The sequence below is a fragment of the Erythrolamprus reginae genome, chromosome 3 (genome assembly GCF_031021105.1).
Source record: "Erythrolamprus reginae isolate rEryReg1 chromosome 3, rEryReg1.hap1, whole genome shotgun sequence".
NCBI classification, from domain to species: domain Eukaryota; kingdom Metazoa; phylum Chordata; class Lepidosauria; order Squamata; family Dipsadidae; genus Erythrolamprus; species Erythrolamprus reginae.
In genome coordinates, this window is record NC_091952.1 from 170,167,625 (window position 1) to 170,311,803 (window position 144,179).

General features: G+C 40.7%; 2 protein-coding genes across 2 annotated transcripts; both read left to right on the forward strand.

Annotated features, from left to right (window-relative positions):
- The first annotated feature begins 36,396 nt into the window (after positions 1-36,396).
- Positions 36,397-59,867, forward strand: SERPINB5 (serpin family B member 5). Its single transcript, XM_070749093.1, has 7 exons — positions 36,397-36,499; positions 44,744-44,921; positions 50,055-50,192; positions 53,795-53,912; positions 56,090-56,232; positions 57,106-57,273; positions 58,834-59,867. Exons 2-7 carry the CDS (start codon positions 44,754-44,756, stop codon positions 59,224-59,226), a joined length of 1,128 nt encoding a protein of 375 aa, XP_070605194.1. The 5' UTR covers positions 36,397-36,499; positions 44,744-44,753; the 3' UTR covers positions 59,227-59,867.
- Positions 59,868-70,960: 11,093 nt separating this feature from the next.
- Positions 70,961-88,782, forward strand: LOC139165858 (leukocyte elastase inhibitor-like). The gene is made up of 7 exons (XM_070749094.1): positions 70,961-71,146; positions 73,591-73,671; positions 74,570-74,689; positions 76,026-76,143; positions 79,401-79,543; positions 82,556-82,711; positions 88,378-88,782. The coding sequence occupies exons 1-7, from the start codon at positions 70,961-70,963 to the stop codon at positions 88,780-88,782; spliced, it is 1,209 nt and encodes a 402-aa protein (XP_070605195.1).
- The last annotated feature ends 55,397 nt before the right edge of the window (positions 88,783-144,179 follow it).

Sequence of the window (144,179 nt, forward strand, 5' to 3'; positions counted from 1 at the left end):
TTGCCCCCAACAATCTGGGTTTTCATTTTACCGACATTGGAAGGATGGAACGCTGAGCCAATCTTGAGCTTGAGTCAAATTTGAGCCTACTGAGATTCGTTCTGTCAAACTGCTGGCAGCCAGTGATCAACAGAAGTAGCTTACAGTAAATACTGCACTCTAACCATTGCACTACTGAGGCTCTTTATGGACTAGTTCTTACTCCATCTAGAAAAGCACATGAATGGTGCTTAGTGTCAAAACAAGTGAACTCTCCTGTGGAATTAAAGCCCTTTGAACATCGTTTTGGGTGTCATTACATATTGGTGACACTAATGGAAAAAGTACCAAAAGTCACCCTCCCCCCACAAAAGTGCCAAAAGACAAGATGAGAAACAATGGCTGCAAACTAACCAATGAGAGAAGCAACCTAGAATTAAGAAGAAATTTCCTAATGGTGAGAACAATCAATCTGGAACAACTTGCCTTCAGAAGTTGTGGTTGCTCCATTGCTGGAAGCTTTCAAAAGGAGACTGACAATGATTTATCTGCAGTGGTATAGAACAGTGATGGCGAACCTTTTCCCCCTCGAGTGTCAAATGAGTGTGCGTGCACACTGTTGCGCATGTGTGTGTCCACACCCATCAATGCCTGGGCGGGGGGCAAAAACAGCTCCCCCCCCAAAGCCCTCTGGAAGCCGGAAATGGCCTGTTTCCCAACTTCTGGTGGGCCCAGTAGGCTCGTGTTTCGCCTCCCCAGGCTCTAAATGGTTCCCTGGAGCCAGGGAAGGGTAAAACACCTTCCTCCATTTAGTTAGTTAGTTAGTTAGTTAGTTAGTTAGTTAGTTAGTTAGTTGTTTGTTTGTTTGTTTATTATTTAGATTTGTATGCCGCCCCTCTCCTTCCTGGAGGCTCTCTGGAAGCCAAAAACGCCCTCCCAGAGCCTCTGTGTGAGCCAAAAATCAGCTGGCCGTCACACACATACACGTTGGAGCTGAGCTAGGACAACGGCTTGCGTGTCAGCAGATATGGCTCCATGTATAGGTTCACCATCACTGGTATAGAACTTCCAAAATTCTTGGCTCATGGAAGCTCACCAAAATAAAGGTGTTAGTACAATCTGGGGCACTGATAAGTTTTTAAAAATCAAGTCAAATATACTTCTTATCAAAAAGATATTCAGCTAAAGTTGATTTCACGTTATTACAATTGGACCTATGTCATTTGTAGTAAATTGCTTTCCAATAGAAGGACTGGAAATATCTGAATTAAAACAGCATATTGCAATAAATGTCTATGGAGATTCTCAGTCATTCAGGTCATGGTTGTCCCAAAGGTGCTTTTTCAAGAGGCAACTGGGCTTTCTGGTTTTTATTTGAAGACATTTTTCTGCTTCATCCAAGAAGCTTCTGGTCTGACTGGTGATGGAGAATGTCTTCAAAGAAACACCAGAAAGTCCAGGTTCCTCTTGAAAAAGCACCTTTGGGATAAACTACATTAAGATATTAATTCCTTGATTTATGTGCTATCAAATCCATGTCATATTTTAGACTTTTAGGATGATCTGCCCCAGCTGGTCCAACAGTGCATCCATCACCAATATAAATGAATCCATCCTGCTTGCTATGGGCCATCCTCTTCTATTTCTTCCCACATCTCCTACAAACTTCTCAGCTGGATCTAAGCATTATGTGCCCAATGTGTAATTTAAGCCTAGTGCCTTAAGTGAGAACTTTGGATTGATTTCCTTTATGATTTCCATGTTTTTCTCATCCACTCTACTTTCAAAAATCCTCTTCAACACCAAAGTGGAAAACATCAACATTTTTTCTAACCAGCTTCTTTAAAATCTGTGTATATCAATTAAATTTTGGCTGTTTGAAGAATATATTAATAGTGAAAGAATGATTGGATTGACATAAACTGATAAGCAATTCTGCCTCTATTGCTTCCTAGATTGTACATTTTTAAAATCTCTGTGTGTCTGTGTTAACTCTCATACTATACTGCCAATGCTTAAAAGATCTTGATATAAAGACCATGGTATATGATGCTATGAATGGCTAAATGGATGTAGCAGTTCCTTTATCAGTATAAATAATGTAGACTTCTTTCCTCTTTGTTTCTTGTCATTAATGACAAGATCTAGAGACTCTCTGGATTTGCATGCAAAATAAAGAAGGTTCTGTCATTAGAATTGGGGTGATCTATAGGCCTCCAGGGCAATCCGAGGAATATGACAACAAGATGGTGGATGAAATTACCCAAATGGCAGTAAAGGGAGATATTGTGGTTATGGGTGATTTCAACATGCCTGATGTTGACTGGAATATCCCCAGTGCCCTTACATGCAAAAGTAAGAATATAGTAGAGGCCTTTACAGGAGCAGCTCTGGCACAGCTGGTTAAGACACCAACTAGAGGGGAAAATATTCTAGATTTAGTTTTTACGAATGGGAATTGGGTTTCAGATGTCAAGGTGGGAGAAAATTTAGGTTGCAGTGACCATCTATGTTTGTGGTTTGATGTAAAAACTCATTGTGAGCAATCCTATAATGCAACCAAAGTATTGGATTTCAGAAAAACAAATTTTAATGCAATGGGAGAATATTTAGATAATGAATTAAAGGGGAGGGATAAAATGGCAGGAGCGAGCATCCAGTGGACTGTATTAAAAAAGGCCATCTTAAAAGCCACTGGACTGTATGTAAGATAAATAACTAAAGGTAAAAGGAAGAAGAAACCGCTATGGTTTAGCAATGATGTAAGGGCTATAGTCAATGAAAAAAAGGCTGCCTATAGGAGGTATAAAGAGTCTGGAAGTATAGCTGATAGGGAGGTATATAAAATGAGACAGAAGGAGGCGAAACAGATAATATATGCTGCTAAAGCCTCAAAAGAGGAAGAAATTGCCAAATCTGTAAAGAAGGGGGATAAAACCTTCTTCAGATATATTAATGATAAGAAGAAGAAAAACTGCGGCATCACGAAGCTTAGTACCGGGAATAATACATGCATTAATGGGAATAAGGAGATCGCTGACCATTTCAATAGCTACTTCTGTTCAGTTTTCTCAAAAGACACCTTACAAAATAATACTATAGAGGGATATAGCATTGCTTCCAGCTGTACGGATTCAGCTCCAGTGATCTTAGAAGCCGATGTCTTAGAAGAACTTGAACGATTAAAGATAAATAAGGCAATGGGTCCAGATGGCATCCACCCCAGAGTTCTTAAAGAACTCAGATCTGTCATTACTACCCCCCTGACTGATTTGTTTAACCAATCCTTGTTAACAGGAGAAGTTCCTGAGGATTGGAGAATGGCCAGTGTTGTGCCTATTCACAAGAAGGGCAGTAGAGAAGAAGCTGGTAACTACAGGCCAGTTAGCTTGACATCAGTTGTAGTTAAAATGATGGAGACTCTACTCAAAAAGAGGATAAATCAGCACCTAAAAAACAATAACTTATTGGACCCAAATCAGCATGGCTTTACTGAAGGCAAATCATGTCAGACTAATCTCATTGATTTCTTTGACTATGTCACAAAGGTGTTGGATGAAGGTGGTGCCGTGGATATTGCCTACCTGGACTTCAGCAAAGCCTTTGATACGGTTCCACATAAAGAGCTGATAGATAAATTAGTGAAGATTGGACTTAATCCCTGGATAGTTCAATGGATTTGCAGCTGGCTGAAGCGTAGACATCAGAGAGTTATTGTTAATGGTGAGTATTCTGAGCAGAGTCAGGTTACAAGCGGTGTGCCACAAGGGTCTGTTCTGGGTCCTATTCTTTTTAATATATTTGTGAGTGACGTAGGGGAAGGTTTGGTAGGGAAGGTTTGCCTATTTGCCGATGACTCTAAAGTGTGCAATAGGGTTGATATTCCTGGAGGCGTCTGTAATATGGTAAATGATTTAGCTTTACTAGATAAATGGTCAAAGCAATGGAAACTGCAGTTTAATGTTTCCAAATGTAAAATAATGCACCTGGGGAAAAGGAATCTTCAATCTGAGTATTGTATTGGCAGTTCTGTATTGGCAAATACTTCAAAAGAAAAGGATTTAGGGGTAGTGATTTCTGACAGTCTCAAAATGGGTGAACAGTGCAGTCAGGCGGTAGGGAAAGCAAGTAGGATGCTTGGCTGCATAGCTAGAGGTATAACAAGCAGGAAGAGGGAGATTATGATCCCACTATATAGAATGCTGGTGAGACCACATTTGGAATACTGTGTTCAGTTCTGGAGACCTCACCTACAAAAAGATATTGACAAAATTGAATGGGTCCAAAGACGGGCTACAAGAATGGTGGAAGGTCTTAAGCATAAAACGTATCAGGAAAGACTTAATGAACTCAATCTGTATATAGTCTGGAGGACAGAAGGAAAAGGGGGGACATGATCGAAACATTTAAATATATTAAAGGGTTAAATAAGGTCCAGGAGGGAAGTGTTTTTAATAGGAAAGTGAACACAAGAACAAGGGGACACAATCTGAAGTTAGTTGGGGGAAAGATCAAAAGCAACATGAGAAAATATTATTTTACTGAAAGAGTAGTAGATCCTTGGAACAAACTTCCAGCAGACGTGGTAGATAAATCCACAGTAACTGAATTTAAACATGCCTGGGATAAACATATATCCATCCTAAGATAAAATACAGAAAATAGTATAAGGGCAGACTAGATGGACCATGAGGTCTTTTTCTGCCGTCAGACTTCTATGTTTCTATGTAACAGGTGATTTCTGTAACTAGTAAAGTTTATTGCATCCTGTTATGATATTCCATTGTTAAGTTTGGTACCACATTCAAATGTAATGACATGAAACATATTTTCCTGATATTGGATAATAATGATTAGTTGTCCATACTATCTTTCGTGTGATGTTTCCAACACTAAATTCTTATAATGTTTCTTCGTCAACATTTTTAAGACAGTTGTAAAATGAGTGAGCGGATTCAAATGTTCAGCATTTCTAAGGATGCTAATTGGCATGTTAGTATTATAAATTAAATTAAGGACTTCTTGGTGCTCTCCAGCTTGGCTGTTTACTTGCAGACACATCATTACCCAACTAGATAACTTCAGTGGGAGGGAGAGAGGGATTTACTGGCTGTCTACTGGTAACTCTAGCTTGTCCTGCCAGCCTTGGAATGGGTACAACCTGATTCCCTGAGTAGGGTAGTGATTCCTCCCTGATAATTTATTTGGTGCTGTTTCCTGCTTATCTCAATGTTGTCTCCTGGTTTGTGAATTATAGGCTATGTGTTTCCTTCTCAAGATTTTGATTGAGAAAATAGTTTCCCAATTCAAAAGAGGATTGGGAAACTAGTTAGTAACAGTTCCTGATATTCCTGATAATTTCAGGAATATCCTGATAATTTCAAGATATATTTTTAATGGGCAGATTCAACCACCATTTCAATTGGGAAAATTGCTAGCATGTATGAAATTTCTAGAATTCAGACAAACTGAGCCATTATTAGAAACATAGACCATAAAAACCACATTAATGCACCATTCAAAAGAGGCAATAATAAAATCTAGGATGGAAACAAGACACTAGGATGCATCTCCTCCAGCAGCCAATATTCAGATTAATAGGGATCAATACTAGAATACTATGAAGCAGAAAACAATACCCTAATAGAATAGAATAGAAATAGAATAGAATTTTATTGGCCAAGTGTGATTGGACACACAAGGAATTTGTCTTGGTGCATATGCTCTCAGCGTACATAAAATAAAATATACATTTGTCAAGAATCATGTGGTACAACACTTAATGATTGTCATAGGGGTCAAATAAGCAATGAAGAAGCAATATTAATAAAAATCTTATGATATAAGCAACAAGTTACAGCCATACAGTCAACATGGGAGGAAATGGGTGATAGGAATGATGAGAAAAACTAGCAGAATAGAAGTGCTAGAAAGTCTGACAGTGTTGAGGGAATTATTTGTTTAGTAGAGTGATGGCGTTCAGAAAAAAACTGTTCTTATGTCTAGTTGTCTTGGTGTGCAGTGCTCTGTAGCGACGTTTTGAGGGTAGGAGTTGAAACAATTTGTGTCCAGGATGTGAGGGGTCATTAAATATTTTCCCCGCCCTCTTTTTGACTCGTGCAGTATACAGGTCCTCAATGGAAGGCAGGTTGACAGCAATTATTTTTTCTGCAGTTCTGATTATCCTCTGAAGTCTGTGTCAGTCCTGTTGGGTTGCAGCACCAAACCAGACAGTTATAGAGGTGCAGATGACAGACTCAATGATTCCTCTGTAGAACTGTATCAGCAGCTCCTTGGGCAGTTTGAGCTTCCTGAATGAAGGAACCATCACCCATACTGACAGGCCAAGCTGCTGTATATAGAGTGTATATATGATATATAAGCAGGTAGGAAACCTCTTACTCACACTGATATTAACTATTTGGATAATGAAACATCTGCAAGCAAACAGCTAAACTCTTGGAGCCCCAAGAATTCATTCCCAAACTACATTCTTCTATTGAAACTACCAAGGTTCATGTTGCATATCTGACTTTACAGTTAATGTTTTAGTACACACTACTTTTTAAAGAATCACAAGATTAGATAAGCATTAAATAGGTACCTCTTTTAGTATTAGTCCAAGGATTAGTGTTAGCTAAGGAATTCTTTGGGATTTATTTCTGATTGTATGACTACAGTATACGGTAATTGCAATGAAAATATTGGGGGGGAAATTCCGCTGACAGCATATTGGAAGGTTTGACTTAACTCCAAAATGATTACCGGCAAGTGCCAAAGAGACGAGTTATTTGTGGATTCAATTTTGCTTTTTAATGAAAAGTATTGTATGGGTTCAAACACTGATTCAAAGAAACATTCTATATTTTCCTTCAATAATTTAGTAATTAATTTCCAGGCATCTATAGGAAATGGATGGATTTCTCTCCGATGCAAATAGCTTCAGACAAATATTTTTGCAAGCCTATAAGGAGAGAGAAGAACTTAATTTCTACTCCCATCTGATAAAGTGATGTTAATTGTCTTCTCAATAAAGGATAATATTTGTAGCTCAGGGCTGAAATGAGGGCCTGGTTGTTGTCTTGCAAATGTTTCATTTCCCAAATTAAGTTAATATCAGTGCTCTTCTGTTGTTGTAATTGCCTTCTGTTGTTGTTTTTTCATTTAAAAAATATGTAGATGAAGTATGAAGATATGTTGCTTTCTAGTATGTTTTTTCCAGCAGAGTTTTCCCAAAGCTGTAATTAAAAAAAAACATGATCACAATCTATTATTAACTTTTCAGAATGAAATGACAGGCGTTTCCTGAATATGTTTTTATTGAATAGTCATGCACTTGTGTTTTAAAAGCATGTTAGTTCAATTACCAGCACAATCTTTTAAGTATGAGTTCTGTAGATCTTGATTAGAAGTCTGAAATCAGAAGAAATACCAATCTAACTGGTCATAACAACTTGCATAAATTATAAAAATAATTAAGTTCAATGTCCCTCAGACCCAGTATTAGGATCCCAGTGGTTAAAAACATCCCTTGGCAAGAAAAGAAGTAAACTGCTCACGTTCCCTCTATCCTTTCAAGATTAAATATTGAGAATATTAAAGAATATCAAGGAAATAAAAGGTTGAGTCTCTTCAGTGCCAGGAGGAATTGGAATTAGCTAACTTTACCATGAGGACATCTGTTCCATATGAGGCCCACAGGTGAATTCTGTCAGGTTTACTATTTGTTTACTATTACTAAATTATAATAGGCAAAGAATATGGAATGAATTAGGTCCATCATGTATGATCAACCTACAAAATCCTAATCCAATGATTGGATTAGGTTTTTATAGATTGATGTACGGAAGTCATTTCATATTCTTTGTTTACTATTACGACTTACAAAATCCAAAATCATCAGATGAATCTATGATGACTAATTATTTTTTTATGATGGAGATGTAAATGGTTAGCTTCCAATTATTTTGGAATCAACACTCTTTGTTTCTCAATGATAGGATTTTGGTTGAATTTTAATTCCAAACTATACCATCACAATTACTAATAGTCTTCTGGACATTTCTATTCTATTCCATTCCATTCCTGTTTGTGCATTTACCGTAGGTTTGTGTGGCATACCAAGGTTTTACAAACATAGTAATGAAGAGGATAGAAAATAATATATTGCTCAAATCAATAGGAGAGTGGCTTGGAGCCCAGAAAGTAGCGCATAAATTCAAAGAAAAATAAAAGCACAAAGGCAGTTCAAGCCAGTTGGAGAGGGAACAAAAGGAAAACTAAAACCTGTTGTAACAAAGCCAGAATTTTGGAGACTTCCTAGAGCAAAGAAGGAAAGATAACATAAGAGAGCATTCTTGCAGACATGAACTAAGGAAGAATATCTTCAGCTCAGATAGCAGTTCACTTGGGAATGAAAAAATAAACCACCTTACACAGAAAACTAGAGGACAAAAAAGCTCAAAGCTCAGACTTCCTTTGGTTAACAAACATGTTTAATGGAAGAGCCAGTGTTTCATGGAAAAATTAGGTCTGTTGCTCCTTGAGAGGAATTGTCAGAAATAAATCCATAACATTTCCCTAAGAGAAATAGTATTTTTATACATTTCTTGAATTGTTTTACCAAGGTCCAGTGGTGAAATGCTACTGGTACACACCGGTTAGGCGTACCGGTAGGGTGGCTTGGAGAACTGGTGGTTTGGAGAACTGGTGGCAGCAATAGTGTGAGGCTCCACCCACTCTCCTGGATGGCATAATTTCCTTGTTTTTTAAACTCTGTGGATGCATAAAGCCCTCTGTGCATGCACAGAGGGTAAAAAAGCACACTTGATGGTGCACGTGGTTGCGGAGTGAGTGTGAGCACGTGAAGTGCATGCTTCCAAATTGGTAGGGAAGGTAAATAGATTTCACCATTGCCTAGATCTGTCGATCATCCGTGTAATCTACGAGACCGCCTTCTGCCGCACGAATCCCAGCGACCGATTAGGTCCCACAGAGTTGGTCTCCTCCGGGTCCCGTCAACTAAATAATGTCGCTTGGCGGGACCCAGAGGAAGAGCCTTCTCTGTGGCGGCTCCGACCCTCTGGAATCAGCTCCCTCCAGAGATTAGAACTGCCCCCACCCTCCTTGCCTTTTGTAAACTCCTTAAAACCCACCTCTGTTGTCAGGCGTGGGGGAACTGAAACATCTCCCCCTGCCTATGTAGTTTTTTATGTATGATATGACTGTATGTATGTTTTTTATACATTGGGGTTTCTTGCTTTTTAGCCTTTTTAAATGTATTATTGTTATTTTAGACTCTAACTATTAGATTTGTTATTATATATTGTTTTTATCATTGCTGTAAGCTGCCCTGAGTCTACGGAGAGGGGCGGCATACAAATCTAATAAATAATAATAATAATAGTAATAAAAATTGGGAAGAATTGGTGCCATCTTAATTTGGAGAAGTCAAACCTGGATCTTTTTAAACCTGCGTTACTACTATAATTACTATACCAAGTTGCTGCTGAAGGCACCTCTTTTTTCCTAAAAACAGGCATCTTCTCAATTAGACATGCCTGCTAGATTTCGTGTATTGCATCAATCCAGCAAAAACGTTATCCCAAATTGGTGGTATAATCTAAAAATTTGGTGGAATAAATCAGGGGTGGGTTCTAATTTACCTTGCCACTGGTTTACTTCCTCCTATGTCACTTGGCTGGGCACACACTTCCTCCACACCGCGTCAGTGCGTTTGTGTGTGTGTGTGTAATGCCAAAAATTCTCAATTTTTTTAAAAAAATCTGAAAATAAGATAGTGGTGCATGCGCAGTGCTGGAAACTCTACGTTTGCACATGTGCAGAAGAAAAAAAATCAGATTTAAAAAAAACCCCCAATGATGATGATGATGTAGTGTCCACAGAGCGGCACTGACAGAACCGGCTCTGTGATGTCACCAGTGGTTTGCTGCCATTTCTATAGAACTGGTGCGAACCAGGAGGAACCTCTGGAATAAATCATGGAATAGTCTCACCCCCCAATTAAGCAGAAGACACCTGCTGTCTTTCTATTTCTGAATTATAAATGAGCAAGCATTACAGTATGCTTCATTTTACTTAACTCTTGTGTGGATTTTTAATAAAACATTAACACACAAAGCCAAAACCACTTCAAAAAGTAAAAATGACTACAAAGGGATGCAATAGGAATGAAAAACATTACCGTGGTTGCTCCATCCAACTAAGCATGCGGACTAGTTTTTCTAAATTTCAATTATTTGCCCACTCTTTAAAGTCTGAGGACCTTTAAGTTTCCCCAATAAATCTGGTGCAAAACATGGTCTGTAAATTGTCTGAGACTCAAATGAAAGAATGTTTGAAAAAGGGCAGGCCAAAGAGGTGTCTACTCTAAGATACGAAAAGAGAAATCAGAAACATCAATTGGCACCAATCCTTAATATAAAATGCTTTTTGTTTCTATTCCAAGGACATAATGGAAAATCACTGCAAATATAACACTGGATATTACAAAGTACAAAGGGCTTAAACAAGAATATTTGAGAATCATGCTGTCAGTTTTGCCTTCCTCAATTCTGTACCTAAATTAAAAATTGAGGAAATGACAACTAAGGCTCTTAATTACTAAATCAACATTTCTTAAGCTTGAGACGTGTGGACTTTAACTCCCAGAATTCACTAGCCAGCCCTTAAGTCCACATGACTTCAAAGTTGTCAATAAATGTTGTGTTAGATAAAAATAAATATTTATTTATTAATACATATATTGCCGCAACAAGAATGGCAATAGCCCAATATTGGAAACAATCAAAACCTCCCGACGACGCATTGATACTTAAAAAAATATTAGATTGTGCAGAATCCGATGCACTAACTTTTAAATTAAAAAACAAGGAAGACTCCGACTATTATAAAACGTGGAAGTACTTTTATGATTGGTTTAAAAGAAGAAATGAAAACTCAAATTAAAATACAACAATAGCAATACCTTTTTTCTCTTTTTTGATATAATAAATTACAAACGATATACAGATAGCAATTTTTAGAAAAAAAATCTATATGAAACGAAACTAACTAAGTAAGAACGTATGAAGGCGGCTAAGAAAAGAAAAACAATTTAAAAATAGATGGACAACCAAAAGAAATAATAGTAGATACTGATTGTATACTTCACCAGAAAATAATATGATTTCAGAGAAGATGACTTATGACTTTCCTCCTCATAAGAGAATTTAAATAACATATATTATATTATTTGTTTATTGTTATAGTCAATATTGTTTATTGTATTTAAATAAGTAATTAATCAATATTATGATTATAATTTATTATTATTTTTGTCTGAATGTGTTTTATTTAGTCTTGTTTTGTTTTATTTTTTGTCTATTTTCTTTTTGTTATGTTTTTGTAAATGTGTATATATATATTTTAAACCAATAAAAATTTTTTCAAAAAAAAAGAACACAGGTGTCAAACTCGGAGTGTCATGTTGCTGTCATATGACGTATCATGACATTCCCCCCCTCCTTCACAGAGCTGGGATGGGCATGGCTTGCATGGGATTTATCTGGCCCCTGACCCCCCAGTTTGATACCCCTGTGTTAGAGGAATCTGTCCAGGATCTTCTTAAAGTTTCTTATTTCCCTCTTTCAGCATTACAAGCATGTTTCTCTTTTGAATGTACAATGTTGATCAGGGAGCAATTCCTTGGGGCGAATTAGGTTATCTTGATAAGATTATATACCAGATGCTGGTGAAACAAGAATCCTTGAATATAACTGCTCTGGACACATTTTTTTCAGTTTTCCACTAGTAGTTGCCTGAAAAGGGGGGGGGGCACATTTCCCTCCCCGAAACCACAATACCTCCTGCCGAAATCTCCTGCTTTATGAATCCCAGCGATCAGACAAGTCCCACAGAGTTGGCCTTCTCCAGGTTCCATCGGCTGAGCAATGCCGCCTGGCGGAACCTAGGGGTAGAACCTTCTCTGTGGCAGCTCCAGCCCTTGGGAATCAATTCCCCCAGAGATTTGTACTGCCCCCAACATCCTTGCCTTTTGTAAGGTTTTAAAAACTCACCTTTGCTACCGTGTTTCCCCAATAGTAAGGCAGTGTCTTACTTTCTTTTTACCCCCAAAAGCCCCACTATGTCTTACTTTCGGGGTATGTCTTACATTGGAAAGGAGGCGAGCGAAGGAGGGCGCAGCACTGGACCCCCCCCCTTTCCACCCCTTGTCGCCCGAGACGAGGGGCAGCGAGGCAGGGGAAGAGGCGGTGGCTTCCGAGAACATGTTGCTGTTATTTCGTTGACAGAAAGCCTGCAGCGAGGCACATCGGAGCAGTAAATGGAATTACTACTCAGGATACAATCTTGCGCCCGGAGCGCCTCTTTAGCCCCAAAGCTGTTTCCCTGCAAGTGAGCGGATGTGCACCATCCCCGGAAGCGAGCCAGTTTATGCCCTGGAAACCAGCTACTCTTCCAGCCAAGGCACCTTTTGAACTGGGGGAGACCCCCACCACCTGGCAATGCACAATGGCCCTCCTTGCTCTCCCTTCTCCCCCACCCCACCCCAAGGTTGGGCTTCTCCACGCGCTTCTGTTCAGCCCCAACTCCGAGCGAACCACCTTCCCTCTTTCCCCAACGGAGCGGCGTTGCAAAAAACCAACAACACATCTTACCTCTCCCCTTCCCCCAACCCCGGCCTCTTTCACACAACCCGACCCGGAGAGAGCGCTGGAGACGGCGCACAATTTGCAGAAGTTTCTCCTTTGTCGGGCGACAAGGGGTGGAAAGGGGGGGGTCCTTTCAAGCGGCGCTGGGCGAAAGAGGGCGGGCGGCCAGCAGCAGAAGGCGAGAGGTGCCTTCTTCTCCGGCTCTCCGGCAGATCGAGCGCGTGAAGAGGCACCTCTCACCTTCCGCCGCTGCTGGCCGCCCTCTTTCGCCCAGCGTCGCTTCGGAAGCCACCGAACGCCGTCAGGGGGGCGCTTGGCGACCGCCTCTCCGCTCGCCAAGTGTGGTAGGGGTCCGGACGCCCCCTTCTCCGGCTCTCCGGCATATCGAAGAGCGGAGCGGGGAGAGCCGCCTGGCAGAGTGCTTGCAGGCGGGGGGGGGGGGGGGGGCGACGGCAGCGGGGGGGAACGTATGTCGAGGTTCTACTGTCTCTTCATACCGTGTTTCCCCGAAAGTAAGACATATGTCTTACTTTCGGGGTATGGCTTATATTAGCCGACCCCCCTGAAATCCCCCATATGTCTTACAATCGAGGGGGGTCTTACTATCGGGGAAACACGGTAGCAGGCTGGGGGCCGTTGAGCATCAGCACCCTGCGCCATCCGCACGTATAATTGTAGTAGAATGAATGATGGATTATTGTTTTTTAATAACTGGGGTTTTTAAATTAGATTTAGATGTGTTTTAACATTTGGGTTTCTTACATGTTCTGTTTGCATTATTTGTATTATTCTTGTTTTGTAAGCTGCCCTGAGTTTACTGAGAAGGGTGGCGTAGAAATCCAAATAATAATAATAATCTCCAGTGTAGGGCTCATCTGTACATTTCATCCATGCCGATATATTTCTTCCATGATTTTTGCCACTTCTTGGAAATGAGCCTCTAAAACTCATTAGTAGGCATAAAAGTCCCTCCCTTTGAAGTTTATAATATTTTATTAGATTATAGAATAAAATACAAAAATACAAAAGCAAATACAGTGGTACCTCTACTTAAGAACTTAATTTGTTCCGTCACCAGGTTCTTAAGTAGAAAAGTTTGTAAGTAGAAGCAATTTTTCCCATAGAAATCAATTTAAAAGCATTAGGAAAGAAATAAAAGCTCGGAATTTGAGTGGGAGGAGGAGGAGGAAGAAGAGGGAGGAGGAGGACAGTCACTGCTGAAGGAAGAAGGTGAGGTGAGGGGAACCAAAAAAATCCAAAACTTTAAGGCTTAAAAAAAAGAAAAGGGACTCTGAAGTGGCAAGGAGGAGCACGTGCCTCCCATACACCCGGCGCAAGGCAGCCTCCCATACACTGTACCAGAGAGAGAAACCCAGGCAGGTGAAGGGGGGAACCTCCTGCTCCTTTGACCGGAAGGCAGCTGCTGCTGCTAACTGCTGCCTCTTCCTCGCTCTTTTTTGTAGCTGGTGCCTTTCCTTCACTGTGGTGACTCCTCAGTTTGGCTGAAGCCAAGTTGATCTGGCCGGGACAAAGTGCCCCCTTTTGCTTTTCCGTGCCCAGATGCTCCCGGAGGCAACCTTGCGCTGGGTGTGTGAGAGGCAGTGCAAGGGAGTCACCACAGCAAAGTGGTTTATTCCCTCTCCAAGTGCCCAGAGAAAGGAAAACACTGTGTTAGCTCTGAGTTGCCAAAGCCTCCTTAAGTGCCACTGAAAGGCTCCCCTGGCAGCACAGAAAAGCCCGAGATGACCGGGATTAAAGGGGGAATGGCAGGAAACTCACCGAGCCTTGGTGCCGCTCTTAAATTTCCTGGGAAATTTTTCCGGGCTCGGGTTCTTAAGTAGAAAATGGTTCTTGAGTAGAGGCAAAAAAACCTTGAACACCCGGTTCTTATCTAGAAAAGTTCTTAAGTAGAGGCGTTCTTAGGTAGAGGCACCACTGTAGTAGGACATAGAGGAAAGGGGTAGGGGAAAGAAAAAGCAAGGAGGGGAGAAGAAAAGAAAAAAAAGTGTTGATTTCTGAAAGTTTTGCCATTGATCTAGAGCATTCCCCCACCACATGAAACCAAGGTTTCTTCCCCTAATATTATACTTAAAGAGAAAAAGATGTTATCTCTTCCGTTCCTGGGTGTCCATTGCTGATGTTTTAATACTGTAATACACACCTGAGCAAATTTGCATCGTTTTTTATAATATAATTCCAAGTATATTTTTCCCATAGGCAAGCCTCTTTTTTATCTGACCCACAGGAAACAAAATCATCCTTTTTCTGAAATATACTTAAGTTCAATATTTTGTTTCCTTGTGTTAAAAAGAAAAAGAGAGTTACTAATATATGAGAGACAATATTTTGTTCCCAGGGAGTCTCTTTATAGCAGTGTTTCTCAAACAGTGGGGAGTGCTCCCCTGGGGGGGAAAGAGCGATGATGGGGGGGGCACATGTGACCCCAGGGAACATGAATGGTCCTTCTCGATTGATTCCCCAAGGCTGAAAGAGAAGTTGAGCAGGCAGGACGGGACAGCTGTGTGGATTCTCATCATGGTGCCATTGTAGCCATGAACGGTGTGGCGAACCTGCTGCTGGACAAGGAGGAACATCCTCTGCAGCTGGGCAAAAGCGTCAAATGGCACCCTAAAGTCTCCTTCCACACTATTTGCTGTGAGTGCCCAGCAGAGGTGGTGCTAATGGGTCAGGCCGGCAACCCCAAAACATTGGCTTCATTAAGCTGGCCTGGCCCAATATCAAAAAAGGGCCCTAACCACAGAAGCCTATGCCTGCCTAACCGAAAACAGGCTCTACGGAGTTCAGTGTGACTTACTCCCAGGCACTGATGGGCTATCAAAATTTTTACTACCGCACTGTGGGCGTGCCTTATGCATTTTGTTTCAACATCTTTCCATGCAATTTGGGTGTTCTGGGGTGGAGCTCCATTTTTTGCTACCCCACTGTGTGCGCCCCCCCGTCCGGGTAGTAGCCCATCCCTGATTATAGAAACATAGAAACATAGAAGACTGACAGTAGAAAAAGACTTCATGATCCATTTAATCTGCCCTTATACTATTTCCTGTATTTTTATCTTAGGATGGATATATGTTTATCCCAGGCATGTTTAAATTCAGTTACTGTGGATTTCAATTTCAATTTTTACCAACCACGTCTGCTGGAAGTTTGTTCCAAGGATCTACTACTCTTTCAGTATAATAATATTTTCTCATGTTGCTTTTGATCTTTCCCCCAACTAACTTCAGATTGTGTCCCCTTGTTCTTGTGTTCACTTTCCTATTAAAAACACTTTCCTCCTGGACCTTATTTAACCCTTTAACATATTTACATGTTTCGATCATGTCCCCCCTTTTCCTTCTGTCCTCCAGACTATACAGATTGAGTTCATTAAGTCTTTCCGGATACGTTTTATGCTTAAGACCTTCCATCATTCTTGTAGCCCGTCTTTGGATCCGTTCAATTTTGTCAATATCTTTTTGTAGGTGAGGTCTCCAGAACTGAACACAGTATTCCAAATGTGGTCTCACCAGCACTCTATAAAGCGGGATCACAATCTCCCTCTTCCTCCTTGTTATACCTTATTATCTACTATATAAAGTGTATGTACACACACATACACATGCACACACACAGGCACAGCTCTTCTAAAATTATACACATTCAACCTCATTTACTGTGATAGGAAAAATATACCTAGAGCCCAGAAGGGAAAAAAAGAAAAAAAAATCAAACTTTTGCTACCGTTACTGCATACCTGATGCCACCACTGCTCCCAGGTAAGCGGGTAGAGCAGCCTTCCCCAGCCAATCGTTTGCTTGCAGCTTATATTAAGTAACATAATAAATATTAACACTAACATTCCATTGGGGCCCAGATTGGAGAGTTGATGTGTGTGTGTGTGTGTGTGAAATGTTTATTTCTTCCTGGGGGAGGCATAACAGAAAATAATTGAGAAGCACTGCTTTATAGCAATACATTTGAAGATACATTATACCAGATGCTGGTGGCTCTATTTTTCAAGTCTTCTTGGTTCCATTTTCCATTATCAGTGACGAGCTACAGCAGCTCAGTAAATAAAAAATAAGCATTGAACAAATAACTGTTTAATAGTAATAGTAATAGAACCGGGGTGGCGCAGCAGGTAGAGTGCCGTACTGCAGGCCACTGAAGCTGACTGTAGATCTGAAGGTCAGCGGTTCAAATCTCATCACCGGATCAAAGTTGACTCAGCCTTGCATCTTTCTGAGATGGGTAAAATGAGGACCCGGATTGTGGGGGAAATATGCTGGCTCTGTTAAAAAGTGCTATTGCTAACATGTTGTAAGCCACACTGAGTCTAAGGAGAAGGGCGGCATAAAAATTGAATAAATAAATAGTCATAGTCATAGTCATAGCCATAGCAATAGCAATAGCAATAGTAATCATAATTTATTAGATTTGTATGCCACTTCTCTCTGAAGACTCTGAAGTTAAATGCAAACAGAAGACAGTTTGCATTTAACTAGTCCCATAAAACTGCAAAGGCAATCCAAGCAATCACTAGGAATCAAAACCGATTTGAACACACACACACACACACACACACACAGGGCCGCCGATAGGGCGGTACTACTGGGAGTGGCGTACCGGGCCCGGCCAAATTGGAAAATGGGGGGGGGGCGCCCGCCAAAAACTCCCCAACCCAGATTGCGATGGGGAAAAGCGCGCCAAGGAAAGCAAAAGGACCAGAGACACCTCACCAAACTTTGCCTCTGCGGAGCTTCTCTGACCGCGGCCCGCACCTTTTCCCCACCCCCGTGAGGAAAGAAGGCAGGGAGGCCGGCAGACAGGCAGGGAGCCCCGATCGCAGCCGCGGAAGAAAGCGCGGGGGTGACTTGGCCCTCCGGAAGCCAAGCCGTGCTGCTGGGGAAGCCGGGAGAGGACTGAGCCTGGCCGGCTTCTCCGCCGGCCTTGTGTGTCCCCCAAGGATTGCGAGGGCAAGAGAGCAGCGCCTTTCGGCCTCCAGAGGTGCTGGGCCGGGGATTCGGGGGAGGTCGTGAACACCGCCCGCCGCCCGGAGCCAATGGCTTCTTTTGGGCGGGCGCTAGCTTACTCGCTCGCCTTCCTGCTGCTGGCGCTGGGAGCAGGTAAGTGCACGTGGCCGGCCGGGTGGGAAGGGCGAGGCGCGAGGGGGAGGCAAGGTCCCTCTTTTCATGCATCTGCTCAGTGAGCCTCTCCTTCCTTCCCTCCTTCCATTTCTTTAATTCCCCCTCTCTATTTTTATTTCTCTTTCATTCTCTTTCTTCTTTCTTTCTTTCCTTCTTTCTTTCTTTCGTTTCTTTTTCTTTCTCTTTCTCTCTTTCTCTCTTGCTCTTTCATTCTTTTTTTCTTTCTCTTGCTTTCTTTCTTTCTCTTGCTTTCTCTCCTTCCTTCCCTCCCATTTCTTTCATTCCCCCTCTCTCTTTTTATTTCTCTTTCATTCTCTTTCTTGCTTTCTTTCTTGCTCTTTTTCTTTCTCTCTTTTACCTTCCCTTCCTCTATTTCTTCTTTTCTTTCTCCTTCCTACCTTCTTCCCTCCCTCCCTCCCTTCCTTCAGTCCTTCCTCTCTTACTCTCCCCTTTCATAAGTTTCCTTGCTTCCTTCCTCTGTCCCTGTCCCTTCCCCCTTTCTTTCCTTCCTTCCCTCCCTCCATTTCTTGCTTTCCTTCTCCTTCCTCCCTTCTTTCCTCCCTCACTCCCTTCTTTCACTCCTTCCTCTCTTACTCTCCCCTTTCACCTTTCCTTGCTTCCTTTGCACCCTTCCTCTGTTCCTGTCCCTTCCCTCTTTCCTTCCTTCCTTCCCACCCTCCGTCCATTCATTCACCCATTCCTCTCTTGCTCGCCCCTTTTACCCTTCCTTCCTTCCTTCCTTCCTTCCTTCCTTCCTTCCTTCCTTCCTTCCTTCCTTCCTAGCTCGCCCTCGCCTTTCTTCCCTTCCTTCCAGATGGGAGTGCCCCCTCAAGACACCCGCCTGACTGCTGGTACCCTGCTTTTTCTCTCCCCTCGTCCTTTCCAGCTCCTCGCCGGTGGCTTCTGGGTGTGGGATCCCCCTCCCCTCTCCCCTCGCTAGAAAGCACATGGTTTTTTGTCAACAAGAAGGGAGAAGTGCCAAGGAGCCGTAAATAAGCCTCACTCCGCCTGACCGATGCCAGGAGGATCTTTCTTTCCCTTGTCACTCCCGCTTCTTTCTTTCTCCTGGACGAGTCCACACAATTGGCTTAACCCAGTTCCTGAAATAGCCTATGGCAGTGCTTCCCAACCTTGACAACTTGAAGATATCTGGACTTCAACTCCCAGAATTCCCCAGCCAGCATTCGCTGGCTGGGGAATTCTGGGAATTAAAGTCCAGATATCTTCAAGTTGCCAAGGTTGGGAAACACTGGCCTATGGGACCGCCTCGCTTGGCGTGAAGCGGGAAATGATCCCCGGGGGATGGAGTGGCTTGGCGACTTAAAATAGTTTTAAAATGGCAGGGAGGCCCCAGACACAGGCTGTATGGGGCCCCAAAATTCCTGATGGTGGCCCTGCACACACACACCAATTTGTGCAACTATTATCATCACTGATGGTTCCAGATTTTGGATAGTGTTGGAGGAGCACCTTTTATGCTTGAAAACAAAGCCTTAAAGGCAGTTTTCAAAGCTTTGTGCCAAATGCAGTGACCTTGCTGTTGCAGCACTGGGCTCTCTGCCATCATCCCTTGGATGCCTTTCCTGTACTGATTTGTTCTGTGTTTCTAGTGTTACAATGAGGCCACCTTGTGCCTAGAAAGAGAACATCAATTTCTGTTAAATCTTAGGGTGGTGGAAAGATTAGATAAAGTTTACTTTGCTCATTTGGGTCCGACTCTAGGGGCCAATGCTCATTTCCATTTCTTAATCGAGGGAATCACCATTGGCTAAAGATGTTTTCGTGGTTGTGGCTGGCAGGCAGTGCATGAAGCACTGTTACTTTCCCACTGAAATTGTACCTGTTTATTCGTATTTGCATGCTTTCAAGCTGCTAGGCTAGCAGAAATAGGGACTCACCCTGTCTCACATAGTGTTCAGGTCTTAAACTGCCAGCCTTCCAATTGACAAGTCTAGTATCTTTGAATCTCCTCAAATGCTGGAGAGTTAGCCTTTAGAATGCTACCTAGAGCACAGTTTACTTTTTTTTAAAGCTCTCAGGACAGATACAGATATTACATTAGTGTTGTGGTTAGCTCTGGCCCTGCTCCTGCCCCAAGGACTGTGGATGTGGGGGAGACATCCACATGCTGCAGGCCTGTTTTGCCCCCTCTGGAATCTGATGATGAAGGCTCCTCTGACCAAGAAGACATGAGTGACAGGGAGGAGGAGGGTGTGGCAGACAGCTCAGAAGGAGATCAATTATCTAGCTCCTCCTTGGATTCAGAACAAGAGTTAATGATACAGCCACGCATGCGGAGAGCGATGCATAGGCAACAACAACTGAGAGATTATTATCAAAGAAAATGAGGCCACCTGTGGTTGGGTGAGGCTGTGGTAATTAGTGAGGCTGCTATAAAGAGCAGCCTGTGGCTTTGGCCATTGTGGAGGATTATCTGATCATTGTGTTTCGTGACTGCTTTACTGACTTTGACTTTTTGTGTGCTGATTTTCCCCCGCTTTGAAACTAAACCAGAGCAAAGTGTGTTTCACTTTGTGAAAGAAGAAGGACTGTGAATTACCTCACAGCTGCAAGCTAAGAGGACTTTGTACAAGTCCCTTATCACAGAACTGATAAGGGACTTGTACAAATTATCACTTTGTTTGGAGACGAGTGCTCTTTGCTATACCAAAAGAGGGCTTGGTTTAAGTGAATTTTCATTATAAAGAACATTGTTTTGAATTTTCAAATGTGTGTGTGTCTGAAATTTGTACCTGTGAATTTTTGGGAGGATTCTACCAGAGAGCCCGACAGAACACATTAGGTAATGCCTTCACGTCCTGGTAGTCCTTGACAAATGACCAGTTGCTTAGCCACCATTCAAAGTTACTGCCTTCAGGCAATATGACCTAGATTCAAAGTTCTGATGATCAGGGTCCCTCTGCAGAGTTGTGACCAAACTTCAGGTGTTCAGATGTTCATTGATGACCGTTTAACATGTCCTGTGGTCACATGATAGACTTTTTTTGGATGGTTTTGTTAAAAACAGGCACTTCTAGTTTTGGGGAAAATTACACCGTAGTGAACAACCGGTTTGCTTAATGACCGCAGTGTTTGTTTTATCATGGCACTGGTTGCCATATGATTACTGTATTTGCTTAATGAGTGCTGCAAATGCGGCTGGAAAATTGGTCAGATGATTGACCCGGTTTACGATGGTGGTGGTGATGATGATGTTTTTTCGTCACCGCTCTTGCCATGAGGCTACTCTGGGTGGCTGACACCCATTTAAAAAAAGAAGAAGAAAGAAAAAAATGAATTTAAATAAAGTAAAAGTAAAAAAGAACAAGCATATGTCCAATCAATCAATCAATCAATCAACAAATAACCATGGAAAAAGAAAACAAAAGAAAAGAAAGAAAATACATAGTAAAAAAAGAAGGATGAGTGAGGAGCAAAGAACTGGGAGGGAGAGGTGACATCTGCCATCCATATACCCCATTGGGTCCCCAGGCAAAGGCTGTTAAGGTTGACTGTAAAAAATATGACTTCAGTAACCGAGTTGTCGAAGCGTGGAACTCATTATCGGACTCCATAGTGTCATCCCCAAACCCCCAACACTTTACCCTTAGATTATCCACGGTTGACCTATCCAGATCTCTAAGAGGTCAGTAAGGGGCGAGTACAAGTGCACTAGAGTGCCTTCCGTCCCCTGTCCTATTGCTCTCCTATATCTCCTATACCTTCTTCTATTCCTATATCTCTTCTTCTATTCTTTCATTGATATGTTCTATTCCTATATCTTCTCTTCTCTTCTTAGATATATTTTACTATGAGTACCTCCTCTATAACCTTCATTATGTATTTTACTATGTGTATACCCACTAAAACCCTCATTGTGTATTGGACAAAATCAACCAACCAACCAACCAATCAATCAATAAGAGGTTGGGGGCAGATCTTACCCTGGAAGGCAGGTTGTTCCAAAGGGAGTGGATCCCCACAGGTAGAGGGGTTTTTTTTGGCCAAAAATCTCCAACTGTTGGGAGTCTGCACTAGGCCTTCTCTGTCAGCCCAAATAGGACAGACTATACTTAGCAAACAGTACAGTTTGTGAGGTAACCTGGACCTTTGCCATTAAAGGCTTTAAAGGGCTTTAAAACCAACACTCAGAACTGCACTTGGAAGCAGACTGGCAGCCAGTGCAGTAGTGGGTTGCTACCAGTGCAGTAGAGCAGTGTTTCCCAACCTTGGCAACTTGAAGATATTTGGACTTCAACTCCCAGAATTCCCCAGCCAGGGAATGCTGGCTGGGGAATTCTGGGAGTTGAAGTCCAGTTATCTTCATGTTGCCAAGGTTGGGAAACACTGCGGTAGAGGACGGTGCACCGGTCTCTCTTGCATATGCGCACATGCATTGCAATGTATTTTTGCTTCATGCGCAGGAGCAGAAGCAAAATCATATGAGGGAACATGTGTCTGCAGGAGATTTTGGCGATTTTGTTGCATGTGCAAAAGGAAAAAAAAATCGGAAATCTCTCTTGCAGGTCCCCTCATGAGATTTCAGCACATTTTACCTTCCTGCGCATTCAAAGAAGCAAAAACATACTGGAATGCGCACACGTGCACACGAGAACTGAAGCTGCACACACAGTGCACCAGTAGCAGCGGTAATAGGGCCGCCAAATAGGGCCTGTCCAATTAGGGCCCTCTGGTGCACCAGTTGCGGCCCTATTTGGACAGGGAGTCTTTGCTCACGGTCACTCATGCCCTCATCACCTCAAGGTTTGACTAGTGCAATGCTCTCTACATGGGTCTACCTTTGAAGAGTGTTCGGAAACTTCAGCTCGTGCCGAATGCAGCTGCGTGATCAGTTTTGGGGCCTTCCAAGGCATGCCCATATCTCGTCATCACTCCGCGGAATGCATTGGCTACCCATCTGTTTCCGGACACAATTGAAAGTGTTGGTTATGACCGATAAAGCTCTACATGGCATAGGGCCAGACTATCTTCAAGCCCACCTTCTGCCCCATAAATCCCAGCGATCGGTGAGGTCCCACAGAGTTGGTCTCCATAGGGTCCCGTCGACCAAACAATGCTGGCAGGCAGGACCTAGGGTAAGAGCCTTCTCTGTGGAGGCCCCGGTCCTCTGGAATCAGCTCCCCCTGGAGATTTGTACTGCCCCCGCCTCCTCGCCTTCCGAAAGAGTTCAAAAACTCATCTTTGCCGCCAGGCCTGGGGTTCCTTAAATCTTCTCCCCTGACCAATGAATGCTTTAGTTTGATTGTTGAATGAATGATATTGATAGTTTTTTATTAGAATTTTAAAGATTGTTTTTAATGTATTGATTGGATTGTTATTATTGTTCTTGTTTTTTTCTGTACATGCTGTGAGCTGCCCCAAGTCCTCGGAGAGGGGTGGCATACAAATCCAATTAAATCCAAATTTAAAAAATCTAATGGGAATCTGCCCCTGAGCCAGTGTATGTTATTGCAACACTGGTGTAATAGTGTCCCACTGTTTCAACATTATAACAGTACTTACTACTGTAATGGGCAGACCATTACGATCGCAAGGATCAGATTTTACATGACTTCCTTCCACCTTCCCTCTATAATTTCTCTATTATAGTTGTTTTACTTGGTTGGGTCACTAGGGGGCAATACATGACTGAGTTCAACAAGGACAAAACTGATCATAGAACCTAGTACATAGGCCTTGACTTATGACCACAGATGAACCTAAAATTTCCATTGCTAAACGGGGCTATTGTTAAGTCATTGCACTTTATTTTATGACTTTTTAATTAGCAAATCCCTGCAGTTGTTAAGCAAATCACTACAGTTTTAAGTGTGTTCAGCTCCAGATTTTTCCGGCTGCACCAGTAATAACAAAGTACAGTACAGTGATCCCCCGAGTTTCGCGATCCCGATCATTGCGAAACGCTATATCGCGATTTTTCCACCTGATGACGTCACTCCCTTCCTTTCTCATCTTTCTTTCTCTCTCTCTTTCTCTATCTTGCTTCTTCCTCTCTCACACTCTCTTCCTCCCTCTCTCATCTCTTTCTTTCCTTCTCTCTCTTTCTCTATCTCTCCCCCTCTTGCTCTCGAGCGGCGGGCGGCACCCAGGGAAGGTTCCTTCGGCCGCCCACCAGCTGATCTGCTCTGCAGCGCGGCAGCAGCGAGGAGCCGAAGATGGGGTTTCCCCGTTGCCTGGGCAATGGGGAAACCCCATCTTCGGCTCCTCGCTGCTGCCGCGCTGCAAGCGAGCAGCCGGGCGGGCGGGCGAACGGGCAAGCGGCAAGCGATCTTGGGGTTTCCCCTTTGCCTGGGCGGCGGAAAGACCCAGGGAAGGTTCCTTCGGCCGCCCAACAGCTGATCTGCTCCGCAGCGCGGCAGCAGCGAGGAGCCGAAGATGGGGTTTCCCCGTTGCCTGGGCAACGGGGAAACCCCATCTTCGGCTCCTCGCTGCTGCCACGCTGCGGAGCAGATCAGCTGTTGGGCGGCCGAAGGAACCTTCCCTGGGTCTTCCCCGGGTCTTCCCCGCCGCCCACACGCAAACTCCACCATCTGCGCATGTGCGGCCATGGAAAAAGGGGCGCGCATGCGCAGATGGTGTTTTTACTTCTGCACCACTACATCCCGAAATATCGATTATCGCGAGGGGTCTTGGAACGGAACCCTCGCGATAATCGGGGGATCACTGTACTTGAGTAGTATTAGAAACATAGAAACATAGAAGATTGACGGCAGAAAAAGTGATCGAATTGTATAAAATCATGCATGGCATAGAAAAGGTGGATAGAGAAAAATTATTTTCTCTATCACACAATACTAGGATGAGGGGGCATTCCCTAAAGCTCATAGGTAAGAAAGTGAGGACAAATCAAGGGAAATATTTCTTCACCCAGAGGGTCATTGGTTTATGGAATTCACTTCCAGAAGAGATCGTGACAGCTGTCAGCCTTGATAGCTTCAAGGCAGGATTAGACAGATTCATGGATGCCAAGTGTATCGGTGGTTATTGAAACGGATGACCATGTGCCGCCTTTATGTTGGTTGAGGCAGGCAGGATTCCCTTGAGTACCACTTGTTGGGGGTCAAGAGAAAGGGAGGGTCTTGCCTTCTCTTTCTGCTCAAGATCCCCATGTACAATTGGTGGGCCACTGTGTGACACAGAATGCTGGACTCGATTTGAATCCTACCACTGGAAAGAGCTACTTTGGTGTAGTTTTTAAGGCAGGGGTGGGCTACTGCTCAGATGGTGGAGGGGACACAGTGGGGTAGTGAAAATGGAGCTCCACCCCAGAGCACCCAATTTGCACTGAAAGATATTGAGAGAAAATGCAGGGCATCCTGCACAAGCCAAGTCCACAGTATGGTAGTAAAAATTTTGGTAGCCCTTCACTGGTTTAAGGTACCAGCTAGAAACTAGGAGACCAGGAGTTCTAGTTCTGTATGAAACCTTAGGCCTGTCATTTTCTCAACTGTAGGAAGAAGGCAATGGCAAACCACCAGGAATATTGCAAGGTCTAGACCAGTGTTTCCCAACCTTGGCAACTTGAAGCGGTTGCTGGCTGGGGAATTCTGGGAGTTGAAGTCCAGACATCTTCAAGTTGCCAAGGTTGGGAAACACTGGTCTAGACAGTTACCAGGAGTCAAAACTGATTTGAAGGCATCCCCCTCCCATGCATCTATGAAGTCACTAAGGTGGAGCTCAACTTTTTTTACCTGATTGCAGAGTGGTGGAAACCACATGGGAGGGAGAACCCAAAGAAGCAAACTGGCATTCTGCAATCCACACAAGCTTTCCTGAGATTTTAAATTCTAGCAGACATAGCTGCAGAATAATTTTTTAAAGGTATATTTGTATGCATGTAAGTATTTGATACATCGCTAATATTTTTCTTATTTATTTATTCACTTACTTACTTACTTACTTACTTACTTACTTACTTACTTACTTACTTACTTACTTATTTATTTGATTTCTATGCCTCCCCACTCTGAAAACTCGGGGCGGCTTACAACATATAAAAACAATAGGTTACAATAAGATTAGGTCCAATTAAATTAAAATTACATAACTATCTAAAATCTCTAGTTATATTAAAATCAATCACACCCATTCGTACAGCAACCCTACAATTGTTCGTTGGCCAGGGGTCCAAGACCTAATTGCCACAAGCCTGGCGACATAAATGAGTCTTAAGACTCTTATGAAAGGCAAGGAGGGTGGGGGGCAGTACGAATCTCTGGGGGGGGAGCTGATTCCAGAGGGCCGGGGCCGCCACAGAGAAGGCTCTTCCTGTAGGTCCCGCCAAACGACATTGTCTAGTTGACGGAACCTGGAGAAGGCTGACTCTGTGGGACCTAACCCATCGGTGGGATTCATGCGGCAGAAGGCGGTCCTGCAAGTTTTTAGCAAAGCATTGGCATAAGCCGTGTTGTTATAAGAAAGTAAAACCAAAGCTTAAAGAAATCCAGTATAACTGCTTTTAATAATAGAGATGAAGCAATTAACCTGTCTGTGATACAGCCTTTTCTTTCCACTTGCAAGCTAGACCATTCTTTAAACAAAGGATTTTCCTGTGAGTCACTCTTTTGCAAAATTGATATTGTAGGAAGTATTATCACTTGACTAGGACATCTGAGGCATTAATAGGTTGCTCCAAGCCCTTAGAAAACACCTTCTTGATGGGGGCATATTGAAGAGCTTGATAGAGAGCCAGTGCCAGTTGTGTTGTAGAGTCCTGGGGAATTGTGTATATTAAATTAAAGATTGCTTAGTAAATCTTGATAAAGCTAAAAGTCATTGCCTGCTGCAGGTTTAAGAAATGAACAGAATTAAGAACTGGAGTTGAGATGAGCATTTTGCTTAGCCCGGGGAATTTATTTATTTATTTATTAATCAGATTTGTATGCCGCCCCTCTCCGCAGACTCGGGGCGGCTAACAGCAACAATAATACAATGTAAACAAATCTAATATTTAAGTTAATTTAAAACCCCAATTTAGAAACCAATCATACATACTGACATACCATGCATAAATTTTATAAGCCTAGGGGGAAGGGAAAGTCTCAATTCCCCCATGCCTGACGATGGAGGTGGGTTTTAAGGAGCTTACGAAAGGCAAGGAGGGTGGGGGCAACTCTGATATCTGGGGGGAGTTGGTTCCAAAGGGTCGGGGCCGCCACAGAGAAAGCTCTTCCCCTGGGTCCCGCCAAACGACATTGTTTAGTTGACGGGACCCGGAGAAGACCAACTCTGTGGGACCTAACTGGTCGCTGGGATTCGTGTGGCAGAAGGCGGCCCCGGAGATATTCTATCATTCTATCTACCCGAATGATTGTATCAGTGTGTCAGACTTTTGGGTGTCTGCAGATTCTTAGAAGAAAGAAACGGAAAGCTATTAAAAACTGTGTTTTTTCAGGGGTGAAATGCTCCTGGTTTGCTTATGCCTGTCAATCATCAGAGAGCTAGTCATCAACTCCTACCCTCAAAATGATGCTATAGAGCACTGCACGTCAGAACAACTAGATACATGAACAGTTTTTCCCCAAATGCCGTCACTCAGCTAAACAAATAATTCCCTCAACACTGTCAAACTATTTATTAAGTTTGCACTATTATTAATCTTATCATCGTTCCCATCACCCATCCCCTCCCACTAATGACTGTATGACTGTAACTTTGTTGCTTGTATCCTTACAATTTATATTGACTGGTTCCTAATATGTTTTGATTCCTTATTTGCATCATTAAGTGTTGTACCTTATGGCACTTAAGCATGGATAGCAAATTGTCAGTGAAAACAAACACAGAGACCTTAAATTTTCACAGAGGAAATTTCACCAAAGTGAGGAAAATAGTAAAGAAGAAACTAAAAGGAACAGGAAAAAAAAGTCAAATCCCTCCAAAATACTTGGAAACTAGAAGGAAGAATAGAAACTAGAAGGAAGAATAGAAAGAATAAAATGGAAAAGGGGATTAAAAGAGGATGCAAAAAAATAAAAAAAGGGTTTGGTTCAAAGTTCTGCTCAGATTAAAGGAATTGGAGTTTGAGATTAAGCTTGGAGTATTGTTTTGTTTGCTCATTTTAAACTTTTATTATTTTTTCTATTTAGATACTGTACAGTATATGAATTTAGGAATTGCTGATCTGTTTTAATAGAGTTAGAAGTATTGATTATAATAAGATATGTAGTAGGTGATATTGATTTGGATTAATGCATAAATGGAATTGAATTTAGAATTGTTGGGGAGATTAATAATATTAATGATTTTTAATTGATTGAAAATAGAGAATATTTAGAATTTTTTCCCTTTTTTATGTATTCTTAGAATATTTCATGTGAAAGAGCTGGGAGACATTTACATTATATAGTTGGTTTATGTGTTCTAATTCTTTGGCTGTTTGTGATAATGCATTGGTTCTGCCCACTTTGCTGTCTTCCGCACATTATTGGCTTGAAGACAGTTTGTTGGGAAATGTCGCAAATCCTACATTACAAATACCTATCCAGCCTCACCTACTGACTTAGCCAATTGGAAGGCATCTCTACAGAAAGCCACTATACTGAAATGATTAGAGGGGCTCTGCTTGATGGATGATCTCTGGCAGGCCCGGGACAGGGGCTTGTCCTCTGTCCTGGTGCTTCTTGACCTCTCAGTGGCTTTCGATACCATCGACCATGGTATCCTTCTCCGCTGGCTGGAGGGGTTGGGAGGCACTGTTCTTCAGTAGTTCTCCTTCTACCTCTCCGGTCGGTCGCAGTCGGTGTTAGTGGGGGGTCAGAGGTCGACCTCTAGGTCTCTCCCATGTGGGGTACCTCAGGGGTCGGTCCTCTTCCCCCTGCTATTTAATATCTACATGAAACTGCTGGGTGAGATCATCCAAGGGCATGGAGTGAGGTATCATCAATATGCCGATGATACCCAGTTATACATCTCCACCCCATGTCCAGTCAACGAAGCAGTGGAAGTGATGTGCCAGTGGCTGGAGGCTGTTGGGGTCTGGATGGGTGTCAACAAGCTCAAACTCAACCCAGACAAGTGGCTGTGGGTTTTACCTTCCAAGGGCAATTCCATCTGTCCGTCCATTACTTTGGGGGGGGGGAACTATTGACCCCCTCAGAGAGGGTTCGCAACTTGGGTGTCTTCCTCGATCCACAGCTAACATTGGAACATCATCTTTCGGCTGTGGCGAGGAGGGCCTTTGCCCAGGTTCGCCTGGTGCACCAGTTGCGGCCCTACTTGGACAGGGAGTCATTGCTCACAGTCGCTCATGCCCTCATCACCTTGAGGTTCGATTACTGCAACGCTCTCTACATGGGGCTACCTTTGAAAAGTGTTTGGAAACTTCAGATCGTGCAGAATGCGGCCGCGAGAGCTATCGTGGGGCTTCCCAGATTCGCCCACATTTCTACAACACTCTGTGGCCTGCACTGGCTGCCGATCAGTTTCTGGTCACAATTCAAAGTGTTGGTAATGACCTTTAAAGCCCTACATGGCAGTGGACCAGATTACCTCCGGAACCACCTTCTACCGCACGAATCCCAGCGGCCGATTATGTCCCACAGAGTTGGCCTTCTCCAGGTCCTGTCGACAAAACAATGTCGTTTGGCGGGCCCCAGGGGAAGAGCCTTCTCTGTGGTGGCCCCGACCCTCTGGAATCAACTCCCCTTGGAGATTAGAACGGCCCCCACCCTCCTTGTCTTTCGTAAATTACTCAAGACTCACCTATATCGCCAGGCATGGGGGAACTGAGACACCTCCCCCAGGCTTTTATATTTAATGTTTGGTATGCATGTGTTGTATGGTTTTAATTGTTGGGGTTTTATATATATATTTTTTAAAAAATATTTAATTTGTATTACTATTATATTGTTTTTGTTATTGTTGTGAGCCACCCCGAATCTTCGGAAAGGGGTGGCATACAAATCGAATAAATTATTATTATTATTATTATTATTATTATTATTATTATTATTATTGATGCCAGTGCTTAATAATAGAGATGCAAGTCATCCTTATTTATTCCCATAGTTTCCCCAAGCTGAAACAAAAAACTTTAGTAGCAGTAAATATTATTTTTGTACTGTGGCCTAAGAAGCTACAGGTTTTACTACGCAATAAACAGGTGAGAAAAAGTTATGGATGCCATAGAGTGAAATGAACAAGATCACTAATGTATATATAAAAAACCAGAATTTCTACTGCTAGACAAAGGGGTATAATCAACATGGAATGAACCTGCTCAAAAAGAAATAAAGAGGTAGAACATTCAATTTAATATTCGGCTATGTACTCTTGATTCTAGTAATTTGTTCATTCCCCTGTAAACAGTGCACTTTCGTTTATGTACTGCCCTAAAACCCTGAAACGATTGAGTGAACTTTCCTCTGACAGGATAGTGGTTGAAATAGTTGGAATGCAGTTCGATGGTTGGATTGCAATATCCCTATGCAGTGCTTCTGCGTAGAGATTTATTTATTTATTTATTTCATTTATTTATTTATTTCATTTATTTATTTATTTTGTCAAACATTTATAGGGTGATAATTTGTACAAATAGAACATTAGATAAAGTAATGATAAAAAGTAACAAAAGAAGACAATAGGACAGGGACGGTAGGCACAGTAGTGCACTTATGCACGCCCCTTACAGACCTCTTAGAAAGGGGGAGAGGTCAATTGTAGATAGTCTAAGGTTAAAGGTTTTGGGGTTAGGAGTAGAAACCACAGAATCAGGTAGTGCATTCCAAGCGTTGATTACTCTGTTGCTGAAGTCGCATTTTTTGCAGTCAAGTTTGGAGCGGTTGACATTTAGTTTAAATCGATTTCGTGCTCGTGTGTTGTTGCGGTTGAAGGTGAAGTAGTTGTTAACAGGTAGGACATTTTGGTATATGATTTTATGAACTATAATTAAGTCGGAACAGAGACGAGGGAGTTGTAAGTTGTCTAAACCAAGAATTTCAAGTCTGGCAAAGTAAGGTATTTTGTTGTGAGAAGAGGAATGAAGGACTCTTCTTGTGAAATATTTCTGGACTCTCTCAATTGTGTTGATTTCAGATATGCAATGTGGGTTCCATACAGGCGAGCTGTATTCTAGGATTGGTCTGACAAATGTTTTGTAAGCTCTTGTTAGCAGTTCAAAATTACCAGAGAAGAAGCTGCGAAGGATTAGGTTTAACAACTTTTAAAGCCTTTTTGGCAATGTTATTCAGGAAAGGTCCTACCGAGTCCAAACCATTTCTGCCTATTTTCACCCCCATCCCCTGCAGGTAGTCCTCAGCTTGTGACTGTTTAAAGTTACGATGGCCTCAGAAAATAATACTTATGACCTGTCCTCGAAGTTATGATTGTCACATCATGCTGTAATATGTTCTGTGTTTGCAATGTTTTTTTCTTTACCATTTTCCAGAAAACAAAATGACCATTGAATAAAATGGATTTGGACGTATGAACATGGGATTTGCTTAATGATCATAATGATTCGCTTTATGATTGTTGTACAAATGGTCATAAAATCGAGTTTGGTCTCAGGTTGCCTCAACTCACGACTGCAACAATTCTTGATCAAAATCAGGATTGGCCATAAATCAAAGAATGCCTTTTATCTGGATCATGGATGTCAGAATTGTCCTCTGGTAAATAATTTGTATGACATTGATAGTGGACTTTGTTGACTGGGTGTAATTAGTTTGATTTTTTAAAAAGACTGGGCTAAACTTAACCCCTTCTGGGTTATTACTTGAGTTAACTCAATTTTTAAGTTTACACAGGTTGCTTACCTCTCTGCCTCCCAAATCAGTGTGCCATGGAAGTGGAGTTTTGGATTAGAAATCAAAGCACAATCGGAGCTAAATAACATCAAAGAACAATAACTATGCTTATTGAATGAATGGTGATGAAGATTTTTCTGACTTTTGAGATTTGTTTATTATTCAGTTTGATGCAAATCAATTCATTTAAAAAAGCGTGAAGGTCATTAATTAATTAATAAACTCATTAATTAATGAACTCATTAATTAATTGATTAATTAATTCATAAATTAATTAATTCATAAATTAATTAATTCATAAATTAATTAATTCATAAATTAATTAATTCATAAATTAATTAATAATTCATAAATTAATTAATTCATAAATTAATCAATTCATCAATTCATCAATTCATCAGTTCATCAGTTCATCAATTCATCAATTCATCAATTCATCAATTCATCAATTCATCAATTCATCAATTCATCAATTCATCAATTCATCAATTCATCAATCAATTCATTCATTCATTCATTCATCCATTCATTCATCTAACCTGTTTCTATATCAGCTATCCCCCTCAGTGTTTTACATTTGCATAAGAGAATCTTAGGCTTTAGTTTGATGAATACCAGTACCTGACTTTTCAGGAGATTTTTGGCTATTTAAAATGCTATATCATCTCTTATTTAGAATGAACCACAGTGAAAACTATTTCCAGCACTGTGGAATAGGATTGCAGTTGATCTCTGACATTGTCAAAGCAAAAGAGCACCGAATGCCAGAGGCTTTATCTTAGGATTCAGGATTAAAATTAAGAACATTTGCCATGATTACTTTATAGTACTTTATAACAATTAGATGATCACTTAGAACTTTGATGGGTAATTACCTCCCCCTCCTGCTTAATAATATAGGCTTAGCAGGCACACTAATAATAAGCATGCTGATATCCCTAATGTAAATACTCTCTGATTGAACTAATAGGACTGACAAAAAAAATGTAAGAGATATTTGGCCAAACTATTTATCACTTAACTATCATATGCTTTTTGTCTTCTTCGAATTACAAATTTTATTTCCGAGGTTGCATTGAATAGCGAGGAATTATAACTGCTACAATTTCACTTTAGTGGACTATTCCCAGATACATTTCCTTACTAGATGCTACTGATAATGGTACATAATTGATTGTAAACAGCTTTATGTGCATACACTGTAGTTTAGCCAGAGCAAACGGTTATAACCGTGGCATTTCACTGCATTTAAACTATTGTAATCAATTTAGTTAACATTGAAGATATGCTCTAGAATATTCAAATACCTTTGCTAAGGTGAAATGGAGGGAAGAGAATGTTTCATGACATGTTTGAACAAACTGCTCTAATACTTCAGAGGGAGTGGCAAAGCATTAGTTGGCATGAAAACTGAAGAGAGAGCAAACTTATTACAGGGCTGCCGTTTGTACATAGTGCTAGATTGCTATCTAATTGTTGCTTTCAAGATGCTCATTTTTATTTTCAGCATTGGACTATTCTCCCTTAAAAACGTCCATGTGTTTCCTTTTTAATAAAAATTTGCACCACCTTTTCAGTGGATGTATGTTTTGTAACACTTTTCTGAAGAGCATATCATAGGACACTGAGATGGGGCTACCTTTGAAAAGTGTTCGGAAACGTCAGATCGTGCAGAATGCAGCTGCGAGAGCAATCATGGGCTTCCCTAGGTATGCCCATGTCACACCAACACTCCACAGTCTGCATTGGTTGCCGATCAGTTTCTGGTCACAATTCAAAGTGTTGGTTATGACCTATAAAGCCCTTCATGACACCAGGCCAGTTTATCTCAGGGACCGCCCTCTGCCGCACGAATCCCAGCAACCAGTTAGGTCCCACAGAGTGGGCCTTCTCCGGGTCCTGTCAACTAAACAATGTCGGTTGGCGGGGCCCAGGGGAAGAGCCTTCTCTGTGGTGGCCCCGACCCTCTGGAACCAACTCCCCCCAAAGATTAGAATAGCCCCCACCCTCCTTGCCTTTCGCAAGCTTCTCAAAACCCACCTCTGCCGTCAGGCATGGGGGAATTAAGATAATCTTTCCCCCTAGGCTTCTGCAATTTATGCATGGTATGTTTGTATGTATGATTGGTTTCATAACAAGGGTTTTTAACTGTTGTAGTATTGGATTTTTACATTCTGTTTTTTGTCACTGTTGTTAGCTGCCCCGAGTCTACGGAGAGGGGCGGCATACAAATCAAATCAAATCAAATCAAATCAAATCAAATCAAATCAAATCAAATCAAATCAAATCAAATCAAAAATAAATAAATAAATAAATAATAAATAAATATAATAATAATAATAATAATAATAATAATAATAATAATAATAATAATAATAAAAAAAAACAAAACAAAACATGGCCCTGGTGACTTTTTTCATTTTTCTTGAAAGGAGCCCTAAAGTTAAGGAATTACAATTTTGATCTGTGAGAGGGAGATTACCTACATGCCTTTGAGGGAGAGAAAGAAGGACTTCTGCTGCTTTCCTTGCGTGCAGCCAAAAGCAGAAACAGCAGAAGTCTTTCTTTTTTACTTTTCCCCAAACTCTGGTTCTGCAGCTTCCAGACCTCAGCCAGGGCAGCATCTGCTCCGCGAATATGCTTCCTGCTCTATGGTGATGGCTGGAACTGGCACTAAACAGATTCCAGTAAGACGTTCTGCCTCTGGTAGCATTTTCATAATAATAATAATAATAATAATAATAATAATAATAATAATAATAATAATTGTTATTATTATTTATTAGATTTGTATGTCGCCCCTCTCTGCAGACTCGGGGCGGCTCAAAACAATAATAAACAGTGTACAGTAAACAAATCTAATATTTAAAAGAAAAAATATCTAAAAACACATTATATAAAAAACATACAACACAAGCATACCATACATAAAACTATATAAGCCTGGGGAAAATATCTCAATTCTCCCATGCCTGGCAGGAATAGGTGGGTCTTAAGCAATTTATGAAAGACAAGGAGGGTGGAGGCAGTTCTGATCTCTGGGGGGGAGTTGATTCCAGAGGGCCGGGGCCGCCACAGAGAAGGCTCTTCCCCTGGGGCCCGCCAGACGACATTGTTTAAACATGCTTGTGCCTATGAGGAAGAGGAGGAGAGACAGGGATCGATGTTTGCCTCCTCTTGCTTGAAGGCAGGAGTGTGTTTCAAATTGCTGTAGGCAGAGCCCAGAGGAGACAAGGCAGTCCTGCGGGCGCGGGTGTGCGCACCTCTCTCTCTCTCTCTCTAACACGACAGAGCTACAAGTCGCAAATAGAACATGCCCACCCCATTCTGTCTGACCTGCCACACCCAAATTGCACCCCATCGTGAGACGTGCATCCTACCTGATACTTATTGCATTCCTCGGAGTTGTGTCCAGAGAATCCCATTACAAAAAAAAACTTCTCGTGAGTTTGAGAAGATTGATTGAACTCATGAGAAGTTTTCTTTTACAATGGGCTTCTCTGGACACATTGCCAAGGAAGGCAACAGAGCTATGAGTGTCAGGTAGGATGCACGTCCCATGGCCCAACACATCCCTCCTCCGAGAAATGAGTTTTGGGGAGACTCATCATGCCACCGCCGCTGCCTTGTGGACAGTGAAGGGCTACCAAAATTTTTACTACCACACTGTGGACGTGGCTTATGCAGGATGCCTTGCATTTTCTTTCAACATCTTTCAGTGCAAATTGGGTGCTTTGGGGTGGAGCTCCATTTTTGCTACCCCACTGCATTCCCTCCCATCCGGGCAATAGCCCACCTCTGATTATCTGCTATATAAAGTGTATATACACATATGCACACACAACTCTTCTAAAAGCTCTTCACATTCAACCTCATTTACTGTGATAGGAAAAACATACCCAGAGCCCAGAAGGGAAAAAAAGAAAAAAAAACCCAAAATTTTGCTACTGGTAATGTGTACCTGACCAAAATTTTGCTACTGGTAATGTGTACCTGACCAAAATTTTGCTACCAGTATTGCATACCTGACCATACCCGTAGGAGCCCACCACTGCTTGTGGAGCCGGACTCTGCAAGGCTGGTGCCGTTGCATGCACAAACAGCAGCTGGACCCCAGCTGTGCTGCATAATGAAGCTCATGGCAGTCCTGCAGTTTGTGCATGCAACAGCACAAAAGCCTTGCACAGTCCAGCTCCACGAGATGGTGGCTGCGGGCCAGTTGCTCGGCCAGTGCCAAGAACAGGGAGGGGACACAGCAGCAATGAGATATCCATTCCCACTCTCACCCCTACTCAGGGGCAGGCTGCTGCCATGCTGGGTGGGACGACGCAGTGGGGTAGTGAAAATGGAACTCCACCCCAGAGCACCCAATTTGCACTGAAAGATGTTGAAAGAAAATGCAGGGCGTTCTGCATAAGCCATGCCCACAGTGTGGTAGTAAAAATTTTGGTAACCCTTCACTGCCCCTACTGCACCCCCAAAATAATAAGCCCCCCAATATTAAGTCCAAGACCATATTTTGCGGGGCAAAAATATAAGCCCCTGTCTTATTTTCGGGGAAACACGGTAGTCTGATATTGCTCTTGCTCTGCTTCTTAGACTCTTTACCAAAACCTCTTGGCAATGAGAAAGAAACCTTTGTAAAATGGCTTCATCCTGCTGGAGCATGTTACAGCTGTTGGAAACGTTTAGTTTGCCTGTTCAGTCTGAATCCCATCGTGTGTGAAATGCCGAAAGGGATGATTAATAGCAAGAAAGGGAGAGGATAAGTACAAGCACAAAATAGGGAGTGGCATCGGAGTTCAGGTGAACTAATATAGTTCAGTCTTTGTGCTTCATACTGTCACTAGTAACACCAGTCTTTTAGTTGTGCTTTTTGCATCTTCTTTCCCCCCACCTCTCAGTTCAGGAAATAGCGTTGCTACCTAAGAAGGTAAGTGAGGAATATCTTTTACACCCTTTGTAGATGTCTAAGCTATTTTTGCAGGATTCTTTTTGCAGTGGAACTGAAAAAGTAGGGGACACTACAGGAGAAATTGAAAGATGTTCCCATTTTGCATAACTTAGTACGGACAATAGTTTTCAGAATGAAAAGTTGCTGGAAAATTTCTATAGTTCTCTTGCTTGTATGTTAGATTATTGACCTAACCTGTGTGTGGTACAATAGTTTACTTTCTAGCAAGTTGTTTGGAAAAATCACACAAATGGGGAACAAGAATGATAAGCTTTCTTATTCCGTTGATTGACTGGGTGGTGAATAACCTTAGTTGTATGATAGGCAAGACTTTTCTTGTGCAATTGTCCTTTTCATTTATAGAATTTAAGGGCGGAGGGAGGGGGGCTAAAAATAGTGTCTTTTTTTGTGATCCTTTTGTGCTTCCACACTTTATCTCCCTCCCTTCCTCCCTCTCTTCTCCCTCTCTTTCTCCACTTTTTCTAAGGTCAGACAAATCTCTCAAAGTAAAATAGCTATCTAGTGCCTTCTTCCTGGTTGTATTAGGGGCTGTCCATTGCAATCACCCCACGTCTATGAGATGGCTAGTGGAAACTTGATTAAAGGTGAGATTTTTCATAGGGGTGTGGGCCTTTTGACTCAGCTTCTTTTATGTTGTACATCAAACAACAAATGCTATTCAGACTGAAGAGGATGTTAAGGCCGATTTTTATTCCAGCAGGCAAGGGTTATTGTCTGTTCTTGTATTTCTATATACAAGAGATTACAAATACTGTATGTGGTGATTATTTCTGATTTTTTAGGCTGTATCAGGCATGAGAGTGGGAACTGATGAGTCCAAAGTTTGTATTAGGATGGCTTTACATTTGTTCTGCATTTTCCTTCCTTTCCTTTCTGCATAAAAAGAAACTCAGTCGGAGTTTGAGGAGGAAAGTACAGACCCAGTATTACCAGTATTATTATTATTTAATATTGAGGAAGAATACCAACCCTCATGATCTTATCCAAGCATAGAGTTTTTAAATAAAAGTGAAGCCTCTCACTTTGCTTAGTTCAAAGCTGACAGTAAAACAACATACCTCTCTTCTTTTTTGAGGGCTTGGATTCTATTCATGCCATTTCTAAAACAGCGGAGTTTTAAACTAGGCAACTCAAATTCAAGTCCACTCTTAGACATCATCCTGATTTAAACTAGTTCACCAAACTAAACTGCTCAAAAAAATAAATAAAGGGAATACGTACTCAAATAACACATCCCAGATCTGAATGAATGAATACAGTGGTACCTCTATTTTAGAACTTAATTCTTTCTGTGACCAGGTTCTTAAGTAGAAAAGTTTGTAAGCAGAAGCAATTTTTCCCATAGGAATCAATGTAAAAGCAAATAATGTGTGCACACCCATTAGGAAAGAAATAAAAGCTTGGAATTTGGGTGGGAGGAGGAGGAAGAAGAAGAGGAGGAGGACAGTTGCTGCCGAAGGAAGAAGGTGAGGTGAGGTGGATTTTAAAAATCCAAAACTTTAAGGCTTAAAAAAAAAACAAGGACTCTGAGGCGGCGAGGAGGAGTACAACCCCCCCATACACTGCGCCAGAGAGAGAAACCCAGGTGGGCGAGAGGGGGGAACCTCCCGCTCCTTTGACTGAAAGGCAGCAGCTACTACTGCTGCTACCTGCTTCTTCTTCCTTCCCATGCTGAAGGGCTCCCCTCTGCTCTTGCTTGCTCGCTTTGTAGCTGGCGCCTTTCCTTCACTGTGGTGACTCCTTGGATTGGCTGAAGCCGAGTTGATCTGGCCAGGATGAAGCAACCCCTTTTGCCTTTCAGTGCCCAGATGCTCTGGGAGGCAACCCCGCGTTGGATGTATGGGAGGCAGCATGAGGGAGTCACCACAGCGAAGTGGTTTATTCCCTCTCCAAGCGCCCAGAGAAAGGAAAATACTTCGTTCGCTCTGGACTTCCAAAGCCCCCTTAAGTGCCACCAAAAGGCTCCTTTGGCAGCCCAGAAAAGCCCAAGATGTCTCGGATTAAAGGGGGAATGTCAGGAAACTGGCCGGGCCTTCACGCCCTCGCAAATTTCCTGGAAAATTTTTCCGGGCTCAGATTCTTAAGTAGAAAATGGTTATTAAGAAGAGGCAAAAAAAATCTTGAACACACGTTTCTTATCTAGAAAAGTTCTTAAGTAGAGGCATTCTTAGGTAGAGGTACCATTGTACTTTGTTCTGTACAAAACTGAATGTGCATAACAGCGTGGGAAATTGATGGTCAATCAGTGTTTGCTGGTTTGATTTCACAGAAGTTTGATTTACTTGGAGTTATATTGTGTTGTTTAAGTGTTCCCTTTATTTTTGAGCAGTATAGTTGCTCTGAGTTCTTGGAGGAATGATTAATGTAAGCCCTGCAAGGTAGTTGAGGCTAAAAAAACACCCTGTGGTTCAAGGCTAATAATAATAATAATAATAATAATAATAATAATAATAATAATAATATATTAGATTTGTATGCCGCCCTGCAATAATAATAATATATTAGATTTGTATGCCGCCCTGCAAGGTAGTTGAGGCTAAAAAAACACCCTGTGGTTCAAGGCTAATAATAATAATAATAATAATAATAATAATAATAATAATAATAATACATTAGATTTGTATGCCGCCCCTCTCCAAGGATTTGGAGCAGCTCTGAGTCTGCATTCTACATCGGAATATAACTTGAACAAACTTAATGATTAACATGGTCAAAACATTTTACTGACTCAGGCAAGGAACCAAATGGCAACCTATCTTCTTAAACATAGAAACATAGAAGATTGATGGCAGAAAAAGACCTCATGGTCCATCTAGTCTGCCCTTATAGTATTTCCTGTATTTTATTTTAGGATGGATATGTTTATCCCAGGCATCTTTAAATTCAGTTACTGTGGATTTACCAACCACGTCTGCTGGAAGTTTGTTCCAAGCATCTACTACTCCTTCAATAAAATAATACTTTCTCACATTGCTTCTGATCTTTCCCCCAACTCATCTCAGATTGTGCCCTCTTGTTCACTTTCCTATTAAACCAAATTTGCTTTGCTAAAACTGATGTTAGGACACCAGTTTTTCACTACAACTGTTGAAAGTAGTATCATCCCTTGGAGGTAGGCTAGATCAGGAAAGAGACTCTGCAAGGAGTATTGGAATTTTACTTTATTGGTACAGGGTGTAAAGATTTTGAAAGTCTGGTCTAATTTTTCTCATCTCACTATCATACTTAAGAAAACCAAGGTGAGTCAATCTTGAGTTTCTTTCTCACTCACTCCTCTCTTTCAAGGTAAGCTGCTTATATAACTGCTTTTACATTCACACTTCCACAAGCAGGCAGATCATTCCTTGTAGTGGTTTCCCTTTTTTGTCATCCTTTCCAATATTTGCTATCTGAAGTGACAGCTCCTTTCTCTCTTTGACAGCACAATCATCCCCCGCTTCTAAATCTTTCCCCTAAAAACAATTTAGTTAAGATGTTGCATGAGGTCAAGGCACTAGCAGAATGATTACACATTTTTTCAACATTTTTGCATCCAAAAAGTAGCCAGTGAGCCAATGCCAGTCTATATGTCTCTTGCAATTTTTAGCTGATGAAGGGGAAATTATTAGTTTATTTTTAAAAATCTGGAAAACATCCAGCTCAGTTGTGCTTCATGCTGCTAATGGGATCGTTGTTAAGGCATGGCATAGTTTGAAGAAACATGATGTAACAATGGTGCTGTCTTTCTCAAGTCAAGAAAATGTGGATTGGGTCCAAACTTCATGGGGGATCCCTGTGAATTCCAAAGCCGCAATTCCTTCTGCTTTGTCATGGAAAAAAAGACAGACTATAAGTATACTCAGTGGAGGGCTACCAAAACTTTTACTACCACACTGTGAGCGTGGCTTATGCAGGACACCCACAGTGCAAATTGGGTGCTCTGGGGTAGAGCTCCATTTTTGCTCCCCACTGCGTTCCCTCCATCCAGGCAGCAGCCCACCCCTGAGTATACTAAATGATTGTCATATAAAGTTTAGTACTCCCATTATATTATCCTGGAAATGTGAGATTAAACATTACTTCTGTGGATCATATTCAGTAAAAGTAAAATGAATACATAATTGATCATGTTTTACTGCATAGTTTGTGAACTAGCACAATTATTGATCATACAAGGTTGCCAGAGATGGGTGGCTCCCAGTTTGGACCGGTTCTATAGAACTGGTAGCGGGAATTTTTCCTGCTTGCCGAACTAGGAGCGACTGCCTGTTGGCCACACCCCTGAACTGGTTCTAATGGCAGCACCATAGTCACCACCATCTTGTTTTGGGCTTCTGCGCACACAGAGAAGCTGTCTTTTGCTTCTGAGCATGCACAGAAGCTTGGTTTTTGGTACTGTGCATACGCATGCATGAATCGTGTGCACACATGCCGCGTGCCCGCCCAAACAGCACAGGAGGAAGCAAACCAGTGGCAAAAAGAATCCAAAACGCACATACAAACTGAATAAACAATCTGTCACTGCCAACCCACACTCAGTAAAAGACCTTGGAATACTAATATCGAATGACCTAAGTGCTAAAACCCACTGCAACAATATCGCCAAAAAAGCTTCTAGAGTTGTTAACCTGATCCTACTCAGCTTCTGCTCAGGCAATCTCACACTACTCACAAGAGCCTACAAAACTTTTGCCAGACCCATCCTAGACTACTGCTCATCTGTCTGGAACCCATACCACATCTCAGACATCAACACCCTTGAAAATGTCCAAAGATATTTCACCAGAAGAGCCCTTCAATCCTCCACTCGAAACAGAATATCCTACGAAAATAGACTAACAATCCTGGGCCTAGAAAGCTAGAACTACGGCGCCTAAAACACGATTTGAGTATTGCCCACAAGATCATATGCTGCAACGTCCTACCGGTCAATGACTACTTCAGATTCAACCGCAACAACACAAGAGCACGCAACAGATTCAAACTTAATACGAACTGCTCCAAACTTGACTGTAAAAAATATGATTTCAACAATCGAGTTATCGAAGCGTGGAACTCATTGCTGGACTCAATTGTGTCAACCCCTAACCCCCAACATTTCTCCCTTAGACTCTTCACGATTGACCTCTCCAGGTTCCTAAGAGGCCAGTAAGGGGCGTACATAAGTGCACTGGTGTGCCTTTCGTCCCCTGTCCAATTGTCTTTCCTTTCTCTCACTTATCATATATATTTTCTTTCTTTCATATATCCTCTCCTCTAAGTTCACTTTACCCTTATATATATTACTACATGTCTATTTTTCTTCCTTTGTATTTGTGTATTGGACAAATGAATAAATAAAAGAAAATAAATAAAAAGGTAAGTTAGAACCCACCCTGAAGGTTGTCCAACCAGGGTTTAATAGATCTTGTGTTGGTACTTAAGAACATAAGAAGAACCATGCTGAATCAGGCCAAAGCCCATTGAGTCCAGCATTCTGTGTCACACAATGGCCCACCAATTGTCCATGGGGATCTTGAGCAGAAAGAGAAGGCAAAACCCTCCCTTTCCCTTGATCCCCCCAAAATGGTATCCACTTTTCTGGGATTGCAAAGACAGACAGCTTGTCAAAGTTCTTGGCAAACCACAGTTAGTGAACTGTTTGTTCAGGCAGGTGAATCATTAAATTATGGAGATTTCTCCAACCTCCCATAAGATGGGAACATAAAATAATTGTCTTCTCTATTTGATGTTGTGAGCAGAGGACTGAAAATATTTGGGAGGACATGTAGAGGACTGGCATCACTTTCTGACTCCAAATAACTTAGGAGTCTTGGAGTCTTGACTTCTGCTTGAGTAAATTAAATTTGTAAAATACTTTAGAAAGAGCCAAGAATGATTTTTGGGTGCAAAAATGGCTACATGTCAGTCATATTCCTCAGTTTAGAATTTTTTAAATTCCATATGTGGCTGTTGTACAAGATTACAGCTAGTAGAACTGGAAACTAAGAAAACAAACAATGTAAAAACCTCTCAAGCCTCAAATTACTGGTGCATAAAAATGAATGTAACTGAAATTTAAAAGGAACTTCTGGGGAAGAGCAAGATTAATAAGCAGAAAGGTTCATCCCAGGCATTTTAGTAAAATGTGGGTGTGTTTGAAACTAGCTGTACTTCAAAGATGCTACTATGCCTTGAGCAATTGGTTAGAAGTGCTGACTTAAACACAATTCTCCGTACAAATTCCTTAACTAGTATGTCAGTAATGCACTGGCTCCACCTCACTGAGGTTTCCCAGTGACTAATAGCTTCATATTCTTACTTTTGAATAATTCTTCATTGGGAAATTGATACTAAATATGGCCTCTGGGTCTATTGCTGAGTCTTCTTACACTGCTGCTTGTTTCTTTAGAGAGGTTTTCAACAGGGGAAATTACCGTATATGGTGACATAGCTACAGTAAGCTAAGGGGCGGCATACAAATCCAATAAATTATTATTATTATTATTATTATTATTATAAATTTATGCATATAAACAGTGGCATGTTTTTCTTTCTTCAGTTGCTGTGATTTGCCCTTTGACATGCCTCATCTTTGCATGTTCAGAAAATTGTTAAGGAGAACTTTTTTTCATGACCTAACTAGACCAGTGATGGCGAACCTACAGTATGTCACGGGTGCCATAGGTGGCACGCGGAGCCATATCTGCTGGCATGCGAGCTGTTGCCCTAGTTCAGCTCCAACATGCATGTATGTTCCGCCCAGCTGATTTTTGGCTCGCACAGAGGCTCTGGGAGGGCGTTTTCGGCTTCCAAAGAGCTTCTTGGGGGATGGGGGAAGATGTTTTACCCTCCCCCAGCTCCAGGGAAGCCTTTGGAGCTCGGAGAAGGTGAAACAAGAGCCTGCTGGGCCCACTAGAAGCTGAGAAACAGGCCATTTCCGGCTTCCAGGGGGCCTCCAGAGGATGGGCAAGCTGTTTTTGCCCTTCCCTTGTATTGAATTAGGGGTGTAGGCACTCACTCATGCGCGATAGCATGCACACACACTCTTTTGGCACCTGAGGGAAAAAAGGTTCACCATTACTGAACTAAACCATGCATAGTTGCACGACACTGCAATAATTCCTGTATTTTGCCTGAGATGGAACATACACTTTTTGAAAACAAGTAAGAAATGTTTCAGTCCAATGTCATCATAAGTATTCATTTGATGTACGAGTTATACCTGGGAACATAATACTTGGGAAGGTTTTCAAATATTTTTGTCTTAACACTGATATGGATAGGCCCACATGAGGATTTTGTGACCTCAGTCAAGACAGTGATTGCTACATCTAAAGCAAAATAAAATAAATAGAACATTAGTTAATTGGTTGCTTACACAAACACAATTTAAGCACTCTGTGTCTTTTAAACGAATAAAACATGAATTAAGAAAGGTGGCACTTAATGGAAATGACCTGATTCTTCTTAAGTGCTAGGCTTTGTTTATTCTTGTGACATTTCCCCCTCTAAGTATCCTTTCTGCTAAAGTTTTATAAAATGTGCTTCAATAATCTCTTCCCAGGTCAAATTCCTGCTCTCAGGAATGCTCATACCATTCACAGAACACAATGTCAATTCCCAACAACAATTCCTCTCACATTTTACAAATTCAACAGTTGCTGAATTTCTGAAAAAAAGTATATTTGTGTTTATGGCTGCAAGCTAAGAACATATATGTATCAGTTGAATGTCTGGTGTTGTACTATGATTGTTATAGTAAGGTTTTTACCACTAGTTAGTGGATCTAATGTGAAAAGGCAAAATATTCCCAAACATTTAAATTTCTTAGGAAGAAAGTTTTAAATTTTGAGGAGGTAAGGGAAACTAATAAATACGTATCTGATAACCCTAGTCTGAAATTGAAAACTTCAGCTTTCAGAACTGTAAGAAGATAAATTTTACCAACCCAGTAGGTTCTTCTGCTGTAATGTTGTGATGAGATAATTCAAGGGATTGGTTCAAAGCTGTTTGACCCAAGACAACTTGAGAGCACATTGTACCTTCAGTACCTTTCTGTACATACCACGTGTAGATAGTATTAAATGTTATGATTGTTATTCAGGTTAAACATCTATTAACTTGTACAGCAAGGCTGCAGTATCATTCAATGTTTATTTGGCATGTGGGATGTGAGAAAGTAGCAATTATTCATATACAAGATTGTTTGACTGAACAATTATTTTGCCCTTTTGATTTCAGAATCGTAACTATGGATGCTATACAAGCTGCAACTACAGCTTTTTCGGTTGATCTATTCAAAAAACTCTGTGCACTGGACAAAAGTGCTAATTTTATTTTTACTCCACTTGGCCTATCAACTTCTCTTGCTCTAGCATATAAAGCAGCTAATGGTGACACAGCAACCCAGATGAAACAGGTAGGATGTTTACTTTTAGCATAATAGAATAGAATAGAATAGAATTTTATTGGCCAAGTGTGATTGGACACACAAGGCATTTGTCTTGGTGCGTATGCTCTCAGTGTACATAACTTTTGCTTATTGTATATGAAAAGTCTATTTTTCCTTTGCTATGTAAATGAAGATTGACCCTTCTATAAATTCAAATACTGTTACAGTATATTCTTCCATTAAATAAGATGGGTAGAAAAATCTTGGCTTGGCTTAGCAGCAAAGGTTCTTAAATCTGAGGCAGGAAATAAACAGTAAACCTTAAGAGGAAACGAAGACAGACAACATTGCCATATATTTGCCATTAAAAAAGAGATTTACAGAACTTGAAAGGTGCCTTAACTATTTCCAAATGTATACAACTTTTTCTTGTTCTCTCAGCCTCTTAGGGTTGTCGCTTGGTAGGGCTGCCTTTGCACAATGACATAACAATGTGTGGGTTGACATTTTGTAGTTTGCTGTAAATGCCACTATTAGTTTATCTTATCTAAGGCTAAATCTAGAACTAATGTATAACACCAATATCTTGATATCACAGAGTTGATAAGAAAACGTTAAGGAAAGCTACTTGGACCATGTAAAATGATATGTTTAGAAGTAGTTACACTTTAGGGGACTTCCGGTTTCTATTTTGGCGGCATCAGAAGCTGGACAACCAGCTCTGTGGCCAGCTCTGAAAACTCCCAGGCCTGAGGGTCCCGGATTGGGACCTAAGCTCCCCCCAGAGAGGGGAAGAAGCGAAGGAGGACAACAGGAAGGAAGAGGGGAGCAGCAAGTCCCCTCCCTGAATTGGAAAGCCCCTAGTTGATGGCGTGGTGCAGAGGCAACAAATATGGCTACCACAAAACCGAAGGAAGACCAGAACAGCAAGAATGAGCAGGAGGGAAAAGTGAGTGGTTTGCGATATGGGATTGTTGCCTTTTAAGAGAAAAAAAAGTGACCCCCCCCCCCCCCCCCCAAATGACTGAAAAATATGGAAGCTAAACATTAGTGGCGGGACAAGCATACTAAAAAACTGAAGAAAACATTTGGGAACTAAGAGAACAGAGAAAAAAAGCTTAGTTGGCAGTTTTAAAAAAAGATGTGGTTTTGGAAAGAAAGATGTGGTTTAAAGAAAAATACTGACATTTGAACTGGAAGTTGCCTTTATCTTATTAAAACTAAATTGATTATTAAATACTTATCTACATATTGGACTTATTGAAATTGAAAGTACAGAACAACAAAGAGGAATAACACTGATGTGAAGCACAAATGCCATCTTAAAGAAAGAAAAAAGAAAGAAAGAAAGATAGATGCAGCAGTTGGAACTTTAGTTTTTGTTGATTTAAAAAAGTGGAATAAACCAAAAGAAGGAATAGAGGTGGTTAACCCCTAGTTTTTTCCTTTAAATTTTGGTTGAATTGTAAAAATGATAATAAGTGGAAACAGAGACATGGAATGGCCACAGCAGGATATTAAAGACATTATAAATGAACAGCGGATGGAAATGAAAGAAATACTTGAAGATATGGACTGCATTGAACTAAAACTGGAGAATATAATACAAAGAATAATAAGTGCAGAACAGATAAATGAAGAAACTATTAAGGAGACTGGAAGAGTGGAAAAAACAGAGGAACTGGGGGAAAAAACAAGAAAGAAAATACAACAAAGGGATGATAGAAACATTGTGGGAGAAACAGGGATTGGAACAGAAGGCAGGGAAAAGAAAATTATAGATGGCAGGGAAAATAAAAGGAGCAGAAAAGATTAAAACAAAATAAAACAATGAGGGGGAAAATAGAATAGAGAAAGATAGAAAACGTAACAAAAATGGGGTTCAGAACAGAAATGAAAGAGTTGAAAGAAATTTGGGGGAGGCAACCCAAAAAGTGAAAGAAAATAGGATTTAAAATATGGAACAAAATAAAAAGAGATAAGTAAAAAGGGATAAGATATGTATGTTAAATTAGTATAATAGAATTAAATAATTGTGAATAAATCATTTTTTGCACTGATAAGACTAAAAAGTTATAATACTTTTGAAAATAAGATATGCGTCATAATGTGGAAAAATAACTTTTATTAAACATGTATGAACTATTATGTAGAAACGAATCTATAAAATCACATTAAAATATATAAATTGGTAATGTTGAAATGTGTTTTGTATGGGTTATAAAAGATAAAAATTAATTTTGGACTGATAAAGGTGATAAAGTGATAAAGACGATAAAGTGATAGAATTAATTATTAAGAAGATAAAATTAGTTTATATTAAAGAGTAAGAATGATATGGAGAAGTAAAGTAAAAGTATTTGAAAGTTAGAAATGTATGCATGTATATTAGAAATTTACAAAGTGGGAAAAGACCACATATTTGATTGTTAGAAAGTAAGGAGAAGACTAGGAAAAAGGGGAAAATAAAAGAGGATTAAAATAGAAATAAAATAAGAGGGAAGAAAAGATTAATAGATATATATTAAGATGAAAAGAAATATGAGAGATGTATCAAAAAATGAAATGATAATGAATTGTCACCATTTAAAAAAATATTGTTAAGACTATTGTATGGATGTATGAAATTCAGAAAGCAAATGTTCACAATATGAGATGTTGAAAGACCAAAAAATAAACTTATTGGGGAAAAAAAAGAAGTAGTTACACTTTTTAAAAGAATGAAATATGGAAATAAAATTGTCATTCTCTTATATGCATTTTTTGGTTCAATATAATGTTAATTCCTCATGCTTTCACTTAGGACCCCAGCATTAAATGTTGCTGGATTAATCTGTTACAGAATAACATAATAACAGAGTTGGAAGGGACCTTGGAGGTCTTCCAATCCAACTGATGTAGATAGCTTGAGCTCATGAGTTCGAGGCTGCAGTCCGGGTTACCCAGTCACTAACTTTGGCATCAAACCTGGGAACTGTCAGCCGGTAAGGTGCCTGAGGGCCAGCAGAAGGTTGCCCTAAGTGCAGGGGGTTGAACCGGCCCATGCTGGAGATGCAGTAACTCCATGCTCAAGTCGGAAACCCTATACCAGTGATGGTGAATCTATGGTACGCATGCCACCGGTGGCATGTGAAGCCATATCTGCTGGCATGTGAGCTGTTGCCTCAGCTCCAGGGCTGGCAATCTGGTTTTTGGCTCATGCAGATGTTCTGGAAGGGCATTTTCAGCCTCTGGAGCAGGCAGGGCGGGCATTTTCACCCTCCCCAGGCTGCAGGGAAGCGTCTGGAGCCTGGGGATGGTGGAAAACAGGGCTACTGGTCCCACTGGAAGTTGGAAAATGGGTGACAAGGGGAGCAGGGATGTCATGCGCAGGGTCAGGGCAGCAAGGGGGCGGGTATGCATGTATGAGTAGGGGGATGAAAGCATGCACAAATGTGCTTTTGGTACTCGAGGAAAAAAAAGGTTTGCCATCACTACCCTATACCATTTCAGACAAATGGTTGTCCAGTCTCGTCTTAAAAACTTCCAGTGTTGGAGCACCTATAACTTCTGGAGGCAAGTCATTCCACTGATTAATTGTTCAAACAGTTAACAATTAATTGTATAATTATTATTAATTAAAATAATCAAAATTGCAATCCTGATTCCCAAAGGGGAACCCTATATTATTTAACAGGCATAAGCTATTGCATTGCTAATCTCTGCATATGGCAGTGAAACATAGAAACATAGAAGTCTGAGGGCAGAAAAAGACCTCATGGCCCTTATACTATTTTCTGTATTTTATCTTAGGATGGATATATATTTATCCCAGGCATGTTTGAATTCAGTTACTGTGGATTTATCTACCACGTCTGCTGGAAGTTTGTTCCAAGGGTCTACTACTCTTTCAGTAAATCTATCAAGGCAAACTGAAGTGCCTAATACATTGACGGAGCTGAATTAATTCAAAGTAATTAAAAATCTGCTACATTGTTGGCCAACACTATACCTCATGTTAAAAGAGGTGAAGGCCAGGGGTGGGCTACTGCCCGGACAGTGGGGAACGCAGTGGGGTAGCGAAAATGGAGCTCCACCCCAGAGCACCCAATTTGCACTGAAAGATGTTGAAAGAAAATGCAAGGCGTCCTGCATAAGGCACACCCACAGTGCGGTAGTGAAAATTTTGGTAGCCCTTCACTGGGTGAAACCGATACAGAAAAGAAAATGTTATTAAAGGCGATTTATGAGTTATAGTTGCTGGTGAAGGCTTCACTTTTCACATTCTATTTACATGCTTCTCAGTGGCCTCTTCTTGGCTGCAGGAAAAACAAGGTGCACAAAATATCAGATAGAAAATAATTCTTTTTTTGTGTGTTCGGTAATCATGAAGCTTTTAATATACAGGTAGTCCTCAATCTCTGTCCACAATTGAGCCCAACATTTCTGTTGCTTGCTAAAAAGGGCAATTGTTATGTGAATTTTGCTCTATTTTGCAAGCTTTCTTGCTCTAATTGTTTTTTTAAAAAAATATACTTTATTAGTTTATTAAGAATGGGGAAGGGGAGTACAAAAAGAAAAATGGGAAGGGGATGGGGTAAACAATCTTTTTATACGGTAGCATATATATATTGTTGTATATTCATTTCAAATATAGGAGTAACAATATTCAGTAATCATATTTACATGATCTTATATCTGTCAAGCCTAGTAATTTAGGAGTAACATAGTGCTTTACTTTATGCATTGATAAATAGGTATTGTAGTAGAGATTGTAGATGAGGTAGGAAAAGAAAAGAGAGAAAGAAAGGAAAGAGGAAAGGAAGAAGACAGAAAAGGGGGAGGGGTACTACCTGCAAAGTAGCAGGAATATACATTATAACGACTTAGTTTGGTTATATTTGTTAATTTTGTAGGTAAGAAATACTTGTGAGTTATGGTATTGTTAATAATTGTCGGATGGATTGAACTCGGACAGAGATTGTATTGGTTTTGGTCGTAATTTCTATTGTATATTTCTTTCTTTTAATTTATGGTTTTTTTTGTTTTATTGCTTTTGAAGTTTATATATTAATTAATATATATTAAATAATTCTTATGTTTCATTTGATTGTGTTGAAAATGCTGCAGAAGAAATGTTTGCTGAAATCAACACTTACACTTGTATTTGTTTATTAACAGGGGCTCCATCTAGAAGATGTCAAAGATATTCCATTTGGATTCCAGACAATTACCTCTGATGCTTCCAAACTTAGCTCATTTTATTCATTAAAACTGATTAAACGGCTTTATGTAGAAAAATCACTTAACCCTACTGCGGTAAGTTGGGAGGAAATAATAGTAATTTCTATCTGGCCCAGCAGGTTCACAGTTATCATCTACATTTAATAATTCATTACAATATGCCCATGGTTGCTTTACTAAATTTAATTTTGAAAAAACATATAGATATTCCCAGTTTGCGACTGTAATGGAAACAGCCCATTATTGCTGTAAGTTGTAAGGAGGGTCGTCACCTGACTGATCTGATTTTATGACTTTTCTGTCAGTGGTTAAGTGAACCACTATGACCATTAAGTGACTGTACAGTTGTTAAATGAATACCATTTTTCACTCTAGGACCTTTTTTTACAGAAAACTAGAAGCAAGCAACTTTCTCAAGGGGAGGATCATAACACAAGAGTTCCAACCATGGAAATTATTGTTGCTGACAGCAAAAATGATGCGTGAAATTGCAGCCCAAAATAGAATCCTCACAGCAAGAATGTCCAACTTTGGCAACTTTTAAGACTTGGGGACTTGAAGTGCCCCAGCCAGAATTCTGGGAGTTGAAGTCTACAAGTCTTAAAAGTTGCTCTAAGGGTGAACACTCCTGCTTTGCAGGATCTTAATTATAGCATTTCAACTGAATCAATGGGTTGTATCCAGTGATGCCCTTCAGTTGACAGACAATGTTATTAGAAGCTTTAGGGCTGTAGAATAAAAACAGAGGTTTGGGTTGTTGTTGTTTTGGCAGTTTGATCTTCCATTAAATTCCCTACCACATCCAAAAGATAGACTCACTAAAGAATTATTGGGAGAATCCAGGCGGCTCTGAGAGTCTTCAAAATTGATTTTCTCTTTTTTCTGTTGCCAGAGATCTGCAAAGAAATCTCCCCTGAGGAATATGAGTTGGAAATAGACCTGTACCTTTTTAATTCCTTATTTATTTTACACATTCTTTCCTTTTAGCTTTATTTTTATATGCTAACTGAAGAGTGTTTAAAGTTGCGTTTCACATATTTGTTGCAATATTATTATTACTTTATTATTATTTATTAGATTTGTATGCCGCCCCTCTCCGTAGAATCGGGGCGGCTCACAGCATACAATAAAACAATTCATGACAAATCTAATAGATTTAAAAAAACATTAAAAAACCCCATTATTAAACCAGACATACACACAGACATACCATACATAAATTGTATAGGCCCGGGGGAGGGGGGGAATGCTCAATTCCCCCATGCCTGACGGCAGAGGTGAGTTTTAAGGAATTTACGGAAGGCAAGGAGGGTGGGAACAGTTCTAATCTCTGGGGGGAGCTGGTTCCAGAGAGTTGGGGCTGCCACAGATAAGGCTCTTCCCCTGGGACCCGCCAGATGACATAGTTTAATCGACGGGATCCGGAGAAGGCCAACTGTGGGACCTAATCGGTCGCTGGGATTCGTGCGGCAGAAGGTGGTCTCGGAGATATTTTGGTCCGATGACATGAAGGGCTTTATAGGTCATAACCAACACTTTGAATTGTGACCGGAAATTGATCGGCAACCAATGCAGACTGCGAAGTGTTGGTGTAACATTGGCATACCTAGGGAAGCCCATGATTGCTCTCGCAGCTGCATTCTGTACGATTCTGTACGATCTGAAGTTTCTGAACACTTTTAAAATGATTTACACAGCTTTAAAATAGGGAGCTACCCTGTGTTGCTCCCTATTTTGTACACTGGATAATTTTGTACACTGGATTAAAGTTTTTTTCTTCTTTACTTTGCTGCCTTAATATTACTTTGGCAAAGATTTTTTTTAATTTTTCTCTCCAATCACAGTACAGTAAAAAAAAACCCCCAACATCAACAGATTGCTTTACAATAGAACAATTTCAGAAATTATAGTATGCAAATCCAATACTACCTCCTTCACTTTTGACATCTGGATAAAAAAAGCAGCTCAATTTTCTTATGTTATACAAATTTGCTATTAACTGAAACACTTTTTAAGCTGTACAAAATTTTTAATACCTCTAGATGAATTGGCTGTACTCTTTCAAATTTCTCCAAATCTCTTCTATATCAATTTTCAGGTATAGTCAATAACCTTTATAAATGTTTTACGCCCATTAATAAAAAGTCCTTAAGAAAAAAAAATTGAAAAAGTCTTCCAGTAACAAAGTCAGGGGGGGAAACGTAAACTCAATAATATCACCTAATATTGCCAAATTAATCAAATTACAAACCTAATTACTAATTCCTTTATATGAAGATTTTAAAAGAAATAAAACTTAAAAATATTTTAAAAAATTAAAAAAGAAGAAAAAAGAGGAAGTAAAGAGAAAATAGATTAAACTAAGTAAAAAAATAAGTATGAAAGTAAAACAATAGCAGAAAAGAAGAACAAGAAAAAAGTGCAGAACGAACAAAGAAAAAAGAAGAAGAAAGGATTAAAAAAAGACTTTCCTCTTCTTCTTACTAATTTCCCCACATATCTCCATCTTCCACTTTCGCAGAATCCTAAAATTCTGTTAAAATAAAGAAAAACAACCCCCATCCACTAAAATCCTCCAACCCTCTCAAAAATATGTATCTATAAGTCTAATTTTTTTTAAAAAGAAAAAATTACTTGATCATGGAAAAGCCTACCCAACTGAAGTTCACTATGGTATAACTGATGTGTTATAGACAAAGCTATTGAAATCCAATTTTGTTTCATTAATTATGAAAGCAGTGGATGGGGATTTGTAAAGGAGACCTTTGCTGTGAAATACACAAGAGCAAGAGTCATTTGGGCCTCTTGACATACAGTAGTACCTCTAGATATGAGCTGCTCCACATGTGAGTATTCCAAGTTACGAGCCACGACAGGAGCGAAATTTCTGTTCGACACCCGAGCTCAAATTCGGGATACGAGCCGAGCTTCCACTAGGTGGCGCAAGAATCCTTGCTTCTGGTTATCTCGGCAGGGAAAAACAAAGGCTAAAGGCATTCGGTCGAGATACGAGTTGATCGACATATGAGCTCGGTTCTGGAGTGAATTAAACTTGTATCTAGAGGTACTACTGTATTTGGCTTTGGCTCATGGAAATACAAAAGCATGAAGAATCATGTCTTATTTATTGTGCAGGAGATTATCAGCTGGCCCCAGAACTCCTTAGTGGGCCTGATGGTTTCCAGTCCTCTTGTGTTAGTCCAGGGGTGTCAAACTCAAGACCTTTGGGTCGAATCTGGCCTGCAGGGTGCCATGGGCCCACCCTGGAAATGACCAAGGTACCTCTGGAAATGCCCACGGTGCCTCTGCCAGCCAAAACAGAGCTCAGGAAGGCCATATGTGTGGTGCTCCCAGGCTCTGTTTTCAGTGGCAGAAGGCTACAGAAGGCTGTGGCGGCTCAAAACGGAGCCTCGATGAGTGAAGTCGAGCTGGCTGTGCCCCTGCCCGGTCCCCAAGGTCAAACACAACCGTGATGCTGCCCTCAATGAAATTGAGTTGGACGCCCATGTGCTAGTGTGTTTGGAATCCAAGTTAAAGCCCCCACCTAGTTGTCTTTCAAGTTTGAAATTGCCATGTGTGCCACAGTTTTTGTCCATGGCAGCAACACCCTTGCTCTTCCCCTTCATGTTACCAGTGGGGAAATCAGGTTTTTAATCTGGAAGCCTTCTCTCTTTCAGGAATTCATCAATTCTGTCAAAAGGCCCTTCCCATCAGAATTTGAAGTCGTAGATTTTAAAGACAAGCCAGAAGACACCAGGCTGCAGATCAACAAATCTGTTTCTGACCTTACTGATGGCAAGTGATCAAATAGATCTCTTTTAAGTCATGAATTGGGATGTCCTTGAATTGGGAATTATCCCTTCAGATCGAGAGTTTATCATAGTAAATGTTTGCTTATTTATGGCTATTGTGGAAATATTATAGTACCACTACACTAAAGTTATAACAGCACTAAAAAAGTGACTTATCATTTTAATGATAATAAAGTAAATCGTAGTACAGTGATCCCCCGCTCGTTGCGAGGGTTCCGTTCCAGGACCCCCTGCAACGAGCGGGTTTTCGCGAAGTAGCGCTGTGGAAGTAAAAACACCATCTGCGCATGTGCAGATGGTGTTTTTACTCCCACAGCGCTAGCGAGGAGCCGAAGATTGGGGGCGGCGTGGCTGTTTGCCGCCGGCATGGGGGGCTTCCTAGCAGCCCCCCAAACCTGGGTTGGGGGTCCGGGGGGTGCTGGCAAGCCCCCCATGCCGGCGGCGACATTTTAAAATAGCTGCGCCGCCCCCAATCTTCGGCTCCTCCGCGCTGGCTCTCGGCGCTTTCGAGCTGAGTCCTGGAGCGAATTCGCTCCAGGACTCAGCTCAAAAGCGCCGAAAGCCAGCGCCAGCGAACGGCTTGTCCACGCTGGCTCTCGGCGCTTTCGAGCTGAGTCCGGGAGCGAATTCTCTTCCGGACTCAGCTCAAAAGCGCCGATAGCCAGCGCCAGCGAACGGCTTGTCCACGCTGGCTCTCGGCGCTTTCGAGCTGAGTCCGGGAGCGAATTCGCTCCAGGACTCAGCTCAAAAGCGCCGATAGACAGCGCCAGCGAACGGCTTGTCCACGCTGGCTCTCGGCGCTTTCGAGCTGAGTCCGGGAGCGAATTCGTTCCAGGACTCAGCTCAAAAGCGCCGATAGCCAGCGCCAGCGAACGGCTTGTCCACGCTGGCTCTCGGCGCTTTCGAGCTGAGTCCGGGAGCGAATTCGCTCCAGGACTCAGCTCAAAAGTGCCGATAGCCAGCGCCAGCGAACGGCTTGTCCACGCTGGCTCTCGGCGCTTTCGAGCTGAGTCCGGGAGCGAATTCGCTTCCGGACTCAGCTCAAAAGCGCCGATAGCCAGCGCCAGCGAACGGCTTGTCCACGCTGGCTCTCGGCGCTTTCGAGCTGAGTCCGGGAGCGAATTCGCTCCAGGACTCAGCTCAAAAGCGCCGATAGCCAGCGCCAGCGAACGGCTTGTCCACGCTGGCTCTCGGCGCTTTCGAGCTGAGTCCGGGAGCGAATTCGCTTCCAGACTCAGCTCAAAAGCGCCGATAGCCAGCGCCAGCGAACGGCTTGTCCACGCTGGCTCTCGGCGCTTTCGAGCTGAGTCCGGGAGCGAATTCGCTTCCGGACTCAGCTCAAAAGCGCCGATAGCCAGCGCCAGCGAACGGCTTGTCCACGCTGGCTCTCGGCGCTTTCGAGCTGAGTCCGGGAGCGAATTCTCTTCCGGACTCAGCTCAAAAGCGCCGATAGCCAGCGCCAGCGAACGGCTTGTCCACGCTGGCTCTCGGCGCTTTCGAGCTGAGTCCGGGAGCGAATTCTCTTCCGGACTCAGCTCAAAAGCGCCGATAGCCAGCGCCAGCGAACGGCTTGTCCACGCTGGCTCTCAGCGCTTTCGAGCTGAGTCCTGGAGCGAATTCGCTTCCGGACTCAGCTCGAAAGCGCCGATAGCCAGCGCCAGCGAACGGCTTGTCCCCGCTGGCTCTCGGCGCTTTCGAGCTGAGTCCTGGAGCGAATTCGCTTCAGGACTCAGCTCAAAAGCGGCGAGAATGAACGGCGTGGGCGGGCGAAGGGCGGGCCGCAGCGAGGAGTTTGCGTGGGCGGTGGGGAAACTCCTTGCTGATGCCCGCTGCTCGCCCTCCCGCCAGCAAGAGGGGGAAGACCCAGGGAAGCCGCCCAGCAGCTGATCTGCCGGGCCCCATCTACGCATGCGTGCCCATAGAAAAAAGGGCACGCATGCGTAGATGGTGTTTTGACTTCCGGGTTCAAAAATCGCAAATTACCCTGTTCGCAATGGTTGGGGACGCAATAACCGGGGGATCACTGTATTGCTAAAGAGTTAAATGCCTTTTTTAGAATCTTTTTAGCATCTTGAATTGCCTTTTCCTAGAAACTTTTGCTGTTCTTTCCGTGTCTGTGGTTGTACTTCTAATGAAGTATCCTTGCCCTTGTATTTGCAGGTAAAATGGAAAACATCTTAATTGAGGAGAGTGTCAATGGTGAGACCAAAATAATCCTGTTAAATGCAGCGTATTTCATAACAAACTGGATGAAGAAGTTTCCTGAGGCACAAACCAAGGAATGCCCATTCAGAATAAGCAAGGTATAGGAAGAAGTAACCTCAAACTGTTAACACAAATATTAAATGCTACACAAAAGCCTTCAATTTCTTGCTGAGTTTTAAACCAGCATTTACTTGAATCAACAGAATCCTAAATCAGCTCTAATGAGTGATTTTATAGCTAATGACCTAAATTGTCAATGTGTTTTAATAATTCATTTATTAGTGTGTATCCCTCAAAAAAGCCCATATTCATTTAAAAGATATCAGAACGTTCCTTTCTGCAATTAAAAGTGATGGCCCCCAAGATGATAAAAATATAATATGATTTTTGAATGTTATGGATAGCAAAAAGATTTGGAGGCAATGTCAAATGGATTACATTTTCTTATACTTTTTGTCACCATTTTGATTAATCGTTCTTCATCATCTCTCTTGTTAGCTTCTGTTGTGTATAGCAAATTAACCCAGATCAATATTTCAAATGGATTAAAATACATGATGATCCATCTCAGAATTCTCAATATGCACTCTTGCTAGGAATCTAGATTTCATAATGCCAGTTCTAGGTTAACAAATGCAACACTGAATTTCACAAAATAAGATGCTGAGATTAATATTTTAAGGTATATGAGTATAAAGAAGCAAATGTCATGTTATTAATCACACATAATACATTTCTTAAAAATACTATTTATTTTTAAAAATCTAGTAGAAAGATGGCATTTTTTCAAAATATTAACTTTTATTTTACAGAATACACATTTGTACACAACTTTGTAATAATTAAACAATGTAACATTTGAGTTTTATTCTTAATTCATATTTTCAATTTATGAAGACAAATAGTCATCAGGAATTTTGACCACAACTGGTATTTAAGTGAACTTTCAATTTCTGTCTTTTCCTCCCTAGACAGAAACCAAACCTGTGCAGATGATGAATTTGGAAGCTACGTTATGCTTGGGCTACATAAATGATTTAAAAACCAAGATTCTGGAACTCCCATGCCATAATAAACATTTAAGCATGCTTATCTTGCTACCTAAAGATATAGAGGATGATACAACTGGATTGGAACAGGTAGAAATAAATGCTTGGATAAATTTTAAATTAGTTTTTGGAAAGCTGCTTATCAATCATTCTCTTCCTTGAATGTTTCAAAATAGTCTGATTAGAAACAAGTGAAAAATATATTTATTTCTTAATGTGTCTGGTAGCCATTTGTTTAGTTCATTGAATGTAGCAGGGCCATATCAAGACTCTATATTAAGAAAAAGAAGCCAGACTGGACAATTCATTAAACTAATTCATCAAATCACAATAGCTAGTAGCATTCCAGCTGTGATATTACAATTGCATTAATTGTCCTCAGTTTTCAGGCAAAACATAATGCCACAGTAAATTAAAAAACAACAGTTGCCTGAATTAATGAACCCAAATTAACTTTGACTTAATATTAAATAATCTCCATTTTATGATCAGTGGTTTGTCAGCTGCTAGACAAATTCCATTGTCTATGACTGATGGAGTCATTACAATATAATACCACACTATTACCATACCATACCATACCATACCGAACTGATAGATCGTTTCCCCCTCTGCTTGTGACATCCGGGAGAATTGATGGCGAAAAACTCTAGCTGGCTTTGTAGGCTCGAAGTGAGCGGCTAGCTTGGACGAGAGAGCGTCCCAGGAAACTGAATTCGCCGGTTCAGGGTCAGTGAGGGTTTCTGCCAGCTCAAAAATCTGTGTGCCACAGTAATTGAGGAAAAGGGCATGCTTGTGGCCACTGTCGGCGTCTTTCATGCCGGGCGCTTCCAAAAATATTTCAAACTTCGCCATGTAGGCTGTCCAGGTCATTCTTTCTGGGTCGAAGAATTCAGGTGGCTGGACTACCGATGGAGTAGCCATGATAGCACACGGAGGGTCAGTCTCCTCGTCGCCAATGTAATAACTCTCAAAGCAAGGTTGAATCAAGCAAGGTTTATTTCGCTAACAGGACAAGGAAGTCAATTCAGTCAAGAAGCAATGGAGTATTGAAAGCTCTATACAATGACAGTTCTCCTATTTATACAATCTAGCCCAGCAACAGGCAGTTTTACAAAGAGACATTTTAAGCGCCAAAAGAAGGCAACCAATCAACATGCAATAAACAAATCTGAACTTTTGACTTTTACCTTGTCTGGGTAGGTCACCCAGGCAAATATCTAACACATACCATACCATACCATGCCATGCGGATTCCTGCCAGTTTGGACCGGTTCTATAGAACTGGTAGCAGGAATTTCCCCCCAGTCACCGGACTAGCGGTGATATCCGGCTGGACACGTTCCCAAACTGGCTCTCTGAGCAACGCTGTAGGCGCCGCCATCTTGTTCTTCACTCCTGCGCAGAATCTGTTTTTTGCTTCTGTGCATGTGCAGAAGCTGGGGTTTTTGCACTGCATATGCACACCCCTGTATGGTACACCCGCATGGTGCTCCCACACGGAGCGCAACTTGCGCACCCACACACGACATGTGAGGAAGTGAACTAGCAACAATGTAAACTAGAACCCACCCCTGTACCATACCACATCATACCATATGATACCATATCAGATGATACTCCCTTAACCTATTTTTCTTATTTCTTTAGCTTGAGAAGGAGATCACCCCGGAGAAGCTGGTACAGTGGACCAATCCTAGTGTGATGGCAAACAGTAGAGTTAATGTGTTCCTCCCCAAATTCAAAGTGGAAAGTGAATATGACTTCAAACCCATTTTAGAAAGCCTTGGTATGACTCACATGTTTGATGAGAATGCATCAGATTTCTCTGGAATGTCAGAGTCAAAAGGCGTTGTTCTTTCCAAGATTGTTCACAAAGTCTCTCTGGAAGTAACTGAAGAAGGAGGAGAGTCTCGAGATGTTCCTGGATACCGGATCCTACAACACAAAGATGAATTTAATGGGGATCATCCTTTTCTTTTCTTCTTTAAGCACAACAAAAGTCGCAGTATTATATTTGCTGGTAGATTCTGTTCTCCTTAAACAGAACTGCCTATAAAGAAACCTGTTATCAATATTTTCTGAATATGAAATACTCAAAGGTAATCTACACAGTTTCTCTTGTTGAATAACGTCTCATACAAGTGAATTTACAGAGGAGTTACCATAGTTGTAGCAAAAATAAGTATAGGGATACCTAAAAGACTAAAATAATTCCTTATGGTATATATTCTAGTGAACCATAGTTGAACTTATCAGCTAGATATTATACACCAAAATTGGGAAGACTGTTTCTTGTTTACATATGAAATAAATCTCAGAACAAATTCAGCAAAATGTATCTTTCATAGGTAGCAATAAAACAATATGCAAAGCTGTGAGATCTCCAGAATACTGCAGTTTGTTTTATGCTAATTGGCAATACTGAATTTCAACTTTATTGAACTGTCGCATGAGTTTCTTCTGATCTTATAAGATCCTGAACTTGTTAAATCATTAATTTGTCATTGGAATATCAGAAATTTTATATCCGTAGTGAGCTTCATTACATTAATCAATTAATATGGATTATTTTCTTAAATATGTTTTACAAATGTTTCATTTTGTTTTTTTAAATATTAATTTTGTGCAGTTATTAACTTAGATTACCTTCATTTGTTCCAAATAAAGCATTGCAAAAACTATATTTTCTCATTGCTGGAGTTTAAAATGAAAAACAAAACTGCACCTCTTGCATCATTTGAAATCTGACTTCATATATCAGTGATGCTATGCATTAATTAATGCTGTTACTTAATGCTATTCTTTGTTATATGGGAAACATACACTATTTTAGTCCTGAACAATAGAATAAGTTTGAGTTCAAGGTTTGGATTGGTTAATGACCATTTACAATTTAATGTCTTTTCTAGATTAAAGTGTTGAAATAGATGCTGATATCAATGTTCCAAGTAATGTACCCATAAAACAGAAAACTCCGAGGCAGGCAAGTTTCTCAAAGAACAGTTTATTAGAAACATCATATTGGCACAACTAGTGAAAGCCGACTCTAGAGTTCCCGCGGCTTTCCCCCAAATCATTTGTTACACTGTCCAATGCAGTTGCCGGCTAGTTGCTTGGTTATTTCACTCCTCCTCTGGACAGCCACCTGTGAGAATGACCTTGGTTCCCATAGGAAAATGTCACTATTTTGGCTGTCAAACCCTGGCTAACTATTCCCCCCTGTTTCTGTTGTGTGGCAAGCCTTCAAGATGGCCTCAGACAGGTTCACGTCAGGATTGAGAGTTAAATCATATATTTTCAAGAAGGTATTTGGGAAAAGGTATTTTTTGGGAGAGGGATTAAGAAATGTTAACTAAATGGAAAGTATAAAATATGCTAAATTTTACTGAGCACACCTTCTAATGGACTTTTTAAACTTGACCGATAACAAGGCACACCAAGAGCTATACATCAACAATATCTAGTAGGAATTCTGTAAATAGGGGCCACCTTAACTGTACTAACACTAATAAGGTGAAGGGATATATAAAGCAGCTGCTTTTGCCTCCTAGTATGTGAAGGTTACATGTGTATGTCAAGGAGATCAGACTGGAGCCCGCCGCGTTCCTTTTAGAGTCTCTGGAGTGCCAGGGTGGGTCCTTTGTCAAATAGGTCTCCGGGATAATGCCCAAGTGTACATAGTCTTGCAAGGAGGCACCCACCCTAGCGTTAAAGTCTTCCAATAGGATCACAATGGCTTTGTGATATTTTATATCTATCTCCACAATTGTCTTTCCTAATTGCACCCAGATGTCAGGGGAAAAACATGGGGATGAAGATGGGGGTAAATATGCGTTTAGCAGCACTACTTCAGTTGATTTGTATTTGAATTGAATAGCTTGAAAGTAGTAGGGGGTCTTCTCTAAGGGCCAATTGGTGCCCTTGCCAGCCCATCTCTGCCTTAGCAAATACACATAATCCCCCAGAGGCCCACCCTTTTGACTTAAATTTACGTGCGGGTGTAGACTAGGATCTAAAGCCTGTTAACTGGGTTTCTTCATCACTGGTGGTTAACCATGTCTCTTGGAGTGCTATAATGTCAAATTTGGAGAGGAAATCCAATAGGTCTCCATCTGACATTCTGTTCTTCCAACCGGATATATTCCATGACAATATCCGAATAGAACTTCCTTGTTTTTTATCTAGAGGGGTGACTAGCATTGTGTTGGGGTTCATAGTTGAATGATGTGGCTCATATAGTCAATCTGCAGGTAAGATAAGGTCCAGCATTCCTTCAGTATCTAAAAAGACACATTGATTAAAATTTGGTCTTCCTTTACCATTCTCTTGCTGGTGAATGAGGCCAGAAACGCTGAGTAGAGGCTTACATGTGCCTGAGTCGTTGGAAGGGGCATCACTTTTTAAGTGAGCTAGGCTACAGGTGTCCATCTCATATTCCTGTTGTAGCCCACCGGCAGTGCTATGGTGAGATGAAATTACCTCAGCAATATTTGTGTTGTAGAAAATAAGATTTACATGATATTAGGCCGATGATAGTTAACCTTTTTTTGGTGGTAAATGCACATGCTCATGCCCGAATCCCCGAAATTCAATGCCCTGCACCCAACCCCTGCACATGCACACGCATTCCCTGCAATATGTGCCCCCTGCACATGTGCCATGGTCCATGTTTTTGGCTTCCAGGCTGGTGCAGGAGGCTTTTTAGGCCCAAAACGGGGCATGGGGGGGGGGCTCACAATCTCCATAGTTTCTCCCCCATCACATGCACTCAGACTTTCTCCTGCATTTCTGCCTTCTCTAATAACCGCAGTTTCTCACCGCATGTCCAGACTTTCTCCTCCATTCCTGCCTTCTCTAATCTCCAGTTTCTCTCTGCACGCCCAGGCTTTTACCTCCATTCTTGCCAATGGTGAGTTGCTCCCGGTTCAACCCAGTTCTAAGAATGGTAGCACTGGTGGCAGGGTGCTCTGATGACCAACCAGGGAAGTTTCTGCGCAGGCGATTACCTCCGGAATTGCCTGCTAGCGCACGAATCCCAGTGACCGATAAGGTCCCACAGAGTTGGCCTTCTCCGGGTCCCGTCGACTAAATAATGTCATTTGGCGGGCCCCAGGGGAAGAGCCTTCTCTGTGGCGTCCCGGCCCTCTGGAACCAACTCCCCCCAGAGATTAGAACTGCCCCCACCCTCCCTGTCTTTCGTAAACTACTCAAGACTCACTTATACCGCCAGACATGGGGGAGTTGAGATATTCCTTCCCCCTAGGCCATCACAAGTTATGCATGGTATGTTTGTGTGTATGTTTGGTTTTATAATAAGGGTTTTAGTTGTTTCATTATTCGATTGTTACATGCTGTTTTTATCATTGTTGTTAGCCGCCCCAAGTCTATGGAGAGGGGCGGCATACAAATCCAATAAATAAAATAAATAAAATAAATGCTAGGGCACGCATGAACCTGTTAAAGGATTTTAGAACCCACTACTGATTCTTGTCTTCTCCAATCTCTAAAGTTCCTCCCCATGGACCCAGGCTTTTTCCTGCATTCCTGTCTTCTCCAATCTCTGCATTTCTTCTGCATTTCTTCCCCAGCTTAAAAACGTAGAAAACACAAAATTTGTTTCAACTTATTTTAATCAATAACTGACTACTAATGACTATCTTAGTAGAGGTCACACACACACACGGACCTCAAAGCAGTATTTTCTTGCAAAAGCCCAACTATTAATTAGGTGTCATTAGCAGTTGGCATAAGTTCAAAAAGTCTTAAATCTTAGAGTAGCAATCAGTCTTTGATAGCTCACAAAAATGCTTAGAAGTGGTCCTCAATAAACAAACTGAAGCAGACAAGCAGAGATTTTCCAAACATGATGAAACACACAAATTTCAAATGTTGTTTCCTGCATAGATTCAATTGCCTCTGCTTTCCTTAAGTAGACTAGGGGAGTAGCCAATTAGCCCCAAATCTTACTCCGGAGGAGACCTCCTCTGGAGTAACCACGCCTGCATTTTGGCAGCTCTCTGTGCTCATGCATTAAAAGAGAAGCCTCTTTTTCCTCATCACTGCGATCAGGTGCTGGAGGCCCTGGCTGAACTTCTGCCTCTGGCACCAGGTCCTCGCCAGCCTCCTCACTGTCTGACTTGGGTGCCAGCTGCACAGGCTGCTAGTACATCACCAAGTCAATCTCCTCTCGAACAGGATCTGCTATCAGCTGCAGGCCACAACACCGCGTGCCAAAGCATTCTCCAGCATTCCTGCCTTCTCCAATCTCTGCAGTTTCTTTCCGCACATCAAGGCTTTCTCCTCCATTTCTGCCATGGAGAGGCACCTGTGGACAGTGGAGACAGGGAAAGGCATGGTTGGCAGGAATGCAGGAGAAAGATTTGGTGCACTGGTGCAGAAACTGAGGACATCAGTGAAGCCCCTGCCTCTGCACATGCACACCCTAGTGGGACGCATGTGCACATGTGTGGTGGAGCTTGGTGACAGCAATGGATTTATTTATTAGTTTATTAGATTTGTATGCCGCCCCTCTCCGAAGACTCGGAGCGGCTTGCCTACAGAAAGGGCTCTGCGTGCAACCTTCCTGAACTTTATGGTACACCCTTTTTTCACCCTCGCAAGCCTCTGCGTTTGCCCTGCACCTATGTGCATCCAAAACAGGCCATGTGGGGACTCCTGGGAAGGACAGGGTGGGCGGGGCCAGCCAGGAGTGAAATTTGTGGGTTTTCTGAACTGCACAGAATTTTAAGCTAGAGTTTCTCCTAAACCTCTGCGAACCCCCAGCACCCATCCCTGGTTGGTGGTATTGCTTCAATGTTTTAATTGAAATACTTTAAACATTTTATATACCAACTGCTTTGGAATTTCATAGTACAGTGATACCTCGTCTTATAAACCCCTCGTCATACAAACTTTTCGAGATACAAACCCAGGGTTTAAGATTTTTTTGCCTCTTCTTCCAAACTATTTTCACCTTACAAACTCAAGCCGCCGCTACTGGGATGCCCCGCCTCCGGACTTCTGTTGCCAGCAAAGCACCCATTTTTGTGCTGCTGGGATTCTCCTGAGGCTCCCCTCCATGGGAAACACCACCTCCGGACTTCTGTGTTTTTGCGATGCTGCAGGGAAATCCCAGCAGGGGAATCCCAGTAGTGCAAAAACGGGCGCTTCTCTGGCAACGGAAGTCCGGAGGTGGGATTTTTCAGTGAGGGGAACCTCAGCGAAATCGCAGCATCACAAAAACACGGAAGTCCGTAGTTGGGGTTTCGAGGACTTCCGTGTTTTTGCGATGCTGCAAAAATGGGCACGTCGGCTGGCAAAAGGGGTGAGTTTTGGGCTTGCACGCATTAATCGCTTTTCCATTGATTCCTGTGGGAAACATTGTTTCGTCTTAAAAACTTTTCACCTTACAAACCTCGTCCCAGAACCAATTAAGTTCGTAAGATGAGGTATCACTGTATTTGAGTCTATTGCAAAAACAACACAAAAATGGCCTAGCTTTGCAGTGTGGCCCAGATTTTAGTTAAACATAAAAAAGTAGCGAACATACAAATGAACAAAAACATGAATCTCAACGATCATCCTCCCTGTTGACATGGAAGAAAGTGGAAGACAGTTTGCATGTAGCAAATCAGTTATTATTTCATGTTGCTTGATTCTGGCACAATGACCTCATGTTATTCCGCATTTCATGTACAGGTATTCCTTGTTTAATTCCTTGTTTAATCTCATTTAGTGATTGTTTGCAGTCACAACAGTGATCAAAAGGTTAAGAAAAGGATGCATTTTTGCTGTAATTAACAAAGAACGATGAATCCATTAATGGTTCTCCATAGATGGGATCATCTTTGGATGCCCAAGAAATATAAATCATAAAATTAAATGCCACCTGTTAAGTTCACCTGTTGCAAAACCGGAATGGTTGCAGTTGGTTCAATTTCTCCAAATTGACTTACGCCAGGATGGTGTTTTATTGCCTTTATAATGACTATCCATGTAAACTGAGCCCGATTCAAGACGGATCTGGGTACTTTCATGCCTACTCTGACTTGTTGGGAATCGGAAGTTTAAAAATTTATCCAATCAATCAATATCATCAATATCAATATTATTGTTACTGAGATAAATTTAATTAGTATGTACAGAAAGATGTTTTTGCACGTCATTCAGACTGCGGTATGGTCTTCTGAGAGAAGTGGTATGAGCACTAACTTTGAGACAGAATATTGGTTGAACTGTTAAATTAAAATATCTTATTTGCACAGATACTTTTAATTGTGCGCACCCTATTTGTTTTATATACACAGTATTTGTTTTTATAATGTCATGGACCCCATCTTGAGATCCCAGATGTATGAAAGAGTACTTTAGAATAATATTTGGGGTTGATGTGCACAAAATATGAACACCCACACTTGTCTACATGTTCATTGCAGGTAAACATGGGTAAAAGGTTTACCACCTATTATTGTCATTTTTAAAAATAAAAATCTGGATTTGAGTTTTAGTATTATGTAAAAAATATCTTTAATTATGTATTTTATTCCTTTAAATCTACAGTCTTAAATATATGTTAAGGCCATTTGGAATCATCGTCAAATCCCCAGTGGATTTGCAATGGATTATGCCATCAAATTGCTAAATCTCTCTCTCTCTGTCTCTCTCTGTGTGTGTGTGTTTGTGTGTGTGAGACAAAGCACAAAATTAATTGTCCTCATTTCCTTACTTGTTAAACTTGTACAGGCAAGATCCTGCTTCTATTACTCTCCAAAAAAATTCTATTGTATTGGATATTATTTTGTTTGACTAAAGGTAGCCTAAATCCAAATGGGATTAAATAAAAGGAGTGATTGGGATTATTTTAGGATAAAGAAAAATCACTTAAAATACAGATGTACACATAATAAAAATAAAGATTTCACACAATGGGAGGTGGATACAAATTTCTCCAGACATCACGAAATCATCTGATGCACACATCGTGAAAGGGTGTGGTAATTATAGACTTCCTCAGAAACCAGAAGAGAAGCATTGAGCAAAGGCAATCTCATAGCAACCAAAGTCAAGCAGCCGGTAAATATGATTTTATTTAAACATTAATATGCCTCAGTACTGAATGTGGAAGCAATGCTTTTCATAGCTAACAGGTGGTGGTGGTAAATGTGTGAAAACAAAATGCTGCTTTAGGAATTCAGGGGGCAGTTGAAAATTTAATACAAGGTAATGAAGAACAACACAGTTACATCTGTACAAACAAAGTCGAGTCAAAGGTATTGTCAGTTTTATGAATGAAATCAAATTAATGTGACTGCTTTTTTATTTTATATGTAAATATATTATAGGTTGGATCTATAGTGTTATGACAGATACGCTGTTTGGAAAGGACATGAAAGGGATTGTAAAATGGACATTTTCTAGTATAGGTTTCCATTGCTTAGAACACATTGGTAAGATTCCTAAAATGGATAGAGGAGGACAATGTAGGGAGAAAAGTATCACTTGGTAATCATTAGGATGCTTGGCTGCATAGCTAGAGGTATAACAAGCAGGAAGAGGGAGATTATGATCCCACTATATATAGTGCTGGTGAGACCACATTTGGAATACTGTGTTCAGTTCTGGAGATCTCACTTACAAAAAGATATTGACAAAATTGAACGGGTCCAAAGATGGGCAACAAGAATGGTGGAAGGTCTTAATGAACTCAATCTGTATAGTCTGGAGGACAGAAGGAAAAGGGGGGATAATGATCGAAACATTTAAATATGTTAAAGGGTTAAATAAGGTCCAGGAGGGAAGTGTTTTTAATAGGAAAGTGAACACAAGAACAAGGGGACACAATCTGAAGTTAGTTGGGGGAAAGATCAAAAGCAACATGAGAAAATATTATTTACTGAAAGAGTAGTAGATCCTTGGAACAAACTTCCAGCAGACGTGGTAGATAAATCCACAGTAACTGAATTTAAACATGCCTGGGATAAACATATACCCATCCTAAGATAAAATACAGGAAATAGTATACGGGCAGACTAGATGGATCATGAAGTCTTTTTCTGCCGTCACTCTTCTATGTTTCTATGTTTCTATCCTACCATGTTTCCCCGAAAATAAGACAGTGTCTTATATTAATTTTTGTTCCCAAAGATGTGTTACGTCTTATTTTCAGGAGATGTCTTATTTTTCCCCCAATGAATTGTATCCTGTATCCTGCTGCAGCAAAAATGCATCCAAACATGCAGCCGCATGTTGGATGTGTTTTAAATCTGATTGATGCAGCGTTTTGGGATGCAATTTATGGAGAGCTGTGTTATATATGTTCTGTTCGGGAATGCTGTGAAATGAAACGTCTCCTACGTCTTACTTTCGGGGGATGCCTTATATTAGGCAATTCTATGAAACTTCTCCTATGTCTTACTTTCGGGGATGACTTATTTTTGGGGAAACAGGGTAAATCCTGCAGGCCACTCTTCTCCCCTTGTGAACATTTCAGTTTTCAATTTCCCATAGAAATTTGCTGAGGAAGAGGGAAAGAATTTAAATATCTGTTTCTCCAAAGAGAATGACTGGTTTGTCCATGCAGTATCAAGAATACAGTTCAATTCAGCAGCACCCAACATTGTCCTGCAATCCTAGCACTCATCATGGAGACTTCAACCTACCTCTCGGACATGGGGATATGTTTTTTCTGCTCATGTACACCTACAACATGATTTAAATGATTATGTGACTGTCTTAACTTCCTCTGGTTTGATGTTGTTCAATGTTACTTTAAAACTAATGTATAACTATTAGAAAGTCAACATTGTAGCTATACTTGTATAGGCAGCCCTTGACTAACAACAGTTCATTTAGTGATTGTTAAAAGTTACCACAGCACTGAGAAAAGGGACTTATGACCATTTTTCATAGTTGCAACCTTTATAGCATTTCCATTTTGACGATCATGTCATCAAAATTCAGGTGCTTGGCAGACGGTTCGTAATTACGGGGTCCCAAGGTCATGTGATTATCTTTTGCAACCTTTTGACAAACAAATTCAATGGGAAAGCCAGGTTTACTTAACAACCAGGTTATTAATGCATCAACTGCAATGATTTATTTATTTATTTATTTATTTATTTATTTATTTATTTATTTATTTATTTATTTATTTATTTATTTATTTATTTATTTATTTATTTATTTATTTATTTATTTATTTATTTATTTATTTATTTATTTATTTATTTATTTATTTATTTATTTATTTATTTATTTATTTATTTATTTATTTATTTATTTATTTATTTATTTATTTATTTATTTATTTATTTATTTATTTATTTATTTATTTATTTATTTAGATTTGTATGCCGCCCCTCTCCGAGGACTCGGGGTGGCTCACAGCAGAGAAAAACAAATCATAAATAATCTGAATACATTTAAAACATTTAAGATTTAAAAAGAAAACCCCATATAGTACATACACACTCACAAGCATACCATACACAATTTAAACATGCCCAGGGGGAGATGTCTCTGGTAAGAAAGTTCGAAAATGGAAAAAAAATCACTAAATAAATGTATCACTTAACAATAGAAATTTTGAGCTCACTTGTGGATTTAAAGCAAGTACTACCTGTATTGGTCTCAGTGTTTCTGAGACTTGGCAACATTAAGATAGGTAGACTCTAAGTCCCAGAATCCCCCAGCTAGTTGAGATATTCTGGGAGTTGAAGTCCACATATCTTTAAGCTGCACCGCTCTAGAGAGTATCCAATGTTGCAGGTTTGTTGTGAATTGTATTTGCTGCTAAATATATTAATCATTACCTGCTTCCATCTAATTGTTTTTTTCTGTAATTTCCTAAATAGTTTATTTTTTCTAATGCTTTTTGCTTCACTTTTTCTATTCTTGGCTCAACTGCTCCAGTTGCAGGAACTTTGAATATAAAATATATTGGTGGTAGACCCAGGAGACAAAACTAGGTTTGGAAGAAGCAGCATTAGATTAATAACATATACCCAGAGTAAAGAGTTATATATACTGCTCAATTTATGCATGGTATGTCTGTGTGTATGACTGTTAGTATATGGGTTTTTTTTAAATATTTAAATATTTTAAATTTGTCTGATTGCTTATGATTTGTTTTTACATGTTGTGAGCCGCCCCGAGTCTTCGGAGAGGGGCGGCATACAAATCTAAGTAATAAAAATAATAAAAAAAATAAAATAAAGGGAACACTTAAACAACACAATATAACTCCAAGTAAATCAAACTTCTGTTTACTGTTTACAGTTTACTGTTTGACGTGAGCCGCCCAGAGTCTTCAGAGAGGGGCGGCATACAAATCTAATAAATTGAATTGAATTGATTCTGCTCATCTGTTTGGAACCCATATCACATCTCAGACATTAATACCCTTGAAAATGTTCAAAGATACTTCACAAGAAGAGCCCTTCACTCCTCCACTTGAAACAGAATACCCTACGAAACTAGACTTACAATCCTGGGTCTTGAAAGCTTAGAACTATGACGCCTTAAACATGATCTAAGTATTACCCACAAGATCATATGCTGCAATGTCCTGCCTGTCAAAGACTACTTCAGCTTCAACCACAACAACACAAGAGCACACAACAGATTCAAGCTTAATATTAACCGCTCCAAACTTGACTGTAAAAAATATGACTGTAGTAATCGGGTTGTCGAAGCGTGAAAATCATTACCGGACTCTGTAGTATCATCCCCTAACCCCCAACATTTTACCTTTAGACTGTCCACGGTTGACCTCTCCAGGTTCCTAAGAGGTCAGTAAGGGGTGTGCATAAGCGAACTAGAGTGCCTTCCATCCCCTGTCCTATAGTCTCTCCTATATCTTGTATTTCTCTACTATATCCTCTATAACCTTCATTGTGTATTATTGTGTATTGGATAAAACAAACAAACAAACAAACAAACAAACAAATAAATAAAATCAAACTGTCCACTTAGGAAGCAACACTGATTGACAATCAATTTCACATGTTGTCAGCACATTCAACTTTGTACAGAAGAAAGTATTCAATGAGAATATTTCATTCATTCAGATCTAGGGTGTGTTCTTTGAATGTTCCCTTTATTTATTTTTTTGAGCAGTATATATAAAATGATGTAAAAATAATGATTTTAGAAGAGGCACCACTAGTTTAAAAATGTATGGGATACGTTATCAGTCTGTTAAATATAAGACGAATTAGGATACGAGCACTCAGAGAATGAGGAAGAGGGAAAAAGAGGAAGTAGAAAGGTGAAGGGAAAGAAGAAGGACTGGAGGGGAGAGAAGGAGTAAGAAGGTAGGGGGAGGAGATAGAGATAGAGGGAGGGGAGTCTTCGGAGAGGGGCGGCATACAAATCTAATAAAATAAATAAATAAAAAAATAAAATGAAGGAAAACAGATTGATGAACAGGAGTTAAAAATAGGTGTAAAATAGGATATAGATTTTTGACTGGATAAAAATGTATAAATATCTATGTTATTGACCTATTTTAAAGTATGTGTATTGATATATAAATGAAAAATGTGGACAAAAAAAAAAGATTTAAAATTTAAATTTAAAAGAATTTAAAACATACTTGAAAATAAAAGCTGTGAAAAGTGCAGCTTGACAGATGCCTCCATATTAAACACATTTCTTTTGGTTCCCCTCCCCCACCTTTCCCTTGGGTGTGGCTCTCTAGACGCAACATCTGAAACCTGTTGCTCCTGAGCATCTGGTTACTTATAGGTTTTCTCTTCTTTTTCCCTAGCCAGTCATGGATTTGAGTCTCACCAAGCAGTCACTTTCCAAAGCCATTACTGCATTTGCTCTGGATCTTTACAATACGTTGAATTCCAATAAACTTTGCCAAAATGTTTTTTTCTCCCCTGCAAGTATTTCAACGGCCCTGGGCATGGTTTTAATTGGTGCAAGTGGGAATAGTAAAATGCAGATTGAAAAGGTAAGCAAGACCATGATAGACTTCCTGACAACAACACGTTTTCTTCTTTTCGGAAGACCTGGAAGCTGATTAAAAAAATGTATTGCCTAATGCTGACAGATGAAATCAGCATTTGAGGCACGTGGAAGATTTTGAGCAATGAGATTGTTTGAGGTGGAATTATGCAAAGGACACATTTATCTAAACCAAAGATATTACATCAACTGTCTGCTTTTAAGAAAACAGACCGTGCTTTGGGAAGCGAATTCCAACTTTATCCATTGCATTCAAAACTCAGTTGAAAGGGAGTTTGTAAAATTGAAGTTTTCCTAAGCCCTTATTTTTTAAGACTCTCCCTTGTTGCTTTTTCTATTTTTGTAGTGAGTATTAAATTTGAAGTTACGTGATTTTGCTAATATAGTTGTTTATAGCTGTACATTTTAAAATTACTGCAGTAAAATATGTAAACTTTTTTCCTGCTTCCTATTCAGCATCACATGTTCATAACTGATAACAGGAGAGAAAAATCTTTGTGCTTGAGCCCTTCCTCTAGATGAATTAGACTATAATTTCCATTTTACTAGCCATCTGGAGGGCATCAATTTGGGGAAAGTTGGCCTATTCTCCAAAGCCAAATTCAGCAACTCGAGATACACACTGGGTATTCCCCCATTCTTGAATGGGCAGAAATCTCTTTTAAGATTTGATGAAATTTGCTCTTCTTTGAGATGCAATCCTTTTCCTGCCTCTGTTCCAGTGGTGAAATGCAATTTTTTTTTACTACTGTTTCTGTGGGCGTGGCTTTGTGGGTGTGGTGTGACTTAGTGGGCATGGCAGGGGAAGGATTTGGCAAAACCTCCATTCCCACAGCACTCCATGGGAAGTGTTGTGGTTGGCTCTGGCCCAGCTCCTGCCCCAGGGAATGTGGAGGTGGAGGCAGGGGAAACGTCAACATGTCCTAGGCCTGTTTTGCTGCCGGCAGAGTCAGGGAGTGCAATTTTCTCGGATGAAGAAGAAGGTGGGGGTGACTTGGAAGAGGGGGGCTTGGCACACAGCCCAGGAAGCCAATCACCATTATCTTCGGCCGATTCAGATGACGAAGTGTTAGACCCACGCAGGCGCAGACTTATGCATCAAAGAGACCAATTGAGGAAATATTACAGGAGATAAGAGAGGCCACCTGTGTTTGGGTGGGGCTCCAGTAATTAGAGCTGCTGCTATAAATAGCAGCATGCTAGTTTGGCCGTTGTGGAAGATTATCTGATTGCAGTTCTTCAGGATCATGCCTCGCTGTGTCTGAACTTTGTGGATTTTTCACGGCTTTGATACCAAAGCAGAGTAAAGTGTGTGTATGTTTCACATCATGGGAAGAAGGAGGGCTGTGACGTATCTTCACAGCTACTAGCTAAGTACTTAAGGACTGATTAAGGGACTTGTACAGCCGACAAAGTTGTTTTGGGGAAGAGTGCTCTTTGCAATACAAAAAGGGTGCTTTGTTTCTTTTGAATTTTGTGATAAAGCACATTGTTTTGAATTTTCAAACGTGTGTGTGTGTCTGAAATTTGTACCCGTGAATTTTCGGGAGGCTTCTACCAGAACAGGAAGCATATTGCAAACCCACCCCCCTTCTCTTCCCATTCTGGGGCTAGCCAGAGGTGATATTTGCCAATTTTCCGAACTAGTCAAAATTTCCGCTACTGGTTCTCCAGAACCTGTCAGGACCTGCTAGATTTCACCCTTGCTCTGTTCCCACTCACTGCAGTTCTTTGGTAATGAGTGACACAAAGCCTAAACAATTTGGCACATCTTGACATGCCTTTGGATGCTGTTGGAATAATACAGAAAATATTCCATTACATCTAAGGGTGACTAAATCCTTTTACACTTGTGGGCTAGGGATGAGATGACATCAGAAAAGAAAAATTGAAGGCAATATCTTGAGTGCATTGCCAAAAAGAATATATGGCTGGGACATGTTTGTGTTATGTTTAGGTGGACTAGTAAGTTGTTATAAAAAAACATAAAGTTGTCGTAAATCATGGCAATTTTGCACATGGAAAATACTTGGAATTTTGAGTGCATATCATGAGTGCATCTGCAAAAGTGGAGAATTGTACAGTCATGAAGTGGACCAAAACAAAATAATCACACAAGCTGCTTTTCGCTCAAAGGCATTCTGCAAATAAATATAATCCAGAGGATGCTGCTTTGTTTTGAAGTAGGTTATATTTGATTACACATCATGGAAAGCCCACAACCTGTTAGATGTCAAGGTCCTCTTTGAACACAATGGATGAACATCACCATTTGATTACAAAAAATGTCTTGCTGGTGGATTTAAGTTCAGATGGAGACACAAACCAGTTGGGGCCAGTTTCCTTATTTGCAGATGTCATGTTGTCTGCCTGTTTACTTGCTTGTTTCCCTCTTTTATTCTGTGTTGATTGCAAATATTTTTGCCATAGGTGCTACACCTTGCTCAAACTCCTGGAGAAGCAGGACCACATGATTCTGAAAGAAGAATGGCTGAACTTGTGCCAGAATCTGTGAGACAAGACATATCTCTTCCAGCAGTATGTCCAAAAACATTGTTAAACCCCACAGAATGATATAATTTATCAAATTATTTGTTCCAACTAGTACTTTGGTCAATACAGTGTTCCCTTGACTTTCGCGGGGGATGCGTTCCAAGGCCGCCTGTGAAAGTCTGCGTGCCCAATTTCCTCCCCCCCCCTATGTTTAAGTACATAATTATAAGCGGCTAGGAAGATCGTCCAATGGGTCATTCTCGGGGAGAGAAATGTAGGGGTTTGTTTATCTCCTGCTAAAATGCCTAATAAGGGCTTGTGGTCCGTAATCAGTGTAAAAGAGCGGCCAAACAAATACCCATGGAAACGTTTAACTCCTGCAACTAAGGCTAATGCCTCCTTATCTAATTGCGAGTAATTCCTTTCTGCAGGTGAAAGAGTTTTAGAATAAAATGCAATTGGGGCATTTGTACCGTCTGGGAATGTGTGGCTGAGGACCGCTCCTATACCGAAGGGGGAAGCATCACAGGTCAGAACCATAAGAACCTGCGAATACTTACATGGCTGCCACAGTTATCCTAGCTGAGCACAAAAGACTCATTTATCTGCTCTACTCTAGTTTTACTCCTCTTTACTATTTTGGGAAGCAATTGTAGAACTATAACTTTGGCAGCTTATGTTTTCTTTAATATACCGGTTTCATTTTAAAAAAATAATAAAGTCAGGCAACTGAGAGAACTTGTGTGCCCTGAGAGAGATATTAGCAGGTATGCTGAAAGAAATGGACACCGAAGTTGACTACCCTACTATGAAATAAATTGAACCTTGTGATGTGTTTCCTGCCTTTTATGCCAAGGAGACAGCAATATAATTATTTTCATTCAGTTTCCAATCATTTCCTTCCTATCTTGACTAGGAAGGGACAATTTATTCAGAGTTCAAGCAACTCCTACTTCAGCTGAATAACCTCAGCCAGGGCTACCAGCTGAAACTGGCCAATAATTTGTTCATGCAGAAAGGATACCAATTTCTTCAGGTAAGACGTAACTCCTTTAAGTACAGTTAGATCCATTTCATTGATTGCCAAGTGTTCTAGATTCATTGCATGTAATCTTCATGTAAAGCTGGGAAATACCCAGTGCCGGATCTGTCAGTCAGTGCGGGCAATACTGAAATAGATGGACCAGTTAGCTGGATCAAGTTCAAAGCAGCTTTCTATGTTGTTGCAATCCTAATACCAGACACTTTCTTTAAGAAACAGCTCCTCCCATCCCAGTCCTTTCATCACAGGCCATTTGCCGTCAAAGCCTATCAGCAGCAAATGGTTGGGGGTGGAACCCTGGGGGCAAACCAAAGGGAGCAAAGTGGACGAGGAGAACAATCCATTCTGTGTCTATGGAGTCATCTAGGTTATAGGTTCTTTTTCAAGAGACAACTGAATTTTCAGAAAGTCCAATTGCCCTTGAAAAAGCACCTTTGGGTTAAAGAGTTAGTATAACCTCCTTTCCCCCAAATTTGTCCTCCTTTCCACTTATCCACGACCTCCTTTGTCTGTTCAGCTCTTTGGTAGACCTGATTCCAGCTGATCTGAAAGTTCCCTTTCTGTGGGAAAGCACAATGAATTAGAAATCTTCTTGAGCAAAGCCTTGATGAATGGCGAAATGTATGCTCAAAGGCTTGTTGGATTTGTGTCTTGCTTCTCCATGTAAGAAAAATTCCTACCATTTTTTTAAAACAAATATTTTTGATTGAATTTTATACATTAAAAAACCACAAAAACAACATTTAAACAAACATCAACACAAATACGAATCCAACTATTTTTCAAGTAAGTTAACATCCAGCTATTTCCTTGTTTTTCGTATATTATAAGCTTATATATCTATAACATATATTCTAGTATCATACACATTTTCATTGTAAACTAGTTTCCCTTTTTTCTATCCATTTGTACCACAATGTCCAGATATCATAATGGTCCGAGTCTTTTTTATCATTTATTTTTCATAGTTAACTGATCCATTTCTGCACAATCATATACTTTCTTAATTATTTATCTACCCTCTGATATTCGTGGATCATTCTACTTTTGTGCATACATAATTCTTGCTGCTGTCACAATGTGTAACAGCAGATTTTTTATGTTTCTTGGGTAAGTTTTCTTTAATAATTCCTAGCAAGAATAGTTCCAGGGTGAATTCAATATTAATTGCTGTAATTTCCTGTAGGCAACTGTGAAGTTTTCTCCAACATTTCCTTGTTTCGGGAAAATTCCTAACATTTCACAAACAAAATTCTGTTGAGTAAAAATGCATCATCTCAGGATGTGTTTTCCTTCCCTCCTCTCTCTTCCTCGCACTGAAATTTTCCAGCAATATCTCACAAGTACTAAAGAAATCTACAACGCTATGGTTCAGATAGTGGATTTCTATCTTGCTACTGAAGAAACAAGGAAGAAAATTAATCTTGAAATTGACAGGCAGACCCAAGGTAAGAAAGGCAAGGGTTTCTTGTCCTGCCAATAGATTGCCCTTGCTTAATTACTCCAAAAATCTCCAGCAAGTGGCACTGTTGCTAAGGGACCCAATCGTTAAAAATTACATGACTGTAATTTGAAATTTTATTGATTCTGCTTTTTGGAAACCAGTTGTGGAGGAGCTGAATCTCGGCCAGGTGAGTATGAGAAAGCTACAATAGACATGTGTGAGGACTGGTTGTAAAGTTACTTTTTCAGAATTGTTGTAATTTTGAGTGGTCCCTAAACAAGACTGTTATTAAACAGGGATTTCTTATACTCCATTCTATGGATATTGCAAAAGAAATGGAAACTTTTCAGGCAGGCAGAGGTAAGAAATTCAAACTGTGTATAAGTCACAATTCTTTAAACAGAGATGGGAAAAAGCCCTTCCCAAAAGCCTAGCAATTTGTTCTCAGTCAGTATTGCCAAAATAGAACTAAATATATCTATAGGCAGCTTGCTATTTTCCCAGGAGACTCTTAGTTCTTATACAAGTCTTCTTTTCTAGCTATCTATGCATCTTTTCCCATGTGATATATTATGGATGAAAGCTTCTGTAGCTGATTAAAAATAACTGTTTTGCTTTTATGAAAAGGTGAACCTGAGTATCCTATGTCCATACATACATACATACATTCATACATTCATACATTCATACATACATACATACATACATACATACATATGTAGATTGTTCTGAGTTCGGGTTTTGCCCCGTGTAATATTTTGACACGGGGCAAAACCCGAACTCAGAACAATCTACATACATATACTTGTGAAAATCTACAGATACACACACACACACACACACACACACACATATACATACATGTTTGTTAATGAGGGCTGGTTTCCAGATGTCTGGAAACCAGCCCTCATTAACAAAGGTATCCCAGCCATAGAAACTGAAACCAGACTCAGAACACACATTGCAAAACAACCAAGTATCCTGCAAGCTCCAACTACTCAGGATATCACCCCTAACCCACAATCATTAACTAATCAGCATACCTCAGTTAAATCAACGACCTCAGGTGTTACCCCACTGACTCACCAGGAAGTTTCTACACAGCAGGCAATTGCTGAGCCATCAAGCCACACCCAGCCACCAGTATTTATAGAAGGAAGGCAGCTCAGGTCTCGCTGTGTTCGCCCTAGAACAGAGACAGAAGCACCAGCGTGAAGGGGACCTCATCGAAACGTCACCAGAAATTTCTAAAACCTACACGGGAAGAAACCCGAATATACCAAGACCGTCATACCTGTACCCGTGAAAATCTACAAAAATATACACACACACACACAAACATATATATATATATATATATGCAGAGTAACGCATGAGGACTAGATAAGATACCAGAATATATTATGGCAATTAATGAACCAGATAAATGATGAAGACACGTTTGTAGAAAACAATAGTTTACTCTTCAGTGCAAAATATCTTGTCTTCTATATACAGGAACTTTACATCAGCTCTGTTCAGCTTACTTAGAAGTAGATACTTGACCAATCCAGGTTACCATTAGATACTAAACCAATTCAGGTTTCCAGTAGATACTAAACCAATCCAGGTTTCTTTGTATCACTATCACTACTCTACTCAATATTTAACTCACGCTCAAACTGTTCCAGCCAGCCAACTAGCAATCACCACTATCAACAGCAGACAACAGCAGACAGTCACAGAATCATGGTAAAGTTGATTTGCATTTTATAATGCTCTGGCCCAATCAGATTGTAGTTCACACCCAATGACTCAGCATTACCATGCTTAGATTCTATCTTTTACCTTATATGGTAATACAATGAAATATCACCTAGCATAGCTAATCCTGACATACTAGAGATGAGAAATAGGTATAAACTGAAAAAATAAATGTCTATGGAGATTCTCAGTCATCCAGATCATGGTTGTCCCAAAGGTGCTTTTTAAAAAGGCAACTGAACTTTCTGGTTTTTCTTTGACGTTTTACTTCTCGTCCAAGAAGCTTCTTCTGCTTTGCAGCTGAAAAGTGACATCTCATCAAATAAAAACCAGAAAGTCCAGTTGTCTCTTGAAAAAGCACCTTTGGGACATAAATGGGCTGACTAGACTCATATATCAGGTACCTAGGGCATTGGCCTAAGGAGATAGCATTTAGGTAAATGTGGCTGATTCTCCTACCACCTTCACACACACACAGATACAAACAGCAGGTTTCTTGGAGGAGAAACCACCAAAGAATTGTAGGACTTTAGACTTGATAGCAAAATTGGGAAAACACAGTAAAATAAGACAATGGCACACTACACGTTATTGTTGCCAAGAAAAGTCCATGACTCCAGAAATTTATTTGAAGGAGGTTTCCTCTTATTCTGTTCAATAGATGCCTAAAGATACCTGGAAAGTCTATGGTTTTGGACATCGGCCCTGGGAAATCCTTGTCAAAATACATATGAGTCTATGTGCTGTAATTTAGATGGAGTAAAATAAAGAACAATTTCGTGTAGAAAAAAGTTAGACAACTGATGGGCTGCAAGAAACTCCTTGAAAATATGAGACTTAACTGACTGGGAAATTCTGGGAGTTGAAGTCCATATATTTTGATGCTGCTTAATTGAGAAACGCTACTTTTAGAGCAGGTCTGTCAAACCCGCGGCCCGTGGGCCGGATGTGTCACACGCTGGCCACACCTGGTTTAGCGAAGGGGGGAAAAGTCAATATACACTGCTCAAAAAAATAAAGGGAACACTTAAACAATACAATATAACTCCAAGTAAATCAAACTTCTGTGAAATCAAACTGTCCATGTAGGAAGCAACACTGATTGACAATCAATTTCACATGCTGATGTGCACATTCAACTTTGTACAGAACAAAGTATTCAATGAGAATACAATATTTCATTCATTCAGATCTAGGATGTGTTATTTGAGTGCTCCCTTTATTTTTTTGAGCAGTACAGTATATATTGCCTTTATCCAAACTAAATATATATTTCCTCTTTAAATGTGCAGATCATCCCATTCATCAACAATTTTAATTTCTCCTAACCTACCAAGTTTCCATTTCTTTATACTGATTTTTTAAAAAAGGGTATGCTATGCACCATTCAGTATGCCTTTAGTCTATAAAATACTGTTCAAGATGATACAAGGAATATTCCCTAATCAGGTTAAAAATAAAGGCAAGCACACAATTCATTTTGTTTCCCATATCCATTCATATTTCTTTTTGTCGTAGGAAACATTAAGGAACTCTTTGCTCCAGGTGTGATTGGACCACAAACGGTGCTGGTGCTGGCAAATGCCATTTACTTTAAAGCAACTTGGCAATATCAATTTGATCCGAAGTATACTACAGAAAGAAATTTTAGGCTGAATGAGGTATTATTGCAGTGCTACATAAAATATCATTACAGTAGAGTGCGGCAATATGTGACCTTTTAAATATGTCACAATATGGCATGACCTTCGTTTGAATATAACTGATGTGCTACCAACTTTCAGAGTTGTTTATGCACAATACAGTGACCAACCTCGGTGAATAGGGATAGGGTGACCACTAGAAAAGAGAAAAAAACATGCTACCTATTGGATTTTATAATGTGGATTTAGTAGCTCTAGTACAGTGATGAACCTATGGCATGGGTGCCACAGGTGACACATGAAGCCATATCTGCTGGCATGTGAGCTTTTTCCCTAGCTCAGCTCCAACATGCATGTATGTGCTGGCCAGCTGATTTTTGGCTCACACAGAGGCTCTGGGAGGGCATTTTTGGCTTCCAGAGAGCCTCCAGAGGGATGGCGGAGGGCATTTATACCCACCCCTGGCTCCAGGGAAGCCTTTGGAGCCTGGGGAGAGCAAAACACGAGCCTACTGGGCCCACCAGAAGTTGGGAAACAGGCCAATTCCAACCTCCAGAGGGTCTCTGGGGGGGCGGGGGAAGCTGTTTTTGCCCTCCCCATGCATCAAATTATGGGTGTGGGTGTGCGATAATGTGCATACATACTCTTTCAGTACCCAAGGAAAAAAAGATTCACCATCACTGCTCTATTAGTAGTACAACTTCAAAGAGTTGCTCCATCTCTAAGAGAGTTCCCTGAGTCATAATTACTACTGTTTGTCCGCATCAAGGGCTCAAATATGCAAGGTCTGGTTAGCTGAAGAGGTGTGCTCCCTGCAATGTAAACTTTAAGTCTTAATTACATCTAGGATGGAATAGGTTTGTCTTTGTCTTGGAGTCCAGAGCACTTTATTTACACCTATGGACATAAGCCAGTTTTGCAATTGTCTGAACAGACCACTTGCAGACGCCTTAAACCTTAGGCGCCAATAAAACAGACTGTCTACGTAGATCTGCATGATTTATTGAAAGAACAGGGTATTTATTTATTTATTTATTTATTTATTTATTTATTTATGTATTTATGTATTTATGTATTTATTTTTTATTTTTTATTTATTTATTAGATTTATATGCCACCCCTCTCCGTAGACTCGGGGCGGCTCACAGCAACGATAAAACAATGTAAAACAAACATACACACAAACATACCATGTATAAACTGTATAGGTCCGGGGGAGATGTCTCAATTCCCCCATGCCTGACGGCAGAGGTGGGTTTTAAGAAGTTTACGAAAGGCAAGGAGGGCGGGGGCAGTTCTAATCTACGGGGGGAGTTGGTTCCAGAGGATCGGGGCCGCCACAGAGAAAGCTCTTTCCCAAGTCCCGCCAAACGACATTGTTTAGTCGACGGGAACCAGAGAATGCCAACTCTGTGGGACCTAACCGGTCGCTGGGACTCGTGCGGCAGAATGCGGTTATGGAAATATTCTGGTCCGATGCCATGAAGGGCTTTATAGGTCATAACCAATACTTTGAATTGTGACCGGAAACTGATCGGCAACCAATGCAGACTGCAGAGTGTTGGTGTAACATGGGCATACATGAGGAAGCCCATGATTGCTCTCGCAGCTGCATTCTACATGATCTGAAGTTTCCGAACACTTTTCAAAGGTAGCCCCATGTAGAGAGAATTACAGTAGTTGAACCTCGAGGTGAAGAGGGCATGAGTGACTGTGAGCAGTGGTGATGCTGGGGAAAATAGGAATACATACAATGAGAACCCAATACAAGATAGGCAGTATTGAGTTACTGCTGATCGTAACAATTAATAAATACAAGCAATTTAAAATCTCACCAGCGATGGTCTCTGTGTGGCATGGGTTTGCTCTTGGATGACTATGTATCACAGATTAAGGTGGATTCTTCTTTGTGCTCCTGTCTTCTCCAAATGATATAAAGGAAAATGGATTCTGGCTTCCCAGTTTGCACTTGGTATGAGAGTGTGGATTGGTAGGTAAATGGGTTGGGTCAGCTTCAAACAATATACAGTGGTACCTCTACTTAAGAACTTAATTTGTTCTGTGACCGGGTTCTTAAGTAGAAAAGTTTGTAAGTAGAATCAATTTTTCCCATAGGAATCAATGTAAAAGCAAATAATGCATGCAAACCCATTAGGAAAGAAATAAAAACTCAGAATTTGGGTGGGAGGAGGAAGAAGAGGAGGGACTCTGAGGTGGTGAGGAGGAGCACAAGCCTCTCATACACCCAGTGCGAGGCTGCCTCCCATACACTGTGCCAGAGAGAGAAACCAAAGGGGAATGGCAGGAAACTGGCCGGGCCTTTGTGCCGCTCTCAAATTTCCTGGGAAATTTTTCCGGGCTCGGGTTCTTAAGTATAAAATGGTTCTTAAGAAGTGGCAAAAAAATCTTGAACGGTTCTTATCTAGAAAAGTTCTTAAGTAGAGGCATTCTTAGGTAGAGGTACCACTGTACTTGGTATTTTGTCTCTCCAGCCAGTAGATGGGGGTAGAGTGCAATCATGGTAGATAAAGATTGTATGTTGGGGTATATTTGTCCCTCTGGCCACTAGATGGAGTTTAGAGATTGTTATGCTGGAGCATGACAATCCAGGTTTCTCTGATCTAGCCTGGTAGGCAGTCCTTAAACTCCACACAACTGTTTCCCCTCTGCCCATACTCTCACAGCAGTTGGACAATATATTTTGGGAAATCTAAAGATTGTAATATAGTATATGAAATTGGAAAAAATATCTTGATAAAATATTATCAACATGAACAATGAGCATAATAGGTGGGGGAAAGGGGGCAAATGGAGTGTGGATTTTAATCTTCTATACTGACGACATATCAAACATATAAATTTTTCTACCCTGTAATTGACTTATTCCTTCTTTCTACTGCAACCACTTGCCAAATTTGCATGTTACCAAAGCATAGTTCTATATTTTGTTTTCAGCTTCCAAAAGTCATAAACTCTGCTATGTTGGTCATTATTAACATAACATGCATCTATTCCTATCTTTGGAAACAGAATGAAACTAAACCTGTCCATATGATGTATCAGAAAGGGAGATTTAAACTGGGACACACAGATGGAAAAATTGCCCAGATCCTCTGCCTGCCATACGTTGATGAATTTTTGTCCATGATTATAATATTACCATATGACATCAGCCATCTGGAGCAGGTAAATTCAAAGCACGGCACTGAAACATAAAACTTTTATTTCACAGTTTCTGCAACCTACTTCAAACTTAACAATTCATACACACAAACATTCATACACATGCTATTTCTGAATTTTTAAATTTAGCCTACAAATGTTATGCTCTTTCCTCACTGTGCAGTATCTCAAGACTGATTCAATGAATCACATTTTTCTATTATGTCTGAAAAAAGGAGGCTACAATCTACGGGATGCTAGTGAATTAGCTTTTGAAACAAACTTCTTGTTTTCAAATCCTGGCTTGGTTCATGCCTGTCAGTCCTAGTGTCTTTGTAAAGGCATAATGGTCCTGTGCAGACTATAGGGGTGGGCTACTGCCTGGATGGGGGGGGGGGGATGCAGAGGGGTAGTGAAAATGGAGCTCCACCCCAGAGCACCCAATTTGCACTGAGAGATGTTGAAAGAAAATGCAGGGCGTCCTGCATAAGCCACACCCACAGTATGGTAGTAAAAATTTTGGTAGCCCTTCACTGGGTTACATCCTATACCAGTAATGGCGAACCTATGGCATGGGTGCCACAGGTGGCATGTGGAACCATATATTTTGGCACGCGAGCCGTTACCCTAGCTCATCTTTGCATGTGCATGCTGGCCAGCTGATTTTTGCCTCGCCCAGAGGCTCTGGCAGGGCATTTTCGGCTTTCAGAGAGTCTCTGGGAGGATGGGGGAGGGCATTTGTGTCCTCCCCAGGCTCCATAGAAGCCTCTTGAGCCTGGGGAGGGTAAAAAATGGGCCTACCGGGCTGACCAGAGATTGGGAAATGGGCTGTTTCAGGTTTCTAGAGGGCCTTCAGGAGGGGCGGGGAAGATCATTTGTGCCATCCCCAAGCACTGAATTATGGGTATGGGCACTCACAAATGCATGATAGCACACACATACACGTGCTTTCGGCACACGAGTGAAAAAAGTTTTGCCACCACTGTTAAATCCTTGCCAGAATGAAGGACTGCAATCTTGGAGTAAGTAACGGTTCTTTATTTGAACAGGAGGTAACGGTTTACCGAACGAAACAAGACAACAACAACAACATGGCCGTGCCTGGCAGCTATATATATCCCGGGCTGCCAGGCTGAGCCAACCAATCACCTTGCAGTATTTTCCCGCCCAAGGAATATGGGGTGGGTACAAGGCCTAACTGTCCTCTGGACACAACAATCACTGTCCTATACAGTCAGTGAAGGGCTACCAAAATTTTTACCACCACACTATGGGCATGGCTTATGCAGGATGCCCTGCATTTTCTTTCAACATCTTTCAGTGCAAATTGGGTGCTCTGGAGTGGAGCTCCATTTTTGCCACCCCGCTGCGTCCCCCCCCGTCCGGGCAATATCCCACCCCTATAGTCTGCATAGGGCCATTATGCCTTTACAAGGAAACTAGGACTGACAGGAATGAAGCAAGCCAGGATTTGAAAACCAGAAGTTCAAAGAGCTCAATTTTCGCTACCCCACTGCATTTCCCTCCCCATCTGGGCAGTAGCCTACCTCTGTATATAGTCATGGGTTGCTTCCAGTTTGGACCAGTTCTTAGAACTGATAGCAGCAGTGGCAGGAGGCGCGAGCACAAACCAGTGGCAAACTAATTCAGAACCCACCACTGATCCTATCCGATAGATTCTCACTACATATAAATCTTGGATAATATTATTCTTACCAAGCTTTTTACAGAGCAAATAAACGAACAGGCAAATTAGTACGTTGTATCATACACGCATGTCTGGGTTTTGAGTTTATGATACCGAATATTGAGCAAATATTGTAAATAGATTTAATTTGTTATGCATGTTGTGCGAATGCAGCCAATGGGAAACTACAATTAATTCACTCATCAAATTTAGAGAAGTGAAAAAAGAAAAGGATGGCTGCATAAGCTAAGGCATTGTTGCCTTTTTAAAAATACACTTTATTAAATTTTCATAAAAATTGACATACGAACAAACACACATTTAACATAAAATTGGGGTTGTAATTACCCCTCTTGTTCTAGAAGTCAAATCACATTACAGAAAGAAGAATACATTATTAATACCTTAAATCAACATTATTATTATTATTATTATTATTATTATTATTATTATTATTATTATTATTTATTGGATTTGTATGCCGCCCCTCTCCCCAGACTCGAGGTAATATATTAATTTGAGTGAAAAGAAGAAATTTTGTTTAACCTTATATAAAAAACCTTCATATATAGACAAAATAACAACTCAAAGTTTAAATCATAACAATACTTCTACAATTCTCACCTAGTTTTAACTTTTACTTCTTCTTATCTATCCATATATACACTTTGTTCCAAATCTCATAAAATTCTGATTCTTCTTGGTTATTTAACTGTCTTGTCATCATATCCATTTCAGCGCAATCTAATATTTTCTTAATAACCTCTTCCTCTTTGGGAATACCTTCCCCTTTCCAATTTTTCGCATATACTATCCTGGCCGCTGTCGTTATATGAATAACTAAATGTAAAATATCTTTCTTATATTTCTGTTTAGTTATACCCAGTAAGTAAAATTCCGGAGTTTTTTCTATCTCTTGCGTTACTATTTCTTTTATTATTCTTTCTATCATTTCCCAATATATCTTGACTTTACAGCAACTCCACCATTGATGATAATATGAACCTATTTCTTTCTTACACTTCCAACATAATGGGGATATATTTGGGAACATTTTTGCTATTCTACATGGTGAGGGCATTGTTGCCTTTAGGGCCCAAAATAACACTGCACTGATTCTTTTTTTTTTAATAAAAAAAGTTTTTATTGTTTTTCAAAAGACAAACATAACAAACACAACATATAACATAAAAGGGAGTTACATTTGCTCCACTCACAATAGAAGTCTTCATTGTACAGAAGAAAAAAAGAAGCTTATTATTATTTAGATCAATACAGAGAATTATAAAAATACCTATAAAAATACAATTCGCTATTTGAAAACAAGTCTAGTGAAATATTGAACTATTTATATTTTCTAAAAAGAAAAAGGGCTGATTATAAGTTGAATCAAATCAAAGAAATGTATTCTATTGTAAAACATCACTACCTCTAAAAAAATTTAACTTTTTAACTTAATATTTCAACATCCTTATACACTGCAGTGATTCAAGGTAGTTGAGTTACCTGCAGGTGGCAATAGTGTTGAAGAAAATATTGTACCAGCTTGTGGGCTGAAGGTACTCTCCAAGCTATGGTTGTAACAGCACTTTTCAGCCATTAGAGGGAGCTAATAGAAGGGAATTAACACTAAATTATATCAGATCCCTGTTCACTGTTGCTCAGTGTTTGGTAGATTGAAGTTAGACAAAATCAGGGTTTAAGTGAAGGATATGCTCTTTTCCATTAAAAATGTGTTTAAATGAGGATAGATGTAAAACCCAAGTTATCAAGTGAAATACAATCTCCATGTGACTATAGAGATTTACTGTTAAATTGATAAATTTCTACCTCAATTTAGTTTCATTCCTTTATTCTTTCATCCCTTCATTCCTTCGTCCATTCATTCCTTCATTCTAGGACAGCTGTGTTGGTCTACTGCAACAAATTTATAATTGCACAAGAGATGGGTGAGTAGGGTAAAGACCACACATGAGATCAACAACACGGAGGCCGCAGATATTGCCAGGAACCCAATGCAAACTTTCTCATTATATTCATGAAATAAGAGGCATCAACTTTTTTTTTTGCTTCTTAAACATTCCTTAAACTCCTGAAATGGAGCAACATTCTTGCTTGTCAAGACTGGTAATGCAATTGCAGGTCTTGAAGATGAAAAGGGATGAAATTGCAGTTTGCAGCTGTAATGGCCTGTGAGAATAACCTTTGGAGACAGAAGGAAAATATTTAGCCTAAACAAAGCTCTTGCAAGAGAAATCCGAGTCCAGATTTCTGAAGGTGGAGAAAGCATCTCAAAAGAGACCCTCCCTAGTTTTCTGGAAACTAAAGGAGGCAGAAGGCAGGACTTTCAGACATGCAAGGTTTTGTTACTATAAACGTATCATAAAGGTAGTGTTAGTATTCATGGTTCTGGTTACTGCTGCCCGGGTTTTCGGACAAGAGTGGCATACAAATCTAATAAATAATAATAATAATACTGTCTAGATCAGGGGTAGGCAAAGTTGGCTCTTCTATGGCATGTGGACTTCAACTCCCAGAATTCCTGAGCTACCATGATTGGCTCATGAATTCTGGGAGTTGAAGTCCACAATTCATAGAAGAGCCAGCTTTGTCTACCCCTGGTCTAGATGAAAGACTAATGGAAGCTGACAGAAAGCATTCATTTCTAGTATAAGGTTCTGGAGATGTATGAGCACTTACACAATGAGTTCAATTTAAATGAAAATATACCCCATTTCAGAGGTGGGTTCCTCCCAGTTTGTACCAATTCTATAGAACCAGTAGCAAACTGCTAGTGATGTCATGGAGCTGGTTCTGTCAGTACTGGTCCATGGACACCACCTTCTCTTTTTTTTAAAAAAAAAATTGAATTTTTTTTGGATTTTTTTGGGGGGGGGAATTTTTTGCTGACTTTTTTTCTTCTGCATATGCCCAGAAGCCGAGTTTCCAGCACTTTTCTGCCATTTTGTTTTGGAGGATTTTTTTGGGGGGGGGATTTTGGGGGGAATTTTCAGCACTGTGCATATGCAGCCACGTGGCATGGGAGGAAGCAAACCAGGGGCGAGGTAAGCTTGGAACTACGGCGCCTAAAACACGATTTAAGTATTGCCCACAAGGTCATATGCTGCAACGTCCTACCGGTCAATGACTACTTCAGCTTCAACCGCAACAACACAAGAGCACGCAACAGATTCAAACTTAATATTAACCGCTCCAAACTTGACTGTAAAAAATATGACTTTAACAATCGAGTTATCGAAGCGTGGAACTCATTACCAGACTCCATAGTGTCAACCCCCAACCCCCAACATTTCTCCCTTAGACTATCCACGATTGACCTCTCCAGGTTTCTTAGAGGTCAGTAAGGGGCGTACATAAGTGCACTAGTGTGCCTTTCATCCCCTATCCAATTGTCTTTCCTTTATCTCATATATCATATATATTTTCTTCCTTTCATATATCCTCTCCTATAAGTTCACTTTTACCCTTATATATATTACTACATGTCTATTTTTCTTCCTATGTATTTGTGTATTGGACAAATGAATGAATGAATGAATGAATGAATGAATAAATAAATAAATAAATAAATATTTCAGTACTGGGGTGGAGCTCCAAATTTTGTTACCGGACTCAATAGTGTCCACCCCTAACCCCCAACATTTCTCCCTTAGACTATCCACGATTGACCTCTCCAGGTTCCTAAGAGGTCAGTAAGGGGTGTACATAAGTGCACTAGTGTGCCTTTCGTCCGCTGTCCAATTGTCTTTCCTTTATCTCATATATTATATATATTTTCTTCCTTTCATATATCTTCTCCTCTATTTTTACATATTATCTTTATATATATTACTTCATGTCTATTCTCTTCCATATGTATTGTGTATTGGACAAATGAATAAATAAATAAATAATAAATAAACATTTCACCCTATGCGTGAAAGATAGGGTCTGCTACCCAGGTACCCCATCACTTATTGCCAATTGTGTTTAAACTGCACAGGTGGAGGCTGCTCTGACCTGCAAGAATTTAGCAAGCTGGCTTTCTCCAGGAAACCTGAAGGAGCATCCTGTGGAAATATATATACCTCGGTTCAAGTTAGAAGCCAGCCATGATCTCAACCTGACGTTGCAAGGCTTGGGCCTCACTGATGTATTCAGTGAATCAAAAGCAGACCTCTTGGGAATGTCGCCTTCCTGCCAACTCTTCTTGTCCACAGTTGTTCACAAAGCTTATGTAGACGTCAATGAAGTAGGGACCGAAGCAGCAGCCGCAACAGGTGTCGCAGTGGCCAACAGGAGCTTAGAACACCACAAATTATTTGTGGCTGACCATCCCTTCCTCTTCTGCATTCTGCATAACCCTTCAGACACGGTTCTTTTCCTTGGGAAACTCTGCTGTCCTTGAAACCCAAGCACTATTATTATTATTTTTTCTTGAAGCTTATTAAAGTGCACGCCAAACCACAAATTTCTTTGCAATAACTTGATTATACAATGGCAGTTATAACGTGCCTTGAATATATTGCTTAAGGTCATCTCTTGCACACGCAAACACTTTTTGGGCAATGCATTTCTTAAGTTAATTCAGTAATACATACAGCAGTATCTTTTAGAAAGCACAAATAAAAGGAATTATATATGAGGGTGGCCCAGAAAGTAATGCACCACATTTTTTCTTCAGCATCAGCAATTATTTATTGAACACAATGATTTGTGTGTATTTGTGGCAGGAAACAAGCTTCTTCTGTCCCCAGTTATCAGAAACACACGGTTTGAACTTAGTTTGTTTAATTCAAGAACCACTGCTAATAACTGGCTTAGAAGTGGCAAACACACAAATCAACAGAAACAATCCTTTCATTCAGCTACTAATTAGTCTTCATTAGCAGCTGGTGGTAAGATCACTCAGTCATAGTTCACGTAATGTCCGAAGGGTTATCCAAATGTACAGGAGTTTCTCTTGATAAGAAATCCGAAGTGGAAAAAACAGGACTTCACAATACAAGACACGACAGAGATCTGAGTCTGAACAAATTGTTTCCTGCAGCTTTCCAGCTGCCTTTACCATTCTTAAAAATGAGGGTCACCCAGAAAGTAATGCACCACTTTTTTTTCTTCATTAATTATTTATTGAACACAATGAAACTTACACACAAAAAAGAATGATGATTCTTCTACACTCCCTATTTTTCCACATAATCTCTGTCCCATTATATGGCCTTCCTCCAGCGAAGCATAAGGGCGCTTATGCCCTATCGGTACCACTCCTCGTTCTGGTTGTGAAGCCATTTCCACACTGTGCAAATCACTTTTTCACCCTCATTCTCTGTGCCCAGTGACTAACCATACTTCTGTCGACTGCAGATTCTCCATAAACTGTACACAAACTTTTGTGAATGTTCCCAACAGTTTCTTTCTCCGCAGTGAGAAATTCAATGACGACACGGTGCTTGTAATGTACATCACTTACATTTCGAAACACTGCTGCAGCTACACTATCTGTCTGAAGAAACGCAAAATTTGCACACGGACTCCTGACAATTCAAATAATGTATATCTAAACTTTTGCATTTGTACCATTACTGAAGGAAAAAATGTGGTGCATTACTCTCTGAGCGAACCTTATACAAGTAGCATGGTATGCCGTGGGAAAGATTTGCGAATAATCTTACAGCACCTAAAACATAGAAACATAGAAGACTGACGGCAGAAAAAGACCTCATAGTCCATCTAGTCTGCCCTTATACTATTTTTTGTATTTTATCTTAGGATGGATATATGTTTATTCCAGGCATGTTTAAATTCAGTTACTGTGGATTTATCAACCATGTCTGCTGGAAGTTTGTTCCAAGGATCTACTACTCTTTCAGTAAAATAATATTTTCTCATGTTGCTTTTGATCTTTTCCCCAACTAACTTCAGATTGTGTCCCCTTGTTCTTGTGTTCACTTTCCTATTAAAAGCACTTCCCTCCTGGATCATATTTAACCCTTTAACATATTTAAATGTTTCGATCATGTCCCCCCTTTTCCTTCTGTCCTCCAGACTATACAGATTGAGTTCATTAAGTCTTTCCTGATACGTTTTATGCTTAAGACCTTCCACCATTCTTGTAGCCCGTCTTTGGACCCGTTCAATTTTGTCAATATCTTTTTGTAGGTGAGGTCTCCAGAACTGAACACAGTATTCCAAATGTGGTCTCACCAGCACTCTATATAGCGGGATCACAATCTCCCTCCTCCTGCTTGTTATACCTCTAGCTATTCAGCCAAGAATCCTACTTGCTTTCCCTACCGCCTGACTGCACTGTTTACCCATTTTGAGACTGTCAGAAATCACTACCCCTAAATCCTTCTCTTCTGAAGTTTTTGCTAACACAGAACTGCCAATACAATACTCAGATTGAGGATTCTTCTCCAATTCTAAAAGCTCAAGATACGTTGGAGTCCCTCTTTCAACAAATGTTGAGAAATGCTGCTTGGGAAGTATACAGGGTATGTTAGTCAATGTATTCAGAGGTCACCTGGTGGCAGTCTAGAACAGTTGGCATTGTGGCTGATGAATTCTGGGCATTGAAGTCTTTGCATCTTAAAGTTGATCAGGTTCAGAAACACTGGTCTAGAATAACTTTATTCTCTCTGAGCAAGGAATCACTTTTCATATCTTGCCTCAGCAAATAACACACAGAATGCAGAACAGAAATATTTTTCCCCTGCAACCTTCTGGTCCTGAAGTGTAATAGAAATAACTTAAAACCTGAGGTGAATTTCATGGTTTATACACCTTAGATACATCAAGTTCTCCCAGAGAAAACAAACTAAACAAATACATCAGGGGTGAAATCCATTTACCTTTCTTACCAGCTCACAAAATGCTTTGCTTAAACGTGCTGTAGTCCATGCGTGCACAAAGCCTTCTGTGCATGCGCAGAATTTGAAAACCGTCCCAAAAAAGGAACCTCGTGACATCAGGGTGGGTGGGTGAGGCTTTGCATGATCCGATTAGGGCCGACTGCATTTCACTCCTCAAATACATTTGATAAACCCAGGTAGAGTGCAGCTTAATACTAATCGCCCAGAAAGTAATTACACACAAGAATGAATGATGTTTCTTCTATAGTCCCTATTTTTCCGTGTAATGTCCATCCCATTCTATGGCCTTCCTCCAGCGAAACGCAAAGGTGTGTATTCCCTATTGGTACCACTTTTTGTTCTGGTCACAAAGCCATTTCTGCACTGTGCAAATCACTGAACCATCTTCTAATGGCCTCATTCTCTGTGCCCAGTGACTAACCATACTTCTGCCAAGTGCAGATTCTCCATACACTGTACACAAACGTTTGTGAATGTTTCCAACAGTTTCTTTCTTCGCAGTGAGAAATTCAATGACGACACGCTTCTTGTAATGTACATCACTTATAGACACCATTTCGAAACACTGCTGCAACTAAGCTATCTGTCCGAAGAAATGCAAAATTTACACATGCACTCCTGACAATTCAAATAATGCTTATTTATTTTTTATTTATTTATTTATTTTGTCCAATACACAATACATATTGAAGAGAATAGACATGTAGTATTATATATAAAGGAAAGGATAGAAGAAAAGATATAAAAATAGAGGAGAAGATATATGAAAGGAAGAAAAGATATATGATATATGAGATAAGGCGAGACAATTGGACAGGGGATGAAAGGCACACTAGTGCACTTATGTACACCCCTGTATATCTAAAGTTTTGCTTTTGTACCATTACTGTAGCCTGAGGGGAAAAAATGGTGCATTACTTTCTGGGTGACCTTGTAGCTGACACAAAGGAAAGACTGTAACAGATGCAAAATGCATATGCGCAATATTGAAAGCTGAAATCTGCAAAATTGCTTACTGTGCTGAGATGGACTTTTTTTTTTAAAAAAAGGTATGTTGAAATTGGACAAATTAGACATCAGTGGCTCAAAGCTTTCAGACATTTTCTGTTGCAAAGATTAGGAAATGATTTTTGGGGGGATAGGGAAACCATTTGAACTCCAAAGAAGATCTTAAATTCTCGGTCTGGATTTGTCTTCTCTAAAGTGTCACGATTGTAAAAGTCCATTTGAACCTTATCGTGGAGGCGATGGATTTAAGAGCTCTCATCATTTGTTCAAAACAAGATTTCTTTTATTATAAGACTAAAAATAAACATTGTCTGAGTAGACAAAAATAACAAAGGACCTTACATTATGGAGTCCGAAGGCAGAGAAGAACAACGGAGCAAGAAGGCGTAAATGACAAGGCAGGATATTACATCAAAAACAGGAGGAGATTAATAAAGGCACACTTATTAACTCTTTAATTACTAAATGTCTCTGAGGCTGGCAATATTCAGTGTGACATAAAGCTCATAGTTGCCATCAGTGATGGGCTGTGGCTGGTTTGGGCCAGTTCAAGTGATCCAGTAGTTTCCCAGCACTATCCCGTCCTATATTCCTGTGTTTTTGAAGCCACATGCATGCGCACTTACATTTTTGGTGCTGGGCAAACTGGTTGTTACATTATGTGATGTCCACCTCTGGTTGCCATGAATCAATTACAATTATGGCTGCTAAAGGATATTTGTATTATTTTATCACTTTTACATCCTGCCAACTATAGCACCACACACTTCATTCCCCACTGTCCCCTTTGTTACTTTTGCTGAAAATGGACCTCTCATCTTCCAAAAGTAACTTCACATCCAACAAAGGAACAACTCAGAATGAGGACATGGTGGTGGTACTAAAAGGGCATTTGGTTTATCCAAGAATAAGGCAAAGTGCAGTATTTGACTGACTTGTCTTGGCAAACAACACTGCATGACAAGAACAGTATTTCTTCACAAAAAGAACAAGAACATACCAGTGAATAAATGTTACACAACTCAGTAGGGCTGAGTAAGCTTAAGATGCAACTGGATGGTAATTTAAACAGGTAACTGGAACTTTCATGCTTGCACCTGCATCTAAAATGAAACAAGAATACTTATTTGTCTCAAATTGTGTAATATTTTCCTCAGCTCCTCTCTGCACTTAGATTTTTATAATTTTGTCGGTGTTAGCTGAAAGGAAGGAAAATGTGTATTTTCTGCTGTCTCACCATCACTGCTGCCCCACTTCGAAGCTTTCCCAAGGTTGGAAGAAGGGAGGAGTAAGAAGAAAGAGAAAAAAGTGAGAGAATGTTAGTACTGTTGCTGAATACATAATAATAGTAAGAGAAATAACACAAGAACAGCCCATGAGAATGGAAAGGAGTTACATTTCCATTCTCAGGGACCCGGGGAAAAGCCTTCTCTGTGGCGACCCCGACCCTCTGGAACCAACTCCCCCCAAATATCAGGGTTGCCCCCGCCCTCCTTGCCTTTCATAAGCTCCTTAAAACCCACCTCTGTCGTCAGGCATGGGGGAATTGAGATATTCCCTTCCTCCTAGGCTTATAAAATTTATGCATGGTATGTCTGTTTGTATGATTGGTCTCTTAAATTGGGGTTTTTAAAATTACTTTTTATATTAGATTTGTTATATTTGTCTTTTTTACTGCAGTTAGCCGCCCTGAGTCTGCAGAGAGGGGCGGCATACACATCTAATTAATGAAATAAATAAATAAACAAACATAGACTTGACAGTTTATCAGAAGTATAATAATGGATGAATTCACACTTGGAATAAACAAAATCAATATCTGGTTTCCAGTGATGGGCCACATTTCCCGGCGCTACAGGAACGGGCTGGGAACGCATGTGTGGTGTATGGGCACGGCATGGGATTCAGTTTCTGTGCATGCGCAGAAGTCGAATCTCATGTGAGGACACGTGCGCAGGTGAGATTTCTAGCTTTTTTGCTTCCGCCCATGCGCAGAACCAAAAAGGGCCGAAATCAGCAAAAATAAATTAAGTGACCACCCTCCGCCACTCCGCCACTCTGCCACCCACCCGCCGCGAGTGGTGGCTCTGCCATGAGCGGCCCATTTGCCTGCCTGCTGCCTGCTCCACCGCTCCACCACTGTGCCGCATGCCCACCTCCTGCCATGCCATTCGTGGTGACTCCTTATCTTGGGGCCTTGCTCCAATGCTTGTGCAATGGCTTCTTCCTCACCACACCGAGAAGATGGCATGCGGCACAGGAAGCAGGCTAGGTGGCCTCAAGCTCTGTCCGTGTGGCCGGCTCTTTCCTCTTTCGTGCCGCAGACATCTCTCAGTGCGGTGATGGTGCCTCGAGTGAGTCATGGCGTTTGGGAACACAGTGCTGCTCCTGAAGGCCCTGACTCACTCAGGGCGCCATCCCCTCGTGTGCCGAGAGATGCCTGTGGTGCAGGAAAGCAGAGAACAGGCCACATGGCTGGAGCTCAGGTCTGCCACTGTTACTGCTGGCCCCAGTTGCTGCTTTAGGTGCTGTGGTGAGATTTGGCTGCTGCGCATGTGCAGCAGCCGAAATCTCACGCGAACGTCCTTCTGGCGGTGAGATTTTGACAAAAATAACAATTTCTGTGCTTCTGTACATGCACGGAAGCAAAGAACTGGTGATTTTTACTGGAATTGTGCCAGTTGCATGGCCGGCGGTAATGGAGCTCTGCCCACCCTTGCTGGTTTCTTTGAAGAACAATTGTTTTGTTGAACTCTTACGAATTTGAAGTTTCTTCAACAATAAAAACAAAGTTGGCAAGCAATTATATGCACAATTTGCTGTCTTGCTTGAACCCTTTGAAACCTTGCCACCAATGTTTCTTTGCCAAGAGAATGTCACAACAAAGTCAGAATTGCAGCATCAACCATGTCCATCCATAGATTATGTAAAAGCGCTTTCAGAAAGTCATTGTTCATAATGGGCTGACGCACTGTCTGGGGTTTCTTTTACATTTTAATTTTCTTGCTGACAAAAATATATGACCTGATTGATTCTCCCAGATACTGTATGCTCTTACAGTTGGAACTATTTGCAGCTTTTAAAAAAAAATACGGAATTGTAATTTTCTGTTACCCATTTTTCAAATGACAATATGCTCTTGTCAGTCCCGTAATGTAGATCAAACCAGGAAACAAACAGATTAAAAGCAAAACTACCTTTATTTAGATTGACTGTAATAACAAACTGTCACAAATCTAATTGTGCTGTTGTTCCTCCCCCAGCCAATTATACTCCAGTGAATTAGGGAGGCATCTGCTTAAATCACTTCCGGATGTTATCTTGTTTTTAGGGCTTAAAAATATTACAACCTGTTTACCAAAGTTGTTGTGGTTAGCTCTGGCCCAGCTCCTGCCCCAAGGACTGTGGACGTGGGGGAGACATCCACATGCTGCAGGCCTGTTTTGCCCCCGGTGGAATCTGCTGATGAAGGCTCCTCTGACCAAGAAGACATGAGTGACAGGGAGGAGGAGAGTGTGGCAGACAGCTCAGAAGGAGATCAATTATCTAGCTCCTCCTTGGATTCAGAACAAGAGTTAATGATACAGCCACGCATGCGGAGAGCGATGCATAGGCAACAACAACTGAGATATTATTATCAAAGAAAATGAGGCCACCTGTGGTTGGGTGGGGCTGTGGTGATTAGTGAGTTCATTGTTTCATGACTGCTTTACTGACTTTGACTTTTTGTGTGCTGATTTCCCCCCGCTTTGAAACTAAACCAGAACAAAGTGTGTTTCACTTTGTGAAAGAAGAAGGACTGTGAATTGCCTCACAGCTGCAAGCTAAGTATCACAGAACTGATAAGGGACTTATACAAATTACCAGTTTGTTTGGAGACGAGTGCTCTTTGCTATACCAAAAGAGGGCTTAGGTTAAGTGAATTTTCCTTATAAAGAACATTGTTTTGAATTTTCAAACGTGTGTGTCTGAAATTTGTACCTGTGAATTTTTGGGAAGATTCTACCAGAGAGCCTGACAGAACACAATGTAAGAGTTCTTACATATTTCTGTGACTGTCATCTTCCTTATGCTTCACAAATGTCACCAATCTTTATCTTATCAATTTAAACCAGTAGGACATGGTACTGAATTAAAAAAAAAAACCACCATCCAACCCAATTCAATCCCACCCATCATATATCCCTGAGCCGATGTGATTTTTTTCAGCAACAATTTGTTTGTTGCTACTTACTTTTGAGATGCTTTTTCAGTTGTCCTGCCAAGCCAACAAGTAATAACCTGGATAGGCTGCAGCAACTATTGTAGCAATTGTGGCATAAATTACCTATATAGTCATATCTTAATTTTTGTTCTACTGGAAATACCAGCACAGCTCATATTTATTTATCAACTCAATTCCCAAAGGCCTAACCTAATAGGAAAAGTTAGTGATCTCATTCTCTTAGACTTTTTGTGAATAGGCTACTTCACCAGCAATAGCGATATTTTTTTTGGTGGCCCTCTGAACTATGCCTTTAGGAAGTGACAGGAAAGTGTGTAAAATGCAGACATGCTGGGTATAGCTGGCAGAATGTGCGTGCGTGTGTATACCACTTTGAATATTTGTGCCTAGTGTTGACAATCTGAACCAGAACAGTGACCCTGTTGGTCTACCATATTTTTTGGAGTATAAGATGTACCTTTTTACCCCCATAAAGAGCGTGAAAACCTGAATGCATCTTACACATCAAATGTAGCCCCAGCCAGCCAGCCAGCCCCAGCCTTTGGCCTCTGCCTCCCAGCAATTTACAACCTTGCAGTAAACAGAACAGAGCCTATTAAGCCAAGCAACTGATTAGCAGCTTTCTGACCTTCAGCAGATTGAAGCTGCAGGCAGAGTTAGGGTTAGGGTTAAGGTGAAACTGGATGCTGTTCTGTTGGGCTCTCTGGTAGAATCCTCCCAAAAATTCACAGGTACAAATTTCAGACACACACACGTTTGAAAATTCAAAACAATGTTCTTTAAAATGAAAATTCACTTAAACTAAGCCCTCTTTTGGTATAGCAAAGAGCACTCATCTCCAAACAAACTGGTAATTTATACAAGTCCCTTATCAGTTCTGTGATACTTAGCTTGCAGCTGTGAGGCAATTCACAGTCCTTCTTTCACAAAGTGAAACACACTTTGCTCTGGTTTAGTTTCAAAGCAGGGGAAAATCAGCACACAAAAAGTCAAAGTCAGTAAAGCAGTCACGAAACACAACGATCAGATAATCCTCCACAATGGCCAAACCCACAGGCTGCTATTTATAGCAGCCTCACTAATTACCACAGACCCACCCAACCACAGGTGGCCTCATTTTCTTTGATAATAATCTCTCAGTTGTTGCTGCCTATGCTTCGCTCTCCCCATGCGTGGCTGTATCATTAACTCTTGTTCTGAATCCAAGGAGGAGCTAGATAATTGATCTCCTTCTGAGCTGTCTGCCACACTCTCCTCCTCCCTGTCACTCATGTCTTCTTGGTCAGAGGAGCCTTCATCATCAGATTCCACCGGGGGCAAAACAGGCCTGCAGCATGTGGATGTCTCCCCCACATCCACAATCCTTGGGGCAGGAGCTGAGCCAGAGCTAACCACAACAGATGTAAGGAGATAAATAACTATAAATGTCTGTATAATGTTCACATTATTTGAACAGTGTGGGCATGTGCCAAGTCCTGCGAAAAAATTTAAGTCACCAGCCCCATAAAGCTCGTATGTGGATGAAAGCATGGAGCTCTCCAAAATCTCTCAGTAGATGGCTACGTTGACCCTGGACTTCATGAAACACACTACCCAAAGCACCAAAACTTGCTTCAATGACCATGGGATTATTGTCCTTGATTGGCCAGCAAACTCGCATTGCCACGAGAAAGATGAGAGACATGAGACCGAAAAATGCAGAAGAGCTGATGCCATTATTGAAGCATCCTGGTCTTCCATAACACCTCAGCAATGCCACAGGCTGATAGTGTCCATGCCACACCACATTGGGCAATAATTGCTGCAAAGGGGGTCCAAACCAAGTACTGAGTACATATGCATGCTTATACTTTTCAGAGGTCCGATATTGTTCAATGTGCAATCTTTGTTTTATTGATCGTCTGTAATATTCTAATTTTCTGAGATGGTGGATTTGGGGTTTTCATGAGCCGTACCCCATAATCATCACAATTATGACAAATCATGGCTTGAACTATCTTGTCTTGCATGTTATGAATATCTCTCATATATTAAGTTTCACGTTTTAATTACATTACTGAAATAAATGAACGTTTGTACGATATTCTAATTTTTCAAGTTTTACCTGTAATTCCAAGGTCACAAAAAGTAACAAACCTAACTGATTGAGCAGGGATGCATTCCTCCTAGTTCAGATCAGATCGCCCAAACTGTTAGCTACCCTCTGGTGCCATAATTTTGGCATCATGGATCCAGTCCTGTCTGTATCAGTCTGTCTGCGCCACCATCTTTTTTCTTTTTGAATGTTCAGCTATTTTTTCATTCTTTGTATGGCTTCTCCTCATCCCATCTTCCAACAGATTAATACCGATCTTTACTTCTTCATATGAAGCACAGACAAGCAGATCCTCAGCTGTATTTTGGCCTGAAACCTTCTTCTTAGCATGCGCAAAAGCAGGGGTGGGCTACTGCCCGGACGGGAGGAACGCAGTGGGGTAGCGAAAATGGAGCTCTACCCCAAAGCACCCAATTTGCGCTGAAAGATGTTGAAAGAAAATGCAGGGCATCCTGCATAAGCCACACCCACAGTGTGGTAGTAAAAAATTTGGTAGCCCTTCACTGCATGGAAATGTAGTTGCACAAAGTAATGCATGTGTAAGAGCAGAGCAAGTAGGTACACACAAAACATCACAATGCGCGCCTGTAGTGAAGGTAAGTGGAACCCATCCTGACCTTGAGGATATCTTAGAACTAGGTGTCAAATGGTGGCATCACGTGACATATCGGGACTCCTCCCCCTTCATTAAACCAAACTTAGGAGTGGTCAGTGTGTGATGCATCCAGTCCGTGGGCCACAGGTTTGACAGCCCTGCCTTAGGACATCATCACTTAAGACAGTGGTTCTCAACTTGAGGGTCAGGATCCCTTTGGGGGTCGACGACCATTTCACAGAAGTGGCCTAAGACTATGGGAAAAGACTTATTTCCCATGGTGTTAGGAACTAAAGCATCTATTCGGGTCCCTTGAAACATATTTTTACAATCTGACCAATCTGGCATTTACAGTGGGGGTGTCCCTCCGACCTTCCTGCTAATCAGCTCAAAACTCTGTTGGGAGAATTGGCACTAGACCTATGATTGGGGGTCACCGCAACATGAGGAACTGTGTTGAAGGGTCGCGGCACTAGAAAGGTTGAGAACCACTGATTAGGACATCATCACCTAAAGAGATCACTTTTAGCACCACTAAAGCCAGGATAGTCTATGTGGCAATAAATAAATAATAATAATCAGTGGTCTGGTAGCACTTTTCCAAAGGAACACAGATTATTAAAAAAGTAGATTATTAAAAAGTAGAAATTTCGTGAACTGTAGCTCACTTCATCAGAGGCATCTGATTAAATACTTGAGTCTTTAACATCAAGTACAGAAAAGACAAGCCGGTTTCTCTCAGCGATTGAGGAATAATATAAAGACATAATGATGAAGATACAGCAGCAAAAAAATCCCTGATTCCCAATGTTTGCTTTTGCCATGGTTATATACATAAGGGAAAAGGTCCTAAATGACTGACTTGCTTCTGATGCTATACAGTATTTGTCTTTCATGTTTATTGCTACTTGTTAAATTTTGCTGCAATGTAGCACACGTGTCTACACATTATTATTTAAATTAGAAATGTTAAGAGCAGTGGAAACCAGTTTTGGCATGATTACATATGGCTTGCCTTGGGCACATATGACTCTTTTATAATGTTTTCTCTTTCTATCCATTCATTTTACTTGAATGCATTCAATTGTGTTAAAAAATAAGCTCCTGGGCACCGTAAGAGACGAAAACAGGTTAGAACCGCACACCAAGGCAAGATGCAATTATTATCTGTACAGAAGTCTTCATGTTCAAGGCTGTAGTTTCCTCTTGGTGCTCCATTTTCTTTGAAACAACTGGTGTACACAGGGTTGGGTTGTTCCAGGTTCACTCAGGCCACTCTCTAGTGAAGATTCTGTGCAGTTTGATGAACCGCCAAAATCTCACTTCTGACTGACCCCTCCCTCTCCTCCTTCCCCTTCTGTCCCTTCCCTCCCAGGAGTCTCTATGCAGCCCATTTTGGATGCCAGGTAAGTGCAGGACCTGAATGGAGACTTGGGAAGGGTAAAAAAAGGGCCTCCAGAAGGCAGGGAAAGGGTCCATCCTGCAAAGCTTGGGGAAGGCCATTTTCACCCAACCGGAGGTTTCAGATAGCGGTGGTGGCAGGAATCTCTGCCCATCAGCGGTGGGCTACGAGCCGGAATGCTAAATTGCTCTTGCTGCCATACGTTCTTGCGGGACCAGCGCAATTTTGTTGCTGCACCTGTGGATGCTGCAAAATTGCAAATGGAGCCGCAGGTAAAACCTCACTGAAACATGGGCGCACCACAGGTGTAGCTGCAAAATCGGGCTGGTCCTGCAAGAACTTACCAGCCGCAGTGGCGAGCACAATTTAGTGTTCTGGCTCATAGCCCACCGCTGCTGCTCATCCATCTGTGATGCTTTTGTGCATGCGCAGAAGTGTCATACATGTATGTGGACAAACAAATTCAAAAACTACCACTGCTGGCCCATTTCTGGCTTCCAGAGAGCCTCCAGAGCCCAGGGACGGTGAAAATGCCTGCTCTGCCATGGTGCAGGAAGCCGGCCAGGCCATGCCCACATCCACCCATCAACTGGGCAGAGAACCCATTGCTAAAATTTTTGAAGCCCAACCCTGGGTGCACAGGCCGAGTTCTTGATTTGCAGCAAGTATAGGTTGTAGCCTGGAAATTCTTTCTCTATCCATTTTTATGGTTGTTGTAAGCCACCCAGAGTTGTAACAAGTGGCACAGAAAACATTGTCCTCTACCATTTAGACCAGCATTTCTCAACTGTGGCATCTTTAAGATAGAGGGACTTCAACTCCCAGAATTCCCCAGTGTTTGGGGACCGCCTTTGAAGATTATCTGGAAGACACAGATGGGGAAGAATGCAACTGTCTACCTGCTGACCAATACTAACCAGCTGAAAAGAAATGTATTTGTGTGCAGAGGCTGCCCTAATTCATAATATGCTTCTGAGCTGTATTCAGGGTGTTGGTTGTCCTTCTTGTGCATTTATTTATTGATTTACTTATTTGCATTCTGTCTTTATTATTTTTGCAATTAAGTCAAGATGGGGAAAATATCCAACACAACTTCTTCCTCCTACTTTTCCCCACAACAATAAGCGGGTTGTGAGATGGGCTGGACAGAGAAGGTCTTCAGGTCCTGGTTTCCTTCAGGATTATCTTCTCCAGTTGGAATCTTCATTGAATATGTCCTGTCTGAAAGGGGTGTGCTGTGTATTCTCACCACCTGAAAGGCTGCTGTGGAGAGTCCCAAGGTTTGGCCTCAGGGGTGGTTGCAGCAGGTTTTGGAAAACCAGTAGTGGAAATTTTGAATAGTTTGCAGAACTGGCAAATACCACCTGGCCCCAGAGTGTGGTTGCAATATCCTTCCCCCTGGAGTGGGGAGGAAATGGGGATTTTGCAGTATCCTTCCCCTGCCATGCCCACCAAGCCACACCCACAGAACCAGTAGGGAAAAACGTTGACTTTCACCCCAATTGGCCTTCACAGTTGTAGCCTTCTCACTCTGAGAAAAAGCTTAAGGTTTTCACTTAAATGTTTTGATGGCTCAACTTTGATAACATTCAGATGAATATCTATTGTAGTCCCCCCCCCCCTCATTTATTATTGCTTGGTTGTGTCTAGAATCGATGTAATTTTTGGTAGTAGTCTTTGACTTACAACCATAATTGATCCCAAAAGTTATGTTGCTAAGTGCGACAGTCATTAAGTGAAGTTTGCCCCATTTTACGACCCTCCATGGCATGGTTGTTAAGCGAATCACTGCAATTGTTAAGTTGCTAATGCAGTTCTTAAGTGAATCTGACTTTTCCACTGACTTTGCTGGTCAGATGTTTACAAAAAGGGATCGCATGACCTTGGGATATGGCAACCGTCATAAATATGAACCAGTTGCCAATTATCTGAATTTTGATAACCTGACAAACAGTCATAAGGGTAGAAAGTGCTCATAGATCACTTTTTTCAATGCAATTGTAACTTTGAACCAGAGGTGGGTTTCTTATGATTCAGACTGGTTCAGCTGAACTGCTAGTGACCCGCTGGTGATGTCACAATGACATCATGAATCTGGTTCAGTTGGTGCTGGTCCATGGGCACCACCATCTTTAAAAAAAAATTTTTATTACATTTTTTCTTCTGCACATGTGCAGAAACCAAGTATCTGGCACTGTACATGCATCGCCATCTTGTTTTTGACTTTTAAAAAAATTATTTATTTATTTTTTTGCACGTGCACACAAAAAAAGTGAACTGGCAACAAGGTAAGTTAGAACTCACCCCTGCTTTGAACGGTCACTAAATGAATTGTTATAAGTCAAGGACTACCGGTATACATACAGATGTATTCCATGGAGCATATTCAGCGGAGATATTATTATTATTATTATTATTATTATTATTATTATTATTATTATTATTATTTATTAGATTTGTACGCCGCCCTTCTCCGTAGACTCGAAGATGCTTCAAAGCTGAGTGGAAACTTGAACCTTACGTTTCTCCATTTTAATTTGATTCCATTAACGCTACATCTCACTGCTTCATTTTTTAAAAGCCTAGCATGCTTTCACTACTGCTCATAAAGGTTACCAATATTGGTCATTTGAATAGCAATACCGTGTTTCCCCGAAAATAAGACATTGTCTTATATTAATTTTTGCTCCAAAAATGGTGCTACGTCTTATTTTCGGGGGGTGCCTTATATTTCTCAAATAAGACAAATTCACAGGCAGAAAAGCTGACACCCCCAAAGAAAGTGTACCGTACGGTACACTGATTATGGTACGGTACCTGTCAGTATGGCACCCACACACACAAACAACGGCACTTATATGGTACAACAGTATACTACCGCTATTGCAGCTTCCGGCCACCAGAGGAACTACAGTCTACGCACTGTAGTGGAGACTGTAATGGCGGTGAGACAGCAGCAGATTGTGTCTGCTGTACTGGACGGTACAAAGCGATGGAGGGGGCCAGCAGGGGATGCCACATTATTACGGTACCGCTATGAACAGCTTTGAATGGTACCGTATGTTTTTCCACCGTACTGTATGCAAACTTGACTATGCATTATTTTCGGGGAGTGCCTTATATTAGCAAATTCTGCAAAACCTCAGAGATGCCTTACTTTTGGGGTACGTCTTATTTTTGGGGAAACAGGGTAGTACTTAGTCTTATTTATCACTACATAGTGCTTTACAGCCCCTTCTGGAAGGCTGGGTCAGCCTTTTGCCTGGCAAGCCGCCCCGAGTCTGTGGAGAGGGGCGGCATACAAATCTAAATAATAAATAATAATAATAATAAAAAAAAACCTGCCAAATTGCAGTCAGCCGGCAGTCAGCAAAATAATAATAATAATAATAATAATAATAATAATAATAATAATTTATTAGATTTGTATGCCGCCCCTCTCCAAGGAGTCGGAGCGGCTCACAACAGTAATACAATATACAAATCCAATGTTAAAAGCAAAAACAATTTTAAAATCCTTAATTGAAAACAATCATACAACCCAAACAAACCATACATAAAATGGAGCAGTCGAGGGAAATCAATTTCCCCATGCCTGGCGACAAAGGTGGGTTTTCAGGAGTTTGCAAAAGGCAAGGACGGTGGGAGCAGTCCTGATCTCCAGGGGGAGTTGATTCCAGAGGGTTGGGGCCGCCACAGAGAAGGCTCTCCCGCTGGGTCCCGCCAAACGGCATTGTTTTGTCGATGGGACCCGAAGAAGGCCAACTCTGTGTGACCTAATTGGTCACTGGGATTCATGAGGCAGAAGGTGGTCCCGAAGGTATTCTGGTCCGATGCCATTAAGGGTTTTATAGAAGTAGCCTGCAGTATTGCACTCACTGCAAATTAATATATTTGTATTCTGGATGGTCAATAAAAGGAAGTAAATTCAGCTGAGCTGTAAGTACTCACTCATATGCAATGAAGGTGAGAGTTACACCTTGGGTTGGAGATGTTTATTTGGGCAGCCTTCAAATGTCAGGGAAGGATGTTTTTCAGAATCACCTTTCTTAATTATGCAGTCTGGTCTATGTAATAGGATTAGAGGTGAAGATTATCCTCATGTTTGTAAGCAAACGTTTTGATTGAACTTGATGTTGTGTTTATGGGAGTTTGCCCTGTGCCTAATTGCCTAACTAGTATTTTTTATATTTTCATCTTTCTCTCCTGCCTTCACAAAATTTCCTGCCTAATAATAATAATAATAACAACAACAACAATAATAATTCTAATAATAATTTATTAGATTTGTATGCCGCCCCTCTCCGCAGACTTATAATTGGGGGGGGCAGTAGCGGGTTGCTACTGGTGTGGTAGTGAAGTATGAACCAGTAGCAGCTGCCAGATTGTGCAATTTGCACGCGACCGCTCCATTGGCAGTCCTATGGGTGCCACCATCTTTTTTTGTACTTCTTGCTTCGTGCACATGCACAGAAGCAAAATCTCATAAAGTGACGTACGCGAGTGAGAGATTTCGGTGAGTTTTTTGCTTCCGCGCATGCACAGAAGCAAAAAATTGCTGAAATCTCTCTCGTGCACATACGCATCCCCTCACAAGATATCAGCATGTTTGTGCTTCCTGAGCATGCACAGAAGCAAAAACACTCTGGGGATGCACACGTGAACATGCAAGACAACAGAAGGTGTGCACAGCACACCAGAAGTGATGGTAGCAGTAATCTGCCCCAGGGAGGGGAGGAGAGATTTCTGGGACATGGTATCTCTTCCTAAACTACTTTTCTTTGCTGAATAGGCCTCCACTCGAAATAGAATACCCTATGAGACTAGACTTTCAATCCTGGGCCAAGAAAGTTTAGAACTAAGACGCCTTAAACAAGATCTAAGTATTTCCCACAAGATCATATGCTACAACGTCCTGCCTGTCAGCGACTACTTCAGCTTCAACCACAACAACACAAGAGCACACAACAGATTTAAACTTAATATTAACCGCCCCAAACTTGACTGTAAAAAATATGACTTCAGTAACCGAGTTGTCGAAGCATGGAACTCATTACCGGACTCCATAGTGTCATCCCCAAACCCCCAACACTTTACCCTTAGATTATCTACGGTTGACCTATCCAGATTCCTAAGAGGTCAGTAAGGGGCGAATACAAGTGCACTAGAGTGCCTTCCGTCCCCTGTCCTATTGCTTTCCTATATCTCCTATACCTTTCTTCTATTCCTATATCTCTTCTTCTATTCTTTCATTGATATGTTCTATTACTATACCTTCTTTTCTATTATTTCTTAGATATATTTTACTATGAGTATCTCCTCTATAACCTTCATCATGTATTTTACTATGTGTATATAGATATATACCCACTAAAACCCTCATTGTGTATTCAAATAAATAAATAAATAAATAAATAAATAAATAAATAAATAAATAAATAAATAAATAAATAAATAAATAAATAAAATGTTTCCTTGAAAGGAGCTAACCAGTGTTGGGTTGTTCCCAGTTCGGACTGGTTCTTAGAACTGGTAGTGTCAGTAGCGGGAGGCTCCACTCACCCACCCAGGATGCTTCTCTGCACGTTCAAGTGCACATGTGAACCAGGATCAAAATCATTTACAAGTCACCATTGGAGCTAATCACAAATTCTGTGATCTAGTTTGTTAGTGCCCAGAGCTAGTTTAGCTCCTACCTGAAGTTGACATGATCCTGATCGATTCCTAAGCAGCTAGGAACAACTTAAGGTTGATGGGGGCCAAAGCATACCTTTCAGTGTGTATTCCCATTGTGTGAGTTGCTAAGGGTGTCAAATTTTACAGGACATCAAAATTGAAAAGACTTCCAAAACACACAATAGGAGAGTAAAATGGGATAATCTTAGTTTGTTGTTTTAGAATTGTTTCTTTCTACAGTTTAGGAAATCATACACAAAGTCAGTCAAGTAGTAGTAAACACCAGACAAACCAGATATTACCCTGTTTCCCCCAAAATAAGATATCCCTGGATAAAAAGCCCTATCGGCCTTTTGAGTACATGGCAAAAAGGCCAAGCACTTATTTCAGGGTTCAAAAAAATAAAGACAGGGTTTTATTTTCATGGAAACATGGGTATTGTTGTGGTTAGCTCTGGCCCAGCTCCTGCCCCAAGGACTGTGGAATCTGGTGGAATCTGCTGACGAAGGCTCCTCTGACCAAGAAGACATGAGTGACAGGGAGGAGGAGAGTGTGGCAGACAGCTCAGAAGGAGATCAATTATCTAGCTCCTCCTTGGATTCAGAACAAGAGTTAATGATACAGCCACGCATGCGGAGAGCAATGCATAGGCAATAACAACTGAGAGATTATTATCAAAGAAAATGAGGCCACCTGTGGTTGGGTGGGGCTGTGGTAATTAGTGAGGCTGCTATAAATAGCAGCCTGTGGGTTTGGCCATTGTGGAGGATTATCTGATCGTTGTGTTTCGTGACTGCTTTGCTGCGTTTGACTTTTTGTGTGCTGATTTTTCCTCGCTTTGAAACTAAACCAGAGCAAAGTGTGTTTCACTTTGTGAAAGAAGAAGGACTGTGAATTGCCTCATAGCTGCAAGCTAAGTATCACAGAACTGATAAGGGACTTGTACCAATTACCTGTTTGTTTGGAGACCAGTGCTCTTTGCTATACAAAAAGAGGGCTTAGTTTAAGTGAATTTTCATTATAAAGAACATTGTTTTGAATTTTCAAACGTATGTGTGTCTGAAATTTGTACCTGTGAATTTTCGGGAGGAGTCTACCAGAGAGCCCAACAGAACAGGTATAAGTATAAAAATTGAAATTATAGTTATGGACCTTAAGAAGCTGAGAAGATTATAAACACAAGACAAAGGTCTAATAATAAGATACTGAGCAAACAAATATCATAATTCTAAACTTTGTAAAATTAAATGCAGATATAGGATATTATAGTCAATGTTAACAGATGGTAGAATGAATGAGCTATGTGTAACTTAGCACTGTTGTATACGTTTGATGTGCTTGAACAACACAGATGGTGCAATGATAGAAAAGGGTGAGAATGATTGATCATATGGCTGTCTCCCTGCAGTTGTTACAGCTGTGATATTATAAGGCTATATAAATTTGTCAGAAAGCAACAAAAGGGTCATTTTGCATGTCAGGATGAAGCTATTGGACACTATCTGATAATTTATGTTGGAAGGAAGCCTGAGATTGGTATATTTGCACTGGATGCGGAATGAACACATGGACAGATGGCTGGATAAAAGGGGTCACTTTATTAATATATTTATAAAGAGACCTGCAGAGGTCACTAAATGGGGTGGAATACTCCTAGATACAACATACTTGGGCAACCAATGGGTATAACTCCTTGTCTAGGCATTATGAGGCATGACCAGCCTACGTCCAGCCAATAAGCCACGGCTCAGGCGTGTGGGAGGGCTCACCCCCATGACCTGGAAACGGAAATGACATAAGTGAACCCCAAGAGCACCCCCTTTCTACCACCCCAGCCAGGTGGGCAGCATGAGTTGTGCAAAGGGGGAGTCCATCATCTCCCAAAAGATGCCCAAAGGAGAACATACAGTTGCTACTGATACCTTTTCCGCCCCGTTTCTGCCATTCAAGTGACCAAGAGTAAAATCCAATTAGTACGTTATTGACCTAATTCATTCACAGATACACCCATGACACAAAAAAACCCCTTTCCCTTTTCACGTCTTCCAGAATGGGGTAGGCAAAAAACAATCTAGCCTTAACTGTGCTGAGATTGCAAAAAATCTTGTTTTCCCTTAAGTAGGGCAGTAACCCCGCCCATGCCTCCCAATACCCCATGCAGCCAAAAGAGAAAGTCGGGTCCATTCTATCCCCCTGGTGCAAATGCCGGCCCCGCATGAAAGCGCCTGGCCTTACAATTCTGTTTAAAATTAATATTGTGAGGTGAAAACAACCAGTTCTATTCATAAAAAGTTCAAGTCAGTTACTTAATTGTGTTCTACCTGTATTACAAGAATATTCTTAGTCCTGTGTTTTTCCTTGAGAATAAATAGATAAGATCCTATGGATCCACAGCTAACATTGGAACACCATCTTTCGGCTGTGGCGAGGAGGGCATTTGCCCAGGTTCGCCTGGTGCACCAGTTGTGGCCCTATTTGGACAGGGAGTCATTGCTCACAGTCGCTCATGCCCTTATCACCTCGAGGTTCGACTACTGCAATGCTCTCTACATGGGGTTAACTTTGAAAAGTGTTCGGAAACTTCAGATTGTGCAGAATGCGGCCGCGAGAGCTATTGTGGGGCTTCCTAGATTCGCCCACGTTTCTACAACACTCCGTGGCCTGCAGTGGCTGCCGATCGGTTTCTGGTCACAATTTAAAGTGTTGGTAATGACCTTTAAAGCCCTTCATGGCATTGGACCAGAATACCTCCGGAACCACCTTCTACCGCATGAATCCCAGCGGCCGATAAGGTCCCACAGAGTTGGCCTTCTCCGGGTCCCGTCGACCAAACAATGTCATTTGGCGGGCCCCAGGGGAAGAGCCTTCTCTGTGGTGGCCCCGGCCCTCTGGAATCAACTCCCCCCAAAGATTAGAACGGCCCCCACCCTCCTTGTCTTTTGCAAGTTACTCAAGACCCACCTATATCGCCAGGCATGGGGGAATTAAGACATCTCCCCCAGGCTTTCTTATATTTTATGTTTGGTATGTATGTGTTGTATGGTTTTTAAATTGTTGGGGTTTTTAAATATAATTTTAATATTAGATTTGTTCCATTGTTATACTGTTTTTATTGTTGTTGTGATCCGTCCCGAGTCTTCGGAGAGGGGCGCCATACAAATCTAATAAATTGAATTGAATTGAATTGAATTGCACTTGGGGGTGGGTGGGTTAGGCTTATGCTTCTGTGCAAATATTCAAGGCTAGTTGCCTGTTTGACTCCTCCTTTCAGCCTGCTTGGCTGGTAATTTCCCAACAACTTCCTACTTTCTCCACCTTAGATTTACTCCACCTAAAAATAAGAATTAATTAACATTAAAAATTTGTTTACTTTCAAGAAAACATCTTTGAGATTATAGCCTTGAATACAGACCCAATGAAATGATGATGATAGCAAACTATTATTTGGGTTGTATTTTGTGTCATGTAAATTATTTAATAAAGCACAAGGGAAACTCTAAATTTCAAATGACATTGAAAATGGAAATGGCTCTTTATATAGACTAGGCTACAGCAGGCAACCAGATTTGGATAAGTAGTTTGGAACTTCATTGTAGAAGGAAAGGTAAATATATCTGAAGAACATTTCTGGGCAGTTTTCTTAAAGCTGGAGACGAAGTCTTGTTTTCTATTTGCTAAAAGTGGACCAGCTGTCTGTGCTGATCTTTACTGAGAAATTATCTGGACATCTTTAAAAAGTGTTAATAGGATGACAAGTTTAGTTTTAGCTCTGACCAATGTTTTCCAATAGTTATGTGTAAATGCTATGTAGCTACTATTATGACTGCAGTTCTGACCCATCTTCCATGTAACTTTAGAGAAACTCATAGGACATATAATTTAGTAATCTCATCGATTTCAGAGGGATGCAATTATGTTTAAATATTTCTGGATTATTAGCCAAATATTTTTTTCTGCAATAGTCTTAAATTACATAGATGGTATGTTTTACTAAAATAATTTGTATATTGAAATATTATTTTAGGTTTGCTCAATAAAGTCAAAAATTTTAGTTTCTTTGAAGATTTGGGGGTAAGATTTGATTCAGTTTTCTTTGACTTGGCCCTCTGCATTGATTGATTTTCTTTTTGAAAACTGATATACTGTAAAAAAAAATAACTCGGCAAGCTGTATTCAAGGTTTATGCATAGATTCATACTCAATGTATCAAAGAAAGAGTGCTTCTGATATCCTTTATTTTTATTTATTTATTTATTTTATTTATTTTGTCCAATACACAATGAGGGTTTTAGTGGGTATATATCTATATACACATAGTAAAACACATGATGAAGGTTATAGAGGAGATGCTCATAGTAAAATATATCTAAGAAAGAATAGAAAAGAAGATATAGTAATAGAACATATCAATGAAAGAATAGAAGAAGAGATATAGGAAAAGAAGAAAGGTATAGGAGATATAGGAGAGCAATAGAACAAGGGACGGAAGGCACTCTAGTGCACTTGTACTCGCCCCTTACTGACCTCTTAGGAATCTGGATAGGTCAACCATAGATAATCTAAGGGTAAAGTGTTGGGGGTTTGGGGATGACACTATGGAGTCCGGTAATGAGTTCCACGCTTCGACAACTCGGTTACTGAAGTCATATTTTTTACAGTCAAGTTTGGAGCGGTTAATATTAAGTTTAAATCTGTTGTGTGCTCTTTATGTTTTACAAAATTCTCCTGTTAGACATATGCAACTGTCTAGTGTTCTGTGAATGTAACTGCCCTACAGCATCAAGAATTCATTTTGCGGATTTAGATGTGTAAGTTTCCAGCCTTCACAGAAATGATAAATTTGAGATTGTGCGATTATGCAGTTTGTACCTGCCCTCAGAATGGGGGCAGTCTAGGATAATATATTGTTTAATTCTGCTGCAAATATAGATTAGTTGTGTCTAGTTGTGGCAGATCCTATGGGTTGGATTAACTTGGTGTTTTAGGGATTAATTGTGGAAACCTATGTGTATACAAAAATTAGGGGCATTTCTCTAGTGACCTACAGGTGAGCTGATGTTTGGATAAAAAAGGGGAAATCACATAATTTGCAGAGTTCAGAAAAATATGAGGACAAAGAAGTGAGTGTCTATTGATGGCAAAGACAATCTAGCTGAGGTTCTACAGAAAATTGTATATTGAAATGTAATAATAATAATAATAATAATAATAATAATAATAATAATAACAACAACAGCAATAACAGCAGCAATAACAATAACAATAACAACAATATCAACAATAACAACAACAACAACAACAACAATAATAATAATAATAATCATCATCAACAATAATTGCTTCGCAGGCTTTTAGATAAGATCAAGTACAGTATGCATGTATGTGTATGTATATATATGTGTGTGTGTGTGTGTGTATAGTTATAGGTAGTGTTGGGCGAACCAAACTTGCAAAGTTTGGGCTTGTGCTGATCTTTGCAAAACCGAACCCGAACCTGAACTTTTTAAAAACTTTGGATAAAGTTCGGGTTCGGGTTCGGCGAACTCACCCGAACTTCACGGCAAAGTTTGCCCAACACTAGTTATAGGTATAGTTATAGTTATAAGTATAGCTATAGTTATAGAGATGTAATTTTGCACTGATCTTTAGAGGCACAATAAAAATGTATTTGCTATTTATTATCTGACAACAATACTTCTATTATTATTTTTAGATGTCCAATCAAAATAAAGAAGACATTAAAACAGAAACAGATTCCGAACAGCCAACAGTCCACAGTACTTCAGAAGTCAGTGACAGAGACCACTCTATGCCTGGTGTGTAAGAGATTATGATTTTGATTCTTGTGTGTCTTTGTATCGGGCTGGGTTCTGAATTCTTTCTCTGCTGGTTCACTCAGGGACACGTTGCGCAGGCAGGTGGGCATTGTGTGACCTGCACATGCTTTGTGCTCACGATGCACAAAAAAACCTTCTGCACATGCGCAGAAGCAAAAACCAAGATGGCAGCACCTAAGGCGCCGCTGAGAGAACTGGCTTGGGGGCATGGTAGGCCTGGGTCACTGCTGGTTTCAGCAACCCAGTCCGCCAAGTTACTAACAATTCTATAGAACTGGTCTGAATTGGTAGGAACCCAGCTCTGCTTTGTATGTGCAGAGGTACATAGCAACTATAAAATAGTGTACAACAGACGGATGTCATCTTTGCACATATCTAGTTGCTCTTTGAAACATGCACACTCAGAAGTTGAATGGTATCATCTCAGACTATTCATAAAGTTCAATACTGAGGCAGGAAGATTTCTTCATCATCATTATATATTCTGGAATTGCAATAGGTACTTCGAATTACCGTATGCTGATTTCAAAAATATTGTTCAACCAGGAATTGCAATACAAATCCCTAATGTTTTGCATTGGGCAACTATGAAACATTATATTGTCCTAATGTAACGATTTCCCCTCAATCCTGCAAATTCATACATTTTTCTTTATATTTCTTTTCCCCCCGACTCTCAACACTTTTTCTTTACTCTTGTAAAGTTCCTAAATTTGGTGCCTTTCCACCAAAAAGCAATTTTCCATTTAGGGATTATGTGAAGGAGCTGTAGACCAACATATCTAAAGGGCACTTAGTTGGAGAAATCTGCAATCAGTGAACTTTAAAGCAGTTGAAATGCCCACCCACCTACAGAAAATGCAACAATGATAATAAAAGGACAAGGCAACTTAAACCTAAGCAGAGGTGGGCTACTGCCCGGACGAGGGTGGGGGGCACGCAGTGGGGTAGTGAAAATGGAGCTCCACCCCAGATCACCCAATTTGCACTGAAAGATGTTGAAAGAAAATGCAGGGCGTCCTGCATAAGGCACACCCACAGTGTGGTAGTAAAAATTTTGGTAGTCCTTCACTGAACCTAAGCCTGTTCGTTTTAATAGTTCATGCTTGGAGCAATATTTTAAAATTAAGCATGCATTTCTTGTTCTGTCTCTTTTTCTTAATTTTGTTTTCACAATTTTCCCTCTGTGTGCAGTTCAGGAAGCTACAGAGAAGACTTTGGCAAATGAGCCTCTCAAAGCAAAGGAAAATTTCCCCTTGCTTGCTTCTCAACAAGATGTTGACTCTACAAAGACCCAACTGACCCATATTTCCACATCTACCATTTCTCAGTTTAGCGATGATGAAAATTTGTCTTCTATTATTCCACCTGGGAACAAATCTATTCCAGAGGGTGAAGCACTTGAAGTTCAGAGCGAACAGGAGATTGCTCCAGAAGATGAAAGTTTTGACAACCAGTGCCAAGGTTTGGAAAACCAAAGCGGGTTGCCAAATTGCATCTCGGCTTCTGAAGATGTAAGGCTGTGTTCTACAGCTGAAGAAAGTATATACAGTACCTCACAACAGCCATCCTGCTATACCACAAAGCATGTGGAAACAAAGAATCCCACCCAAAAGCAGGGCAACACTGTCTCTCCTCCAGATTCTGAGGTAAATAATCCACAACAAGAAAATGAACCCATTGATACCACTTCTCAATCTAATTTTGAAGATTTTGCTTTACAGCTGCTGACAAGAGAAGATGGTAAGGGTCCAGGACCAGAACAGCTATCGTTGGGAAAGTTAATGCCTCAAAATCAAATAAACCCACCTCAGAGCCAGAAAGAATTACCTCAAAGAGAAACCATGGGTGGTTGTGAGTCACCTTCACCTTCAACTACTGCCTTTCTTTTAGAGTGGCATAGAGGAGAGAGGATACAGATCAGACAGGCTGCCGAAAGGATGTTAAAGGCTCTATTTCAAGAATTCAAATATAATGTGGATTCTATCGAAACTAAGGATTTGGGGGCTGAGGCTGAAGATTCAGCCACTTCCCCATCTGTCACTCTTCTACATTTTCGGCTGGCGTGCAGTTATCTGATACAGATTCTGGCAAATGCCATCCATTCTGTAGCTGACTCAGAAGAAGTCAGCTTTTCTCCCGATTTTCTTCCGTGCAGTGAAGAAAATCCAGGAAGAGAAAAGAATGAGGATGTAAATCAACCTCCGGAAACCAATATATCTGATGGTCAGATGAATGCTACAAAGTCCCAGGAGGGGTTATTCTCAAGTAATATAAATCCAAATCCCCAAAACTTACCTTGCAACTTTGGAGCAGAAGCAGCTGCAAGAAGGCATTTTACTGATGGTGCAGAGATGGATTCCAGAAGCAACTTGAATCAAGGGAGTTATGAAGTACCTTTTCCAAACGAGGCTATCTCCAGTTGGATTTCCCAAGCAAATGCTAGGCCAGCTGATAACGCTGCGACCTACAGCTCCAATACATGTTTCCCTCAACTATTCTCTCCTTCATACTGTTTGCCCTGGAATAAATATCTACAAGGGAGGGAGAAGAGGAGGGCTTTTCTCCATTCTTTCAATAACCTTGAAAAAAACGTGATGGAAAATCAGTGGCCGCTCAAAACCAGGAGATACAACCAACGTGCTTCGGAGCAAAATTCCCTCATTACTTCCAGATTGATAAGGCAATCCCATAGAAGTCTATTCAGAAGTAACTCCAACTGAATGTAATATGGCTTATTTCTAAATGAAAGAAGTATATAATTGCTGTCCAAATTAGCTGCCTTAGCACCCAAACATATTCATCTTATTTAAGAGAATGAGTTATCTTGAATTTTAACTCCCTTTCTCAAATGATGCATTTAGTGATTTTCTCCTCTTTGCCACTATAAAAATAGCAATACGTCCAATAGATGTGAACCTGGAATCCATGTGAAAAATCATTTCTGTCACCAAGTTTCTATAGACAAATAGAGTGTAGATGATTTTAAGAATATGAGGGTAGACTGTGGGTTGAATTCCTCTAATAAAGGCATTTTTTATTACTGATTTTTTTTCTTTTAATGCATCTCTGAAATCAGAAGTAACCTCTGAGTTCAGAGATGGAACAGTTTTTCTTAAAGGGCAGGTAGGAAAGAACTCATGGTAGCGGTTAAAAATAAGATACCAGGAACATAAAGGAAGCATCGATCATGACAGAAAGGGTTTAAGCCAAGAATGCAATTAAAAGCAAAAATGATTAAAAAAGCAAATGATAAAAAACATAATTAAAGTTACATAGGAAGGAAAAATAAGCAGTTAAACAGCTATTTTTTTTCAATCAGCCGAATGTACTGTATACAGGTTGCCCTTAACCTATGACAATCGAGTCACCAAATTTATGTTGCTAAGTGAGAAATTTGTTAATTGAATTTCCCCCCACTTTTCATCTTGTCATATTTGTTAAGTGAATAACTGGCATTGTTTAAATTAGTAATGCGGTTGTTAAATAAATCTGGCTTTCCCATTGATTTTGCTTGTCAAAAGGTTGCAAAAGAAGATGGCATGACCCTGGGACATTGCAATCACCATAAATATGAACCAGTTGTCAAGTATCTGAATGTAAATCACTTGATCATTAAAATGCTGCAATGGTCATGTGTGAAAAATGGTCATAATTCACTCAGCGCTGTTAAAATTTTGAACAATCATTGTGTCAGGGTTCCAGATAGCATCCAAACTTAAATCAGAGTCCAGGGCAAAGTATTCCTCAAAGTTCCAATTTATTGCCACTCTGGCACTGCCATGGGAAACCCGAATCTGACAGTCCCAAATTTTCCCACTCCTTGTCCCCCACCTCCAAAATTCTCATGTTACCCACTCAGGTTTTGCCAATGTGGCAGTTCCTCCTCCTAGCTTCTGGGCAGGAGGTTGACAAAGGATGACCTTGAACATCTTAATTTAATTTTTTTAAAATTGATTTTATAAAATATGAACACACACATGACAAACAACAAGTGCTCTGTGATTGGTGCCCACCACGACCTTGAACATCTTGAAAGAATATGTTGTGGATACATTTGCTCCCTCCTGAAGTTACCCCTCCCAGATTTTCATAGTTGAGAGGCCTTCTAATGATAGTGTGGCAAGCTGATGTTTCCCCCCACCCCAACTTCTCCATTGGCTCAACACACTAACTGATGTAAGTCGAAGACCAGCTGTTGTAAGTCGAGGACCAGCTGCACTGTGAAATATAAATACATTATGCAAGATGGATTTCATCACTGAAAAGACTCAAAATATCTCAATGGATCAAATCATTTCAGGATTCTGGAGCATTGCTTTTGAAAATGAATGAAATATATGGGAAGAATCAAAAGGAAATTTATCTTGGTCTTAAAGCCATTAAAATGAGAACATTAGCAGATATTATTTTTCTTCTTGTTCTTTCTTCGATTAGATCTGAAATTTTAATTGGTGGGAGGGAAATAGTTGGGGTATGTAAAAAAAAAATTAAGAGGGATGATGAGTACCATAGCATTTAAATATTCTGGCAATGCATCAACAAATTGTAAGAGTAAAACATGTTTTATTTGTAGCCTACAGAAAAACACAGGTCAGGAGTAAGTCAGGGGAAAGGAGAGGTAAATTCCAATCTGAACCTTTGCCAGTGATATATCCTTGCAATCAGCTTAATATATAAACAAACAAACAAATAATACATACATACATACATACATACATACATACATACATACATACAGCTTCAACCGCAATAACACAAGAGCACGCAACAGATTCAAACTTAATACGAACCGCGTCAAACTTGACTGTAAAAAATATGATTTCAACAATCGAGTTATCGAAGCGTGGAACTCATTACTGGACTCAATTGTGTCAACCCCTAACCCCCAACACTTCTCTCTTTGACTCTCCACGATTGACCTCTCCAGGTTCCTAAGAGGCCAGTAAGGGGCGTACATAAGTGCACTGGAGTGCCTTTCGTCCCCTGTCCAATTGTCTTTCCTTTCTTTCACCTATCTTATATATTCTCTTCCTTTCATATATCCTCTCCTCTAAGTTCACTTTCACCCTCTTTTATATTATCACATGTCTATTTTTCTTCCTATGTATTTGTGTATTGGACAAATGAATAAAAATACATACATACATACATACATACATACATACATACATACATACATACCGAGTGTTTCTGGATTAAGTTTCTTTTGTTTTACACCTTTGCAGAGGTCTTTAAACTTGGCAACTTTAAGACTTATGAACTTCAACTCAGAATTCTCCATCCAACTATGCCTTTACTTAGTAAACCCAGCCAAAGCATAGTTGGCTGGAGAATTCTGAGAGTTGAAGTCCACAAGTCTTAAAGTTGCCAAAGTCACACTGTTGGCTTTTGAGGTCTCTCACTGAATAATTCAGCTTCCCTATTTTCCCTGAAAGAAAGCAACTGCCAATTTTCTTTCATTGGGCAAGTCTTACTAGACATATCTACTGTTGTATACCTGCATTTTCACTCTGAAGAACATCTGGGTGGTTGCTGAGTATCAACATTGACTTGATGACACATAACCTGCTTTATGTCTGCAGATATATGATGCATCTAAAATGAAAGAGTTTTTTAAAAAAATCTGAACTGTACATTATGGTGTCTATCACAAACACATTTCCTATGGTAGTTTGGGATGAAGAACACTGGGGATGTAACATGTGTGATCCCTCTTGATCGATTCCTCCAGATAGATATCTAGGTCAGGAACTTGTAGAGTTTGGGGTTGACTCTACTTTCCTCTATTGTATCATGTACAAGTTACCTACAGTACATTGCTGTCTTTGGTAGTTTCACTGAACCAGAAGAAATGGAAAATGGCCGACCAGCAGAACTAAAGTTCTTGAGTGTTGCATATTGAAAACATCCTTGGAGTAGGTAAAGTAATAACAATGACAGCCCAAAAGCAGTGATTCATTCATTCATTCATTCATTCATTCATTCATTCATTCATTCATTCATTCATTCAAGCTAATACAATCTGCATAGCTCTCCATCTTACATATGTGACTTACAACAATTAAAAACAACATCAAACATAATGAAAATATAAATGAAAAAAAAAATGCAACCGTACTAAGACCACCACTGGTATTAAAATCTCAATTTTAGCATCTACTTTGAAAATCTTAATTCTGAGACCTCATGATTTTGGCTGATCCTACTGCCCTTAATTACAGGTTAATTAGTCCAAGCAGACACACACACATGATAGAAGGCAAATAAATGTTCTTTATCAACAGAAGAGAAGAAAAAACTTCCTTTTAAACTTCAAAGGGATTTCTTGTAGCAACAAGGCACAGTTGGAATACAATACAAGAATGAAGTCCAATTATTAACTCAGTAACTGTGAAATTGGGTCACAGCTACTGTTGTCCAAACAGTGATAAACACTCACAATGAAGTATAATCCAAAGTCCAGGAATCCAGGAATCCAAACACAGTCTTGAATTCAATCAGGAAACAACAATTCACCTTGATGAACTATAATCACATAATCTTCAACAATGACCAAGCCAGCACCTGCTATTTTATCAGCAGCTCTAATTACTGGAACCCCACCCAAACACAGGTGGCCTCTCTTATCTCCTGTAGTATTTCTTAAGTTGTTCTCTCCTATGCATAACTCTACGCATGCGTGAGTCTGTCATACATTCCTGATCTGAATCCAGTGAAGATAAAGATGATTGATCTCCTCCTCCTGAGTTGTCTGCCAAGCCCCCCCTCTTCCATGTCACCCACACTTCCTTCGTCAGAGGATAATTAGCTGGCAGACTCTGTTGGGAGCAAAACAGGCCTATGGCATGTGGATGTTTCCCCCACATCCACCTCCACATTCCTTGGGGCGGGAGCTGGGCCAGAGCTAACCCCAACACCGTCTATGGTGGGATACAAGTAAATACCGGTATGTTTACTGTGTATAAAAATGTTGGCAGCAGAAAGCATGAACCCAAATAAATTAAGACGCCACTTAAGCACATTACACCCCAACCACACTGATAAGCTGCTTGAGATTTTTCAGCAAAAACGTGCTGAATATTGCAAACAATAATCCTGGTAGAGAGTTGGGGGGCATGAAATGTTTATTTCTTCCGAGGGGGGGGGGGGTGTAACAGAAAATAATTGAAAAACACTGCCTTAGACTGACTATTGTAGATCTCATCTCATTCCTAAGAGGTCTGTAAGGGGCAGGCATAAGCGCATCCAAGTGCCTACTGTCCCTGTCCTACTGTCCCCATTTATTTGTATCCTTATCCTTATTCACAATCATGTTTATTCCTACGTCTGTTATCTTATGTGTGTTTGATAAATAAAATAATAATAATAATAATAATAATAATAATAATAATAATAATAATAATTACAAGAACAGGCCGTTAGAACAAATGCTGTCAAAGCCAGAATTGAAAAATCAACAGACGATCCAAAGTGCAGACTCTGTAAAGAAACAGATGAAACAATCGATCACATACTCAGCTGCTGCAAAAAGATTGCACAGACTGACTACAAGCATAGACATGATGCTGTGGCACAGATGATCCACTGGAACTTGTGCCGGAACTACCATTTACCAATGGCAAAGAACTGGTGGGATCATAAGCCCGAAAAAGTGGTCGAAAATGAGCAAGCAAAACTACTGTGGGACTTCCGACTTCAGACTGACCGAATTCTGCAGCATAACACACCAGACATTGTGACCGTGGAGAAAAAGAAAGTATGGATCATCGACATCGCAATCTCAGGAGACAGCAGAATTGAGAAGAAGCAGCTAGAGAAATTAGTGAAATACAAAGATCTAAAAATCGAGCTACAACAACTCTGGTATAAGCCAGCGAAAGTGGTCCCAGTGGTACTTGGCACGCTGGGCGCAGTACCAAAGGATCTCAGCGGACATTTGAAAACCATCGGAATTGACAAAATCTCCATCTGTCAATTGCAAAAGGCCGCTTTACTGGGATCGGCAAACATAATTCACCGTTACATCACACAGTCCTAGGTGCTTGGGAAGCGCCCGACTGGTGATGAAATACGAAATCCAGCATAGTGATCTCATTTGCTGTGTTGTACTGACATAATAATAATAATAATAATAATAATAATAATAATAATAATAACAACAACAACAACAACAACAACAACAACAACAACAACAACATCGTACTTCTTAAGAAGATACTTGGTTGATACTGAAGACGCTGGCAGAAACCAGTATCAACCATTAGCACCAGTCAATGATATTTATGATGCATTTTTGAATGTTCAGTCCAATAATTTTCATGTTTCATGAATAAAATATATAATAATAATTTAGCAAGTGCTATCTATGTAAAAGCTTACACATATGAGTTGATATTTTATTACCAACAAAGGAGATTGTTCATATGTAACAGATTTACAGTACCTAATGAGGTTTTGTTCTTCCTGTTGTTTGTTTATGCACCTTTACATTTATTCATTTACACTCTGAATGACAGCTGTCCCCAACTTTTCTGTCTCCACAAACAGCTGGCAGTGGTATGTGGGGAGGGGGAAACAGTTTCGCATGTCCATGCTGCTTCCACAAATGCATCTTGATGTGCTTGCATGCTCATCTGCTGTAACAGGCCACAGATTTGGAGTTGGGGATTCCTGCTTTATGACCAATAACAGCAGTGGTCTAGACTGCTCATTACCTCATCCCTTCTCCAAAGAAACCTAAATGAAGTAGACAAGGCTATGGCAGAGGAACTGGTGTCAACTTCATAATGGGAATCAGTTAAATTGTTCCAATTCAACGGAGCCTATTTCCATCTTAAGAAGTGCATACGATGCTACTGCAAGTTGAAAAACCGGCACCAAAGCAGAACACTCCTTATATTCTCATCCTGGATTTACTGGCTATGTTGATGATTGAGTGGAGTTCATTCAAAATGTATAAGGCACCTTGTTCTTTATGCAAAGTACCATAAATCTGAACAAATGCAAGCTGAAATAATGACGAGGAAGTTGTCCTACATTTTCAATATAGCCTGGCAGGTTCGTGTAGACAGTCACCAGATTCCTGAAGCTTGGAAGCTAAGGTGAGTTTTTTCATTCTCAGGTGTTTTTAAAGACTTTTGTGACTGGCAGTTGTGTGTTTGTGTGTGTGTGTATGTGTACTGCCTTACAGGCAGACTCCCCAGGTTCAAATCCCGGTAAGGGTATGGCTAGCTGATGAGAGCAAAATAGCTTGAAATAGATCTATACAATACTACATATATATGAATGCATTTTAGTAAATCAGGGAGCAATTAGGACCTGCTCACCTGACAGAGTCAAGTAATTGTTTGAAAATTGAATCGAAGTCAGCATCTAATTTTGCAGACACCTTGGCGGCAATCCTGAAACCACTGCTCTGAATTTCAGCTTGAGAACTCTGAACTGGAGATGTATTTTATGCTGTCTTGTTAACAGTATCCTCCCAGGTTTTATGCTGCTTCTGTTGTGGTTCGTTGTGGCTTCTTCTCAGGTTTCCATAGGACGTTGAATTTTCTAACGATGTACTAATAATTTCAGCATCTTCCATTATTTGTTAGCTGAAAAATCTGGTGTGTTTAATTACATTAGGAGTCTCATCGACAGAAGATTTCCAAGTCAGCTAGCATATTGGTTTGTGATGGCAGTGGCATCTTCGAGTGTCAAAGTTTTATCTGAAAAGTTAGAAATTTGTTCATTCTTTTAAAAAAATATGATAGCTGAGCCGCCAGGCATGGGGCACTAAGATACACTTCCCCCTAGGCCTTCACAATTTTATGTATGGTATGTTTATATGTATGATTGGTCTTTATATAATGGGTTTTTAACTGCTTCTTTAGTATTGGATTTTGTTGTACTGTTTTACTGCTGTTGTTAGCCGCCCCGAGTCTGCGGAGAGGGGCGGCATACAAATCCAATAAATAAATAAATAAATAAATAAATAGATAGATAGATAGATAGATAGATAGATAGATAAAAATAAATAATAATAATAATAATAATAATATTTGTCCTTTTAAAAATACGCTTTACTGTCAAAAGTTTCTCTCTAGGGCTGCCTTGGTATTCATTTCTTTTTCAATTAGCATAAGTAGACTCATATTTAGAGGCAGTCCTTGATTTATGACCACAATTTCTGTTGCTAAGCAAGAAGTTATTGTTTTGCCCGTAGTGGGTTCTGAATTACTTTGCTAGCAGTTTGTGTACACACCTGCGCGCAAAACTCTTCTGTGCATGTGCAGAAGCATCCCGGGCAGGTGGGCGGAGCCTCCTGCCACTAGCAGTTCTAAGAACCAGTCCAAACCGGGAACAACCCATCGCTGGTTTGCACCATTTTATGCCCTTTCTTGACACAATTATTAAATGAATCACTGCTCCTATGTTAGTTAAATGAATCTAGCTTGTCCATTGACTTTGCTTGTTGGAAGGTCCCAAAGGGGGATCATGTGATCCCAGGATACTACGACCTTCATAACTAAGGAATGAATCAGTTGCCAACTATCTGAAGTTTGATCATGTGACTGTGGGGATGCTGCAACGTTGTAAGTGTGGAAAAACGGTCATAAGTTATCTATCTATCTATCTATCTATCTATCTATCTATCTATCTATCTATCTATCTATTTATTTATTTATTTATTTATTGGATTTGTATGCCGTCCCTCTCCGTGGACTATTATTATTATTATTATTATTATTATTATTAATAATAATAATTAGATTTGTATGCCGTCCCCCTCCAGAGTTTCGGAGCGGCTCACAACAACAAAACAGTACAAATCCAAGGATTAAAACAATTTAAAACCCTTAATATAAAAAACAATCATACATCTCATACAAACCATACATAAAGCGGAAACGGCCCAGGGGAATCAATTTCCCTATGTCTGGTGACAGAGGTGGGTTTTAAGGAGTTTGCGAAAGGCAAGGGGGGTGGGGGCAATCCTAATCTCCGGGGGAGTTGATTCCAGAGGGTTGGGGCCGCCACAGAGGAGGCTCTTCCCCTGGGTCCCGCCATTGTAACTTTGCCATTGTAAAGTTGCCATTGTAACTTTGGATGGTCACTAAAAGAATGAATGTAAGTTGAGGACTACCCGTTATTCTGCATTTAAGGAAAATAATATTATGATCAGCAGAATATACAGGGTGCAGTAGCTGGTTGCTACTGAAATAGACCATACTGTAGCTCCGGTGGCGAAAATGGAGCTGCACATGCAGCTCCATGTCCCTGGTGCGTGTGTGCATGCATCCGAGCGAGATTTTGATTCTGTCCATGCACAGGAAGCCAAATCTTGTGAAGGGACACGTGTAAGGGATTTTGGTGAAATCTTGTGGAAGCAAAAATATCGGCAAAATCTCATGTGCCTGCGCATCTCCGGTGAGATTTTGCTTCCTGCGCATGCGCAGAAGCAAAATCTCACACGTGCTGGGCACACAGATGGTTGCGGAAAGCGCAACAGTAGCGGCGGTAAGTGTTATGCTAGGCTCAATGGCATGAGCCTCCCGAAAATTCAAGGGTAAAAAAGTCATACACTTGAAAATACAAAAACAATGTTTTTTCCCCACAAAATTCAAAAGAAACAAAGCACCCTATTTGTATTGCAAAGAGCCCTCTTTCCAAAACAAACTGGTAGGCAGTAAAACCCCTTAAGCAGTCCTAAAGTACTTAGCTAGCGGCTGTGAAGAACATTACAACCAGAGTTGAAACAAACATGCTTTGCTATGGCTTGGTTTCCAAGTCCTGAAAAATCAACAAACAGAGATTTCTGAAACGCCAGGATCGTCCTCCAAAGACAAACAGATAATCTTCCACACGTAGCAGCCGACAAGCTGTCCTTTTATCAGGAGCCTTAATTAGTTGCACCACACCCAAACACATGTGAATGCTCTTATTTCCGATAATATCTCTATGCAGCTGCTCCTTTCTATTCAGTGCTCTGCGGCTGCGTATGTCAATAAAGGGTTCGTCACCTGAATCCAGGGATGATAACGAGGATTCTGCACTGCCTTCCCCTGAGTCCAATTCCTCTTCATCTCCTGATACCTCCGGGACCGCCTTCTGCTGCACGAATCCCAGCGACTGATTAGGTCCCACAGAGTTGGCCTTCTCCGGGTCCTGTCGACTAAGCAATGTTGTTTGGCGGGACCCAGGAGAAGAGCCTTCTCTGTGGTGGCCCCGAACTTCTGGAACCAGCTCCCCTCATATATCAGAGTTGCCCCCACCCTCCTTGCCTTTCGCAAGCTCCTTAAAACCCACCTCTGTCGTCAGGCATGGGGGAATTGAAATTTCTCTGCCCCCAAGGCTTATAGAATTTATGCATGGTATGCTTGTATGTATGAGTGGTTTTTTAAATTGGGGTTTTTTAGATTATTTTTAATATTAGATTTGTTTGCATTGTCTTTTTATATTGTTGTAAGCCGCCCCGAGTCTTCGGAGAGGGGCGGCATACAAATCTAATAAATAATAATAATAATAATAATAATAATAATAATAATAATACCGACTGTTTGCTGTCAGCAGAAGAAGGCAGTAACACTGGCTTCTGACACTGCGATAATTCACCCACATCCACCCCCACAGTCCTTGGGGCAGGAGCTGGGCCAGAGCTAACCACAACAGTAAGTAGCAACCCTGCCTGAAAGGGAGGGTTGTATCAAACATGTGAGAGATCGTTGCGACTTCAGAAAAATAAGCCCACCATATTTTGTACATCTGTCAGTGTCATAAGGGAGCATAGAGGGTTGTAGCAGTCTTTAATTATGACTGTCATCTTGCCTGCGTGTCTAGGACAACTCGCCACAGCCAACTCACTACATCCAACTCGCCATGGCCAACTCACTGTTGCTCACCACGGCCAACTTGCCACGGGACACGAGTTACGCTAATATCGAAGAAATGATGGAATAGAGTCATTAAAGAAAGGATGCCAAAGGAGGGACATAATTCAATGTGAACGAAAAAAAAATTAAAATAATGTTTTCATTATTTTAAATAATTAAATTGAATTGTTCTGTGGTGAGTTGTCCTTTGATGAGTTGGGCACGGCGAATTGACCTTGGCCATGATGAGTTGACTGTGGCAACCTGCCTCATCCCATTGCCTGCTTCTCCACTTGTGGTTACAACTAGTTATAACACAACAGCCAAGCAGATTTGATTTTATTGTAGCATCATGGAGGACAAAGACAAGTGAGAAAGAGACTAATACTTCCCGATTCATGGATTATTGCAATATTGATTAGGAAATGATGCTTTTCTGATATTACATACAACTTTGTTACATACCAGTATGGTTAAAGTTACATGGAAATATTTTATTTTGTAGCCTGCCTTTGACTATATCACACTTTAATGTGTTATTAGAATAAGCAAACAAACCAACTCACTAACCACATACATGAAAAAAAGAAGAAGATATATTGGGCATGCAAAATTAGCTCAGTCTTAATGAAATAAAGTAGATATTATTTCATGTTTATTTGTTCCCCGTAGAACCAATGTACAAATAATGAATTAACATTAAAATCTTTAATTCAGCTTGCAAGAAAGTAGAAAAACTTTAGTCTTGTGCAACCCACTAGAGAGGATAATAGGCAAAAGAGAGAGAGAGAGAGAGAGAACAAAAAAGGGCATCAAATTTTTAATCGTATATTCATTTATTTAGGGAGTGCCTAAAGATTGCCATGCCCAAAGTGTTTTTGCATTTGTTTTTGTTTTAAAAAGGATATGGTTGAAAACAATGTTCCCTCTAATTTTTTTTCGGTGTGGGCGGAAAAGTATAGTGTCTGAGCGACAGTCCCCTTGGGACTGGGCGGCATAGAATAAATAAATAAATAAATAAATAAATAAATAAATAAATAAGAAAAAAAATTCCTTTCTTTTTTATTAAAAGAAATTAATAATAAAACAAAACCAAAATTATTACTATTATTACTATCTTCTCCTCTTTTTCCATCCTTGTCTCCTCCCCCCTTGTGTGTATGTGTGTGTGAACTCTTGAACCATTTCCAATAACAGGTGAGCTATTGGAAATGGTTCAAGAGTTCACACAGATACACACACACACACACACACAAACGGTTGGGGTTTTTTTCTCTGTTATTATTTGGGTGCTTTTTACCATATGCTTTAAATCAAGAGTCATTTCTCTCTCTTTCTCTCTCCCCCTCTTGCTCTCTCTCTCTCTCGTTTTCTTTCTCTCTTTCTATTGCTTTCTCTCTCTCTCACTCTTTCTTTCTATCTATCTCTCTTGCCTTCTTTCTCTTCTCTCTCATGCTATCTCTTTCCCCCCTTTCTCTCTCTCTCTCTTTCTCACTTATTTTCTCTCCCCCCCTCTCTCTGTCAGAGAGGGGGCTGCGAGAGCGCTTTCTCCGAGCGCTTCGGGAACGCCTGCCCTGCCTCTACTGCAGCCCCCTTGCTGAAAGTCCGGGACAAAAGCGCTCCCAGCGAAGGGGCAGCTTACGGGGAACGCTGGTTGAAAACAGACTATCAGTACTGTACTTTGACTTTGGGTTGTGATAACCTTGGAATACCCATTGCACAGCCAAATTCCTGGAGAAATAGCAATAGTACTTAGACTTATATTCTACTCCACAGTGCTTTTCAGCCCTCTCTAGTGGGTTTACAGAGTCAGCATATTACCCCCAACAATTTTACCGACCTCAGAAGGATGGAAGGCTGAGTCAAGCTTGAGCTGGTGAGAACTGAACTGCTGAACTGCTGATAGGGGCAGTAAGCTGAAGTAGCCTACAGTACAGCATTCTAACCACGGCTCCTGTGGTGACCCATATGTGCAGGAAAAGGATACAGGAATTGAATCTATATATACACTTTCTTTATATTATCACCAAACAAGTACAATATCTTCTATGAGAATCAGGGAATGGGGGCCAATGTTGCATGAACCACCTTAATTATTAAATTATTAATTATGAACATATTTCTGAGAGAACGCAGAGGACTCTTCAGGGAGGATGGTGGTATAAACTTCCTTTTTTTCCTCTTGGTGTCCCACCACATCTATTAGACAAGTACCATTGCTGTTATATTCTTTTCTAAAATGTTATTTACATATATTTATTAATCACATTTATATAGCTGTCTACCTCACAAAATGCAGCGTACAACAGCCAAAGAGCAACAAATATGTATAAAAAACAATTAGTACAAAACCGTAAAATTCACATTAACATAAAAGAATCTAGGCAAAGGGATGATATGAATAGCAATGGAGTCATCTGGGCATATCTCTGGCTCCCTGGATTCACTGTTGTTATTTTTATTTTCTGTTTCAACTGATTTAGTTCCACAGAGGAACATGTGATTTCTTCAATCAAAATCATTTCTGGAACTACAACAAGAGCTCCCAATTTGAGAAGAAAGCAAAACATGTATCTTCCAAGATTGTCAAATGGTAAGAGAAATTGAATGCTGACTAGGGTTGCCTGCAGTCAACTAGTTAGCCAGATCAACTAACTAGGCAAATTTAACCAGATGTAAAATCAGCTTGAGAGTAAGATGTACACTGTACACTGTGCTAATAAAAAGTATAGCCAACTCTTCTCAATTTCACCAGAATAATATGAAAGCAAAGTTTATGTGTATAGTTGAGAATAAGTCAAAAATTCTGGATGCCAAAATGCACTCCAAAATTGTGTATGAACCATGACCATAGATGGTAGACGTTTTTGAAAGTATCCATATATATTCATCTACTCAACTAGTTTTTTGACTTACAATAGTGACCATTCAAAGTTACAATGGCTTTGAAAAAAAGCTGACTCATGAGCATTTTTCACACTTGCAATATCGCTTTGTTCATGTAATTAAAATTTGGATGCTCGGCAACTGGTTTTTATTTATGCCAATTGTCATATCTCAGGGCCACACGACCAGCTTTTATGACCTTCTGACAAGCGAAGCACAAATCCCAGCAGCCAATCAGGTCCCACAGAGTTGGCCTTCTCCGAGTCCCGTCGACTAAACAATGCCATCTGGCGGGACCCAGGGGAAAAGCCTTCTCTGTGGCAGCCCCGGCCCTCTGGAACCAACTTCCCCCGGAGATTCGAATTGCCCCTACTCTTCCCGCCTTCCGCAAGATGTTGAAGACCTATCTATGTCACCAGGCATGGGGGGAATAATTATCTCTTCCCCCCACTACCACCTTTTTTCCTGACTGTAATCCATGAGAATGGTATGATTGTGCAGTAATGATTGTTTTTAATATCTATGGGTTTTAAATTTCATTTTTAATTTATATTGGATTTGTACTCTGTATATTGTATTATTGTTGTTGCGAGCCGCTCTGAGTTTTTGGAGAGGGGCGGCATACAAATCTAATAAATGACTGAATAAATAAATAAAATCAGTGGCTGCCACCGCTGATGGCAGTAGGATGCTTGGCTGCATGGCTAGAGGTATAACAAGCAGGAAGAGGGAGATTAAGATCCCGCTATATAGAGTGCTGGTGAGAGCACATTTGGAATACTGTGTTCAGTTCTGGAGATCTAACCCACAAAAAGATATTGACAAAATTGAACAGGTCCAAAGACGGGCCATAAGAATGGTGGAAAGTCTTAAGCATAAAACGTATCAGGAAAGACTTAATGAACTCAATCTGTATAGTCTGGAGGACAGAAGGAAAAGGGGGGACATGATCGAAACATTTAAATATGTCAAAGGGTTAAATAAGGTCCAGGAGGGAAGTGTTTTTAATAGGAAAGTGAACACAAGAACAAGGGGACACAATCTGAAGTTAGTTGGGGGAAAGATCAAAAGCAACATGAGAAAATATTATTTTACTGAAAGAGTAGTAGATGCTTGGAACAAACTTCCAGCAGACGTGGTTGGTTAATCCACAGTAACTGAATTTAAACATGCCTGGGATAAACATATATCCATCCTAAGATAAAATACAGGAAATAGTATAAGGGCAGACTAGATGGACCATGAGGTCTTTTTCTGCCGTCAGTCTTCTATGTTTCTATGATGCTTTTCTGAAGCACCTGAATCAGCCAGGCACTCTGGACTACAGATGTGCATCAGTGCCCTGGGTTGGAGAGCTGGGGTCATGCACGAAGCTCGGGTGGGCAGGGAAAGAAGCCCTGGCCCACCTTTTCTGGCAGACAGCTCTGCTCCCCTAGGAAGCGACAGCCATGAACCCCTCTCCGCATGCGTGCACAGGGAAGATGATCTTCCCATTTCTGATGCATGCATGCACACTGGTCAGATGGTTTTTATGTGCACATGTGCACCAGAAACTATAAGACCAGGTGGCCGGCACATATGAGCATGCTGGAAACCAAAATAATCATCTTCCTGGTGCATTATTATTATTATTATTATTATTATTATTATTATTATTATTATTATTATTAGTATTAGTATTAGTATTAGTAGTATTAGTATTAGTACAGTGGTACCTCATCTTACGAACGCCTCTTCTAACGAACTTTTCAAGATACGAACCCGGTGTTTAAGATTTTTTTGCCTCTTCTTCCGAACTATTTTCACCTTACGAACCCAAGCAGCTGCTGCTGGGATGAAGGGGTTTCTTTTTTCCCCCTTTTTTGAAGAAAGAAAAGGGAGGGGCAGCTTGGAGGAGTAAAGATTTTACATACTTGCAAAGGCACTGAAACTGTGTCTTTTGAAAAACGAAAAGGGAGGGACGCCCCCTTGCCTTTCTTCCTTCCCACTCACCCTTTAGCCTAGCCTTGCTTCTTCCACCCGCCCCCTTTAGCTGCTCCTCCCTGCCCTCTGTTCGCCTCCCTTCTAAAGTTTGGGATTTTCCTGAAGGATTTGCACGCATTATTTGCTTTTACATTGATTCCTATGGGAAACATTGTTTCATCTTACAAACTTTTCACCTTACGAACCTCATCCTGGAACCAATTAAGTTCGTATGATGAGGTACCACTGTATTAGTATTAGTATTATTATTTATTAGATTTGTATGTCCCCCTCTCTGGAGACTCGGAGCGGCTCACAACAAAAACAACAATGTGACAATTGCATACTGGATGTGTCCAGTATGCATGCATATTGGTCAGCTGCTTTTTCAGATGCTCCTGCACATGTGAAGACCAGCTGGCCAATGTGCCAGAACCCAGAAGAGCAACAGGCGGTGGCTTGCGTGTCCGTAGAGATGGCTCTGCGTGTCACTTCCAGCATACGTGCCATAGATTCACCATTTGGTCATAGGATTTTATTTAAAACTCGGTAATCACAGCTGTGTAGTGGAAGGGAGAATTTTGCATGCCCAGCCGAGGTTGTAAACATACACATCCCTTGTGTCATAGTCTATTAATTGAAAGCAACTCTGTGCATCTAAAGATATTGCCTTCTCCAGACTTGCTTCCTGTCTTGTCAGGAGTGGCAGGGCTGGTGGGGACCAAACAATGGGAAAAAGGGCGGGCAGTAAAGATAAATAGCCAGCAAACGCAACCCAGCTGTTGCCTTCTTATGAATATGATTGCATGGGGTGGAGTGATGGCTTAAACAAGGCTACTCAGCATTATCATTCCTTTTATCTGTTTATTTTACAGCTCAGGCCACCCGGCACGAGTCTTTGTGCGAGAGTGAGCAACCTTCTTCAGTCGCAACATCTAAAAAAGATGGAAACCAAATGGACCCCTTGGCATTATCAGTTGCCAAAATCATTGCTCAGATGAATCCTGAAGAAGACGATTATTTTTCCTTTATTCCATGGAGAAAACATATCTTGGGAATAGAAAATGCTGAAAATTCAATGCAAGGAAAGGCAATTCCAGAGGGCAAGTTGTGTAAACATTCAGAAGGGCCACCTGAGAACCAGGAAGAATTATTCCTTGGTAAAAACATGCCAGTCACAGAAAGGAATCTGGCTACAGCATCCGACAGAGCGGATGCAGCTATAGAAAACATTACAGCCCGGCTGAGTGAATTCAAACAAACAATGGAGCAAGCAAGCGGCAATGTGCAGGTTTTCAAAGAGGCCTCTGTTACCTTTAAAGAATGTTGTGACAATATGTGTAGGAGCATGTCAAATCTCCAAGGTGTTTTAGAAATGTTAATTCAGATTTTGAGAGAGTAGAGAAGGGGGATTTAATAAAGACATTTGTCTACCTGGAAGAGAAGACCAGTATAGATTTCCTAATCACTTTTCATAATGGAACATGCTGAACGGAGATTACCATTTTGCCAAGTGTCCAAATTACACTGTTTTCCAAATGCTTACACACTGTTGTACATTGTACCTTTAAAAAAGAATGACCATCTGGCAACACAATTCATCTCATCAGGATGCACATATAACCTATGTGCCTTATCTGTCCGCGATCTTCACAGTTTATCGCTATGCAATCCAAGCACAGCTTTCCTGATGAACTTGGACTTGACCCAATAGCTATTCAGATGAAAGAGTAACACAAAATGTCAAGTAAGGTGAATGATCACGGTCTGTATAAATCAAGACAGAGAAAGATGTGGCAAACATTTCCACTTCATAGGTCAGGATAACACATTTTTTAAAATTTTTTTTACATTTTTGCAAATTGCAATCAATAGAGAAGATACAGTGGTAACTCTACCTAAGAACGTCTCTACTTACGAACTTTTCTAGATAAGAACCGGGTGTTCAAGATTTTTTTTGCCTCTTCTCAAGAACCATTTTCCACTTACAAACCTGAGCTTCTGAAACTGTAACCGGAAAAGTCAGGGAGAAGCCTCCGTGGGGCCTCTCTAGCAATCTCCTGGGAGGAAATAGGGCTGGAAAAGGCAGGGAGAAACCTCCGTGGGGCCTCTCTAGTAATCTCCTTGGAGGAAACAGGGCTGGAAAAGGTGGGAAGAAGTCTCCATGGGGCCTCTCTAGTAATCTCCTAGGATGAAACAGGGCCTCCACCCTCCCTGTGGTTTCCCCAATCACACGCGTTATTTGCTATTACATTTATTCCTATAGGAAAAATTGCTTCTTCTTACAAACGTTTCTACTTAAGAACCTGGTCATGGAACGAGGTACCACTGTATGTCATTATTAGGGTCATGCTTATTCTTCATGTATTTATTTAAGGTGTCAGAATGCTGCTTTGTAAAATAAATGCCTTGAGAAATGAAATCTGTAGTTGGAACGGCAAAGCAAAAACCAATTGTATCGTTCTTGATCCAAACAATAAAATGCAATACCAATAAAGGCGAATATTTGTAGCTCAGGGTTGAAATGTGGGTCCCTTGGTGCTCTCTAAGCCTGCTGTTTTTTTGCAGACATTTCATTACCCTAACTAGGTAACAACATCAGTGCTAGCAGGCAGTGCTGTCAGTTTATATTCTGCTGACTTGCCTGTCTGTGCGGGTGTGGGTTGTTCTTATAGACTCTTTAGTTGGCTTGGTTTACTAATGGCTCTTTTGCAGTTACCCCAATCAAGAAACTGAGCATCAGAACACTCAAATCACTCAAACTTTAAGAACAGTTTTATTTTAACACCATAGTATCAATGTTCTTTCAAAAGAACATTTGAAATCGGTTGCCCTTAAAAGCCATAACAAGACTTGAAAAGAAGAACTCTGTATACTTTGCCTGGAAGGGAATAACCACAAGGTCCAACCCGTACGGTCTGCCAATTGTTCTCATTGGTGATCATCCAAAAATGTAATTGAAGCTGATGATGAAGCCCAGGTAGATTGGCATTAGAAAAGATGAGAGAATCAATTATAAAATGCAAATGCTAGGGTGATTTTAGTATGCATTAAATTCAGCCCTTGGGTAAAATACAATATTAACAAGTGACATATTCATATGGCAAAGTAATAACCATTCTTAATCTTGTTTATTCCCAGTATTTCTGCTCCAGTTATTGATTTTCAAGTTTCCTCCAATGCTGCTTTACTTTACTTAATAAAATAGGAGTAAACATTTTATATCTCTAGTGCTTTTATTTGTGAGGTAGCTTTTTATTATTTGATGGGGTGTATATTCCAGCACTGGAAAATTGTGGCTGGAAGAGGAAATAAGATTTGTTGTATTCTACGAGGGTCACCCAGAAAGTAATGCACCACATTTTTTTTTCAACAATTATTTATTGAACATAATGAAACTTACACACAAGAAAGAATAATGTTCCTTCTACACTCCCAGTTTTTCCATGTAATCTCTGTCCCATTCTATGGCTTTCCTCCAGCGGTACCACTATGCCCTATCGGTACCACTCCTTGTTCTGGTCACGAAGCCAAAACATCTTCTAATGGCCTCATTCTCTGTGCCCAGTGACTAACCGTATTTCTGTCAACTGCAGATTCTCCATAAACTGTACACAAACGTTTGTGAATGTTCCCAACAGTTTCTTTCTCCGCAGTGAGAAATTCAATGACGACACACTGCTTGTAACATACATCACTTACAGATGCCATTTTGAAACATTGCTGCAGCTACGCTTTCTATCTGAAGAAACACAAAATTTACACACACACTCCTGACAATTCAAATAGTGTATAATGTAGGCTGAGAAAAAAAATGTGGTGCATTAGTTTCTGGGCGACCCTCGTAACCATAGTTCCCTCTAAGCTGAGCAGTGAGCAATCGCTCACTTAAAAATCATCATCAACTCAGAGTTTTCCAAACCTGCCCAGAAGCCGAGAGGGAAAGAGTGAGAGGGAAGGAGAGAGAGAGGAAGAGAGGAAGAGAGAGAAACAGATAGAAAAAAGAGAGGAAGGAAAAGAGAAAGAAAAAGAATGGGAGTAAGGAAGAGAGAAGAAAATCAAAATCTAGTTTGAAACTAGCTCAACTATTTAAGTGGCATTTTGATATTGATAGAGTTGCCCTATTATGAGCTCACTGTTATAGACACACAGTGCAGTATTTTATTTTGAAATTCTCTGAGGCAAAACAGGGTGGGTTTTTTATTTGTTTGTTTGTTTGTTTGTTTATTTGTTTATTTATTTATTTATTATTTCTGTGTCGCCCAGTCCCGAAGGGACTGCCGCTCAGACACTATACTTTTCCGCCCCCCCCCCAAAAAAAAATTAGAGGGAACACTGTTCGTAACTATATTAGATATACTACAGGGATGGGTTCTAACTTACATTGCTGCTGGTTTGCTCTCCTGCACTGTGTGACTTTACCTAATGGGCATGCCCACACATGCATGGTGCCAAAAAATCACCCCCCCTCCTCCTCAAAAGCCAAAACCAAGATGGCAACACATGTGCAGTGCCGGAAACTTGGCTTCTACGCATATGCAGAAGGAAAAAACCCTGGAAAAAAATTCAAAAACCAAAAAACCAATAAAATTAAATTAAATTAAAAAAAGAGATGGCAGTGCCTATGGACTTGCACCGAATGAACCGGTTCCATGATATCATCGTGATGTCACCAGCGGTTTTCTACCAGTTTGAGCAAGCTGGTCCGAAACAGGAGGAATCCACCTCTGGACATACAGTATTGAACTTATAACCATTGCCAGAGGACTTTGGTTAGTAAGAATTGTTGACAGATGTCCATTGAAGGAGGTTTTTGCCTGGAAAAGTTTCAGCCAGAAAGTTTAATGCTAATATTTTGCAGTGCAACTTTGAAGAACTGAAAGCAACAAGAAACATTTCTAAATATTTCTGCATTTCACATATACAAACAATGCTTTATACAAAGCTAATAATCTCTCTATGCTCCTCTCTCTCTGAATTTTGCTTGTGATGCCCATGGAAAATCTATGTAACTTCTTCTCTTTTGACACCAGGAAACTGCAGCTGTGTATGTTAGTTCCCTCTTCCTTCTTCTCCATCAGCATATAAATCCTTCCAATATGGTATTGGATCGAATGTTCTCTCAGATAGAAAATCTTCTACTGAGACTTTTCACATGATTAGAATTATCCTTGGAAAATCATGTTTCACTTTCATCTCAAACTGTACTTGATACCTATAGTTTTCTCTAACATAGGAAGCACACATTTAATTGCCATGATTCTAGTTCTTCATATTCATACTTTTCATAAACATAATACTGATCTTAAACTGAACCTTGTCACTTGTACACTTAAATAAGCGAAGCACTTATCTTTAATTAGAAATTCGAGGTTCTAATTTTTGTTTTTAGTTGTGGACTACATATTTTGGGAGCCTTTTGGGGAGTTTTAATTGATCTCTTTAATCTTGACTTGAACCTCTAAATGCTGCTCCAGGGGATCCTTCCAAAATTTTTTACAATAGGAAGGTTCTTTCAGCATGTCCCAGGAAGCATATCAAAACAAAAATAAGCACAGCTTTTATCACAGTGTGATAAAAAATTCATCCCTTTTGTATGCTGACCATTTTGGTCAATATTGCAAAATTTAAGCATGCTGCAGCATCACCATCTTTATTGTTTTGATGTACAAACTCCTATAGACATGTCTGGGTCTTGCACATCAGGAGAAACTGTGGTCCTAAGAGCACCAGTGCTGTCCTAGTTCATTGGGCTCTACATATATACAATAAATGCAGCTGTATTTTCTCGTAGTGGGAAATTCAAGAGGCCAGATTATCTGGATAAAAAGTGTAGGAATGTCTGCATTTCCTGAGTCGGATGAGGAGAGCATTTTTCCTTCTGTCCTGACCACTTTTTACAGAGGCACAACTGAGGTGTTTTTAAAAACTGCATCATTTTTTTGGTTTGGTGGTAGCAGTGCCTTAGATGGAAGGACCATACAGAGAGTGTAAGGACAGCTAAGAAAATAATAATAACAACAACAACAACAATAATAATAATAATAATAATAATAATAATAATAAAAATAAATAAATTAATTAATAATAATTTATTAGATTTGTATGCCACCCTTCTCCAAGGACTTGGAGTGGCTCACAACAGCAACAAAATACAAATCCAATATTAAAACTAATTTAAAAATCCATTATTACTAAAAAAACATTCAATTTTACACAATCACACCATTCTCAAATGCTAGAATCAGAAAGATGGGGGGGGGGGAGGATTAGTCTCCCCATGCCTGGCGGCATAAATGTGTCTTTAACATCTTGTGGAAGGCAAGGAGGGTGGGGGCAATTCAAATCTCCAGGGGGAGTTGATTCCAGAGGGCTGGGGCCGCCACAGAGAAGGCTCTACCCCTAGGTGCCGCCAGACGGCATTGTTTAGTCAATGGGACCCGGAGAAGGCCAACTCTGTGGGACCTAATTGGCCGCTGGGATTTGTGCAGCAGAAGGGGGTCCTGTAGGTATTCTGGTCCAGCTATTCTAGGAAGCATGCTGCCCATTATTCAGAATACTGATTATAAGCACTATGTGCTTAGCACTGAAAGCATTGTTAGAGATCCAACACACTCACTTCATGATCTGTTTTTGTTGTTTCCATCTGGGAGAAGGTTTTGAAGTAGCAGCACTACCAGATTCTGTAACAGCTCTGTTCCCTATGCCATCTGTCTAGTAGACTCCAAGATTTGTTTCTCTTGCCATCTGCACCTCTATAACTGTCTGGTTTGGTGCTGCAACCCAACAGGACCGACACAGACTTCAGAGGATAATCAGAATTGCAGAAAAAACAATTGCTGCCAACCTGCCTTCCATTGAGGACCTGTATACTGCACGAGTCAAAAAGAGGGTGGGGAAAATATTTAGTGACCCCTCACATCCTGGACACAAACTGTTTCAACTCCTACCCTCAAAATGTCACTACAGAGCACTGCACACCAAGACAACTAGACACAAGAACAGTTTTTTTTCCAAACGCCATCACTCTACTAAACAAATAATTCCCTCAACACTGTCAGACTTTCTACTAAATCTGCACTTCTATTCTACTAGTTTTTCTCATCATTCATAGCACCCATTTCCTCCCATGTTGACTGTATGACTGTAACTCGTTGCTTATATCCTAAGATTTTTCTTAATATTGCTTCTTCATTGCTTATTTGACCCCTATGACAATCATTAAGTATTGTACCACATGATTCTTGACAAATGTATATTTTATTTTATGTACGCTGAGAGCATATGCACCAAGACAAATTCCTTGTGTGTCCAATCACACTTGGCCAATAAAATTCTATTCTATTCTATTCTATGTACATGAATACATCTGAACTAAACTGTGTTGTTTCTCTGTGTCATATAATATATGTGGATATATGCATACATTTATTTATTTATTTATTTATTTATTTATTTATTTATTTATTATGTGTCATCTTTATGTAGTATACATTGGAGGTGGTGGCCCTTTGAGAGGTGTATGCAATGAAATCTCATTTTAAAGTATGCCGATTAGTGTACATTTTAAGTGACAATAAAATTATTCTAAGCCTAAGTCTAGGATCCCTATTGCAATCAGGTGCCCTTCACACGTGAAAAACATCGAGAACAATGATGGAAGAATGATGGTAGTTAGTATCTTCCTTCTGTATAAAGCAAATGGGCACATTATGTGGATTGCATCTCCCCTGGACTGGATTATTATTATTATTATTATTATTATTATTATTATTATTATTATTATTGTTAATTAGATTTGTATGCCGCCCCTCTCCATAGACTCGGGGCGGCTCACAACAATAACAAAAACAATGTAAGAACAAATCTAATAATTTAAAAAACACTAAAACCCCCATTATTAAAAGCAAGCATACACACAAACATACCATATATAAACTGTATAGCCCCGGGGGAGATGTCCCAGTTCCCCCATGCCTGATGGCAGAGATGGGTCTTAAGAACTTTACGAAAGGCAAGGAGGGTGGGGGCAGTTCTGATCTCCGGGGGGGAGCTGGTTCCAGAGGGTCGGGGCCACCACAGAGAAGGCTCTTCTCCTGGATATCGCCAAACGACATTGTTTAGTCGACGGGACCCGGAGAAGGCCCACTCTGTGGGACCTTATCGGTCGCTGGGATTCCTCTCTAGTTCCATTGTCTCCAGAGTTTACCATGTGAATGCCACAAATCGATCTGGTCACACCCATTCTGACCATGCCCAGCCAGGCCCCGGTGTGGAACACAACCCTGATATGGCTCTCAATGAAATCGAGTTCCAAGGTCCCTTCCAGCTATTATTCTACTCTGGGTGTTGGGAACCCACGGCCCTAGAGTCGCATGCAGCTCTTTGACCCCCTGTGGTTCCCTGCCAACCAAGTTGCATAACCTCCTCTCTGCCCTGAGAAGGTGCAAGCCTCTCCACAGAGTTGCATGGTTGAAACGCCCCTAATATTTTCTCCACACCGCCTGCTGTGACTGGCTGCTTTTTGTGATTCTGCACCCTTCATGGGCAATCAGTGCCAGCCGCGGTTCCCTTTGTGTTCTGTCGGGCTCTCTGGTAGACTCCTCCCAAAAATTCACAGGTACAAATTTCAGACAAACACACATTTGAAAATTCAAAACAATGTTCTTTATAATGAAATTCACTTAAACCAAGCCCTCTTCTGGTATAGCAAAGAGCACTGATCTCCAAACAAACTGGTAATTTGTACAAGTCCCTTATCAGTTCTGTGATACTTAGCTTGCAGCTGTGAGGCAATTCACAGTCCTTCTTCTTTCACAAAGTGAAACACACTTTGCTTTGTTTAGTTTCAAAGTGGGGAAAAATCAGCACACAAAAGGTCAAAGTCAGTAAAGCAGTCACAAAACACCACGATCAGATAATCCTCCACAATGGCCAAACCCACAGGCTGCTATTTATAGCAGCCTCACTAATTACCACAGCCCCACCCAACCACAGGTGGCCTCATTTTCTTTGATAATAATCTCTCAGCTGTTGTTGCCTATGCATCGCTCTCCGCATGCGTGGCTGTATCATTAACTCTTGTTCTGAATCCAAGGAGGAGCTAGATAATTGATCTCCTTCTGAGCTGTCTGCCACACTCTCCTCCTCCCTGTCACTCATGTCTTCTTGGTCAGAGGAGCCTTCATCAGCAGATTCCACCGGGGGCAAAACAGGCCTGCAGCATGTGGATGTCTCCCCCACATCCACAGTCCTTGGGGCAGGAACTGGGCCAGAGCTAACCACAACACTTTGTGTTTTCTTTTCTTTTCTTTTATTGGATTTGTATGCCACCCCTCTCCGTAGACTCGGGGCGGCTAACAACAGTAGTAAAACAGCATATGACTATCCAATATTAAAACAGTTAAAAACCCTTATTGTAAAACCAAACATATATACAGACATACCATGCATAAAATTGTAAAGGCCTAGGGGGAAAGAGTATCTCAGTCTACCCATGCCTGGCGGCAGAGGTGGGTTTAAAAAAGCTTACAAAAGGCAAGGAGGGTGGGAGCAATTCTAATCTCTGGGGGGAGTTGGTTCCAGAGGGTTGGGGCCACCACAGAGAAGGCTCTTCCCTTGGGTCCCGCCAAGAGACATTGTTTAGTTGACGGGACCCGAAGAAGATCCACTCTGTGGGACCTAACTGGTTGCTGGGATTCGTGCAGCAGAAGGCGGTCCCTGAGATAGTCTGGTCCGGTGCCATGAAGGGCTTTATAGGTCATAACCAACACTTTGAAATGTGACCGGAAAGTGATCGACAACCAATGCAGACTGCGGAGTGTTGGTGTAACATAGGCATATTTGGGAAAGCCCATGATTGCTCTCCCAGCTGCATTCTGTACGACCTGAAGTTGAAGTGTTGCCTCAGGAATGAGGGGAACAGAGAGAAGCAGCAGCTGCAGTCACCAGATGCAGGGAGGGAAGAGCTCCAGCTTTCCTGTCCAACAAGGCTCTCCAGTGCAGCCCAGCAACTCACCTCACGGCAGAGTGGCACCAGTGGGAGGAAAAGTCACTGTCCCCCCCGCCATGATCCTGGACCCTGAGGGTATCCTGCTGTGGTAGGTGTGCAAGAAAGAGAGAGAGAGAGAGAGAGAGGGAAAAGAGAGAGAAACAATTGAGAGAGAGAAGGGGGACAGAAAGGAAGAGAAAGAAAAGAATCAAAAAGAAGGAAGGAAGGAAGGAAGGAGGAAGGAAGGAAGGAGGAAGGAAGGAAGGAAGGAAGGAGGAAGGAAGGAAGGAAGGAAGGAGGAAGGAAGGAAGGAGGAAGGAAGGAAGGAAGGAAGGAAGGAGGAAGGAAGGAAGGAAGGAAGGAAGGAGGAAGGAAGGAGGAAGGAAGGAAGGAAGGAGGAAGGAAGGAAGGAAGGAGGAAGGAGGAAGGAAGGAAGGAAGGAGGAAGGAAGGAAGGAAGGAGGAAGGAAGGAAGGAAGGAAGGAAGGAAGGAAGGAAGGAAGGAAGGAAGAACTACCTCAGGCCTATGACAAAGGCAATTGTGAGCTATATCTCTTGCCAAGAAAACTGCACTTTGCCAGAAGGCACAAACTGAAAGAAAGTTTGGTTTTTTTAAAGGAAATAAAAGAGATGACAAAAAATTCATCTGAAAATAAGATTATTTATAATTTTCTGTAATGTATTATATTATCAATCTCAAAAGAAATCAAAACATATATTCTACTGCTGTTAGTACAATCTTGCCAGCTTCTATCAACTTATAGTTCACTATGAAAAGATTATGGAGAAGCAATTTCCCACAATTAATAATTTTATTTTGGATTTACTATCGTATTCAATGAGAAATAAAGAAGAAGAAAAAGAAAAAGGAAGGAAGAAAGAAAAGGGAGAAGAAAAAGAGAGGAAAAACAGAAAAGATGGAAGGAGGGAGCGAGGGAGAGAGAGAGAGAGAGAGAGAGAGAAAGAGAGGGGGGAGGGAGAGAGAGATTGTTTCATTTCTCCTAGAAAACACCAAAAGCCACAAAACCTAGGTAGACATGGTTGGGGGGGAGTCATGTGATTAAGTGGGAGTGACGTTGAGTTGGCCACCCAGGTTTTGTGGCTCCCGGCATTTTCTTTTCTGTGGGAAAGGAGTCCAAATGGCTCTTTGGGTGTTAAAGATTGTAGACGATGGACTATGAACCAAACAATATTTAAAGAAGAAAACTTTCAAAAAATGTTAAAACAACAATTGGGTGAGTTTCTCCAAATTAACAATGATGGTAACACTTCCACACAAAACCTATGGGACACAATGAAAGCCTATGTGCGAGGAACCTATATTGCATACCAAAATAAAAAGAAAAAACAGAAACAAAACAGCCTATCCACAGTAAAAATAAAACTTCAGAACCTTGAAAAAACCCTACAAATGAAACCAGACAACGCCGAAATTTTAGGAGAATTGAATATTACAAAACATTACATAAACCTGCAAACTCAAGAAGAACTCTCACATAAATTAAGGATTGCCAAACAAAAGCACTTTGAATTTGCAAACAAACCTGGGCGATGGTTAGCCTCAAAACTCGCTCACCAAAAAGCAGATAAATTTATAGAGGCATTATATGATCATACAGATGCTTCAAAAACAACACTCAGCGATAAAAAACAAATAATTAAATCTTTCTTTGAGGAATTATATAAAAAAGATGACGTAAATGAACAATTAATAAATAATCTATTCAAGAACTTAGAAAATACAGAAAAAATAAATAAGGAAGATCAGGATATGCTAAATCAGAGGTCCCCAACCGCCGGTCCGCGGACCGGGACCGGGCCGTTGGGGCTTTTCAGCCGGTCCGCGGCGCCAGGGCCCCCTCGGCCTTTCCGCACCACCAGCGGCGCTCCCCCCGCCAGCCAGCCAAGCCCCGCGCCCGCCGGAACCGGCTCCTCGCTCTCCCCCCGCCGCCCGCCGCGTTTGCAGGAGGTGGGGAGGGTTGGGCGGCCCGCCAAGGCCAGGAGGGACGCCGCTGCCCCCCCTTCCCTCTCTCCGCCCGCCGCTGCGCCTCCTTGACGCCGAGAGGAAATGCCGGCAAAGGCTTTCCTCAGCGGAGGCCGGCGAAGGTGATATTGAATGTCGGGGGAGAACGGGCGGTTGCACGCGCTCCCTATCTCCCTGCTAGCCCACTCGGAATATTCAAAATAAGAAAAACCTTTGCCGGCGAAGGCTTTTCTTATTTTGAATATTCCGAGTGGGCTAGCAGGGGGATAGGGAGCGCGCGCAACCGCCCGTTCTCCCCCGACATTCAATATCACCTTCGCCGGCCCCGCCTCTCCTGCAAACCCCCTTGCTGAGAGCCCGGGGCGAAAGTGCTCTCGCAAAGGTGAGGCGGGCAGGGCGTGCGTGCGTCATCGCTGAGAAGAACGGAGAGAGAACGAGAGTGAGTGAGAGCAACAGACAGCAAGATAGAGAGAAAGTGAGAAAGAGAGAGTGTGAAAGGGGGGGAGAGAAAGAGATAGCAAGAGAGAGAACAAGAGAGAGAAAGAGCGTGAGAAAGAAAACAAGAAAGAGTGAGAGAGAGAGAAAGCAAAAGAGACAGAAAGAAAACAAGAGAGAGAAAGTGAGAAGAGAGAGAAAGAGGGGGAGAGAGAGAGAAAGAGAGGGGGGAGAGAGAGAAAGAAAGGGAGAGGGAGAAAGAGAGAGGGAGAGGGGGGAGAGATAGCAAGAGAGGGAGAGAGGGAAAGGGGGAGAGAGGGGGGAGAGAAAGAGAGAGGGAGAGAGAGAGGAGATAAAGGAAGAGGAGAGAGAAAGGAAGAGAAAGAAAGAAAGAGGGATAGAAAGAGAGAGAGAGTGAGAGATGCTCAGTGAGCCTTTCTTTGAAGTTGCCTTTCTTTCTTTCTCTTTCTTGCTTTCTTTCTTGCTCTTTTTCTTTCTCTTTTACCTTCCCTTCCTCTATTTCTTCTTTTCTTTCTCCTTCCTACCTTCTTCCCTTACTCTCCCCTTTCATAAGTTTCCTTGCTTCCTTCCTCTGTTCCTGTCCCTTCCCCCTTTCTTTCTTTCTTTCTTTCTTTCCTTCCTTTCCTCCCTCCATTTCTTGCTTTCCTTTTCCTTCCTCCCTTCTTTCCTCCCTCATTCCCTTCTTTCACTCCTTCCTCTCTTACTCTCCCCTTTCACACCTTTCCTTGCTTCCTTTGCACCCTTCTTTTGTTCCTGTCCCTTCCCTCTTTCCTTCCTTCCTTCCCACCCTCCGTCCATTCATTCACCCATTCCTCTCTTGATCGCCCCTTTTACGGCGCCGCTGACAGCTAGCTCCCCCCCCCCCACCGGGCCATGGAAAACTGGTCTAGCTTAAAGCCGGTCCCTGGTGCAAAAAAGGTTGGGGACCTCTGTGCTAAATGACAAAATAACATCAATGGAACTAACTAGTGCAATTACAAAACAAAAAAATAATAAAACCCCGGGCACAGACGGTATACCTGCCGAATTCTATAAACAATTTCAAGAAATTCTGGAGCCTATAATGTTACCCCTTGTTAATGAAATTCTCGAGGGTTCAAAACTTCCTTCCTCCTGGAACGAGGCCTACATAACTTTAATACCTAAAGATACACAAAATAGAGCTCACATTCAAAATTATCGTCCAATATCCCTGCTTAACTCAGATTATAAAATCTTTGCATCCATCATAGCCGAAAGATTTAAATGAATATTAACTGTTAGAATACATACAGACCAAAATGGCTTCCTTCCGGCAAGAAACATAACAACAAACACAAGGATTATTTTGGACTCTTTAGAATACTACGATAAAAACATAGATAAACCAGTAGCATTCCTATTCGTAGATCTACAGAAAGCTTTTGATAGTTTATACTGGCAATTCTTTACAACACAAATAGCGTCAAAGCAAATTGGTAATAAATTTACAGAACTTATTAAAACTATATACTCAATACAAACAGCCAAAATACTGATAAACAATGATATGACAGAAACAATAAGTATAAAAAAAGGAGTGAGGCAGGGCTGTCCCTTAGCCCCCCTGATTTTTATCTTTGCACTAGAAGTTCTACTAAATAAAATAAGACACAATAAGGAAATCCAAGGATTAAAAATTAAAAATGAACACTATAAACTTCAAGCTTTTGCTGATGACATGGTGTTCATTGTACAAGACCCCTTAAAATCTGCACCTATCCTAATTAATGAAATAAATAAATTTGGAGAGATTGCTGGATTAAAAATTAATAGAGAAAAAACAAAAATGATAACAAAAAATATGACAAAACAGCAGATATCGAAATTAGAAGAATCCACTAAAATAAAAACCGCCAAAAAAGTTAAATACTTAGGATTATGGATTACCGCAAATTGCAGCACTATCAAGAAAGACAATTACGATAAACTAATCAAT

Bases quoted from the DNA above. Each gene is read 5' to 3' on its own strand.
- SERPINB5 (XM_070749093.1), top strand. From the start codon at position 44,754: ATGGATGCTATACAAGCTGCAACTACAGCTTTTTCGGTTGATCTATTC. The intron at 44,922-50,054 runs GTAGGATGTTTA...GTTTATTAACAG, and splicing joins CAGCAACCCAGATGAAACAG to GGGCTCCATCTAGAAGATGT. The intron at 53,913-56,089 runs GCAAGTGATCAA...TTGTATTTGCAG, and splicing joins TGTTTCTGACCTTACTGATG to GTAAAATGGAAAACATCTTA.
- LOC139165858 (XM_070749094.1), top strand. From the start codon at position 70,961: ATGGATTTGAGTCTCACCAAGCAGTCACTTTCCAAAGCCATTACTGCA. The intron at 73,672-74,569 runs GTGAGACAAGAC...TATCTTGACTAG, and splicing joins CTGAACTTGTGCCAGAATCT to GAAGGGACAATTTATTCAGA. The intron at 79,544-82,555 runs GTATTATTGCAG...CTTTGGAAACAG, and splicing joins GAAATTTTAGGCTGAATGAG to AATGAAACTAAACCTGTCCA.